This window comes from Lepisosteus platostomus, chromosome 5, assembly GCF_059453375.1.
Source record: "Lepisosteus platostomus isolate fLepPlt1 chromosome 5, fLepPlt1.hap1, whole genome shotgun sequence".
Lineage (NCBI taxonomy): Eukaryota > Metazoa > Chordata > Actinopteri > Semionotiformes > Lepisosteidae > Lepisosteus > Lepisosteus platostomus.
Genome location: NC_142615.1, coordinates 4291083 through 4398844, shown reverse-complemented (window position 1 = coordinate 4398844; position 107762 = coordinate 4291083). Strand labels below are relative to the sequence as shown.

Here is a 107762-nt window from a genome sequence, read left to right as displayed (position 1 = left end):
TCCTGTCCAGGGTGTGTGAGTGTGTGTGTGTCCTGTGATGGACTGGTGTCCTGTCCAGGGTGTGTGAGTGTGTGTGTGTGTGTCCTGTGATGGACTGGTGTCCTGTCCAGGGTGTGTGAGTGTGTGTGTGTGTCCTGTGATGGACTGGTGTCCAGTCCAGGGTGTGTGAGTGTCTGTGTGTCCTGTGATGAACTGACGTCACATCCAGGGTGTACCCTCCCCTGTGCCCATTGCTTGCTGGGATAGACTCCTGCTCCTACGGCGTACACAAGGGGGGGGCAGCCGATTACAGGGGTTACACAGGGTCTCCTGGATACCTGTTCCAATGCCAGCAGCCATCTCACCCTGCAGCTCCCAGCTGGCAGCCTCACTGGAGCTCAGCAGGTGTGAGCCTGGCCAGTACCTGGAGGGGAGACTCCTGGGAAAAACTAAGGTTGCTGCTGGGAGAGGTGTGAGTGGGGGCCAGCAGGGGGCGCTCTCACCCTGCGGTCTGTGTGGGTCCTGATGCCCCAGTATAGTGACGGGGGACACTGGGCTGTAAGAAGGCGCCGTCCTTCGGATGAGACGTCAAACCGAGGTCCTGACTCGGAGGGCTGTCTGTGGGGAGTCTGCATGTTCTCCCTGCGTTGGCCTGAGTTTCCTCCAGGTGGTCCGGCTTCCTCCCGCAGTCCAGAGCCGGGCTGGTGGGTGACTTGACTTCTGGGAAAACTGGGCTCTGGAAGAGTCTGTGTTTGTGATGGACTGGTGTTAGTGGGGCCAGCAGGGGGCGCTCTCACCCTGCGGTCTGTGTGGGTCCTCATGCCCCAGCATAGTGCCGGGGGGACACTGGACTGTAATATCTCCGGCCCCACAAACTGGTTGCGCTCGTGGCGGTTTTCTGGCGGCTGCTGCTGTATTATTTTTATTTTGAGGGGCTTACCTCTTACCCCCAAGGCCAAGGTGCAGAGCCCTGGGTCAGCACCGGTGCGCTATCAGGGCGTAGGTGGTGGGCTCTGCTCTGCTGCTGGGTGGTCTCTGCTGGGGCTGGGAGCTGAGGTGAACGGAGGAGTAGTGCACTGTGGTGTCTTCTTCCTGCTCGCAGACAGACACACACACACACAGAGGTGTGCTGAGCTCAGCTCAAGAGCTCTTGATCTGGTCATTTCTTGATCACACCTCCAGGAAACTCACAGGACGCACACAGAGCAAAGAGAGCTGAGGTTCCACACACACACACACACACACTGAGACTCAGCTGGAGTCAGAGGAGCTGTTAATCAACTTTCACTTAAAAACACCTTCTTCTGGACCAGCACATAGAGTGAACTCTCAGTGTACAGACACACTAAAGACCACAGATTCAACACACACGCACACACACTGAGACTCAGCTTGAGTGACTCTTGAGTCAGATGAGCTGTTGACAAATGTACTTTCTCTCAGATACACCTACTTATGTACCAGCACACATACTAAACTCACAGTTTGCACACAGTAATCTAACAGTTTGCACATGGAGCAAAAACGCAAGATTACACACACACACACTGAGACTCAGCTTGAGTGACTCTTGAGTCAGATGAGCTGTTGACAAACGCACTTTCTCTCAGATACACCTACTTATGTACCAGCACACATACTAAACTCACAGTCTGCACACATAGTAATCTAACAGTTTGCACATGGAGCAAAAACGCAAGATTACACACACACACACTGAGACTCAGCTTGAGTGACTCTTGAGTCAGATGAGCTGTTGACAAACGCACTTTCTCTCAGATACACCTACTTATGTACCAGCACACATACTAAACTCACAGTCTGCACACATAGTAATCTAACAGTTTGCACATGGAGCAAAAACGCAAGATTACACACACACACACTGAGACTCAGCTTGAGTGACTCTTGAGTCAGATGAGCTGTTGACAAACGTACTTTCTCTCAGATACACCTACTTATGTACCAGCACACATACTAAACTCACAGTCTGCACACAGTAATCTAACAGTTTGTACATGGAGTAAAAACGCAAGATTACACACACACACTGAGACTCAGCTTGAGTGACTCTTGAGTCAGATGAGCTGTTGACAAACATACTTTCTCTCAGATACACCTACTTATGTACCAGCACACATACTAAACTCACAGTTTGCACACAGTAATCTAACAGTTTGCACATGGAGCAAAAACGCAAGATTACACACACACACTGAGACTCAGCTTGAGTGACTCTTGAGTCAGATGAGCTGTTGACAAACGCACTTTCTCTCAGATACACCTACGTATGTACCAGCACACATACTAAACTCACAGTTTGCACACATAGGAATGTAGTAAACAGTAAACATAGTAAGCAGTTTGCACATGGAGCAAAAACGCAAGATTACACACACACACACTAAGACTCAGCTTGAGTGACTCTTGAGTCAGATGAGCTGTTGACAAACGCACTTTCTCTCAGATACACCTACTTATGTACCAGCACACATACTAAACTCACAGTTTGCACACAGTAATCTAACAGTTTGCACATGGAGCAAAAACGCAAGATTACACACACACACACTGAGACTCAGCTTGAGTGACTCTTGAGTCAGATGAGCTGTTGACAAACGCACTTTCTCTCAGATACACGTACTTATGTACCAGCATACATACTAAACTCACAGTTTGCACACAGTAATCTAACAGTTTGCACATGGAGCAAAAACGCAAGATTACACACACACACACTGAGACTCAGCTTGAGTGACTCTTGAGTCAGATGAGCTGTTGACAAACCTACTTTCTCTCAGATACACCTACTTATGTACCAGCACACACACTAAACTCACAGTCTGCACACAGTAATCTAACAGTTTGCACATGGAGCAAAAACGCAAGATTACACACACACACACACTGAGACTCAGCTTGAGTGACTCTTGAGTCAGATGAGCTGTTGACAAACGTACTTTCTCTCAGATACACCTACTTATGTACCAGCACACATACTAAACTCACAGTCTGCACACATAGTAATCTAACACTTTGCACATGGAGCAAAAACGCAAGATCACACACACACACACACACACACACACACACTGAGACTCAGCTTGAGTGACTCTTGAGTCAGATGAGCTGTTGACAAACGTACTTTCTCTCAGATACACCTACTTATGTACCAGCACACATACTAAACTCACAGTCTGCACACAGTAATCTAACAGTTTGTACATGGAGTAAAATCGCAAGATTACACACACACACACACACACACTGAGACTCAGCTTGAGTGACTCTTGAGTCAGATGAGCTGTTGACAAACGCACTTTCTCTCAGATACACCTACTTATGTACCAGCACACATACTAAACTCACAGTCTGCACACAGTAATCTAACAGTTTGCACATGGAGCAAAAAAGCAAGATTACACACACACACACTGAGACTCAGCTTGAGTGACTCTTGAGTCAGATGAGCTGTTGACAAACGTACTTTCTCTCAGATACACCTACTTAGGTACCAGCACACACACTAAACTCACAGTCTGCACACATAGGAATGTAGTAAACAGTAAACATAGTAAGCAGTTTGCACATGGAGCAAAAACGCAAGATTACACACACACACACTAAGACTCAGCTTGAGTGACTCTTGAGTCAGATGAGCTGTTGACAAACGCACTTTCTCTCAGATACACCTACTTATGTACCAGCACACATATTAAACTCACAGTTTGCACACAGTAATCTAACAGTTTGCACATGGAGCAAAAACGCAAGATTACACACACACACACACTGAGACTCAGCTTGAGTGACTCTTGAGTCAGATGAGCTGTTGACAAACGTACTTTCTCTCAGATACACCTACTTATGTACCAGCACACATACTAAACTCACAGTCTGCACACATAGTAATCTAACACTTTGCACATGGAGCAAAAACGCAAGATCACACACACACACACACACACACTGAGACTCAGCTTGAGTGACTCTTGAGTCAGATGAGCTGTTGACAAACGTACTTTCTCTCAGATACACCTACTTATGTACCAGCACACATAATAAACTCACAGTCTGCACACATAGTAATCTAACAGTTTGCACATGGAGCAAAAACGCAAGATCACACACACACACTGAGACTCAGCTGGAGCCACTCGCTACCCAGATGAGCTTTCGATCAACGTTTCTCTCAGATACACCTCCACCTTCCTGTGTACCAGCACGCACAGGAATCTCGCTGTGCACAGACGCAGCCGAGAAACCCGAGACTCCACACTCACACTCACACACACTCACACACTCACAGAGTGTGCCCAGGCCTATTCTACGCAGAGCGTGTCTTCGCCGAGCCAGCATGAGCCGCGGTTTCCTCCCACGTGTCTGAGCTTGTGTGTTTCTGGTCGGAGCTGAAGTGTGTGTGTGTGGAATCTGTGGTCTTTGCTCCGTGTGCAGACTGTGAGTTTAGTATGTGTGCTGGTACATAAGTAGGTGTATCGGAGAGAAAGTGCGTTTGTCAACAGCTCATCTGACTCAAGAGTCACTCAAGCTGAGTCTCAGTGTGTGTGTGTGTGTGTGTGATCTTGCGTTTTTGCTCCATGTGCAAACTGTTAGATTACTGTGTGCAGACTGTGAGTTTAGTGTGTGTGCTGGTACATAAGTAGGTGTATCTGAGAGAAAGTACGTTTGTCAACAGCTCATCTGACTCAAGAGTCACTCCAGCTGAGTCTCAGTGTGTGTGCGTGTGTCTTGAATCTCTGGGCTTTAGTGTGTCTGTACACTGAGAGTTCACTCTATGTGCAGGTCCAGAAGAAGGTGTTTTTAAATGAAAGCAAGTGTATTAACAGCTCATCTGACTCCTGTGTGTGTGTGTGTGTGTGTGTGTGTGTGTGTGTGTGTGTGTGTGTGTATGTGTGTGTGTTGAATCTCTGGTCTTTAGTGTGTCTGTACACTGTGAGTTTACTCTACGTGCAGGTCCAGAAGAAGGTGTTTTTAAATGAAAGCAAGTGTATTAACAGCTCATCTGACTCCAGTGTGTGTGTGTGTGTGTACTCCTCATGAGGAAGTGTATCTCGAGTGAAGCTGTCTTGCAGACTCCTACAGTACGTCTCGGATCTCACTGCCGGTCTGGCTGGTCCAAAGATCAGCGGTTGTCTTGTTTTTTTGCGTGTGGTTACCGGGTCGTCGTCGAGGCTTTTCCTGTCCTTCGTGCTCTGCTGGTTTCCCGCGGCTCTTCGGCGGCGGCCTGTCCGGACAGAGTTCGGACCACAAGGACGGACGGAGGGACAGAAATGAAGAAGCATCGTGATGAGAATCCTGCTTTCAGTGCACTGACTGAGCTCTGGGGAGTGTCCGACAGGGACAGGAGGTGGAGGAAGGGAAGGGTCTCCTGTCCCGATCGGTGGATCGCATTCAGACTAAAGAGATTCAGTTCCTTCAGACTAAAGAGACTCGGTTCCTCCAGCCTGTCAGTGCGGGACACTCCCTTCAGACTAAAGAGACTCAGTTCCCTCGGCCTGTCAGTGTGGGACACTCCCTTCAGACTAAAGAGACTCAGTTCCTCCCACCTGTCAGTGTGGGACACTCCCTTCAGACTAAGGAGACTCAGTTCCTCCAGCATGTCAGTGTGGGACCCTCCCTTCAGGCTAAAGAGACTCAGTTCCCTCGGCCTGTCAGTGTGGGACACTCCCTTCAGACTAAAGAGACTCCGTTCCTCCAGCCTGTCAGTGTGGGACACTCCCTTCAGACTAAAGAGACTCCGTTCCTCCAGCCTGTCGGTGTGGGACACTCCCTCCAGACTAAAGAGTCTCAGTTCCTCCGGCCTGTCAGTGTGGGACCCTCCCTCCAGACTAAAGAGACTCAGTTCCTCCGGCCTGTCAGTGTGGGACCCTCCCTTCAGACTAAAGAGACTCAGTTCCTCCGGCCTGTCAGTGTGGGACACCCCTTTTCAGACTAAAGAGACTCAGTTCCTCCGGCCTGGCAGTGTGGGACACTCCCTTCAGACTAAAGAGACTCAGTTCCTCCAGCCTGGCAGTACTGTATAGTTCTTTCCCTTCAGAATGAAGAACAATATCTGTTTCAGAACGTGGGCACAGTACCCCGGTCTGATGGAGAGGTGCTCTGACCTGGCCGATGACAGAGGCAGTAGGTGCAGCAGGAGCAGATCACAGCCAGCGTCACAGCTGTGCAGCCCTGGAGGACCCAGCACAGTGGGAAGGTCCCGGGTTCGACAGCCGTATCTGTAACAGAGCGGCAACACAGGGTGATGGGGAGGGGGGGGTGAGTCGGCCTTTACTGATGTATCCCTGTGAGAGACAGCACTATGGACAGACTGACTGACTGACTAGTGGCACACTGACTGACTGATTTTTACACTGAATGACTGACTGGCACACTGACTAACTGGCAGACTGATTGACTGACTGGCACACTGACTGACTGGCACACTGACTGACTAACTGGCACACAGACTGACTGGCACACTGATATACTGACTGGCACACTGGTTGATTAACTGGCACACAGACACACTGATTGATTAACTGGCACACTGACACTGATTGATTAGCTGTCACACTGATTGATTAACTGGCACCCTGATATACTGATTGGTGCGCTGACACACTGACACACTGAGTGACTAACAGACACACTGACTGGCACACTGACACACTGAGTGACTAACAGACACACTGACTGGCACACTGACACACTGATTGATTAGCTGGCACCCTGATATACTGATTGGTGCGCTGACACACTGATTGATTAACTGGCACACTGACACACTGATTGATTAACTGGCACCCTGATATACTGATTGGTGCACTGACACACTGGTTGATGAACTGGCACACTGACTGGCACACTGACACACTGATTGACTAACAGACACACTGACTGGCCAGATCCAGCCTCGCTGAGCCCCCGCCCCAGATCTCCCACCTGGGAAGACGAGCAGGGTTCCGTTTCCGAAGGTGAACTGGCTCCCGACTCTGTCGGCACAGTAATACAGCGCCAGGTCTTCCTCGGTGACGTTCTCGATCCGCAGGCCGACGGAGCCCGGCGGCGAGTCGGGCAGGGCGGAGAGGCGGGGGCCGTCCTCCCGGGCGGGCGTCGCGTTGCAGTGAGCGCTACTGCAGCGCCTCCAGCGGACCAGCACGGCCGGGGGGCGGCGGGCGCGCTGCGCCAGCCACAGGGTCTCCAGGCGGTAGGGGATGTCGCAGCGCAGGGTGACGGCGTCGCCCGGGCGGACCGCGCGGAGCTCCTGGGGCCGGCCCGCCGGCAGCTGCGCGAGGGCGGCGCCTGGGGGGGGAAAACCGATCGGGAAGGAGCAAATCCGGCGTTTTAAAAAACAACAACAGAATACTCCAGGAGAGGCACAGCACAGGTCTCAAACGATTAATTGAATCTCACCCAGCTGTGTCTGGAGAGAAGCCGGGGTATCGGCTTCAACCACAGGGGCTGGGCGGCTTGTTCCCCACCCCCACCCCTCTCTGTGTACAGAAGAGCCTCCTGTCCTGACTGGAGGAGCTCACCCAGCTGTGTCTGGAGAGAAGCCAGGGTATCGGCTTCAACCACTCGGGCTGGGCGGCTTGTTCCCCACCCCCACCCCTCTCTGTGTACAGAAGAGCCTCCTGTCCTGACTGGAGGAGCTCACCCAGCTGTGTCTGGAGAGAAGCCAGGGTATCGGCTTTGAAAACATCAGAGGTTGGAGCCTTTGCCAGTTTCTCTTCTTCCCCTCAGAGAGGTATGAGATTTTGCTGCTTAAAGCAGCGGAAAAACACGACCTCCTACCCGGCGTTGAGCTGAAAACAACGAGCTCGGCATTGAACCCCTGTCGTGCGGGTCCAGTGAGATTTGATTTCAGTTATTTAATCGATGGTCCTCGGGTGGAATTAAAAACAGCGTGTGTGTGTGTTTGTGTAGGGGGGAGGTCCCCAGAACTCGAGTCGGGGGGACCCCTGCTCTATTCTACCGACCCCACGGCGCTGCCCGTTAATGTGACGGGTTGGGCGAGCTTCGAGAAACTTCGAAAACGAAGCGAATGTACTGTAGGTCAGCTTCTGAAACACAACGATCTGAACCGGCCCGGGAGAGTTGTCTTACAGACATCAATATCCAAGCGTCGCCCGTTTCTTATCCAGGATTATTACCGACTAGATGTGTGCGATTATATCAGGAAATTAAAAAAAAAACGTGAAGGTTTCTGAACGCAAGATGGGTGAGGTCGCTATCTAGGCGGCCACAGATAAACCCCTTAAAAGAAAATCGGTTTTTATTATTATTTATATTATTATTATTGTATTAGTCGGAGCGGCGGAGGCGAGGTCGCGCCGGTGCGGGCAAAATATTAAAGCCGTGCGTGGTATTTGCGTGGTTTAGCGATACTTTAGCGAATCTCTCCCCACAAAAACAAAAAAAGGCGTTTTGTCGCGGTCCGTCAAATGATGCGCCACCGGTTCCGAACGAAAACGGGTTAGAAGGCGAGTCCACGATGGCCCTCCACTCAGAACAGTTTCAATAACCGTTTTAAAGGCCTCTGTCCCGAATTTCGGGCTCTTCAACCCGGTTCCGGGGCGACACCAGCGCGGCCAGAACCTCTGCCGGCGGTCCAGGGCCGCACGGCGTCTCCTAGCAACCGGCGGGTCCGAACACGACCCCGGTCCGGCCGCGGTGTCCGGCTCCTCGGTCTTGTCCTTCGCTTTTACAGCCTCAAAAACATCGAAATGGCCCCCCGCCACCCCCCCACCCCAAGCACGGCTGAACCCCGATATTGAAAGCCGCGGGTTTCAATACTCTCTGAGGCGGAGAAAGAAAGGAGGAAAAAAAACGCCGTTATGTGGCGTGAAAGCCAGACTTTAAGACCCCCAAATGAAATTAAAACAAATATCTGCGGAATGCATGGAATATATCCGCGAGATCCTTTGGTTTTTAAATCAGAAGACTGAGGTTTTTTTTTTCCTCTCTAAAAAACAAAACAAAACAGTACTTATTAAAGCCGAGCTCTATAGGACCGACGCAGAGTTTAACTCCAGACTGAGAATCGGGGTCTGTCGTCGCCGACGGCCTCTCTACTCTGTTCAAGCGTCAAGCGAAGGACCATCGTGACCCGACCGGCGTGATTTTACAGCGCGTCGCTTTCCGCGACAGAGTTCAGCTGCCTGCCTTCCGACCAACCAGCACGTTTGCCAACGGTCTCCTCCGGGACACTGTACACGGTGAGGGGTGGGGGGAGGGAGCTGGAGTCTCTCCCAAGCCAGCGGAACAGCGCCAAGGCAGGGAACACCCCGGGACGGGACGCCAGTCCGTCGCTGGGCAGGCAGGCACACACACTCACACATTTTCTCTCCAAATAAACGCCGACCAAACCTGTTTTTTCCCCCTAAAAGGCGCTGAGTCTACCCCTATATGCGACCCCCTCCACCCCGAGTTCGGCAAGGCGGAATGAGACAAACGTTACAAAGGCAGCGGCGAGGAAGGCGCGGTACTCACAGATGAGGAGGAATCTCATTTTGGCCACTCCTGGTTCTCCGAAAACCGCCGTCCCGCTAAAACAGCGACGGGGACCCCTCTTTTTTTTAATTTTCTGTCGGCTCCGCCTGTGGCCTCGGCCTCGTCTTCAAGCGTCGGGCGGAGGGGCTCGTTAGTCGGAGGGTCGCTGTTTTTGTGCGCGTCGTCTGGTTTTTGAGGCCCCGTTCCTGTCCGGCTCTGCCTCAATCGCGCAAATTAACCGAAGGGAACCGGGGGGGTGTCTTCGCCTGAGCTCCGCCAAGTCACGGAATTGGGGTGTTTTGTGGTTTTTTTTTTTATTGTGTTGGGGTTTCATTCGGGACACCCGCTGGCTTTTCGTGTAAAAAAAAAAAAAAAAGTCCGGCGGCGTTTCAGAAGGCTTTTCCTGTGGAAAGTCTGTGTCTTTTTCTTTCTTCGTTCTGCAGGGGAAGGGACGCGTCCGGCCTGTGAGGTGTTGAGCCTGGCGACACGGGCGGTTATAGAGCGAGGGGCGTGGATACTGAAGAGGGGGAGAAAGTCTAACTGAAAACTAAAAAGGCGCCAGGAGGTGACAGCTTGAATCAGGAACAAGCTGCCCAGTCCGTGTGGTTGAAGCCGATACCCTGGCTGCTCTCCAGACACAGCTGGGTGAGCTCCTCCAGTCAGGACAGGAGGCTCTTCTGTACACAGAGGGTGGTGGGAGAGGGGAACAAGCTGCCCAGCCCTGTGGTTGAAGCCGATACCCTGGCTGCTCTCCAGACACAGCTGGGTGAGCTCCTCCAGTCAGGACAGGAGGCTCTTCTGTACACAGAGGGTGGTGGGAGAGGGGAACAAGCTGCCCAGCCCTGTGGTTGAAGCCGATACCCTGGCTTCTCTCCAGACACAGCTGGGTGAGCTCCTCCAGTCAGGACAGGAGGCTCTACTGTACACAGAGAGGGGCGGGGGTGGGGAACAAGCCGCCCAGTCCGTGTGGTTGAAGCCGATACCCCGGCTTCTCTCCAGACACAGCTGGGTGAGCTCCTCCAGTCAGGACAGGAGGCTCTTCTGTACACAGAGGGGGGTGGGGGTGGGGAACAGGCTGCCCAGCCCTGTGGTTGAAGCCGATACCCTGGCTTCTCTCCAGACACAGCTGGGTGAGCTCCTCCAGTCAGGACAGGAGGCTCTACTGTACACAGAGAGGGGCGGGGGTGGGGAACAAGCCGCCCAGTCCGTGTGGTTGAAGCCGATACCCCGGCTTCTCTCAGGACACAGCTGGGTGAGCTCCTCCAGTCAGGACAGGAGGCTCTTCTTTACACAAAGGGTGGTGGGGGTGGGGAACAAGCTGCCCAACCCTGGAGCTGAAGTCCGGCTCTTGAGAAGTGGTTGGCTCCTCACTGCCCCTGTCTGAGACCCTGTCTCGTGTTCTCATCTGCGCACATCTGAGCGCCGCTTGCGGTGGGCGCGTGGGAGGAGAGCACAATGGAACAACACCTAGACTCGGGCTCTCTGTTATTTATAGCGCATTGGGGCACGGCCGCGTCTGTATTTTTCCAGAACCGCAGGCCAGAGGCGAGCGAGGCGAGACGCGCGTCTGTGAGATCGCAAGGCGGTGTCCTCTGTTTGTCCCCAGCTCTGGCGGTGTGATGCTGCTCATTGGTCAAGGCGCCCAGTCCTGGTCCTGGAGCTCCTGTGTGTCTTAGAGGAACTCAACTCCCCTCTGTTCTCAACAAGCCCCATTACAGGCTTGCTGGCCCTAATTACACTAATTACACACCCGTCTTCCAGCACTGCAGGTGATCTGCTGCAGACACACACACACACTGACCCCTCCAGGACCAGGACTGGACAGCCCTGCTTTAAAGACCCCTGGAGACTCTGCAGACACACACACACACTGACCCCTCCAGGACCAGGACTGGACAGCCCTGCTTTAAAGACCCCTGGAGACTCTGCAGACACACACACACACTGACCCCTCCAGGACTGGACAGCCCTGCTTTAAAGACCCCTGGAGACTCTGCAAACACACACACTGACCCCTCCAGGACCAGGACTGGACAGCCCTGCTTTAAAGACCCCCGGAGACTCTGCAGACACACACACACTGACCCCTCCAGGACCAGGACTGGACAGCCCTGCTTTAAAGACCCCTGGAGACTCTGCAGATACACACACACTGACCCCTCCAGGACCAGGACTGGACAGCCCTGCTTTAAAGACCCCTGGAGACTCTGCAGACACACACACACTGACCCCTCCAGGACCAGGACTGGACAGCCCTGCTTTAAAGACCCCTGGAGACTCTGCAGACACACACACACACTGACCCCTCCAGGACCAGGACTGGACAGCCCTGCTTTAAAGACCCCTGGAGACTCTGCAGACACACACACACTGACCCCTCCAGGACCAGGACTGGACAGCCCTGCTTTAAAGACCCCTGGAGACTCTGCAGACACACACACACTGACCCCTCCAGGACCAGGACTGGACAGCCCTGCTTTAAAGACCCCTGGAGACTCTGCAGACACACACACACACACACTGACCCCTCCAGGACCAGGACTGGACAGCCCTGCTTTAAAGACCCCTGGAGACTCTGCAGACACACACACACACTGACCCCTCCAGGACCAGGACTGGACAGCCCTGCTTTAAAGACCCCTGGAGACTCTGCAGACACACACACACACTGACCCCTCCAGGACCAGGACTGGACAGCCCTGCTTTAAAGACCCCTGGAGACTCTGCAGACACACACACACACACTGACCCCTCCAGGACCAGGACTGGACAGCCCTGCTTTAAAGACCCCTGGAGACTCTGCAGACACACACACACACTGACCCCTCCAGGACCAGGACTGGACAGCCCTGCTTTAAAGACCCCTGGAGACTCTGCAGACACACACACACACACTGACCCCTCCAGGACCAGGACTGGACAGCCCTGCTTTAAAGACCCCTGGAGACTCTGCAGACACACACACACACACACACTGACCCCTCCAGGACCAGGACTGGACAGCCCTGCTTTAAAGACCCCTGGAGACTCTGCAGACACACACACACACTGACCCCTCCAGGACCAGGACCGGACAGCCCTGAAGCAACAGTGAACTATGGTTTAGTGAGGTGAGACGCGAATCAAAACTATTATTATATTTTCTGTATCGTCTATGACGTACTGTATTACTCTGCTTCTGAAAACCACAATCTATATCCTGTTTCTCACACAGGTTGAGAACACGCTTCTTCAGACGACCTCCGCCTCAGAAAACACTGATAAGTATGTTTTAAACAACACTTTTATTTATTTTTTCCCCTGTTTTCAGCTTGTTGAGGGTTTGGGGGGGAAGACACACACGGTAAAGCTTTGATCACATCAAAGCCCATTCCAGCTAAGGGGACGACACATTGTTCAAACCTTTTTTAATTTTGTTTTCTGCAAAACAACCACAGCAGAGGGAGAGCGATCACAACAAAGGGGCGTGTTGTTTTCCTCCGCTGTAGCCATACTGTATTTGTGTTTTATGTCTGACCTATCCATTAAAAAACAAAACGACTGCCGATCGACCTCGATTTTGTCTTTTTTTTCTCCGCTAAGCGTTTGAACCTGCGGCCCACTTCCTGTTATTTCACTCGTCCGTGTTCGAGAGAAGACGCTCAATGAGGTAAGACAGGCATTTCACCTTCCTATTACCGAGAAGTTACCGGCGTACAATGCCTACAAGTTTTTAAAAAGTGTGCATTTTGTACTATAGTTTTCTTCAAGTCGCCTTTTGGACGCAGTTGGCGACCTTAATCCACCCCAGCTAAAGACACCGCTCTCTCCGCGCGGGTTAAAGGCGTCATCGCTGGGCGACCCAGCAACATCTGGAAAATAACAGTTTTATTATTATTATTATTATTATTATTATTATTATTATTGTTGTTGTTGTTGTTGTTGTTGACCCCTTCCTTCCGAAAATTGTGAAACTTCTGTCCCTTGAGGTGCTGATTCGGGATGTTCTGAGAAGGAAGCGGTCTCTGCTTCAAGTGAAACAGAGGAGGAGGAAACCGCTGTCGAACTGTTGAACTCGCATTACGCGGCTGATGAAAGAGACACAGACTCTATCGACCTTTGCAGCAACTTTGAAAAGGTGTGAGAGAGCGAGCTGCCTCCTCATCCAAAGATCATTTATAACGCAGAGACCCTGATCCCGGAGAGCCCTGGTCCAGTCAATCCAGGGGTCTGTGACTCCGGTCCAGTCAGTCCAGGGGTCTGTGTACCCGGTCCAGTCAGTCCAGGGGTCTGTGTACCCGGTCCAGTCAGTCCAGTGGTCTGTGTCCCTGGTCCAGTTAGTCCGGGGGTCTGTGACTCTGGTCCAGTTAGTCCAGGGGTCTGTGACTCTGGTCCAGTTGGTCCAGGGGTCTGTGACCCCGGTCCAGTCAGTCCGGGGGTCTGTGACTCTGGTCCAGTCAGTCCAGAGGTCTGTGACCCCGGTCCAGTTAGTTCAGGGGTCTGTGTCCCTGGTCCAGTTAGTACAGCGGTCAGTCACCTTGGTCCAGTTAGTCCAGGGGTCTGTGTCCCCGATCCAGTCAGTCCAGGGGTCTGTGTCCCCGGTCCAGTCAGTCCAGGGGTCTGTGACCCTGGTCCAGTTAGTCCAGGGGCCTGTGTCCCCGATCCAGTTAGTCCAGGGGTCTGTGTCCCCGGTCCAGTCAGTCCAGGGGTCTGTGTCCCCGGTCCAGTCAGTCCAGGGGGTCTGTGTCCCTGGTCCAGTCAGTCCAGGGGTCTGTGACTCTGGTCCAGTCAGTCCAGGGGTCTGTGTCCCCAGTCCAGTTAGTAATGTTGAGCCCCAATTTGCTCGTATTTCTAAATGTAGCTGGGGCCGTGGGTAACGTAAGCCCTACAGACAGCGGTATGATCCACTCCTGTGTGCCTCCCGGCTTATATCGAGGGCAATGTTTTACAAAACCTTTTCTAGATGTCATTTTAGGGCATCGATTGCATTGGCCGCTGTTCTTCTGTCGCTCTTTTGGCCGCTAGGGGGCGCCCAAGCGATCGTTTCATTCCAGGTGTAAACCTACACTGATGCACTGTGGCGACTGTGTCGTTTCCGAACCCGAATTGTTATACAGAAATGGCTCGATACGAGCTGTCCAGCCAGGTTGCTGAAGCTGATACCCCGGCTTCTTTCAGGACACAGCTGGATGACAGCCTCCAGTCGTGGACAGGAGGTGGCTCTTTACGCAAAGAGTGGTGGGAGTGGGGAGCAGGCTGTCTAGCCATGTTCTGCCGTCTAGCGAGTCGTGTAGGAATTTATATATATATATATTTTAATATCGATTCAGAAAGGGTAATCTACGTTTTGATACCTCGATGCCTGCAAGAAGCGCAGGACCAGACCGTCCGAGCTGAGACGTAAAAACCGAGGTCCTGACTCTCTGTGCTCATTAACAATCCCGGGGTGTCTCTGGAGAAGAGTAGGGGTGTTACCCCAGTGTCCTGGCCTGATTCCCCCCCCCTGGTCTTGACCCATCATGGCCTCCTAATCACCCCCCCCCCCCCTCTCTGAACTGGCTCCATCCCTCTGCTCTCCTCCCCACTGAGAGCTGCTGTGTGCTGAGCGGACTGGAGCATCATCCAGGTGGGGCTGCACACTGGGGGGGGGGCTGGAGGGGATCCCCCTGACCTGGGAAGAGCTCTGAGGGGAGCATTCGGGAAAGCGCTCTATATAAGTGTAAGCAATTAGTATGATCAGTTCTTAGAAAAGGAAGAAGCCTTTCCACATACAGGATCATCACGTTTTTGTCAGGCACTCTGTCGATTATTAATCACCACAAGGGGGCAGCAGAAAACACTGAAGACAAGGATTCGAGAAGACTTCTCCAGCGTCACACGGTGCATAAGATTGTAACTTGTGTTGTAATAATAATAATTGCTTACACTTATAGAGCGCCTTTCTGGAGACTCCACTCAAAGCGCTTGACAGGTCAGGGGGAATCCCACTACCGCCACCAGTGTGCAGCCCCCACCTGGATGATGCGACGGCCAGAACACCAGAACACTCCCCACAAAAGTTGATTTTACCAAGAACTAATTAATATGATTATAATTGCTAACACTTCTATAGCGCTTTTCTGCACACTCCACTCAAAGCGCTTTACAGGTCATGGGGAATCCCACTACCGCCACCAATGTGCAGCCCCCACCTGGGTGATGCGACGGCAGCCATAGTGCGCCAGAACGCTCCCCACACAGCAGCTCTCAGTGGGGAGGAGAGCAGAGGGATGAAGACAGTTCAGAGAGGGGGGTTATTAGGAGGCCATGATTGGTAAGGGCCAATGGGAAATTTGGCCAGGACACCGGGGTTACACCCCTACTCTTTTCGAGAAACGCCCTGGGATTTTTAATGACCACGGAGAGTCAGGACCTCGGTTTGACGTCTCATCCGAAGGACGGCGCCTGTTTACAGTCCAGTGTCCCCCGTCACTATACTGGGGCATCAGGACCCACACAGACCGCAGGGTGAGAGCGCCCCCTGCTGGCCCCACTAACACCTCTCCCAGCAGCAACCTTAGTTTTTCCCAGGAGTCTCCCCTCCAGGTACTGACCAGGCTCACACCTGCTGAGCTCCAGTTGGGGGGGGGCTGCCAGTTGTGAGGTGCAGGGTGATCTGGCTACTGGCTATGTATGTAGCTTGGAAAGCTGTCACCCCGAAAACCTGGGACTGACCAGCGTTATCCAGTAATGCTGCCCACCTGATGGGAGTTCAGTTCTGTTTCTGAAGACATCCTGATTTTATTCTGTGGTGGTTGTTTTTTTTAAAAAACCAACCTCATAGTCCTTATCGGGCATGATTGCTTTAGAAAAAAAACCTGTATATTTTTACCATGACCTGTAAGCCAGTCTAAATGACATACAGAAAAAGAAAAACCAACCGAGGCTGGCAGATATAGAAACAGGTTTCTCGGAGCATATTTTACAGTATGACATGTCTCTACACAAAGTACCGTTTGAAAGGGAGAGAACCAGACACCGCCCACATTTTTCGCGTTGTGCCTTTTTTCTCGACTCTACAATTCCGTTACGCCGGATTATTGCGGGTTGACTAACAAACGCAGGTTAAAGCACTATTTTGTGTTTTACAACACATAACAATTCTCAGCTTTGTTCCACACCCCCACCACCCTCTGTGTACAGAAGAGCCCCCCCCCCCGTCCTGACTGGAGGAGCTCACCCAGCTGTGTCTGGAGAGGAGCCGGGGTATCGGCTTCAACCACAGGGCTGGGCAGCTTGTTCCCCACCCCCACCACCCTCTGTGTACAGAAGAGCCTCCTGTCCTGACTGGAGGAGCTCACCCAGCTGTGTCTGGAGAAAAGCCGGGGTGTCAGCTTCAACCCCGTGGACTGGGCAGCTTGTTCCCCACCCCCACCACCCTTTGTGTAAAGAAGCACCCCCCCCTTTTCTGACTAGGAGGAGCTCACCCAGCTGTGTCTGGAGAGAAGCCAGGGTATCGGCTTCAACCGCACGGACTGGGCAGATTGGTCCAGATTCGAACTGTGACCTCTTGGTGCTTTGCGGAAACAAAAAAAAAATAACAAAGAAAAGACTTTCCACGAGAGAAGCCCCCTAAAACGCAGCTGAACCTGTTTTACATGACTGCTTGGTGTCGAATGAAACTGAAACGCACCTTATTTTTGAATTCACACAGGCTGGGCTGCTCGCTGGGCTCGTCAGGATGTGGTTTTGAAGTCTTTTTTTTTTTTTTTTTCCGCTGCCTGACATCTAAATAAAGCAGCTGCTGCTCAGAGTGAAAGAGACTCTCATGCGAACGTGGGCAGGGAGAGTCTCAAGGCATCGGCGTTCAGACAGGTGTGACCTGCGCGAATCGGTTTCTGGCGCTGTGCGCCTGTGTAGAACCGCTGGGGGATCGCGATACCGCCTGCAGATGCTGGCCTGTTCGTCAACAGTGTCTACGAGTTCGGGTCTCTTCCTTGCTTTCCTGGGCTCGAGGAGCCCTGTTCAGTTCACGATCCGTTTTCTGTGTCTGATGACCCGGTAGTTCTGTTGTTTTGTTTTTTTCTCCAGAATCCCATACAGAAGCCCGATTTGTGAATCTTCCAGGTAAGGAAGCTTCTGATCGTAGTATCGTCCCGGTGAGATGACTTAATTCCCACCCTCCCCCCGAAAACAAGCTGGACTGTTACAGTTAACACTGTGAAAAAGATAATGAGGAAAGGAGAGCCCTTCCTATCTCTCAACTGGAGTTCTGTCTAACCAATCAATCACCCTGAAAGCATTCCGGCTTTCCAAGTGTTGTCGTTCTGTAAAGCGCTTTAAAGGCGCTATATAAAATCAAGTTCATTATTATAACTTGGGAGGCGGGAGCACCCGGAGAGAGAAAAAAAACCCGCAGGGGGAACATGCAAACTCCACACAGAAGGTTCTCCACCCGCTGGTCGGTCCTAGGGGCAGGGGGCGGCGCTAACCTGCCACGGACCCCCGCCGCCCCCCCCCCCCCGACGCACAGCTCCGTCAGGGTAGGCGGGCAGAACCCTGACGGCCTTAAAGCGTTAACGAGCAGGTCATGTCCTCCTGTCTCTCAGCTCTCCTCCCCCCCCCTCCCGTTCTCACTTGGTCTGTGGCTTTCTGCTGTGGTCGCGAACTGGCAAACCGCAGGTAACACCGCCTCCGTGAGAGCAGGAACTCCACCGCTGACGCCAACGAACAACGTCTCTCTGCGACCAGACGCGCAGACGCGTGAGGGGCCCCTTCACTCAGACAGACGAACTGGAGCCCCTGTCTTTTCTCGCTGGGGTGCGGGGCGGCGGGCGTTTTTGGCGGCTCGGGTTTCAGCCCGAACTAAGAGGCGTGGACGAGGCGTCACCCCTGTGACGGCTCCCCTGCACTGGCTGCCCTGCGGCTTTCAGCACAGGACTGGAAACCCCGCGGCCCTCCTCTCCCGGTGCGACTCCAGGGCGGCTGTTTGAGTGAAGGCTCTGCGTTTCCTTTCAGGGAGACTGCCACAGACACTGGGAGACGCCGAGAGACACCGGGAGACGCAGAGAGACCCTGAGAGACACTGAGCTACCCTGGGAGACGCTGAGAGACACTGAAAGACCCTGAGAGACACTGAGATACCCTGGGAGACACAGAGAGACACTGAGATACCCTGGGAGACCCTGAGAGTCACTGAGATACCCTGAGAGACACTGAGATACTCTGGGAGACACTGGGAGACCCCGAGAGACTCTGGGAGACTCTGGGGGACGCTGAGGGACACTGGGAGACTCTGGGAGAATCGGAGAGACAGTGGGAGACACGGAGAGGTGTGGGGAGACTCCGAGAGACAGTGGGAGACACGGAGAGACAGTGGGAGTTCACTGGGAGAATCTGAGAGACAGCGGGAGGCACGGAGAGGCACTGGGAGACATTCTGCCCTCTTGCCCCAAGCCTGTGGAATGATCCCCCCAGGTCTCGCCACTCAGTCAGCTCTCAAGCAGCTCCTCCCAGACTCCCTGTCCGGCTCTCCTGAGGTGCGGGAATCCGTGCCCTGGGGAGGGGAGGCGTCTGATAAAGCGCTTTGTAAGAGGACCCGGGGAAGGGTCATCTCTAACCGGTATTTCGGGAACGAAACACTGAAAATACTCAATATGGACCTTAGCAAGATGGCAGCCAAAAGGAATCAGCTGACCAGGAAATGGAAAGGGTCTACCCTGAGAAACAACGAGACACAGCTGAGCCGCATCAGGAGCCGAAATATAAGTGCCCCGGAGGCAGTGAACAGGGGGAGGGAATGTAAGAGGACCCGGGGAAGGGTAATCTCTAACCGGTATTTCAGGAACGAAACACTGAAAATACTAAATATGGACCTTAGCAAGATGGCGGCCAAAAGGAATCAGCTGACCAGGAAATGGAAAGGGTCTACCCCGAGAAACAACGAGACACAGCTGAGCCACATCAGGAGCCGAAGTATAAGTGCCCCGGAGGCAGTGAACAGGGGGAGGGAATGTAAGAGGACCCGGGGAAGGGTCACCTCTAACCAGTATTTTCAGTGTTTCGTTCCTGAAATACCGGTCAGAGATGACCCTTCCCCGGGTCCTCTTACAGGTTGTTAGTATCCGGAGAGCCGCAGGGCCAGACCGCAGGGGAGCAGGCGAGACGAGGAAGTGAATTCAGCTGTGCTGGTCCCCCATCGCTGCACATCCATGTGGGAAAAGAGTTGCTTCCGGGTCAGGGGTCAGGGGTCAGGCCCAGTGGCCACAGCCTGGGCGTAGAAACTGGACACAGGCAGACCCGGCTGTCCAGAGAGGACTGGCTCAGTGCCCACAGCCTGGACACAGAAACTGGACACAGGCAGACCTGGCTGTCCAGAGAGGACCGGCTCAGTGCCCACAGCCTGGACAGAGAAACTGGACACAGGCAGACCTGGCTGTCCGGAGAGGACTGGCTCAGTGCCCACAGCCTGGACAAAGACACTGGACACAGGCAGACCCGGCTGTCCAGAGAGGACTGGCTCAGTGCCCACAGCCTGGACACAGAAACTGGACACAGGCAGACCTGGCTGTCCAGAGAGGACCGGCTCAGTGCCCACAGCCTGGACAGAGAAACTGGACACAGGCAGACCTGGCTGTCCGGAGAGGACTGGCTCAGTGCCCACAGCCTGGACAGAGAAACTGGACACAGGCAGACCTGGCTGCCCAGAGAGGACAGGCTCAGTGCCCACAGCCTGGACAGAGAAACTGGACACAGGCAGACCTGGCTGCCCAGAGAGGACAAGCTCAGTGCCCACAGCCTGGACAGAGAAACTGGACACAGCTGGAGTTAGGTGTACGGTAAGTGACTGGAGACTTTGTTTCTTGACCAGTGGAATTGAAAGTAAACTGGAACGTCTATAATTCTTCTTTTATTCTCTTGTGAATCATTAGGCGTGATCAGAGGAGATGGTCTGGTGGGGCGCTGCGGGCTCAGGGAGCAGGGAAAGACCCATCAAGGACACAGGCAGAAAGATGCAGGTGTGCTGCGTTTACACAAAGAGAGGTGGGAGGGGGGAACAAGCTGCCCAGCCGTGTGGCCGAAGCCGATGCCCCCCAGCCGGGTCGGGCGGCCCTACTTTACACCAAGGGTGGTGGGGGTGGGGAGCAGGCTGGCCAGCTGCGTGGCTGACAAGAGTTTGCGGGCTGGAGTTAGGTGTACGGTAAGGGACTGGAGACTTTGTTCCCTGACCAGTGGAATTGAAAGTAAACGGATGCAGAGCGACAAAAGAACTAATGCAAACACAAATTAAATATAAAAAGTAGCAAAATCCGAAATAACCTCCCTGTTCCTCCAGTCATTCACTAGAACGGCCGCCCAGTTAATAATACGGGTGAAAACAGGTTAACAGCCGGATACGGGTGAATTTCCTGTGCAGTGGTTGAAGAAGGCATCCTCCAGCCAGGTCGGGGGCGGCCCCACTTTACACCAAGGGTGGTGGGGGCGGGGAACAAGCTGGGATGGCGTGAGGACTCTCCGCTATAAATAACACAGTGTGCAGCAGCGACAACAACAATAATAATAATAATAAAGGTGAAACTAACGGTTTCTGTTTTGCTAGGTGCCGCTCGTTAAAACCGGCGATGGCCTGGAATCTTGTCCCGGGATTAGCCGGAATTGTGCCTGGATGTGCAGAGAAACGTCACAGGTGCCCATTGCTTGCTGGGACAGACTCCACCTCCCCTGTAGCCCTGTACTGGGCAAACTGGGAATACAATGTACGGCATAATATTTTTAATTTTTTTTTTAATTAAATGTATAAAGAATTTACCAATACAACTACAACCAGAGGATCAGAAACAGGTACAAGAGGAAAAAACACACAAACAGGAAAAAAAAAAAACATTTAACCGCCAGAGGTAATGAAGTCAATGACGTGATCAAATTGTATTTTTTACATATATCATGTTTTCCTTGCTTTATTATTTCTCCACTTTTTTAAATAGAATTTATATAGTTTCAGCTCCACCTCAAAAGGATCTCTGCGCCGGGGGCTGGGAGGGGTTTGCCGGTTCGAATCCTGCGGCCGGCAGAGGAATCCTACTCCGTTGGGGCCCCCCCCTGAGCGAGGCCCTGAACCCCAGCTGCTCCAGGTGGTGCTGTACAATGGCCGACCCTGCGCTCTGACCCCCAGCTTCTCTCTCTCCCTGTCTGTGTGTCTCCTGGAGAGCCAGCTGGGGTCTGCGACAAGACCAATTCCTCATGCAAGACATTGTATAGGGTTAGTAAAGTGATGTTGTTGTTGTTATTATTATTATTATTATTATTATTATTATTATTATTATTATTATTATTATTATAAATGCACCAAAGATCACGGATCATCCTGCTCATGCTTCAATGCAGAGAGCACTAATCTAACCGGATAAAACCTATGAACAATTGTAAACGATCTCTCTCATGTCATATTGATAATAATACTAATTTTATATTATTAGAAGCCTGGATGTCCGGGAAAGACGTCATGGGGAGTCTGAGGGCGGCGCTATCCATTCTCATCCGATCTGCCGTAAGGGGGTAGGATACTTTCATATTACCCGTGGGGTCTCCTTTTCACATTCCACCTGGTTTTGCGGGGGGCTGTACAAATTGTTTTAGCGCTATAAGTGTGTCCATGATGTGTTTTTTTCCTCCGGGGCAGGTTTTGGTAGGTATTTTGAAGGCGCCGCTTAATGCCGCTACTCACGACAACAAGAGCTCCGGTCCCGCCGCGCTGCAGTCGGAATTGAAAGTTGAGCACACGCGTAGATAACAAAATAACTCGGTTAAATGTGTAAAAAAAAAAAAAAGAAGAAAAAGGACACGAAATAGGAGTAGCTCAGATATCCGCCGCCCGGGGCGACGCATTTTTGCGGAGTGACGACTGTTTATCACGGAAGTAGACGGAAGTGCCCGGTATTATTTCATTGTACTTTATTTACTTTATGTGTCTGCTTAATTATATATATATACACGCATAAATACTTCAGTTTCATAACTCATATCTCCCCACCTGTCGCTTTACACCTAGAACATGCCTTAGCCCTTCAGTCGTTTGATATAATTAAACGTACGATGTCGGATATTGTAGTTTTGGGCTTCGTTGTGTTATCGGAGAGGAGGAGACTCCCGGGTTTGCAGTCGTGTTTTTGTATCGTCCCGAACTTCCACGCCTCCAGGTTGGCCGGACGGCGAAAGCCGCATAAAAGCGAATATTTATTCGCCGTTTCATAAGCGGAACCGAGGACGGAGACGTTAAAGGTTTCGTGTTCGCCTCAACGGTGTTGAAAAGTGTTGTTGTTTTTTTTTAAACAAGTAGGATCACATTAATGACGCGGGAAATAAAGTGGGGAAAAAATGCGTTTATTATTTTGTTACACGGAACGGCCTCGCTTGAGTCCGGATCGTCACGATCCGAGAAAATATTCGTTCAATTGTCGATATAAACAACAAGAAAAAAAAGGGAAGTATTCTGACTACGTAGCAGGAATCAACATCCAGGCAGGGCCCTGTCAGATGACCTCGAAATTTGCTTACTTCTCCGTTTTTAAAAAACGGTTTCGAATCCGCCATCTCGCTCGTCGTGTCGGCTGAGGGCCAATGACAAAAGTCAGGGGGGCTCACAACCCAACACAATCCAAACACAACGGTCCCGGTGCCGTTACAATCCCGTAAATAAACAAAAGCCGACAACACACAAGAAGACGTTCACAAACCAAAGCGCGGGCCGTCATTGCCTTTCTCCACACCAAACCAAACAAAAAACAAAAACAAAAAAGCAACACTTTTCTCCCCGGACACGCTCCAGACACTCTCAGTGACGAGAGAAAACACAAAGTCTAACGCAAGCTACCGTGCTGCTTTGCACTTTTCTACATAAAACAAACATAGATTCCATACAGACTGTGTCCAGGCTGTGAGCACTGAGCCTGTCCTCTCTGGACAGCCAGGTCTGCCTGTGTCCAGTGTCTGTGTCCAGGCTGTGGGCACTGAGCCTGTCCTCTCTGGACAGCCAGGTCTGCCTGTGTCCAGTGTCTGTGTCCAGGCTGTGGGCACTGAGCCTGTTCTCTCTGGGCAGCCAGGTCTGCCTGTGTCCAGTTTCTCTGTCCAGGCTGTGGGCACTGAGCCTCTCCTCTCTGGACAGCCAGGTCTGCCTGTGCCCAGTTTCTCTGTCCAGGCTGTGGTCACTGAGTCTGTCCTCTCTGGACAGCCAGGTCTGCCTGTGTCCAGTTTCTCTGTCCAGGCTGTGGGCACTGAGCCTGTCCTCTCTGGGCAGCCAGGTCTGCCTGTGTCCAGTGTCTGTGTCCAGGCTGTGGGCACTGAGCCTGTCCTCTCTCGACTGCCAGGTCTGCCTGTGTCCAGTTTCTCTGTCCAGGCTGTGGGCACTGAGCCTGTCCTCTCTGGGCAGCCAGATCTGCCTGTGTCCAGTGTCTGTGTCCAGGCTGCGGTCACCGAGCCTGTACTTCATAAGGTTGTAGGCAGCCATGTTGGAAGAGTGTTAAATCCAGTCTTTATAAAGTAAAAGGCATCTAAAAGGAAGAGGAGGGTTTAGAATACTAAAGCAGACTAGGGCCATGGCTGTAACATAGAAATCAGATTAGACATCCAGCTCTAGAATACAACATAGAGTAGGACCTTTGTTGTAGTCTGTAATCCAGACTAGACTAATGGCTCTAGAATAAAACCCCAGACTAGACCCATGGCTCTAGATTAAAACCCCAGGCTAGATTAATGGCTCTAGAACACAATCCAGATGAGACCCACGGCTCTAGAATAAAATCAGACTAGATCCGTTGCTCTAGAATAAAAATGCAGACTAGACTAATGACTCTAGATTAAAATCCCAGACTAGATCAATGGCTCTAGAACACAATCCAGATGCGACCCATGGCTCTAGAATAAATTCAGACTAGATCCATTGCTCTAGAATAAAATCCCAGACTAGATCAATGGTTCTAGAAATCCCAGACTAGACCCATGGCTCTAGATTAAAATCCCAGACTAGATCAATGGCTCTAGAACACAGTCCAGATGAGACCCATGGCTCTAGATTAAAATCCCACTCTAGATCCATGTCTTGAGAATACAATCCCAGACTAGATTACATTCTCTAGAATAAAAATCCAGACTAGACCCGTGGCTCTAGATTAAAATCCCAGGATAGATCCTCTGCTCTAGAATAAAATCCCAGACTTGATTAATGGCTCTAGCATACAATCCAGACTAGATCCATGGCTCTAGATTAAAATCCCCAGACTAGACCCATGGCTCGAGAATACAATCCCAGACTAGATTAATGTCTTTAGAATAAAAGTCTAGACCAGACCCAAGGCTCTGGAATGGACCATGAAGCCAGGTGGTGACTTCAGCTTGGCTGTGAGCAGCAGGACTCTAAAGGCGGCTGGTTTAATCTCCTCCACAGGTGCTCACCGGTCCCCAGCCAGCTCGGCGTCGGAGGGAGATGCTCAGCGGTCATCCTCAATGCCAGTCCACACCCAAGGAAGAGGAAGAGCAAGTGGGAGGTGAGATGGGGGCTGTGTTGTGCAGGAGAAGGGTGGTTTTCAGGAAAGAGGCTAGTGTGAGGGTCCAAGCCTGTTTCGCACAGGTCGACCAGCGACTGCAGTCGGACAAAGCAGTTCAGATTGTGGGGATCCGCAATTTCATACTGCGCCGTCGCCGAAGTCAGGTGTCAGGCCCGATTCTCAGTGTCGAGCGACACAGCGCAGGGGCCCCGGGTTTCATTCCCAGAACATTAGCTGTGTTATGTAACGATGCTAACAGCTGTCGGGGAAAGTGGGTGAAGGCTGACCCTTCGACTAGGTTGTCCGTCCACCCGTCCGACGGGCTGTTCCGGAGAATGATTGATCTCCCTCTCGGTTTCAGCTCCTCCGCGCTGTGGTCGGCCTGCATTCAGCTGCTGCCCCTGCTGACGGAGGGTGAGTCCCCAGATCTCCAGATCTCCAGATCCCCTGATCCCCTGATCCCCTGTAGCTGGTGTCTCACCTCTGCCTCTCCTCTCCTGACTCTCTTGTTTTTTCTCTTGACTTCTTGACATCAAATCTGCAACCACACAAATCACCTCTTGTTGAGAACATCAACGTCCTGTCTCGGATGTTTTGATTGTCATTGTGGGGGAGACGGTCCTGAGGGAGAGAGAGCTGGTGTCCAACCCCCTCTGGTCCTAAGGGAGAGAGAGCTGGTGTCCAACCCCTTCTGATCCTGAGGGAGAGAGAGCTGGTGTCCAACCTCCTCTGGTCCTGGGGGAGAGAGAGCTGGTGTCCAACCCCCCCTGGTCCTGGGGGAGAGAGAGCTGGTGTCCAACCCCCCTGGTCCTAATGGAGAGAGAGCTGGTGTCCGACCCCCCCAGTCCTGGGGGAGAGAGAGCTGGTGTCCAACAATCCTCCCTGATCGTGGGGTCCCCCTGTGCCTGCTGGTGTTTTTATCAACCGATCTGTCGGGTTGTCCTAATTGGCATCTTTGATTAGGCCGCCGGTGGTGGTCCTGACTTCTGTGCAGCTGTTTCCGTGATCTGTCCAGGGTATCCCAAGGTGCTCCCCTTCCAGCAGGCTTTGTGATTTTGCGTTCGGCTGCGTTTTTTCGGCTTCGGTCCTAGTTTGCCTGAGTCATTCTGGGCCTCTGTCACCCCCCTGTTTCTTCAGGGCTCCTCCAGGTGTCGGTGAAATATGGCCAGGTGGTCACCCTGCCCTGTGACGGGACCGCCCACGTGCCCAGGATTCCCGAGGACCAGCTGCACGTGCTGTGGAAGACGCTGGATCAGCACGTCTACGAGTTCGTGGATGGAAAATTCTACCCCAGTGCCGGGTTCGAGCACAGAGCCCAGATGTCCCAAGAGCAGATCAGGCGGGGGGATTTCTCCCTGACCCTCGGCCGCACCACCTTCGCCGATGAACACGTCTACGAGTGCCTCCTGGAGGCGGATAAGGAGTACCTGCTCGCCAGCATGGAGCTGTCCATTCTGGGTAATAATAATACTAATAATACTACTCCTAATAATTGCTTACACTTCTGTAGCTCTTTTCTGGACTCTCCACTCGGAGCTCTTCACAGGTAATGGGGATCCCACTACCGCCACCAGTGTGCAGCTCTTTACAGGTCATGGGGATCCCACTACTGCCACCAGTGTGCAGCTCTTTACAGGTCATTGGGATCCCACTACCGCCACCATTGGGCCATTCTGGGTAATTCCCACCTGCTCGCCAGCATGGAGCTGTCCGTTCTGGGTAATAATAATACTACTCCTAATAATTGCTTACACTTCTGTAGCTCTTTTCTGGACTTTCCACTCAGAGCTCTTCACAGGTCATGGGGATCCCACTACTGCCACCAGTGTGCAGCTCTTTACAGGTCATGGGGATCCCACTACCAGGGTGGCCATTCTGGGTAATTCCCACCTGTCGCTCTGGGCTGCAGGGAATTGTACAGTTGAGCGCGGATACTGGCTCCTTCTTTTTGATGAGGCCAAATAAGCTCTTCCTCCCCGGAGACCCGGAATGCCACCAGAAATAAGAGTTTAAAAAGCTTCGTTTGAAAAGGAGTCCCCTTGCAATTGGAATTAGATACTCATTGGCCAACAGTGCCATCTAGTGGATAAATCGCCACAGTACAAGCTCCTCATTAATATTCTAATTGTTCCTAATATAGTGAAACCATATGATCTAAAACAGAAAAGACGTATTCGTGATATAATGGGAGTATTTGTGTCTTAATTGGAGGTCCCTCTTGTTCAAATGTCGAACGGCGTGTGACGTTTTCGAAGTTCACGGGTTGACATGAGTCCCAAAACCCAGCTGACGTCCTGATGTTCAATCTCTCTGCTTTCAGCTCATAAAGAAAGTGTCACCCATCAGTCTGGAGTCTCTCTCTCTCTCCCTCTCCCCACTGCTGGTCCAGTGGAGGTGCTGTTTGATCCTGGAGGATCTGCCCAGTCTCCCAGAGTCTTACTGAGCAGCGCAGGGCTCCCTGGCCCCGGGTACGAGCAGAGAGTGTCGGTGCAGGATGGCTCTCTGACGCTGCGTTCCCTCACTCCAGCTGATCAGGGCAACTACACAGTGAGGGACCTTCAGGGAAACACTATCAGCAATGTGACAGTCACTGTGGATGGTGAGCAGGTCTACAGTAGGGTCACTAGAGGGGTCTACACTCCTGACAGAGGGGGTTCTTATATCATCCTCTGTCCTGATTGTCTTTCAGCTCACAGAGACACTGTCACCTTGCAGCCTGGAGCCTCTCTGTCTGTCCCCCTGTTCACTGGAGAGCCAGTGGAGGTGCTGTTTGACCCTGCAGGAGCTGGAGACTCGACCTCAGTGTGTTCTGTCCAGAACAGCACAGCCCGCTGTGTCCCCCAGTACAGAGACAGAGTGTCGGTGGAGAATCAGGAGCTGAGACTGCAGGACCTGAGGAAATCCGATCAGGGGAACTACACAGCACTGCTGTCACGCAGCAGGAGAGCCATCAGTATTGTGTCTCTCACTGTGGGAGGTGAGTAACTGCACAGAATGAATGGGGTCGTATTGGAAAGTCTACTGGCCCCGGAACAGAGCCTTCTCCCCAGTGTCTCCTTTAACTGACACTGACCCCTTTCATACAGCTCATACCTGTGTGATAATCTTACATTCCCATTAAACTAAATACATGAGTGCGGCTCTATGCATAAACGTATTGCTCACGGTGCCCTCTGGTGGCCGCCTCTTGTCACTGCTGTCCTCTCAGGACACCTCACCTGTGATCTGTTGAATTTTCCCAGACCCCCAACATTTTCTGCATTATTCGAATGTCACTTGATGTACACCACCTAAATCCGCTAGATCCTTTTAAAAAGCCCCTGGGATTTAATCTTCCCACCTCCGTCTGGAAAGCACTCTGTTCAATTAAGGCCGTGACCGACCCCCAAACCAGCACTGTGCTTGTGGGCCATCGTTGGGGGGGAATGAGGTGAATTGATGCACTCAGGGGAACTGCTGTCCTTGCTGTCGCCTTGCACCATGGGAGTTGTAGTTTACAACTATGCACCATGGGAGTTGTAGTTTACAACCATGCACTGTGGGAGTTGTAGTTTACCGCTGTGCACCGTGGGGGTTGTAGTTTACCGCCGTGCACCGTGGGGGTTGTAGTTTACCACCGTGCACTGTGGGAGTTGTAGTTTCTGTCAAGTGCATGCAGGACGGTCTCCCAGATGCATTTTTCCACCCTGGAGTGTTTTATAGTAAGCGCTTTCATTGATCAGAATTTTTCCTGTCCACAGGTGGGGACTCCCATTTCGTGTACCTCTGGATCCTGGTCCCCGTGGCGCTGCTGCTGCTGGTGCTGGGAGCTGGGCTGGTGCTGTACAGGAAGAGACAAGGGCGCTGCTCAAGGTCCGCAGTGAGATACACTCCGGGGGAATAATATGGCGGAGAAGCCCGGAGCCGAGAGAGAGAGTCCAGGCTGTCGTGAGCGACCCGCCAGCGTCTGGTTTCCGTGTGTATTGGGGTGAGGGTGTACCCCAATGCGCACACACACAGACTTCCCAGGCGGCTCGCAGATGAGGAGACCCGATCCCCGATCACGGAGCCGCACGGCCCGGCAGAACCGCCCGGGGACTGACGCCCTGGTCCGCCGGGCGTGTTTGTAGAGGTCGCTCTGACGCTGGTGACCTGTCCCAGGAGGGTTTGTCTGTCCACACCAGGGGCCGGACTGTGGCACTGGACCCCCAGTCCTGTGAGTCTTATAGCTCAGGGGTCCCCAGTCCAGTGAGTCTTATATCCCAGGGGTCCCCTGTCCAGTGAGTCTTATAGCTCAGGGGACCCCAGTCCAGTGAGTCTCATAGCTCAGGGGTCCCCAGTCCTGTGAGTCTTACAGCTCAGGGGTCTCCAGTCCAGTGACTCTTATAGCTCAGGGGTCCCCAGTCCTGTAAGTCTCATAGCTCAGGGGTCCCCAGTCCAGTGTGTCTTATAGCTCAGGGGACCCCAGTCCAGTGAGTCTTATAGCTCAGGGGTCCCCAGTCCAGTGAGTCTCATAGCTCAGGGGTCTCCAGTCCAGTGAGTCTTGTAGCTCAGGGGTCCCCAGTCCAGTGAGTCTTATAGCTCAGGGGTCCCCAGTCCAGTGAGTCCAGCCCCTGGGGTCCCCAGTCCAGCAGGTCTGTGATGTACAGCCCTGGCTGCTCGAACAGATTGGAATCTTCTCTAATAGGCTGCTACCTTGTGTCTCTCATAGCAGAAAACGGCATTAATACTCACTACTCGAACCCCTAGCGTTTGCTCTCTCTGTGAATCAATATTTATCATTAAATTCTCTGCTAAAGAAAGTGTCTCTTTGTCGAATAAAAAAAGCAGTTATGCCACACCGATAAATATGCTCCCCCTCGTTTCTGTGCGAGAGAATTTGTTGACGGTGTGTTTGTTCACCTCAGGTGAACACGTGCAGTAACCGGCGGTGTCCACTGGAGGGCAGCGGTGAGCTGGAGCCTCTCACCACAGACACTGGGCAAACTCCACCCTGGCATCAGCAGATCCCCCCTCCCCCCCAGAGCCGTAAGGCAGCAGATCACGCCACCCTGCTGCCCTCACACTGGCCTGGCAAGAGGGGGAACCCCGTCCCACCCCCCCCAGGAAAACCTCATGCATGAGAACTGCAGGCAGGCTCCCCACAACCCCCCCCTTCACGAGGACACACAGGAGCTGTGCACAGGACCACTTCCTTTTATTGGGCTTAAGCTTTGACACAAAGTCACTCCCAGTGCCAGACGTATATCGCCCTGCAGCTCCCAGCTGGCAGCCCTCTCCCCCAACACTGGAGCTCAGCAGGTGTGAGCCTGGCCAGTACCTGGAGGGGAGACTCCTGGGAGAAACTAAGGATGCTGCTGGGAGAGGTGTGAGTGGGGCCAGCAGGGGGCGCTCTCACCCTGCGGTCTGTGTGGGTCCTGATGCCCCAGTATAGTGACGGGGGACACTGGACTGTAAACAGGCGCCGTCCTTCGGATGAGACGTCAAGCCGAGGTCCTGACTCTCTGTGCTCGTTAACAATCCCGGGGTGTCTCTGGAGAAGAGTAGGGGTGTTACCCCAGTGTCCTGGCCTGATTCCCTCCCTGGTCTTGACCCATCATGGCCTCCTAATCACTCCCCCTCTCTGAACTGGCTCCATCCCTCTGCTCTCCTCCCCACTGAGAGCTGCTGTGTGCAAAGTGCTTCAGGTACAGTGTCTAAAACAGCACTATATATATATCTAAGGAGTTGTTATTATATACTTATATGCACAGTGATGTATTTTACAGGAATTGGGGCAGAATGCACAACAGGGGCAGCATCTCAGCCGGGATTCGAACCCTCAACCTCAACCGGAGCTCAAACCACTGCCTCTCGTTCATTAACCCGCCCCCCCCCCCCCCCTTCCGAGCGAGAAACAGCGATCATGCACTGTCCACTGCCCCCCAAGGGAAGGGGGGCTTTAAGAAGACGTCTTCCCAGCGGCTGAGGGAGGAAGCGAAGGGGATTGGCGGCGCTGGATCGACAAAGGCTCGGTCACGCCCCGCCTAGCGTGGCGGTAAGGACACCCAGAGGCGTCTGCGCCCTTGCTCGGGGGGGCGCGATCTGTGAGGGTCGAGAAGGGCCCGCCTCTGGGCGTGACGTGGTTTGATCTGTCCGGATTTCCCTCTGGACTCGGGGGGGGGGGGGGTGGGGGTTGGCGCCCGGGGAATCGGACTCTGCTCCCCGTCAGAAGGTCTGGATCTCGGCGTAGGTCGTCCCCGGCGCGCTGCACCTCTCTCCCTTCCGTCTGGAGCTGCCTGTGGGGACTATAGTTGAGTAGTGCAGCCCTTCCTCTTCCTCCTGCTCACAGACACGGGGCATGTCAGACATTAGTAATCGCTCTCCCCCCCCCCCCCCCCCCCACTTTCTCGTCACAGGCATTAGTAATCGCTCTTCCCCACCCCACTTTCTCGTCACAGGCATTAGTAATCGCTCTTCCCCTCACTTTCTCATCAGAGGCATTAATAAACGATCTTGCTTATGAGAGGCATTATTAATCGCTCTACCCCCCCAACTTCCTCATCACAGACATTATTTATCACCCTCCCCCCACACACACAAACACACACTTTCTTATCACAGGCATTATTAATCGCTTTTCCCCCACTTCCCCATCACAGGCATTATTAATCCCCCCCACCACACACACACTTTCTTATCACAGGCATTATTAATCGCTCCTCCCCCCCCCCCCCCCCCAACTTCCTCATCACAGGCATTATTAATCGCTCAAATTTGTCTCCAGCTTCCTGAATGGGATTTACCATTTCTGTACACTGCACTATTCTGCACAGTAGTGCATCACCTATTACCTGGCTCTCTTGACTGGCTCTCCTGACACTCCTCCTCTGGCGGCTCCCTTCATCGGAGCTCCTGTCTCTGCGGTCTAGAAATAAATCGGGAGCAGTAAATCAGGGAACCAGGCCCAGCAACAGGGCTGGACGGCTTGTTCCCCACCCCCACCCCCCTCTGTGTACAGTAGAGCCTCCTGTCCTGACTGGAGGAGCTCACCCAGCTGTGGCTGGAGAGAAGCCAGGGTATCAGCTTTGTTCCCCACCCCCGCCCCCCTCTGTGTACAGAAGAGCCTCCTGTCCTGACTGGAGGAGCTCACCCAGCTGTGTCTGGAGAGAAGCCAAGGTATCGGCTTCAACTGCAGGGCTGGGCAGCTTGTTCCCCACCCCTACCCCCCTCTGTGTACAGTAGAGCCTCCTGTCCTGACTGGAGGAGCTCACCCAGCTGTGTCCTGAGAGAACCCAGGGTATCGGCCTCAACAACATGGCAGGGCATCCTGTTCCCCACCCCCGCCCCCCTCTGTGTACAGTAGAGCCTCCTGTCCTGACTGGAGGAGCTCACCCAGCTGTGTCTGGAGAGAAGCCAGGGTATCGGCCTCAACAACCTGGCAGGGCATCCTGTTCCCCACCCCTGCCCCCCTCTGTGTACAGACGCGCCTCGCGCTTTCAGATATAAATCCAACGTCGTTTCAACTTCAGTGGCAGGGGGTTATTCTTTCAGCAGGGGGGGTGTATTTCTGACCTGGTGTGTATTTCTGTTGGTGACTCCACTCGGTTGGCGAAGTGCACTGTTTTGTGAAGGGGGTACCAACCTGACTCATTTGTAGATCAGAGCACCAGGCAGAATATGAGGTAGGAGGGGGAAATGAATGATGATAATAATGGTAACAAGACAGCACCAGACACGACAGAGTTCAGCTGAGGGTGTGGGCGTATTCAAAGGGAATGGAGAGACGATATGAATGTCACCTGTGTCCGATGCGTGCTCTCTGCCTCACAGCATCAAAAGAACACGATCGACACCTCGTGAGACAACCGAGGTCCTGCAACCTCGGCCCCCTGCGTGTGCGAAGACACAGGCTGCACCTCCGCGCATCTGCTGTCGCGTCTCTGGGTGCAACTCTCCACGGTTTGACACCTCTCTGTTTTCTGTTAGGCAGAAGCCAGCGACAGCCCAACAGACAACAGGAAGCCATCGACGTGAAACGTTTTTTTTTTTTTGAGGCTCCTCTCGAGACTGGATGTTAAGAGAGGGCGATTTTTTTTTTCCTCCCACAGCAACATCTTTACGCAAAGAGTGGGGGGTGACTGGAACGAGCTGCCTGGCCCCAAGCTGGGGTGACAACTGAGGCACAGCGGACTGAAATGTTACCGTCCGTTGCGTTCTAAGGAGGAGAAGATGAGAGGAGCAGGGGCAGGTTCGGGGGGGGGGGTTTTCTCTGACCTCTACAGTCAAACAGGGCCACCAGCGGACGAGAGGGTTACTGTCTGGTTTATATTTTTTTTTCAGCAGCTTCGATACAGAAATGGGGCCCATACACTGGCCCAGGCAGGGGTAAGCGCTGGAGCCCTGGGTTCAATTCTAGACCTGGGGTGCTGTCCGTGTGGAGTCTGCATGTTCTCCCCTGGTTTGCATAGGTTTCCTCCCGCAGCCCAAAGCCTGAATTGGATTTCTGGGAAAACTGGCGTGTAGGAGTGTATGTTTGTGTCTGTGCGTCTGTCCCTGCGATGTCCGGGGTGCGCCCCATTGCACTCTGGGATAGGCTCCGGCTCCCAGCCCTTGACCACTCTTTTTAACGAGCGACCTCAATGACGCCCTGCGCCTGGGAGAGCCCGCAGATCGCCCTACGGTATTCTGAGCGCCTTTTCGGCTCTGCGTTGTTTGCAAAAGTTTACAACAGGATCGGTTTGCTAAAACTGAAGGAAGGAACTGTACCCCCCTAACACCTGAGAAGTGAACAGCGGTGATCTGTGGGCTGCCAAATAAACAACCTGTAGCCACTGAGAACCTCACACTTGCTTCTGTGCGCGTCAGAGCTGTTAGCGCGCACAGCTGGGGGGGCTGCCATCTACAACACCCGAGCTGTCGTAGTGACAATACGTGCAGATTCACACCTGTCTCCTCTCTCTCTCTGCGCCTCAGAACTGTGAGATCTCAGAGCTGAGGCTGCTATGGGATATATCTTTTGGACCCGAGCTCACAACCGGCACGTGCACACAGAATCGCATCTGACTCATCTCTGGGCTCACCAGAGCTTTTAGACACACCGGATGTGCACACAGAATCACGCTCACTCGTCTCTGGGCTCAACAGAGCTTATAGACACACTGGATGTGCACACAGAATCACGCTGGGCTCATGTCTGGGCTCACCAGAGCTTTTAGACACACCGAATGTGCACACAGGATCACACTGGGCTCGTCTCTGGGCTCACCAGAGCTTTTAGACACACCGAATGTGCACACAGGATCACACTGGGCTCGTCTCTGGGCTCACCAGAGCTTTTAGACGCACCGGATGTGCACACAGAATCACGCTGGGCTCGTGTCTGGGCTCACCAGAGCTTTTAGACACACCGGATGTGCACACAGAATCACGCTCACTCGTCTCTGGGCTCAACAGAGCTTATAGACACACTGGATGTGCACACAGAATCACGCTGGGCTCATGTCTGGGCTCACCAGAGCTTTTAGACACACCGAATGTGCACACAGGATCACACTGGGCTCGTCTCTGGGCTCACCAGAGCTTTTAGACACACCGAATGTGCACACAGGATCACACTGGGCTCGTCTCTGGGCTCACCAGAGCTTTTAGACGCACCGGATGTGCACACAGAATCACGCTGGGCTCGTGTCTGGGCTCACCAGAGCTTTTAGACACACCGGATGTGCACACAGAATCACACTCGCTCGTCTCTGGGCTCAACAGAGCTTATAGACACACTGGATGTGCACACAGAATCACGCTGGGCTCGTGTCTGGGCTCACCAGAGCTTTTAGACACACCGGATGTGCACACAGAATCACGCTCGCTTGTCTCTGGGCTCAACAGAGCTTATAGACACACTGGATGTGCACACAGAATCACGCTGGGCTCATGTCTGGGCTCACCAGAGCTTTTAGACACACTGAATGTGCACACAGAATCACTCTGGGCTCGTGTCTGGGCTCACCAGAGCTTTTAGACACACCGGATGTGCACACAGAATCACGCTGGGCTCGTGTCTGGGCTCACCAGAGCTTTTAGACACACTGAATGTGCACACAGGATCACGTTTGGCTCGTCTCTGGGCTCACCAGAGCATTTAGACACACTGAATGTCGACACAGAATCACGCTGGAGTTTATCCCATCAAGCAACAGGCACAAAGCAGTCCATCACAGGACACACACACACACTCACAGACCCTGGATAGGACACCAGTCCATCACAGGACACACACACACTCACTCACACACCCTGGACAGGACACCAGTCCATCACAGGACACACACACACTCACACACCCTGGACAGGAGACCAGTCCATCACAAAACACACACACACACTCACACACCCTGGACAGGACACGAGTCCATCACAGGACACACACACACTCTCACACACCCTGGATAGGACACCAGTCCATCACAGGACACACACACACACACACACACACACACACACACACACACACACACACACACACACACACACACACACACACACACCAGGGCCACTCTTCCTACCCCACCAGCCTGTCTTTGCACAGTGGGAGGAAACTGGAGCACCCGGAGGGGAAACCCCCTTGAACCCAGGCAGAACGTGCAGACTCCACACAGACCGCACCCCCTGAGCCCGACCGACCTCACCTGCTCGGTGGGAGAGGCAGTAGAGGGTGCAGGCGGAGGAGATCAGGGCGGAGAGGGGGACGGCGCCGGCCAGGAGCCCCCAGGACAGCGGGAAGAGTCCGGAGCGGTCACACGCGATGGGGGTCACTCCTGTCCGGTTGGAGGATCCTCCTTCAGGTGCTGAGCCTTGGAAGAAGAGCCAGCATGATGGCGTTAATCTGCTGCCCCGATGCGGGAGATGTCTGGGATCTCTGAGCTCTGTGGTTACTCCGTCTCGACTCGTCAGGCTGCTGTCCGGACAGACCCCCCCCACCTCAGAGCCCCCCGGGGCCACTGGGGGGCATGAAAAAAAGAGGACAGTCCAGCCCCGGAGGACGAGACCTGCTCACCTCTAACAGCATGTGAGGACAATGTAGCCCCTTCGGGTCCTCAGAGATCTGCTGCTGTGATGCACAGACTGGCACACCGATTGGTTAGCTGGCAGACTGATTAACTGGCACACTGATTGATTAACTGGCACACTGATTGATTAACTGACAGACTGGCACACTGACACACAGTTAATTAACTGGCGCACTGACACACTGATTGATTAACTGGCGCACTGACACACTGATATACTGATTGGCGCACTGACACATTGATTTATTGACTGGTACACTGACCTACAGACTGGCACACTGATTGATTAACTGACATATTGACATACCGATTGACAGATTGATTGATTAGCTGGCACACTGACTGGCACACTGACACACTGGTTGATGAACTGGCACGCTGGCACACTGACACACTGAGTGACTAACAGACACACTGACTGGCACACTGACACACTGATTGATTAACTGGCACACTGACCTACAGACTGGCACACTGGTTGATTAACTGACATATCGACATACTGATTGACAGATTGATTGATTAACTGGCACACTGATTGATTAACTGACACACTGACCTACAGACTGGCACACTGGTTGATTAACTGACATATCGACATACTGATTGACTGATTGATTAACTGGCACACTGACACACCGATTGATTAGCTGGCACCCTGGTATACTGATTGCCGCACTGACACACTGATTGATTAACTGGCACACTGACACACTGATTGATTAACTGGCACACTGACTGGCACACTGATTAACTGGCACCCTGGCACAACGAGTGATAAACTGACAGACTGGCACACTGAGTGACTAACAGACACACTGACTAGCCAGATCCAGCCTCGCTGAGCCCCTAGAACCCCTAGATCTCTCACCTGGGAAGACGAGTCGGGTTCCGTTTCCGAAGGTGATCTCCCCCCCGACTCTGTCGGCACAGTAATACAGCGCCAGGTCTTCCTCGGTGACGTTCTCGATCCGCAGGCTGCTGTTCGGAAGGGCGGTGAAGCGAGACTCCAGACCCTCTCTCCTGTACACCTTATTATTTTTCTCCTGATTGGATTTGGAGACCCTCCACATCAGCACCAGGACCGGGGTGCACCAGGCGCGCTGCGCGAACCACGCGGTCCCCGATTGGTAAGTGACGTCACAGCCCAGGATGACCGTGTCGCCCGGACTGACCGCTCTCACCTCGGCGCGCCCGGACAGGGGCCCCGGTCCCAGGACGGCGCCTGCGGACACAAAGCCCTTCACAACCCCGAGCTTTTCAAATCCAGTCGGTCCAAACGGCTCCCTACAACCGCCCCGAGCGAGTGGCCACGGGACCTTTTTGTTTAAACGCAAAATGTCGTTTACATGTCGTGCCGGCCGGGAAAACACCTTGCTGGACGACACGAGGCTCGGGAGCCGACTTCCAAGGTGAAGTCCGAAAGAATAATAAAACGCCCATTTGATGCTCTCCGGCGCCATCGTCAATTGAAAAACGCTTTAAAAAGGCGCTCGGAGGGATCAAACCGTTTTGGCTCAAGGGGACGTCGATAAGTGCTACTTTTTGCTTTTCCAAAAAAGAAGCAAGTCGCAAGTGGTGCTCTAAGATCATAGCTTACGAACAGACGTGTCTTAATAAGCTTCAGTAATGAGCGTAGCGTTCATGTGCCAATTTTATTTGCTGATGAGTCAATATTACGCGACACGCGGCAGGGGTGTTTTGATCATTCGTGTTGAATGATCATTACATGTCTGGGGGGTCCCAAGTTTGAATTCCGGACCGGGGGGGGAGGACACTCTGTGAGGAGTCTGCATGCTCTCTACCCCGTTTCCTGACGCTTCTCCGTTCATTCGGACCCACGGACTACCCGATTCTATGGGAATTTAAACCTTACCCGAAGCACAACGCACAGGGCATTTACGACAATAAAACAACAACAACAACGACAAAACACCAGCATTATAGGAAGCGAATTAGATTTCAAACTGTCTGGAAACGGAGAAGCGGCTCGTTAAAATATTGTACCTCGCACCTTAAACACGCCGGACGTCCCGAGTATGTGACATATTTAATTGATAGACTTTGAGCGTGTGATACCGAGTGATACCGATCAATACCGTCTGGTAGCGGGTGATACCGTGTGATACCGAGAGCGTGTGTGATACCGAGAGCGTTTGATACCGATTACACTCGTGTGATACCGAGTGATACCGACTAATACCGTGTGATACCGAGTGATACCGTGTGATAGCGTTTGATACCGATTAATACCATGTGATAGCATGTGATACCGAGAGCGATTAATACTGTGTGAAAGCCTGTGATACCGATTGATACCGTGTGATACCGTGCTATACTGGTATTATTATTATTATTATTATTATTATACCGATTAGTTTCGTGTGATAGCGTGTGATACCTATTGATACCGTGTGATACCGTGCTATACCAGTAGTATTAATTATTATTATTATTATTATTATTATTATTATTATTATTATTATTATTATTATTATTATTATACCGATTAGTACCGTGTGATACCGGGGTACAATGTGATACCGAGATCGTGTGTGATACCGAGACCGTTTGATACCGATTAATACCGTGTGATAGCATGTGATACCGAGAGCGTGTTATACCGTTACCGATTAATACCGTGTTATACCGTTTGATACCGATTGATGCCGTGTGAAACCGTGCTATACCGTTTGATACCGATCGGTACCGTGTGATAGCGTGTGATACCGAGAGCTGCACCGAACCTCGCCGATTTACTCACCGGCGCGCGGGGGGCAGTCTGGCACGCGTGCCCGGGTGTCCACTCCTGACCTTTAAGCGCTGTAATTAGCGGCGCCTCTTAATTATCCCCTGCTCCCGGACCAGGCGCGCGGCCCGGGGGGGAGCAGACAGGGGGTTCTGGGAACGGGGAAACGGACCACCGGACAACGACTGGCCGCGACACGGGGCCGTATTGGGAAGAGAGCCCCGGTAAGTCCCGCGAGTCCCGTTTTTTTCTCCTCAGTCCCGGTTCGACGAAGAGGTTCTTGGCGATGAAGGTGTTTCTCTCCATTTTTTTTTTTTACGCGGCGTCTTTTCCGGCTTCGGGGGCGATGATGACCTGAATGTCGATCCCGGGCGGAGGAGACGCGTTTTCGCTGGTTCTCACCGTCTCCCTTGAGAGGTTTTTCGATGGTCTTTTCACCCCGAGCGCCCGGAGCCGTTTATACAGCAAGTGTCGAACCGCGTAAGCAAGGACAAAAAATGCAATTGTATGTGAAAGACCTGCATATCAGTTCACAACTGATTGGATTAGTAAACATCTGGAAATTGATTTTCTCTGTCCTTAAGCATCGTCATTGGTTCGTTTTTGATCAGTGTTTCTCTTAAAAACGAATTTGAGAACGCAATGCTTAGACGTATGCCCATTTTGATCATCCTGTACATTAATAATCTGTCATGGTCTGATTTCAAGTTATTGTCTTGACTACAAATGACTGTTTTTTTGTTTGTTAGTCACGGGCGTAGTCGTTTCGGATCGGAAAGGTCTGTGCCCTGAAATCATGATTGTGGTCGTGTTACAGATCGGTGTTTTCTGATGGATTCGAGTGGTCCATCGCCGTCAGCGCGGCAGTCGATTAAATGATCGACTTGTAGAGGACATTGGTCGAGTCGTTTACGATTTAAAAATCGAACTTCGCTTTCAAAGTCGCAGAGTGAGTGAATGAGAGACCCGAGCCGTTTCTTTCTTTAAACGCGAAGGCGGCTGAAGACCTCAAACATCAAAGCATTGCTGTACTTAAAAGACACCCAAGGTCTAACATTAAATAACCTAACACTTCGTGCCTTTTTTTACAAAAGGTTTCAAACCTCAGTATCTTGGAGTCGTGGATATTCTCTATTCCAAATGTGCCCAAATGCGTTTTAGGATATTTCCTTGGACATATCGATAGTTTTACCTGTGGGGCTCGCAGAGTTGCCCTATCTCTCCGACTAGGGACAGGAGAAGGTTGAAAAACGACATTTTAATAGAACACAAATCGATTTTAAAAAAATCGACTACTCGGGGGGAATCGAACAAAAGTCGAGCCCGGCGATACAGTTTGGCGGCGCGACCCTGCACGTGTCCGGTTTTGAAACGCGTCGAGGTCGATGTGACGGTCCTGACAACCCACCCGGCGTCGAAAACGGTCTCGATGTCGGCAAAGCACACAAGGTGGCCGGGGAGACTGGCGCAAAATCGAAAAGTCCCTTTTTCGCGTCTGGCGGTGTCCAATCTGTGCGTGAAAAAAAAAAAACTTTTCTACAACGGTTTTCAAAGTAACACTTAATCGCTCGATCAGGCTGAACGTTGTACGGGAAAATATCACGGTGGCTTTAAATTCGGAATACAAAATGTACTTAAATCTTGCGATTAATGCCACTACGTTAAAAAAAACAGCGCTTTTCCGACACTCTGTGAACAGTTCATTTATCATGCCGATATTTCCACGATGTATTTAATTCCAACCACTGGGGTCAAAACGTGTTCCCAAGCCAAAAAATGTACCGTCAACCGTCGTCTCTTAAAGTTACGCTGGAGCACCCCGGTTATTTCAAGTAGCCGGAACTCCTGTGAATAATTTAGCAATATCTCTATTAGAGACCTAATAGGTTCTAAACCAAATGTATACAATTCTACTTTAATCGCTCTGAGTTGTTCAATAGTCGCCGACGAGAAGTTTCGGACCGCTTTTCTGATTATTGTTACGAGCCGGCTTTCGGACATTAGGGAAGCCGTAAAAAGACGAGAGAAGTCAGTTTAGGTCCGTCTAAAAAAAAAAAAATATTAAAATACATAAATCAACTTTGTTTACCGTGTGCTGCGTGTTTGAAAGACACCGGACCGTGACATCTTGCGTAGCAGGCCGCCAGGTAGACATTTAGGCACACAAAAAAAACAATTCAAGCTCACGTTTGTACGATCTATTGCACTTGTATACTCACAGATCACAAAGAGCAGCTTCATTTTTTAATTTGATTTTTTTTTCTGCTGGGTTGATCCTCAAACCGAACTCAGGCGGGTGGCACCTTTCATAGGCAGCTCGACTCTCGGTGTCTCTGAGCTTTTTCGCCCCGTCTTGTCTCCTTAAACGATGTTAATCGAAGCCCCGCCTTGGGCTAAGCCTTTCTGTGACGAGAGGTGAAGGGCAGCCGAGGTGTTCCTTAGAAATGTTCTTGGGAGTCGCGTTTTTTTTTCCATGTTTTGTGGGTTACAGTTGCAATCGACAAGTTACACTACTGGGCTTAAAATAATTTTAAGGGTGCGAGGAAAAGTCAGAGAACCTTTTTTTTTGGGGGGGGGGATTGGTTGAGATGCCGCAGGCAGGACGGGGGGGGGGGTTCTTTACACAGAGGGTGGCGGGGGTGGGGAACAAGCTGCCCAGTCCGTGTGGTTGAAGCCGATACCCTGGCTTCTCTCCAGACACAGCTGGGTGAGCTCCTCCAGTCAGGACAGGGGGCTCTTCTGTACACAGAGGGTGGCAGGGGTGGGGAACAAACTGCCCAGCCCTGTGGTTGAAGCCGATACCCTGGCTTCTCTCCAGACACAGCTGGGTGAGCTCCTCCAGTCAGGACAGAAGGCTCTACTGTACACAGAGGGGGGTGGGAGGGGGGAACAAGCTGATACCCCGGCTTCTCTCCAGACACAGCTGGGTGAGCTCCTCCAGTCAGGAAAGGAGGCTCTTCTGTACACAGAGGGTGGCAGGGGTGGGGAACAAGCTGCCCAGCCCTGTGGTTGAAGCCGATACCCTGGCTTCTCTCCGGAAGCAGCTGGTTGAGCTCCTCCAGTCAGGACAGGAGGCTCTACTGTACACAGAGAGGAGTGGGAGGGGGGAACAAGCTGATACCCTGGCTTCTCTCCAGACACAGCTGGGTGAGCTCCTCCAGTCAGGACGGGGGGGCGCTTCTGTACACAAAGAGTGGCGGGGGTGGGGAACAACCCCCTCCCCAGCCATGATGTTGGGGCCGCTATCCTGACGGGGTGATATTGATTAGAGGTGTAGATCGAGGTAGCGGCCTCCTCTCTATTATATACATTTTCTGCATTGAGAAAAGTCGCCAGAGATGTGACCGCGCAGTTACTTCAAGGGAACAAAATCGCAGATCGCTGGGGCGCTTTGAAGCTTCAATAGCGCAGAAATGTGGGAGGTATCTTTAACTTTCAGAAACCCCGCGCTTCTTCTGATCATTATCTAAATGAAAATGTGTCGAGTTGTCGCGGACAGTTCTATAAGCACGTAACGTTTCCGGGTCCAACGGATTGCTTTTCGCTGCCCTGAACGTGATGCGGCTTTCGAGAAAAAGACGTCCGCCTTCTCTCCCGTGTGTGGCCGATCTCCCCTGCTCGCTGGTGTCTTGAAGTGCGGAATTTACGCCGGGGATCGGCACGGCGTCGTAGTCGCCAGCATGGGTGGCCTCGGATTGACGGGGGACCCGGGTTCAAATCTGGACCCGGTGTTTATCTGGTGTTCGTGGGGGGTTTCCTGCACACGGCTCAGAGACGTGCTGGTGGGTTGATCAGCTTCCGGGAAAACTGGCCCTGGTGTGAGTGTGTGTGTGTGTCCTGTGAAGGACTGGTGTCCTGTCCAGGGTGTGTGTGCGTGTGTCCTGTGATGGACTGGTGTCCTGTCCAGGGTGTGAGTGTGTGTGTGTGTGTGTGTCCTGTGATGGACTGGTGTCCTGTCCAGGGTTTGTGTGTGTGTGTCTGTGATGGACTGGTGTCCTGTCCAGGGTGTGTGTGTGTCTGTGATGGACTGGTGTCCTGTCCAGGGTGTGTGTGTGTCCTGTGAAGGACTGGTGTCCTGTCCAGGGTGTGTTTGCGTGTGTCCTGTGATGGACTGGTGTCCTGTCCAGGGTGTGAGTGTGTGTGTGTGTGTCCTGTGAAGGACTGGTGTCCTGTCCAGGGTGTGAGTGTGTGTGTGTGTGTCCTGTGAAGGACTGGTGTCCTGTCCATGGTGTGAGTGTGTGTGTGTGTCCTGTGATGGACTGGTGTCCTGTCCAGGGTGTGTGTGTGTCTGTGATGGACTGGTGTCCTGTCCAGGGTCTGTGAGTGTGTCCTGTGATGGACTGGTGTCCTGTACAGGGTGTGTGAGTGAGTGTGTGTGTCCTATGATGGATTGGTGTCCTGTCCAGGGTGTTTGTGGGTGTCTGTGATGGACTGGTGTCCTGTCCAGGGTGTTTGTGTGTGTCTGTGATGGACTGGTGTCCTGTCCAGGGTGTGTGTGTGTCTGTGATGGACTGGTGTCCTGTCCAGGGTGTGTGTGTGTCTGTGATGGACTGGTGTCCTGTCCAGGGTGTGTGTGTGTGTGTCCTGTGAAGGACTGGTGTCCTGTCCAGGGTGTGTGTGCGTGTGTCCTGTGATGGACTGGTGTCCTGTCCAGGGTGTGAGTGTGTGTGTGTGTGTCCTGTGAAGGACTGGTGTCCTGTCCAGGGTGTGAGTGTGTGTGTGTGTGTCCTGTGAAGGACTGGTGTCCTGTCCATGGTGTGAGTGTGTGTGTGTGTCCTGTGATGGACTGGTGTCCTGTCCAGGGTGTGTGTGTGTGTGTCTGTGATGGACTGGTGTCCTGTCCAGGGTCTGTGAGTGTGTCCTGTGATGGACTGGTGTCCTGTACAGGGTGTGTGAGTGAGTGTGTGTGTCCTATGATGGATTGGTGTCCTGTCCAGGGTGTTTGTGGGTGTCTGTGATGGACTGGTGTCCTGTCCAGGGTGTTTGTGTGTGTCTGTGATGGACTGGTGTCCTGTCCAGGGTGTGTGTGTGTCTGTGATGGACTGGTGTCCTGTCCAGGGTGTGTGTGTGTGTCTGTGATGGACTGGTGTCCTGTCCAGGGTGTGTGTGTGTGTCTGTGATGGACTGGTGTCCTGTCCAGGGTGTGTGAGTGTGTGTCCTGTGATGGACTGGTGTCCTGTCCAGGGTGTGTGAGTGTGTGTGTCCTGTGATTGACTGGTGTGAATTTGTATGTGTGTGTGGAGGGGGGTGTTCGTCTATATACGGACAAAACGGTGTGATCTGGGGAATTTCTGCGTTTACCTCCATCATTTTCAATTCAATTTTCAATTCCAGGCTTTATTGTCCCCTGGGGGAAATGTTTTTTTTTTGACGGCACGGTCAAACACAACACAATAACAAACACACACCCTCAAAAGGGAAGAGAATACAGGGGTGCTACAGGAGAAACAAGAGACAAGGTAGTTACTTTGCATTGTTTAAGACTGTGATTGCATTGGGGACGAAAGATTTCCCGAGTCTGAATCAGTGCGTGTCAATACCGATATGTCCAGTAGCCGCTTCCTGCTTTTGTTTTCATATGTATACACGTCGGACGCGGGACTGGTGATTCACTGCGACCGCAACTAGTCTCTTGGGTGATATTTCGTCGTTGTTGTTGTTGTTGTTGTTGTTGTTGTTGTTTTGCGCTCTGTAGGAGGTTGGCGTGTCAAGACCTGCTCTGATCTGAGCGCAAAACCTGACAAAAACTGACATCCTGTGGCTCCAGACCACAGGAGCCTTTACGTGTGCTCAGGCTGCACTCCCCCCAAAACCGCAACTAACGGTCAGCGAGCAGAAGCACTTGTAGGCGTTTTGAAGTGTTAGTAGACCATCGATCTGTTAGCAGTAGCTGCGCGTTTTCAACGTGTTGCTACGCCATGTCGAGCCCCCTGTTTACTGCTCTTGTTCTGTCGTGGGCTTCCGCCTACGCGACACGCCCACCAGCGCCCGCCCCGCCCACTCCCGTCGGAGTCGCGGCATTGATTGGCCGACGGAGCCGACGTAAACACGCCCCCCTCCTCCTCCTGCCCTCTGGCCCCTCCCATCTCCGTTCAGGAGTTGTCACAAACTGCTCGGGCGTGCGAGACGGAGGCATACAGAAAGCCAAGAGCCTCTATCTGATTAAATACTGCTTATTTCCTTATTGTTCCCGACCCTAATGTGCTCAGACCATCCTGCATCTGCACTGGACCGGACCGGACCGGACCAGAACGGAACGGCACACAAGCGCGGTGCTCACGGACTACAAGACCGGGGCGTGAAAGAACTACATTTCCCGGGAGGCACCGAGCCCACAAAAAGTGGGGACCGCGTTTTGTCTCCTTTAAACCTTTTCCAGCCAAAGCGTAGTGTAAATTAAGATTCATACGTCTTTAGTTTAATTCATGGACAGTCTGTTTTGAAATCCGCCTAGTATTTGGTCTTCTGTAGAGAGGGAAATGTCTGTACTGTGATGGGGTGCCACCTTGTGGACAAAGACAGGAAGTAGTCCGTAAGTACACTCTTCAGACCGTGTGCTATTATAGATTATTAAGACCATTTCAGTGTTTTAACAATCATATATAATATCACACGTTTATATGTTGACAATTTAATGTTTTGCTCATTTACGTCTTCAGTACAAAAGGGCTGCGTTTCTTTCCAGGGAAAAAGCGAGTACTGGAAATAACTTCTCCTAAGTGCTCAGATAGATCTCCGATTTATGCACAGGATTTATCTAGGAGCAGGACTGGACAGCCCTGCTTTAAAGACCCCTGGAGACTCTGCAGACACACACACACACACACACACACACACACACACACACACACACACACACACACACACACACACACACTGACCCCTCCAGGACCAGGACTGGACAGCCCTGCTTTAAAGACCCCTGGAGACTCTGCAGACACACACACACACACTGACCCCTCCAGGACCAGGACTGGACAGCCCTGCTTTAAAGACCCCTGGAGACTCTGCAGACACACACACACTGACCCCTCCAGGAGCAGGACTGGACAGCCCTGCTTTAAAGACCCCTGGAGACTCTGCAGACACACACACACACACTGACCCCTCCAGGACCAGGACTGGACAGCCCTGCTTTAAAGACCCCTGGAGACTCTGCAGACACACACACACTGACCCCTCCAGGACCAGGACTGGACAGCCCTGCTTTAAAGACCCCTGGAGACTCTGCAGACACACACACACTGACCCCTCCAGGACCAGGACTGGACAGCCCTGCTTTAAAGACCCCTGGAGACTCTGCAGACACACACACACACTGACCCCTCCAGGACCAGGACTGGACAGCCCTGCTTTAAAGACAGATCCCTGCTTCATCAGATATGGACACTGGCTTCATAAATTGTGATTGCATAGCCTAGTCTTTGTGTTATTTTCTGCTTTTAAGTGTGAAACTACATTTTTACCCAAATATATGTAGCCTATTTCCACGTTTTTCGTAAAAGAATCACAGAAGGGTTAGACAAGACAGTTAAAGGCTTAATCTAATCTAATCTACAATATGAGTGTGACACTAATCTGTCACATTCATATCGTATAGATTTAATGAGTTCAAAAGTAAAGGTTCATTAGTTTTAATTTAAACCTGACTGAAATAATCACTGATCACATTGTGTGTGTGTGTGTCCTGTGATGGACTGGTGTCCTGTCCAGTGTGTGAGTGTGTGTGTCCTGTGATGGACTGGTGTCCTGAGAGGAGAGGGGACCCCCCGATTGCCTTTTCAATCAAAATTATTGATTGACTATTTTCAGGTGCATTCTTTGGAAACTGAACTTGCGTTTTCAATAAAGTTTCTGGACGCTTAATTGCTTAATTGATGAAGTCTCCTGGTTGGCCGGGGTGCGATCTCACCCAGGTGGTGTGAGAGAGGTCTGTCGTTCAGAGCGGAGGGAAACGTCATTTGTCGGATCAGATCACAGGGGAGAGAGAGAGCGGAGATCCTGTCGTGAACACAGCAGAGCTGACTGGGCTCGGAAATAGAGGTATGTGATGTACAGTGTTTAGCGCAAACTCTTGGAGAGCACGCTGCTGTCTGGAGAAGAGCTACAGCTCTGAGCTCAATGCTACGAAAAACCGTGCGGAGTCAAGTTGGAGACCAGCTGAACTTGTGCTTACTACACAAAGGGCTCAGCATTGCTGTCCTAATTAGCACGAACTACAAGACGCTCTGAGTCGGAGCATTTCAATTAATTTAACCCGTAAATGAATATGTTGGTCACGTTAATATTGAACTATTACTTTGTGTCGTGTTTGTGTATAACGGGATGTTTTAATTTAAGAAGGTCAATCATGCTAAATTATACCAGATGAGTGTACGAGATTACTAACGCCATACTCGACGCCAATTCGTCCCGACACAAACGAGAGCAGCAGATGCGAGTTTGAATTTGAACGTGAATCCTATTGAAGCGGGTTTTATTTGCACTGATAAACGATGAAGATTCATACGGAGATTCTTCATAGGTAAGCAAACGTTTTTTTTCTTCGGTTGTATGTACAATATATACATTTGTGTCTGCACATTTAGGGGCGACGTGTTGCACTTTATCTAAGTGTGTTTTTAATTTGTGTGAAGTTGGAGACCAGCTGAACTTGTGCTTAATACACAAAGGGCTCAGCATTGGTGTTTTAATTAGCACGAACTACAAGACGCTCTGAGTCGGAGCATTTCAATTAATTTAAACCGTAAATGAACCTGTAAAGCACGTTATTATAGAATTACTTTGTGTCGTGTTTATGTATAACGGGAAGTTCTTGGTTTTTAAGTTTTAAAAGGGGCTTTTTTGTATACCAGATGAGCGTACAAGCGCGATACTCAAGGGTAATTAGTCGTTGAACAAACGAGAGCAGTAGTTGCGTGTTTGAATGTGATCTGAACGCGAATCCAATTATAGCGGCTTTTATTTGCGCTGATGAACGATTTCGATGAAGACGGAGGTCTTTCGTGTGGAAGCGACCGGTTTTGTTTTTCGCTTGTATGCGTCTGCAAGGACCTGAGGGCGTCTGATCAGGGGAGCTACAGAGTGAGGGACCTTCAGGGAAACGCTATCGTCACTGTGGGAGGTGAGCGGGTCTACAGTAGGGTCACTAGAGGGGTCTACACTCCTGACAGAGGGGGTTCTTGTATCGCTCTCAGTACTGATGGTCTTCCAGCTCCACTCGCTCTCCCAGTCTGAGAATTGAGAGGCTCAGAGAGACGGACTGTACTACTGCACCACCAGAGACGGAGGAGAGATCCAACCAGACTGCTTACAGGTGGGGACAAATCACACTCTTTTCTTTATGTGGGGTGTGGCAGGGTGTGATCTCAATATTTAGAGATGAAATCTGTCAGACCGTGGAAAATATACATGTAAAAACAATGTGCAGATTTTCCTGCAGCTGTGTAGGGGTTTAGTTCAGGAAGTTTGGCATTCAAACTGGGAAGAGAGCCAGACTGCTGCCTCAAGGAGGAGAGAGAACAGTGTTTCTGTGAGGCTGCTTGTGCTCTGTGTGGGGCGTCCTGACGGTAGGTCAAGGGCAGATTAAGGAGGTGTGTGAAATCGGTCTGTATCCTCTGGGGGAACAAATGCAGACGCTGGTTGCATTAAGTCCTTGTTCAAGTGTTTATTCCCAGCAGGTGGGGGAAGTTTGAGCTTGCTCTTGGGGGGGGTCATATCTACGCTTCATTACACCAAGGGTGGTGGGGGTGGGGAACAAGCTGCCCAGCCATGTTGTCGAACCCTGGTTTCTCTCCAGATCCTCCAAACATGTAACTCCTAACTGCCAGAGGGGTAAGATGGGCCAGAGGACTCCTCCTTCTTTGTGATCCATCTTGTCTGTTGTAGGAAAAAAACAGCTCATTGTAGTTCTTCCTCAGTCTCATCCACCCTCACGTTCCTGTTGGCTGAATACAAGCTGGGCAGGAGCATGAAATTAATAATGAGACTGAGGAGGAGAACTCACTTCTGTGCTGAAGGGTTTCTGATCTTCCTTCTTGTGATTGAGAGGAAAAGGAAAAAGAGCCCACCCACCCTGATGGGAGATCCCAGCAGGAGTGAGTCTGATCTTCACCCTGTTCTCTGCTCTCCTTCTGCGTGTGTGTCCACTGGCTCAGTCACTGAGCAGGAGAGAGAGGTGAGTGAGACACACCTGTCCTGTATCTATACGGTCTAGAGATGCACGGTCTAGAGACGCCCCTGACCTGTATCTATACGGTCCAGAGATGCGCAGTACAGTTGCACCTGACCTGTATCTATACAGTCTAGAGACGCACCTGACCTGTATCTATACAGTCTAAAGACGTGCGGTACTGGGATGCAACCTGTCCTGTATCTATTCAGTCTAGGGATGCGCAGTACATATTTGCACCTGTCCTGTATCTATTCAGTCTAGGGATGCGCAGTACAGGGACGCAACCTATCCTGTATCTATTCAGTCTAGAGACACACAGTAGAGTCACACCTGACCTGTATCTATACAGTCTAAAGACGTGCGGTACTGGGATGCAACCTGTCCTGTATCTATTCAGTCTAGGGATGCGCAGTACATATTTGCACCTGTCCTGTATCTATTCAGTCTAGGGATGCGCAGTACAGGGACGCAACCTATCCTGTATCTATACAGTCTAGAGACACACAGTAGAGTCACACCGGACCTGTATCTGTACAGTCCAGGGACGCGCGGTGCAGAGACACACCGGACCTGTATCTATACAGTCCAGGGACGCGCGGTGCAGAGTCACACCTGTCCTGTATCTGTACAGTCCAGAGACGCGCGGTGCAGAGTCACACCGGACCTGTATCTATACAGTCCAGAGACGCACAGTAGAGTCACACCGGACCTGTATCTATTCAGTCTAGAGACGCACAGTAGAGTCACACCTGACCTGTATCTGTACAGTCCAGAGACGCGCGGTGCAGAGACACACCGGACCTGTATCTATACAGTCCAGAGACGCGCGGTGCAGAGACACACCGGACCTGTATCTATACAGTCCAGAGACGCGTGGTGCAGAGTCACACCTGTCCTGTATCTATACAGTCCAGGGACGCGTGGTGCAGAGACACACCGGACCTGTATCTATACAGTCCAGGGACGCGCGGTGCAGAGACACACCGGACCTGTATCTGTACAGTCCAGAGACGCGCGGTGCAGAGACACACCTGTCCTGTATCTGTACAGTCCAGAGACGCGCGTTGCAGAGTCACACCTGTCCTGTATCTATACAGTCCAGAGACGTGTGGTGCAGAGTCACACCTGTCCTGTATCTATACAGTCCAGAGACGTGTGGTGCAGAGACACACCGGACCTGTATCTATACAGTCCAGGGACGCGTGGTGCAGAGACACACCTGTCCTGTATCTGTACAGTCCAGAGACGCGCGGTGCAGAGACGCACCGGACCTGTATCTATACAGTCTAGAGACACACAGTAGAGTCACACCGGACCTGTATCTATACAGTCCAGGGACGCGTGGTGCAGAGACACACCGGACCTGTATCTATTCAGTCTAGAGACGCGTGGTGCAGGGACACACCTGACCTGTATCTGTACAGTCCAGGGACGCACAGTAGAGTCACACCTGACTTGTATCTATTCAGTCTAGAGACACACAGTAGAGTCACACCGGACCTGTATCTATACAGTCCAGAGACGCGCGGTGCAGAGACACACCAGACCTGTATCTATACAGTCCAGGGACGCGTGGTGCAGAGACACACCTGTCCTGTATCTGTACAGTCCAGAGACGCGTGGTGCAGAGACACACCTGTCCTGTATCTGTACAGTCCAGGGACGCACAGTAGAGTCACACCGGACTTGTATCTGTACAGTCCAGGGACGCGCGGTGCAGAGACACACCGGACCTGTATCTGTACAGTCCAGGGACGCGCGGTGCAGAGACACACCTGACCTGTATCTGTACAGTCCAGGGACGCACAGTAGAGTCACACCGGACTTGTATCTATACAGTCCAGGGACGCACAGTAGAGTCACACCTGACCTGTATCTATTCAGTCTAGAGACGCACAGTAGAGTCACACCGGACTTGTATCTATACAGTCCAGGGACGCACAGTAGAGTCACACCTGACCTGTATCTATTCAGTCTAGAGACGCACAGTAGAGTCACACCGGACCTGTATCTATACAGTCCAGGGACGCACAGTAGAGTCACACCGGACCTGTATCTATACAGTCCAGGGACGCACAGTAGAGTCACACCTGACCTGTATCTATGCAGTCCAGGGACGCACAGTAGAGTCACACCTGACCTGTATCTATACAGTCCAGGGACGCACAGTAGAGTCACACCGGACCTGTATCTATACAGTCCAGGGACGCGTGGTGCAGAGACACACCGGACCTGTATCTATACAGTCCAGAGACACAGTAGAGTCACACCGGACCTGTATCTGTACAGTCCAGAGACGCGCGGTGCAGAGTCACACCTGACCTGTATCTGTACAGTCCAGGGACGCGCGGTGCAGAGTCACACCTGTCCTGTATCTGTACAGTCCAGAGACGCGCGGTGCAGAGTCACACCTGTCCTGTATCTGTACAGTCCAGAGACGCACAGTAGAGTCACACCTGACCTGTATCTGTACAGGATAGAGACGCGCGGTGCAGAGCAGAGACAGCTACTTCACTGTCAGGTTTAGTGTGGCTGTAGACCTGAGTATCACCAGCCATTTTGAGCCGATGTTAAACTTAATATCTGACCAAGTATGAATATGTCAATAGTTTATCATTGTTTGTCTCCAATTCTCCTCGCAAGCCCACATGATTCCCTGGAAAACAGACGGACGTTTGGAACAGTTCAGCGGAAGTCTGCAGGTGTTGCTTAATGAAGGACAGTTTTGTACCAAAACGACTGAAAACCTGACGGAGAATTAACGAGGACACCCTTTCTTGGATATTCTCTGTATGCATTAACCACTAAACCAGACCGTCTCTTCAGTCTGCTTCTTGAATAATTAGTTTATTGGCCTATTTACCATGCTGGGGGTTCACTGGTATGGTAGGTCACTAAACCAGCTTCTTTCCTGAATCTCTTTTTCCATTTTCACTGTCCTGGATTATCTCTCTAATGGTTAGTCACTAATCCAGGTAGTCTTTTCCCTGAGTATTTTGTGTTGGATATTCAGTTTACTGAATAGTAATTTGTAATGGTTAGTTACAACAGTCTTTGTCCTCAATATTCACTGTAGTGGCCAGTTACTATTACTGGTATTTGTTGTAATAGATAATTACTTACAATTATTCACTTTAACTGATATTCACTGTGACTGGTATTGTGTATTAACTGTAACAGATAAGCAATGTAATGAATATTCTCTGTGACTGATAGTCTCGGTACTGGAGATTCACTGTCATAGATAATTGTCTGTATTGGAAATTCACAGTAATGGTTTACAAGATATTCACTGAAATGGTAAGTCACTACACTTCCTGGTGTCTTTGCCTATTTTTTCTTTTATTAAATATTCGCTGTACAGAATGTTCACTGTGATGGTTGGACACTAAACCAGTCACTCTACTATGAATAACTATTGGGTCTTCACTACGCTGGGTGTTCAGCAATGGCTGTACAAAAAAACAGTGTATTTTGTGAATAATTATTGTACTACATAGTTACTGTGCTGGGTATTCACTGGAATGGTTGGTCACTAAACCAGTGGATCTCTCTGTGTTCGCTGGAATGGTGAGAGGAGTGGGGTACCAGCCAGGTGGGAGCTGGAGGAGTGGGGTACCAGCCAGTTGAAGCCAAGGAACATTCCTGTGTGACGGTGAACATGCTCAACTGAGATCTCTGTGGGATCCTGAGGGAAGACACCCCGACATCGCTCTCTCCCAGTCGGACACCAGGACCCCCGATGCCCACATCCTCCCCCATCGGCTCCATCTCTCCGGTCGTGTCGTCTGGACGTCGGACTCCAGGATCTCGGGGAAGGTTCCCTTCTCCCAGCCCGGCTCAGGCCTGAGGAGTCTGGAAGATCTGGGAGAAGCCAACAGGAAGAAACTCCTCCTGGACCTCGACTCTGGGAGGAGCCCCAGCGCCTGGACCCCCAGAAGACTCGGGCTGGCCAGGAGGAGCCCAGGGGTATTGGAATAAGGAGGAGGAGGAGCCCAGTGGTGCCACAACAATGAAGGGGAGCCCAGGGGTGTCAGAACCCCCAAACAAGGTGAGGAAGGGATAAGAGAGTCTGTAGACTCGGTAGAGCTGCCTTCAGGCATGTTTATTCCCAACAGGAGCCAGGTCAGACCCTGTACCACGCAGGAGAGGGCACCCCCAGACCTGCAGTTAGAAGTCAAGAGGGTGTTCTCGACCGGTCAGCACAGGAGGGGACAGGGTACCCCATCAGCACTGAAGGGCACGAGGCACCAGGCAGGTGAGTGCAGACCAGGTGAGTCTCTCCTTCACTGGCTGTCCCTCGCAGGCGACGCTGGTCTTGCATGATCGGGGCTGATCGGACCAATCTGGGATCCACAGACTCCGAGGGGACAGAGTAGGAGTCGTCTCGGGGAGACATCCAGGGTGTCCCGATCTCCTGCCTACTGGAGCCTGTGAGGATGACCATGATGATGAAGAGCTGCGGGTGACCCTGATTCAGGCTGCTCCTTGGAGATGAGCTCCAGGCGGAGAGCCAGTGGACTCCTCCTATCGGGGCTCCAGGGGGTGACCCTCAGGGCTGTGTCCTGACCTCCTGCTGTCTCTCGCCCACAAGATCCTGTTCAGTGTGCTGTTGACACTCTCGTACCCGAGTCCAACACCAACCTCCAGCCTGAGCACAAGGTCAGGTTAATCCTGTCACTCCTGTGTCACACTCAGGGCATGAACACACAACCCTACTAGTGAGAGAGGAGAACTGTTATAAAGTTTACTAGCATTGATATTAGAGCCTGGTGAAGTATTATTGTTTAATTAGCATTAATACTATTACTAGACTTATTCTATTAATTTAATAGCAATCCTATTAGATCACAATCTTGAGTGACTTGGCTGAACACAGATGACGAGGCACAGAGAGACTGCAGAGCCAGACTGCTGCCCTCAGACACACGGACCAGCTGTCACAGCTGTGCAGCCTACAGCAGCGTGTCCTGGGATGGAGGTGGGATGCTCTCTCCTGTCTCTTTCCCCTTTTCCAATAAGTCCAGCAGCTGACCCTGGGAAGACATGTACGTGTGAAGATTGAACCCTCTCCTGTTTCCTTTTCCCTGATTTTCCAGGATGTCCAGGGGCAGACAGTGGAGAGACAAGTATGGCTGGGATAGAGGTTGGATGTTCTCTCCTATAATCTTTTCCCTCATTTTCTGGGATGTCCATAAAATTGACAGTTGGAAGACCAGTATGGATGAGGAGGTGGAATGGAGCTTGGATGCTCACTCCTGTCTCTTTTCCCTAATTTTCCAGAGTCCAGAGGCTGCCAGTGGGAGGATGGGTATGAAAGGTGTTGGGATTGACATCGGACTGTATTTTCCTTAAATTTCCAGGCTGGCCAGAGGCCGATAGTGGGAAGACAGGTATGTATGAAGATTGAATCCTTTCCTGTACTCTTGTTTCCTAACTTTCCAGTCTTTTCTGAGGAAGACAGTGGGAAGACCAGTATTGATGGGATGATGGATTGGGGGTTGGATGCTGTCTCCTGTGTTTCTTTTCCCTCATTTTCCAGGATGTCCAGAAAAGTCAGTGGGAACACCAGTGTGGATGAAGCGTTGGGATGGAGGTTGACGCTCTGTCCTGTGTTCATTTCTGTAGTTTTCCAGAATGTCCTGAGGCTGACAGTGGGAAGACGGGTATGTATGAGGAGTTGGGATAGAGGTTAGCTGCTCTGTTTTTTTTTTCCTTCTTTACCAGGAAAAGTGCAGAGGCTGACACTGTGGAAGACATGTACGTATGAAGATTGAACCCTGTCCTGAGTTCTTTTCCCTAATTTTCCAGGATGTTCACAAGCAGACAGTCAAGAGGCAGGTGTGGTGTTGGGATTGATGCTGAGCGCTCTCGACTGTATAATTTTCCAGGCGGACCAGAGGCAGCCAGTTGGAAGACGGGTGTGGTTGGGATAGAAATTAGATGTTCACTCCTTTAATTTTTTCCCTCATTTTCTAGGATGTCCAGAAAATTAAACCCCTCTCCCGTCTCTATTTTCCGGGTTGGCCAGAGACTACCAGTGGGAAGACGGGTATGGCTGGGAGTTGGGATGGAGGTGAGGAGCTCTTTCCTGTCTTTCTTCCTCCTTGTCAGTCTCTGTGACGTCTCTCTGCCTGTCTCTTGAGCTGTGTCTTTCTCTCAGTCCAGCTGCTTGTGCTCTGTAAAACGCTACACTTCTGCAGTATTAAACAGGGCTTCTTGACTGTGGGATTGCAGGTTCGATTCCAGAGGGGGACACAGTCATGTACCCCAGAGTGAGGTACTTTGCTCAGATAGACTGTTCTGATCATGGTTATCAGTGGCTGTACTGTAGGGAGTGGAGTGTTGACAATGGTGTACTCAATTCTCAAGAGTATTGTACCTTAATACACTGACACATCTACGTGTTGAACTTTCACCTGTAATAAGCTTTGTTACTCAATGATATATATATACACACACAAGTGTGCTGAAGTCTTTCCTATATAATAGAACACCCAAACCTGTGTAGTGTGCTCCCATCTCCACTGAGCCTTAATACTGGTAACCCTCACACTTGTGTACAAAACTCTCCTGTCCTGAGCTTTAATTCTCAATGACAGACCTGTGTGCTGAGCTATCCTGTGGACTGTACTGTAATACTTAAACCAGCGTGCTGAACTTGTACTTAATTTAGTTCTCACACTGACACACGAGTGCTGAACTATACTGTGCTTTCATACTCAAGTGTGTACTGACCTCTCATGTGGACTGTACTATCATACGTAAACCACTGTGCTGATCCCTAACTTGTAAGTGAGCTTTAATATTCAGTGACACACCAGTTTGCTGAACTTGAACCTGCAGTGTTCTTTAAATCTCAAATCTGTGTGCTGCACTCTTACCTTGATTGAGTTTTAATACTCGATGACACACTTGTGAGCTTTACTCTCACTTGTTTTAATTTTTTAAACTCTTGGATCTGTGTGGTCAGCTCTGGAATAAAATAAACTTAAAGCAGTGCTTTTTTTACTGTGATTCGATATTGAAACCCGTGTGCTCATGTCTTACCTGGAGTGTACTCAACATAGGAAAAAAGTACCTGTTGTGTTTTTAATACTGAAACCTGTGCTCTGAACTCTCAGCTCCACTGAGCTGTAATGTGTGGTAATACTTAAACCTGTAAACTTAACTCTTACTGTGCTTCAATACTTCAGTCTGTGTCGTCAGGTCTCACCTGGGCTGTACTGAAATACTTAAACCAGGGAGGTGAGCTTGTACTGAGCTTTAATATTCAGAGATGTGTATGCTGTCCCTTCTGTAGTGTACTTCAATACTCATGTGTGCTATACTCTTACCTCTACTGTGTTTTAATACTCAATGACACACCCGTGTGCTTTACTCACCTTTGCTGTACTATAAAAGTTAACCCAGTGTGCTGATCCCTAACTTGTTAGTGAGCTTTTATACTCTGTGGCGCGCATGCGTGCTAAACCTTCACAAGCAGTGTATTTTAATACTTAAATGTGTGCCGGACTGTCATCTGTACTATTAGAATACTCAGCCCTGTGTGACGAGCTGTAACCTGTACTGTTGTAATACTCAGATCTGTGAGCTCGCATGTCTGACTGGTACTATTTTGTAATGCTCAGACATGTGTACTGAACTCTCACCAGTACTGAGCTTTAATACTTAAACCAGTGTGCTGAACTCACTTGTATGCATCTGTAATATTCAGTGACGTCTATGCTCAACCTTCATCTATAGTGGACTTTAATACTCGAATCTGTGTGCTAAACTCTTACCTTGACTGAGTTTCAATACTCAATGACACACCTGTGTGCTTTACTCTCACCCTTTAAACTTGTACTTAATTTAATTCTCGCCTTGACACACGAGTGCTGAGCTCTCATCATTACTGTGCTCTCATGCTCAAAAGTGTGTACTGACCCCTCATGTGGACTGTACTATCATACTTAAACCAGTGTAACCAGTGTGCTGAACTCTAGCTGGTAAGTGGGCTTTAATACTCAAACTCTGTGCTCAACTCTCATCCAGACTACACTAAAATACTTAAACCAGTGTTGTGCAGATCTCCAACTTGTAAGTGAGCTTTAATATTCAGTCACATGGATGTATGCTGAAATTTCATCTATAGTGTACTTGAATCTGTGTGCTACACTCTTACCTTGATTGAGTTTTACTACTTGATGATGCACCTGTGTGCTTTACTCTCACATTTTAAATTTATTTCTCAGATCTGTGGTGTTAGCTCTGGACTAAAACTTTACCCTGTGCTTCATTACTGATACCTGTGTGCTCATTTCTCAGCTGGAGTGTACTCAACAGAATGGCTACTTTTTTTTTCCAGTGTTTTTAATACTGAAGCCTGTGTGCTGAACTCTCATCTCCACTGAACTGAAGTGTGTGGTAGTACTTAAACCTGTAACCTTAACTCTTACATTGACTGTGCTTCAATACTTCAATCTGTGTTGTCAGGTCTCACCTGGACTGTACTGAAATAGTTAAACCAGGGGGTGAGCTTGTACTGAGCTTTAATATTCAGAGATGTGTATGCTGACCCTTCTGTAGTGTACTTCAATACTCGAATCTGTGTGCTCTTTTCTTACCTCTGAGTTTTAATCAATGACACACCTGTGTGCTTTACTCACCTCCTTAATAAAAAATCTCAGATCCGTGTTCAGCTCTCACTTGGACTGTATTAAACTACTTAAACTAGTGTGCTGAACTCTCACCTTTACTCTGCTTTCATACTCAAAGCTGTGTATTCTCAACTCTCACCTGGCCTGTACCAACCTACATCAACCAGTGTTTGGTCTCTTTTTCAGACTGAACTTTAATCCTCAAAGCTCTGTGCTGATATTTCAACTGTCCTATTATAATACTCCCCCCTGTGTACTGAACTGTCACTTGTACAATGTTGTAACAGTCACTCTTCATATTGAGTATTACACTGAAATAGTCTTCTACCCAGAACTTAAAGCTGTACTTGATTGTAGTACTCAGACCACTGTCATGTACAGTAATGTGAACTGTCACTTGTATTGTGTTGTAGTACCCAGCCCTGTCTGTTGTACAACAGTGTAATAAACACAGCAGTGTGGCACACTGTCACCTGTAATCTATTGTAATACCCTGACCTGTGTACTGTACTGTGCTGTCAACTGTCCCCCTGTATTGTGCTGTAATACCCAGCCATGTGTACTGTACTACAATGTAATAACCTGACCAGTGTACCAAACGGTCACCTGTACTCTATAATACTAAACTATCCCTCCACAGCTGAAATTTCCTTTCTTCTCTTTTCAGCAGTGAAGAAACCCTTACTTGTTCCTTGGTGGCCTACACATCCTGATGTAGCTCCCTACTTGAGCTGTTGTAACACATGGACTGCTGTACTGAACTGTCACTTATACAATGTTGTAACACTCAGCCCTCTGTACTGTATTTCAGTGTAAGACTCAGACTTGTCCTACTTTTACACCTGTACTTTATTGTAATATTCAGACCTGGGTACTGTGTTGTGAACTGTCACCTGGCTTGTTGTATTACTCAGACCTGTGCCCTGTGTTCTGAACTGTTACCCGTATCATGTAATACTGAGAGCTGTGTACCTTATGGTGTTGTAACTGATAGACTGCTGTTCTGAACTGTCCCTTGTACACTGTTGTAACAATCACCCTCTGTACTGTATTGCAGTGTAACATATATTTCTGTCCCAAAATGTCACCTTTACTTGATTGTAATACTCAGCCATGTGTACGGTCTTCTAACTGTTTTCTCTATTGTTGTAATATTGAGAGTTGTGTGTTGTAATAGATGGTCTGCTGTACTGAACTGGCACTTTGTTGTAGTGGTGGTGTTGTATTTCAGTATAAGAGATGGTTTGTAGACAATTTAAAAATATCTGTACTTGCTTGTAGTACTCAACCCTGTGTACTGTACTCCACTGTGCTCTGTTACTAATATTGTTGTAATACAGGCTGGGGCCAGAGTATTCTACTCAGTTTTTGTCTAAAACAATTACTTTTACTGTAATATTCAGATTTGTGTACTGTGATATGAATTTCTACTATTATGCTGTTGTAATACAGCCCAGGGTCCTGTGCTGCAGAGTTCTGTCCCATAGTGTCAATTGTACATGAGTGTAGTAGTCAAACATGTGTAATGTACTGTGCTCAGTAGTAGTGTTGTAATACTCTCAGCTGTGTACAGGCGTGTGAAATATCACCTGGATTCTGTTGTAATATGTAGACATGTGTCCTCAACTGTCACTAGTATGCTAGTGTAACACTCAGTTGTGCACCTGTAGGGCTGACCTGTTCTGTTAAGTAATAGGGCAGACCTCTGTGTTCAACTCTGCCCAGTATTATCAACCTGCCCTTTGGACAAACTGGCCGACTGCAATTTCACCTCTTTCTAGGTGTGGACTTGGTTTGGGGTGGAGCTTATTCCTCTTTTACTCACAGTGAGGCTTCAGTGTGAGTCTTCCCCCATCCTGTTAATAATGAAAGCAAGTGTGCTAGAGTTGTTCAAAGGGGGGGAGAATGAGACTGGGCAGGGCCACCCCTGAGAGGTGGGGTATGGAAAATGAAGTCAGGTGAGTGGTGTGTTTTAGAGAGAGAGGAGAGGGAAAAACATGTTTGTGACTGTGGGGTTTGGGTCTTGTAGCTTGGGTAGGAGGGGGAAGACTTGTGTGGAAGGGTTGGCGTTTTTAGGTATAACTCCCTTTCTTTTCCAGTTCTAGCCCCTCTGGTTTTGGGTTTTTTTTTTGCGTGGGGTTTCCCTTCCCACTGGGAATGTGAACATCTCCAGCGTCCTAGTTCTGTCCTGTGGTCATCATGAGGTTAACTTGTTTCAATGGGGAAGTCCAATCTCTTGGGGGTTCTTTGGTGTCGAGATGGTGGAGGGGGGGACCCTAGATGTGTTTTTAAGGTTGTAACGCTCCCTGATTTAACTGCTCTGAACTGTGACATGGTTATTGTAGATGCGTGTGACTCTAGGCTGGAGTTGTGCACCAGGACAGAGCTCTGTGGGGTGTCTGTTTGCCGGTAGAAGGAATGTCTCCTGGTGGAAATGTAGCCTGTGTGCAAACAAACCACCCCTCTGTCGGAAAGGTGAGAGAGCTGATGGAGCTGTCAGCGAATATTAATCCACCTACTGTCTCTGGGCACGAGTGATCGAGGTTGAGCAGGAGCTCTTAACTGGTCAAGAGGGAGAGAGCGGGTTACTATTCCACAGAGACAACCACTCTGCTTTCTTTGCAATATAATACCCCACCTTGCTCTTCATTCCCTGGTGCAGTCATCTGCTCCAGACTGGACTTGTCTTACACTGAGCAATACAGGTGGGACAGTGTTAGTGTGTGTAAGATGGGCCAAGGGAGGGGTACAGTCTCCACCCTCTGTTACTCTCCCACTGGGACTATCCTGCTGCAGGACTTCATGAACTACATTTCCCAGCAGGCCATGAGGACGATGGTGGCCAACAGGCTGCCTCCCCTGGGTTGATAAGGGGTGGGTGCTATCAACCCAAACCTGCAGCCAGTCTGAATTCCTGCAGAGGACGGGAGCCTGGAGGTACAAGTTCATGCATTCTGTGTGGGTTTGTCGGTGGGAAGGAAATGTTTTAAGTGCAGCAAAGCTGCAAGAGGGTCTGAGAAAGGAATATTTATATTTATCAACACGCTGGGTTATTTTTAATAAAACTGGAAGCTGTTCCAAGAACCTGATTGTTGTTTCCTAGGTTCTAACTTTCATTGCTAACTCACTCTCCCCACCTGCTGTCAGTATTTTGCTTCTTTCTTACACTCCAGCTCACAGCTGGGCTAGAGGATAGTCCTTGTCACAGCTGCCTTACCCAGAGTGCAGTGTAGCTCTTGGTCAGCTGACCAGCTGGAGAAACATGATTGGTCAGTGGAGGTTTAAAAAGCAGGAAGTGGAGTCTCCCAGTGTTGCTGCAGCCAGAGCAGCGAGTGGAGGAAGGAGCTGCTGGAGAAGAAAGACCAGTTCACAGCTCTGTCTGTGTCCTTCACAGCACAACCCCCTGCTCTCCTACAGTCAGGGCAGGTGTTTCATCTCTCTCACTGTCACAGAGCTCAGCAGGACTGGTTTGCTTAGCTTTGGACATCTTTCAAATAAGACCTTGGATATTGTGCACGTACTCTACTACACATTTCTCCTGTTCTTCATTGATCTGGAGTGGAAGTTTGCTGGTGACCCTGTGGCACCTCACAGAGTCTCCCCTCATGAGGATCAACTTTTCCTTACCAGGCCAGCAGCAGCCCAGGCTGACCTGAAGATAAACCCAGTTGTTTTTCAGCCCAGAGGAGACACGAGACTTGTCCTGCCCCAGTGTCCAGTTGACAGCCCCAATCCTCCACCTCCTCCATATGAGACACAGGTGGACAGCTCTCAGAACAAACACTTTCACAGCCACAAGGTAAGGAAACAGTGCTCTTTATTCACAGTTTGGGATAAAGCAGTCCAGAAAGCACAAGACAAACCACAGTTCTTCTCTGAGCTCTAGGTAGACTTGCAGTTGTCTTCAAAGCAGGTCTCTGTGAAGACAGGCAGCTCTTCCCTCCTGCTCTGCTCAACACAACTGACCTCTGTCCCCAGCCAGCACCAGACTGAAGGCCTCCCCTCCTGCCTTTTAACTGTCTCCCCACCAATCGTCTTCCACCAATTAGGCAGGTAATTATAGGCAGCAGGTTGTTCTCCTTGGCCTCGTTGGGGATGAAGTTCAGACAACCGTCACGGTCTTGCCTGAACCTGCTGCGCTCTTACTCTGTGTTGGGGCTCAGTTGTTTCTGAAATCAATAAAAATAAATCTAATTCAACTAGAAAAACTGTGAGAGAAGTTTTCCAGGATGAGTAAAAGCATAAATGTTAAAATATGCAGAAAAATAAATGAAAAAAAACAGCTTGTTTTCCAAAGGGTTTGATCCCACAGCCTCTGTGTTAGAAGCCCAGAGCTCTTCCACTGAGCCACAGTGTCTCTGAGTCTGGGGCTCCTGTGGGCTCTTGGTCTTCCCAGCTCAGGGTTCGAAACTGAGGGATAAAAGGCAGACTGAATGAGCTCTCCTTCAGGCCAGGAGCCAGTGGAGGAGTGGAGATGGTGCTGAGCTCATGACCAGGAGGTTGTGGGTTCAAGTCCTGGCTAAGAGCTGAGGTGGGTTTGCAGTGTGATCCTCCCCAACAGCGACAGGGTGAGAAGTAAAAGCCCACAGCCCTCGTGTCTTTATTTATCAGTGTGTTACGGCCCACAAGAATTAAATTAACAAAAGTTCCTGATCCGTCCAGGATTTGAACCCACAATCTCCAGGCAGAAGTCCAGAGATCTTCCCCTGAGCCACAGTGTGCCTTTGTAGGGCTGGGGCTCCTGTGGGCTCTTGGTCTTCTTCCCAGGTCAGGGCTGAAACGGAGGGATAAGAGCCGGACCGAATCCCTCTCCCCTTGGGCCTGGAGCAGGTGGAGGAGTGGAGATGGTGCTGCGCTCATGATCAGGAGGTTGTGGGTTCAAGTCCTGGCTGATCCCTGGTAAGTAAACCAAGGTGAGTATGTGGGCAGGATGATGGGGAGGGGCTATTACTGGGGGGTAGTGGGGGGGTGGAGGAGGCAGGGCTAGGAAGGGTAGAGCAGAGCAGGGCAGGGGCTGGGTTAGCCAGGGGTAGAGGGGGAGGAGTGGGTTACACAGAGGTGCAGTGCTAGGCTAGAGAGGAGTAGAGTAGAGCAGGGCCAAGGCTAGACAGGGGAAGTGGCAGGTTGGGTAGAGGGGTAGAGGTGGGTTAGGCAGGGTGAAGGCTAGACAAGAGGAGGTGTAGGGGCAGGGCCAGGGGTGGGTGGAGAGAGGAGAGTAGGAGAGGTGATGGAGGAGGAGTGGCAGGTGACCTGGGCCTGGGGGGGGGAGATGGGAGGAGAGGTGAGTGGAGGAGGAGTGGCAGGTGACCTGGGCCTGGGGGGGGGAGATGGGAGGAGAGGTGAGTGGAGGAGGAGTGGCAGGTGACCTGGGCCTGGGGGGGGGAGATGGGAGGAGAGGTGAGTGGAAGAGGAGTGGCAGGTGGCCTGGGCCTGGGGGGCAGGAGGAGGAGTTGGGAGGGGGGCCCAGGCCAAGGTGGGGTTGAGGCAGGGGTAGAGTGTGAGGTGGTGTAGGGGCAGGGGCAGGTGGGGAGGAGAGAGGACAGAAGAGTAGGAGAGGTGATGGAGGAGGAGTGGCAGGTGGCCTGGGGCTGAGGGGCAGGAGGAGGAGTTGGGAGGAGAGGCCCAGGCCAAGGTGGGGTTGAGGCAGGTGAGGTGGTGTAGGGGCAGGGCTGGGTGTGGGGGGAGAGAGGAGAGTAGGAGAGGTGGTGGTGGTGGAGGAGGAGGAGTGGCAGGGGACCTGGGGGGGAGATGGGAGGAGAGGTGATGGAAGAGGAGGAGTGGTGGGTAGGGTAGACAGGGTGAGGCGGGCGAGGGGTGAGGGGTGAGGGTTTGGTGGAAGGAAACATGTTTTTTGCTGAATCTCTCACCTCTATCTCCTGGGGACAAGCAGAAGAGACAAGAGAAAGGAAAAAAAACATCTACCCCTCCCCCCTTGCCTGCCTCACCCTGTCTCTACCCTACCCACCACTCCTCTTCCATCACCTCTCCTCCCCTCCTCTCCTCTCTCCCCCCACACCCAGCCCTGCCCCGCCCCTACACCACCTGCCTCAACCCCACCTTGGCCTGGGCCCCCCTCCCAACTCCTCCTCCTGCCCCTCAGGCCCAGGCCACCTGCCACTCCTCTTCCACTCACCTCTCCTCCCATCTCCCCCCCCCAGGCCCAGGTCACCTGCCACTCCTCCATCACCTCTCCTACTCTCCTCTCTCCACCCACCCCTGGCCCTGCCCCTACACTGCCCCTGTCTAGCCCTGCCCTACACCTCCTCTTGTCTAGCCTTCACCCTGCCTAACCCACCTCTACCCCTCTACCCAACCTGCCACTTCCCCTGTCTAGCCTTGGCCCTGCTCTACTCTACTCCTCTCTAGCCTAGCACTGCACCTCTGTGTAACCCACTCCTCCCCCTCTACCCCTGGCTAACCCAGCCCCTGCCCTGCTCTGCTCTACCCTTCCTAGCCCACCCCCACTACCTGCCCCTCCCCCTAGCCCTGCTCTGCCTCCTCCACCCCCCCACTACCCCCCAGTAATAGCCCCTCCCCATCATCCTGCCCACATACTCACCTTGGTTTACTTACCAGGGATCAGCCAGGACTTGAACCCACAACCTCCTGGTCATGAGTGCAGCACCATCTCCACTCCTCCACCTGCTCCAGGCCCAAGGGGAGAGGGATTCGGTCCGGCTCTTATCCCTCCGTTTCAGCCCTGACCTGGGAAGAAGACCAAGAGCCCACAGGAGCCCCAGACCAACAGAGACACGGTGGCTCTGTGGAAGAGCTCTGCCTCTGTATCAGAGAGGTTGTGGGTTCAAATCCAGGGAGAAACTGCTTGTTTTATTCAATTTAATTCTTGAAAACAGAGACACATTGATAAATAGAGACACCGAGATCACGAACTTTTCTTACCAACCTCAGGTCTCACCTGGGATTCGAACTCACAACCTCCCAGTCACGAGCGCAGCACCATCTCCACTCCTCCACCTGCTCCTACCCTGAGAGGAGACGCCATCGCTCTGCCTTTTACTGCTCAGTCTGGAACCCTGAGCCGGGAAGAGCAAGAGCCCACAGGAGCCCCAGCCTGCCGAGAGACACGGTGGCTCTGTGGAAGAGCTCTTGCCTGTTCCCCTCCAGCCTGCAGGTTCAAATCCTCCACAGGACAAGTGTTTTACATTTAATTCTCACAAACATTAACAATTATTTTACTCATCCCAGAAGACTACTTGCTCTTTTTTATTTGAATTGGATTTATTTCCCTCGCCGACAGGCTCAGCTACTTCAGGAACAGCTTCTGTGCCACTTGCTCTGGACGCTGTGAGGGGCAGCAAGATGTCGACTCAATTTCCCAGCAGGCCGTGCCGAAGCACAATTACCTGGCTCATTGGTGGAAGCCCATTGGTCGGGAGACATTTAAAAAGCAGGCAGCGGAGCCCTTCAGTCCGGCCTTGGCTGGGGAAGAGAGTGGTTGTGCTGAGCAGAGCAGGAGAGAGGAGCTTCAGAGCTCTGCTGCTGCTGCTGCTGTGTTGGACTGCCGAGCCTGGGAACTGGGAGTGCTGGCTTTCTTGCCACAGGCCTGGTTTGAAGCTGGGGGCGGCTCCAGGTAAGAGCGAGGGTCTGTCTTGTGGTTTCTGGCCTGCTGTGTCCCTCGCTGTGAATAAAGAGCACTTTCCCTTCCCTTGTGGCTGTGAGTGTTTGTGCCCAGAGCTGCCCTGCTGGAACTCCTGATCCCTGTTGCTGAGGGTCTGACCACAGTGGGGTGGGTGTCAAGTGATAGGGGGTCACCAGCACACGTCCACACCAGGTCCCTGAGAAACAAGCACAGGAAGAAATAAGGGCCCCTGCCCAGTCTGGTTCTAGACGTTCATAGGGGCTCCTGCTGAGCCTCCTCTGAGAGAAAAGAGAAACACAGGCCCTGCCTGCACCCCAGAGCCCCCCCCCGCGGCCTTCAAGCACCACGAACACAGATCCTGCTCCCATGGGAGAGAACTGATGAAGGAAGAGAGGAATAAAATCTGAACCCAGGCCCCAGGACAGCTCCTCGTTCACTGAGAACCACCCCACTTGTCCCTCCATCTCTTCCCTTCTTAAAACCGCTGCCAGTTTCTCTGCAGCTCAAATGTTTTCTTCCCACCCTCAAGTCTAACTCACTGAACAAACTACTGCCTCCACCTTCCACCCTGCTGCTGGAGCTGAGCTCCCATACCCTTGTTATATACACCAGCTGAGCCTCATTAACCCAGGGGAGGCAGCTCATTGGCCACCATTCTCCCCCATGGCATGCTGGGAAATGTAGTTCATGAAGTCCTGCAGCAGGACAGTCACAGTGAGAAAGTAACACCCCCCCCCGCCCCATCTTACACACACACACACACACACTCCAACATTGGCCCACCTGTATCTCTCGGTGTAAGATGAGTCCAGCCTGGAGAGGATGACTGTACCAGGGAGCCAAGAGCAAGGAGGTGCATTACATTGAAAAGAAAGCAGATTGGTTGAGGCTGTGGAGTAGCAATCCACTCTCTCCCTCTTGAACAGTTAAGAGCTCCTGCTCAACCTCGATCCCTCCTGCTCAGAGGCAGCAGGTAGATTAATATTCACTCTCCCTGGTACTTACCAGCTTCACTCACAGTCCAGTCAGCTCTCTCCCCTTTCAGACGGAGGGGTGGTGTGTTTGTACACAGCTCCTGCTGCACACAGGCTCCACTCGCCCGAGGAGACATTCCTTCTACCGGCACACAGACCCTACCCAGAGCTCTGTCCTGAAGCACAACTCCAGTCCTGAGTCACATGCATCTCCAATAACCTTATCGCAGCTTAGAGCAGTTGAATCAGGGAGCGTTACAACCTTAAAAACACATCTGGGGTCCCCCCCCACCACAGTCTCACCCCCAAAGAACACTGGAGAGATCAGCCTTCCCCCCTTGAAACAAGTTAACCTCATGATGACCACAGCCCAGAACTAAGGCCCTGGAGGCGCATGTTCATATTCCCTGTGGGAAGGGAAAGACCAGAAAAAAAACAACCTGAAACCAGATGGGCTAGAACTGGGAAAAAATAAATTGTACCTAAACAGTTAGGGGCAGGAGGGAGAAGACTTTTTTTTTTAGTACAGCCTATCTCCACCACCCACATCAGAAAACCATGAACACGTCTTTCCCACCTCTCTAAACACACACCCCTCCCCTGACCCCCCCCATATCAGGGTGTGACCCTGTGCAGGCTCATGTTTCCCTCTTTGAACACCTATATCGCTTTTGCTTTATTAACGAGCAGCAACCAGGGGCCAAAAAAAGACTTCAGCTGAAGCCCCACAGTGAGACAATGTAAAACACAGGAAACAGCTCAGCCCAGGAACAGGTCAACACCTTAAAGCTTAGAAAAACACTAGGAGGCCTGTTTGTCGATTACAGCACCATACTAGCACGTGTCCACCTGAGCATTGAAATAGTAGCAAGCATTTAGTACAGACAGCCAGCCCATTCACACTAGAACAGGTTGGATTTACCCGTCCCCTGCTGCATATAATACAGTAGAGGTGATAATTCACAATACAGTAGGCAGGTGTATGGTATTACAACCTACATCAGCAAACCACAGTACAGTATTACATTACACACCTTTAACTACTACAATCAAGTACAGGTGACAGTTTGGGACACAAGGCTGAGTAATACACTACAATACAGTAAACACTATACAGGGGACAGTTCATACATTAATATAAAACACACATACAGGTGACAGATTTAGGCATAAGTCCGTATTACACTGCAGCACAGTACACGGGGCATTACAACAATACAGGCAACAGAGCACAGTGCACTACACTACAGCCGGCTCTATATTACAATCAAGGACAGGTGACATGTTCACCTAGAAATCCATGTTACATTTACATACAGTAACAAGGGTGACTGTTCCCACACTGTGAAAGTGACAGTTCAGTACCCAGGCATAAGTATGACAGAACAGCACAGGTGACAGTTTTAAACATAAGTATTACAACACAACAGAGGTAACAGTTCACATAATGGCACAATACACAGTTTGGAGTATTACAATCAAGTACCAGTGATGTTTTCCAATAATCCACAATCCCTGTTACACAGAAATACAGTACAGAGACGTGAGTGTTACAACATTGTACAAGGGACAGTTCAGTAAAGCAGTCCTCATATTACAACACAGTACACAGCTCTGAGCATTAATAAACAGTACAAGTGACAGTTCAACACACCACTCTTCAATTTTACAACAGCACAGTGTTAGAACAGTTCAACGAGAGGGCTACATCTGCTTGTGGAGGCAGCAGAGGAACAAGGTCAACTTTCTCACCTGCTGAAGAGAAGAAAGGAAACAGTTCAGCCATGGAGCTTTCTACACAACTGTTACGACAAGTGACAGTTCAGTATTATAATAGGAGTACAGGTGACAGTGTGGTACACTGCTCTGGTTATTACATTGTAGTACACTACACATGGCTGGGTAGTACAGCACAATACAGGTGAGAGTTCACAGCACAGAATAGGAGACAGGTCCAGGTACTACACCACAATACAAGTGACGGTTCACATCACCATACACTACCCAGGTCTGGGTTTTATATGTATTATAATAGCACAGGACACAGGGCTGACTCTGACAATAGGACAGTTCATTTCAACACTGAGACCTGAGTATTCAAATACACTGTGAGCACAGGTTTAAGAAATGGTTGTAGCACTGAGAATTAAAGTTCAGTTTGAACAAGAGATCAGCACACTAGATTAAGTATTTTAGTACAGTCCAAGTGAGAGCTGAACACAGATCTGAGAATTAATTTTTTTTTTAAAAAGGTGAGAGTAAAGCACACAGGTGTGTCATTGAGTATTGAAGCTCAGTCAAGGTAAGAGTGTAGCACTCACAGGTGCGAGTATTAAAGTACACTATAGGTGAAGGTTGAGCATAGACGTCACTGAATAGTACAGATCGCTCCACGTGAGTTCAGCATGCTGGTTTAAGTATTAAAGCTCAGTACAGGTAAGAGTTCAGTACACACGTCTGAGCACTGCAAAATAATACCAATTCACATATGAGTATTACAATACAGGTTACAGTTCATCACACAGGGCTGAGTATTGTACAGCTGACAGTCTGGCACACCGATTTGAGTATTAAAATACACTGCTTGTGAAGGTTTAGCATGCGCGTCACTGAGTATTAAAACTCACTTACAAGTTAGGGATCAGCACACTAGGTTTACTATTATAGTACAGCAAAGGTGAGAGTAAAGCACACAGGGGTGTCATTGAGTACTGAAACTCAGTAGAGGTAAGAGTGTAGCACACAGATTTGAGTATTGAAGTACACTACAGATGAAGGCTCAGCATACACGTCACTGAATATTAAAGCTCAGTACAAGCTCACCTCCCTGGTTTAAGTATTTCAGTACAGTCCAGGTGAGACTGGAAGACACAGATTGAAGTATTAAAGTACAGTCAATGTAAGAGTTAAGTTTACAGGTTTAAGTATTACCACGCATTACAGCTCAGTGGAGCTGAGAGTTCAGCACACAGGCTTCAGTATTAAAAACACTGGAAAGAGTACCCGTTGTGTTCAGTACACTCGAGGTGAGAGATGAGCACACAGGTTTCTGTATTAAAGCACAGGAAAAAAACACTGGTTTAAGTTTTTTAGTCCAGAGCTGACCACACTGATCTGAGAAATTTTAAAGCAAGTGAGAGTAAAGCACACAGGTGTCGGAGTATTAAAACTCAATCAAGGTAAGAGTGTAACAGATTCAAGTATTAAAGTACACTACAGATGAAATTTCAGCATACAACCATGTGACTGGATTTTAAAGCTCACTTCCAAGTTAGAGATCAGTACAACACTGGTTTAAGTATTTTAGTGCAGTCCAGGTGAGAGCTGAGCACACAGGTTTGAGTATTAAAGCACAGTAAAGGTGAGAGTTTAGCACTGGTTTAAGTATGATACTACAGTCCACACTTCAGTATGAAAGCACAGTATAGTTCAGCACTTGTCAATGTGAGAATTCAATTAAGTACAAGTTCAGCACGCTGATTTAAGTATTACAGTACAGTCCACAGGACAGCTCAGCACACAGGTCAGTCATTGAGAATTAAAGCTCAGTACAGGAGAGAGTTTTGTAAATAAGTGTGAGGATCACCAGTATTAACACTCAGTGGAGATGGGACTACAGTACACAGGATCGTGTTAAAGTATTATTTAGGGAAGACTTCAGCACACTAGTCTATATCATTGAGTAACAGCTAAGAACAGGTGAAAGTTCAACAGACATGTCAGTGTATTAAATGTACAGCATCTGATAACCATTATGAGAACAGTCTATCTGAGCAAAGTATCTCACTTTGGGGTACAAGACTGTCTCACTCTGGAATCGAACCTGCAATCCACAGTCAAAAAGCCCTGTTTAATACTGCAGAAGTGTAGTGTTTTACACAGCACAAGCAGCTGGACTGAGAGAAGGACACACGGCTCAAGAGATGTCACAGACCGACACAAGGAGGAAGAAAAGACAGGAAAGAGCTTCTCACCTCCATCCCAACTCCTCATCCATACCCGTCTTCCCACTATCTGCCCCTGGCCAGCCAGGAAAACACAGTAGAGAGAGTTCAGCATCAATCCCAACACCACACCTGCCTCTCGACTGTCTGCTTGTGGACATCCTGGAAAATTAGGGAAAAGAATTTAGGACAGGGTTCAATCTTCGTACGTACATGTCTTCCACAATGTCAGCCTCTGCACTTTTCCTGGAAAAGGAAGAAAAAAAAACAGGGAGGGAGCAGCTAACCTCTATCCCAACTCCTCATCCATACCATCTTCCCACTGGCAGCCTCAGGACATCCTGGAAAACTACAGAAATGAACACAGGACAGAGCCTCAACCTCCATCCCAACACTTCATCCACACTGGTGTTCCCACTGACTTTTCTGGACATCCTGGAAAATTAGGGAAAAGAAACAGTAGATGGCATCCAACCCCCAATCTATACCAGTCTTCCCACAGTATTCCTCAGAACATCCTAGAAAGTTAGGGAACAAGAGTACAGGAGAGGGTTCAATCTTCATACATACCTGTCTTCCCACTATCGGCCTTTCCTTTTTTAAGGAAAATACAGTCCAATGTCAATCCCAACACCTTTCATAACCATCTTCCCACTGGCAGCCTCTGGACTGAGGCAGGAGACAGGAGTGAGCATCCAAGCTCCATTCCAACTCCTCATCCATACCCATCTTCCCACTGTCTGCCACTGGACATTCCGGAAAACTACAGAAATGAACACAGGACAGAACGTCAACCTCCATCCCAACACCTCATCCACGCTGGTCTTCCCACTGGCTGTTTTCCGGACATCCCAGACAGCATCCAAACTTCCATCTATTCCCGTCTTCCCACTGTCAATTATTTTGGACATCCTGGAAAATTAGGGGAAAAGTTACAGGAGAGGGTAACCAACCTCTATCCAACTCCCAGCCATACCCGTCTTCCCACTGGACAGCCTCTGGCCAGCCTGGAAAATGGAAAAGGGAAATGCAAGACAGGAGAGAGCATCCCACCTCTATCCCAACTCCTCATCCATACTGGTCTTCCCACCATCAGCCACTGGATAACCCATCTTCTGCCTGCCTCTGGACACTCTGGAAAACTACAGAAATGAACACAAGACAAAGCGTCAACCTCAATCAACACACACTGGTCTTCCCACTGGCTGCCCCTGCACTGGAGTCCATCTTGACCTCTGACCCCTGACATTTTGGTGTTTGAGCTCAGAGAGCAGGAGACGCTGCTGGAGACAGGAGAGACCATCAATCCCCATTCCATCTTCCTATCCACACCTGTCTCCCCCGTGTCAGCCTCTGGACATCCTGGAAAGTTAGGGAAAGAGACAGGAGAGAGCATCAACCTCCATTCCAACTCCTCCTCCATACCCGTCTTCCAACTGTCAATTTTATGGGCATCCTAGAAAAATGAGGGAAAAGATTATAGGAGAGAACATCCAACCTCTATCCCAGCCATACTTGTCTCTTCACTGTCTGCCCCTGGACATCCTGGAAAATGAGGGAAAAGGAAACAGGAGAGGGTTCAATCTTCATACGTACATGTCTTCCCAGTGTCAGCTGCTGGACTTATTGGAAAAGGGGAACGAGAGAGAAGAGAGCATCCCACCTCCATCCCAGGACACGCTGCTGTAGGCTGCACAGCTGGTCCGTGTGTCTGAGGGCAGCAGTCTGGCTCTGCAGTCTCTCTGTGCCTCGTCATCTGTGTTCAGCCCAGCGCTCACCTGTCACTCAAGATTGTGTTAATTCAACAATAACAATACTTCACCAGGCTATAATATCAATGCTAGTAACTTTATAAGTTCTCCTCTCTCACTAGTAGGGTTGTGTTCATGCCCTGAGTGTGACACAGGAGTGACAGGACTAACCTGACCTTGTGCTCAGGCTGGAGGCTGGTGTTGGACTCGGGTACGAGAGTGTAGTGTCAACAGCACACTGACCAGGTTCTTGGGGGCGAGAGACAGCAGGAGGTCAGGACACAGCCCTGAGGGTCACCCCCTGGAGCCCCGATAGGAGGAGTCCACTGGCTCTCCGCCTGGAGCTCGTCTCTAAGGACCAGCCTGAATCAGGGTCACCTGCAGCTCTTCATCATCATGGTCATCCTCACAGGATCCAGCAGGCAGGAGATCAGGACACCCTGGATGTCTCCCCGAGACTACTCCTACTCTGTCCCCTCGGAGTCTGTGGATCCCAGATTGGTCCGATCAGCCCCGATCATGTAAGTCCAGCGTCGCCTGCGAGGGACAGCCAGTGAAGGAGAGACTCACCTGGTCTGCACTCACCTGCCTGGCGCCTCGTGCCCTTCAGTGCTGATGGGGTACCCTGTCCCCTCCTGTGCTGACCGGTCAGGAACACCCTCTTGACTTCTAACTGCAGGTCTGGGGGTGCCCTCTCCTGCGTGGTACAGGGTCTGACCTGGCTCCTGTTGGGAATAAACATGCCTGAAGGCAGCCTGTGCTCCACCGAGTCCCGACTGCTCTGGTCCAGAGCTGCTGTTCTGGTGACATCCTGGAAAGACACAGGTGTTGTCCACAGGCTCTCTTATCCCTTCCTCACCTCGTTCAGGGGTTCCAACACCCCCGGGCTCCTCTTCATTGTTGTGGCACCACTGGGCTCCTCCTCCTCCTTATTCCGATACCTCTGTGCTCCTCCTGGTCAGCCCAAGTCTTTGGGGGGGTCCAGGCGCTGGGGCTCCTCCACCTTGTCTGCCCAAGTCCTCTGGGGGTCCAGGCACTGGGCTCCTCCTCCTGGTCAACCCGAGTCTTCGGGGGGTCCAGGCACTGGGGTTCCTCCCAGAGTCGAGGTCCAGGAGGAGTCTCTTCCTGTTGGCTTCTCCCAGATCTTCCAGACTCCTCAGGCCCGGGCCGGGCTGGGAGGAGGGAACCTTCCTGGTGTCCGACTGGGAGAGAGCTCCGATGTCGGGGGGGGTCTGTCCTTCCTCTTGACTTGAAATTTTCCACAAATAATTCGGTAGCCTGATACCCCCCACTCTCGCCCAGCAGATACCCCAACACCTGCTGCTCTCATCAAGACAATGATCAGCTCACCTCACCTGACCCTCCTCTCTAATTAGATTCCCTCTTCTGGGTTCGGCAGTCTTCTTAGGAGCCCACCTATTACCAAAACACAGGGATTTATCTGTACAGTGAATAACGGACAGCACCACTGAGCACCCAGTGCAGTGATTATTAATACCCAATACAGTGAATATTAATGAACACCCAGTGCAGTGGTCATTACAGTGAATACCCAGTTGAGCAACTATTAGTGAACACCCAGTATAGTGACTGTAATAGTGAATATGGAGGTCAGTTATTATACTGAATACACAGTGCAGAGATTAGTGAACACCCAGTACAGTGGTGATTAATACTCAGTGCAGTGATCATTACAGTGAATACCCAGTTGAGCAACTATTAGTAAATACCTAGTGCAGCGATTATAACAGTGAACACCCAGTATAGTGACTGTCATAGTGAATATGTTCAGTTATTATACTGAATACACAGTGCAGAGATTATTACAGTGAATACACCGCATACCCAGTAAATTGACTATACTGAAAACCCAGTACAGCAGTTGTCCCTCAATGAAAACAGTTCAGTGATTAGTACTGTATTTTGAATATCCAGTACAGCGATTATTATACTGAACACCCAGTATGGTGATTATCCCAGTGAACACAGTACAGTCATTGTCCCTCCTAATGAAAACAGAGTTAGGAGATTATTATACTGAATACCCAGTACAGTGTCTGTCCATCACACAGAATAAGCAGCGCAGTGAACAGCCAGTAATCTCCTATTACAGTGAACACTGGGTCAGTATGAGCTGTGCTGCCCCCTGCAGAAGACATGTCCTGAGGTCCGAGTAGACGGTAGTCTCACCCTCCCTGGGGACACCCCGACCTGGTGTCTAAGAAACAATGGTTCTGACTGAAGCAATCTTATTAGCAAATACACTCTAATGGATTTTAAATGATTAGATCTCCCCCTGAAGTAAGAAGAAACAGCACACATCTACAGTCTGGGTGTTGATTTAAAAGATCAGCCTGTAAAACAAACCTGACAGGACTCAGCTTTCAGGGAAAAGCTGTGGAGTGAAAATGACTCAAGACAGAGAAACAGAACTGAGAACAGTCCCTCTGCCTCAGCTACACTCTCTCTGACTCTCGCTCATGTTCATGTGTATCAGCAAAACCTGTTGTTTTGAGAGGGTGTCATGTAGCTGCCTCTGTAGAGATGTTTTTCTTTTTTGTTTAACAATGAAAGGATCTACAAATACCACACAAAATAAAGTCTATTGCTTTCCATCTTTCGGTTGTTTTTATATAATGAACTATTTACATTATGCCAGCACAGATAACACAAACACGGTCTTTCAAAGAAATAATGTCAGAGACCTGTTTTATTGATTACTTTTAGAGCCGCTGTGTGCATCTTTTGCCATTTAATGCTGTAAACAAATGTAATTCTCATTGGTTTAAGTCATTGGGTATTTCTTGTGGGTCAGTATTATTATATCCAGAGTTGAAAATGTCATTTGACAACAAAATACTTTCTTTCTAGCATTTAATGAGGTTTGAAAACTCATGTTAAAGCACCGGTTTATCACGTTAAAAAAATAAACTGAACCAAAAAATTGATTTTGTGTATAAAACTGACCTGAAATATCCAAATCTGCACATCCCTATTAAGACTTTAACACTATCAAGAAGTACACACACTGGTGGGTCTTGAATATTAAACAGCTCTTAACAGACATAGCAGACTACATGTGTGTATTTGCTTAAAACGCTACAGTTTCCAGTTCCCCAAACATTTTGTAATCATTTCTCAAAATAACACAAATGGCTCTAAACACGAGTATTAATTGCTTTGAAAACAAACCATTTTGTAATAAACAAATTAAAAGTTCCCTGTCCCCTCCTGTGCTGACTGGTCGAGAACACCCTCTTGACTTCTAACTACAGGTCTGGGGGTGCCCTCTCCTGCGTGGTACAGGGTCTGACCTGGCTCCTGTTGGGAATAAACATGCCTGAAGGCAGCCTGTGCTCCACCGGGTCCCGACTGCTCCGGTCCAGAGCTGCTGTTCTGGTGACCCGTCCTGGAAAGACACAGGCGTGTCGTCCACAGGCTCTCTTATCCCTTCCTCACCTTGTTTGGGAGTTCTGACACCCCTGGGCTCCTCTTCATTGTTGTGGCACCACTGGGCTCCTCCTCCTCCTCCTTATTCCAATACCCCCGGGCTCCTCCTGGCCAGCCCGAGTCTTCGGGGTTCCGGGCACTGGGGCTCCTCCCAGAGTCGAGGTCCAGGAGGAGTTTCTTCCTGTTGGCTTCTCCCAGATCTTCCAGACTCCTCAGGCCTGAGCCGGGCTGGGAGGAGGGAACCGAGATCCTGGAGTCCGACGTCCAGACGACACGACCGGAGAGATGGAGCCGATGGGGGAGGATGTGGGCGTCGGGGCTCCTGGTGTCCGACTGGGAGAGAGCTCGGACGTCGGGGTGTCTGTCCTTCCTCTTGACTTGGAATTTTCCACAAATAATTCGGTAGCCTGATACCCCCCCACTCTCGCTCTCGCCCAGCAGATACCCCAACACCTGCTGCTCTCATCAAGACAATGATCAGCTCACCTCACTGTCCCTCCTCTCTAATTACATTCCCTCTTCTGGGTTCGGCAGTCTTCTCAGGAGCCCACCTATTACCAAAACACAGGGATTTATCTGTACAGTGAATAACAGACAGCACACTGAATACACCAAGCAGTGGTGATTACAGTGAACACCCAGTACAGTGATGATTACAGTGATTATCAATAAACAGTACAGTGATGATTACAGCAAACACTCAGTGCAGTGATTACAGTGAACACTCAGTGCAGTGATTACAGTGAACACTCAGTGCAGTGATTACAGTGAACACTCAGTGCAGTGATTATTATAGTGAATATCCAGTTGAGCAACTTTTAGTGAATACCTAGTGCAGCGATTATAACAGTGAACACCCAGTATAGTGACTGTCATAGTGAATATGGAGTTCAGGTATTATACTGAACACACAGCGCAGAGATTATTACAGTGAATACCCAGTACAGTGATTATACAGCATACCCAGTACAGTGACTATATCGAAATCCCAGTACAGCCATTGTCCCTCAATGAAAACAGTTCAGTGATTAGTATATTGAATACCCAGTACAGTGATTATACTGAACACCCACTATGGTGATTATTCCACTGAACACATAGTACAGTCATTGTCCGTCATAATGAAAACAGAGTTAGGAGATTATTATACTGAATACCCAGTACAGTGTCTGTCCATCACACAGAATAAGCAGCACAGTGAGCAGCCAGTAATCTCCTATTACAGTGAACACTGGGTCAGTCTGAGCTGTGCTGCCCCCTGCACAAGACACGTCCTGAGGTCAGAGTAGACGGTGGTCTCGCCCTCCATGGGGACGTCCTGTCCTCTGGGGTCCTGCTACCACCTCTGGGAAACTCAAAATAACCAACATTCAAGCAAAACATAACCTGGTGTCTAAGAAACAATGGTTCTGACTGAGGCAATCTTATTAGCAAATACACTCTAATGTATTTTAAATGATCAAATTCCCCCTGAAGTAAGAAGAAACAGCAAACATCTACAGCCCGGGTATTGATTTATAAGATCAGCCTGTAAAACAAACCTGATGGGACTCAGTTTCCAGGGAAAAGCTGTGGAGTGAAAATGACTCAAGACAGAAACAGAACTGAGAACAGTCCCTCTGTCTCAGCTACACTCTCTTGGACTCTCGCTCATGTTCATGTGTATCAGCAAAATCTGTTGTTTTGAGAGGGCGTCATGTAGCTGCCTCTGTAGAAATGTTTTTCTTTTTTGTTTAACAATGAAAGGATTTACAAATACCACACAAAATAAAGTCTATTGCTTTCATCTTTTGGTTGTTTTTATATAATGAACTATTTACATTAAGCCAGCACAGATAACACAAACACGGTCTTTCAAAGAAATAATGTCAGAGACCTGTTTTATTGATTACTTTTAGAGCAGCTGTGTGCATCTTTTGCTATTTAATGCCATAAACAAATATAATTCTCTATTTTAAAGTCATTGGGTATTTCTTGTGGGTCAGTATTATTACATCCAGAGTGGAAAACGTCATTTGACAACAAAAATACTTTCTTTCTAGCATTTAATGAGCTTTGAAAGCTCATATTAAAGCACCAATTTATCACATAAAAATATATATAAACTGAACCAAAACATGGATTTTGTGTAGAAAACTAACAAGCTGAAATACCAAAATCTGCACATCCCTATTAAGACTTCAACACAATATCAAGAAGTACAGACACACACTGCTGGGTCTTTAACATTGAACAGCCCATAACAGACATATCCGACAACACGTGTGTACTTGCTTACAACGCGACATGTCTCAGTTCCCCAAACATTTTGAAATCGTTTCTCAAAATAACACAAATGCCTCTAAACACGAACACTAATTGCTTTGAAAACAAGCTATTTTGTAATAAACAAATTAACAGTGCACCAAAACACAGCACCACGGTGCTACACATCCCAAAACGCAAGACAGCTTAAGCTTTCCAGAACTGTGTTTTGTAACCAGATACATCAACATGAAGCAAACGAACCTATTTTTCATATCAATATTCACCTCGCGTTTCAGTTTAAAACACGCCAAAGCATATCGCTAACTTACCAGCTTTCCAGCAAAAGCAAATGTTTGCTAAAGTGCAGAAAAACTCTTTCCCTTACCTCGAAAAACACGTTTGTTCTTGCAGTAAAAGCAAAGCACCTGTTTGCTTTAACACACATCACAACCAAAATGACGATTACACCCCTCCCACGGGTTCAAATAGCCCGGCTGGGGAAACAGCTCCTCTAATAGGTGGAAACCCCTGTCACTCAGCGTCGTCTGACCAATCAGAGACTGGTCTCTATAGCGCGCCCGCCCGCTTGGTTTTTCCAACCTGTTTCTCATTAAGAACTCACTTCAGTTCACGGTCATCTGCACAAGCGCATTGAAAGGCTTCTGTGCACGTAGGCTCCAGGACAGAGATATTGAGGAAACACCCAAAACATTAACACATAGCAGCAGCAACAACGAGTTAAATAAGCAAAATCACTTTTTTTAACTGTAAACATTAAAATACACCCCTGTAGGACCAGCGGTAGCGAAATACAACATCAAAATAATACACAAATTAAATACACTAAGGGGGTCTCTTTAATTCAAGACTCCAGCCCGGCCTGCACTCAGCTTCTTGTAAGTGCGCAGCAGTCTGATCCACTCCAGGTGTGACAGTGCTGTCAGTCAGACTCCCAGTGCACAGCAGTCTGATCCACTCCAGGTGTGACAGTGCTGTCAGTCAGACTCCCAGTGGGCAGCAGTCTGATCCGCTCCAGGTGTGACAGTGCTGTCAGTCAGACTCCCAGTGCCCAGCAGTCTGATCCAGTCCAGGTGTGACAGTGCTGTCAGTCAGACTCCCAGTGCACAGCAGTCTGATCCACTCCAGGTGTGACAGTGCTGTCAGTCAGACTCCCAGTGGGCAGCAGTCTGATCCACTCCAGGTGTGACAGTGCTGTCAGTCAGACTCCCAGTGCGCAGCAGTCTGATCCACTCCAGGTGTGACAGTGCTGTCAGTCAGATTCCCAGTGGGCAGCAGTCTGATCCACTCCAGGTGTGACAGTGCTGTCAGTCAGACTCCCAGTGCACAGCAGTCTGATCTGCTCCAGGTGTGACAGTGCTGTCAGACTCCCAGTGCCCAGCAGTCTGATCCAGTCCAGGTGTGACAGTGCTGTCAGTCAGACTCCCAGTGCGCAGCAGTCTGATCCACTCCTGGTTTTACAGCGTTATCAAAGACTCAATCCTATAAAAGCTTTACAGGCCTTCCGAATGCTTCACAGCCCTCTGTCTTATTCTGAGCCTTTCACACAGCCCTACAGTTAATTTCCCAATCCCAGCTCCGCCCACACCACAACCCTCATCCCACTACACTCGGAAACCCAGGATCTGCCTCGCCACCACACTGCCCTCCCTCTCAGATTAAGACTGGGGGCTCAGTGTCAGAGGCTGGGGGGGATCATATCCTGCTCATGGGTGCAAGCTGGTTTTCAGTTTAATCCCCAGTGACAGTCACACATTGAGAAGTAAAGAGACTGGGCCTGGACTTTGTGGCTCTGGAGTGTAGAGGCTAGGGATCTGGGCTGTAAGGGTCTCGGCAGGGCTGTGTGGTTCAGTATGGATAATAATAATAATAATAATAATAATAATAATAATAATAATAATCGCTTACACTTATATAGTGCTTTTCTGGACACTCCACTCAAAGCGCTTTACAGGTCATGGGGAATCCCACTACCGCCACCAGTGTGCAGCCCCCCACCTGGATGATGCGACGGCAGCCATAGTGCGCCAGAACGCTCCCCACACACCAGCTCTCAGTGGGGAGGAGAGCAGAGGGATGAAGCCAGTTCAGAGAGGGGGGTTATTAGGAGGCCATGATGGGTAAGGGCCAATGGGAAATTTGGCCAGGACACTGGGGTTACACCCCTACTCTTCTCGAGAGACGCCCTGGGATTGTTAATGAGCACAGAGAGTCAGGACCTCGGTTTGACGTCTTATCCGAAGGACGGCGCCTGTTTACAGTCCAGTGTCCCCCGTCACTATACTGGGGCATCAGGACCCACACAGACCGCAGGGTGAGAGCGCCCCCTGCTGGCCCCACTCACACCTCTTCCAGCAGCAACCTTAGTTTTTCCCAGGAGTCTCCCCTCCAGGTACTGGCCAGGCTCACACCTGCTGAGCTCCAGTGGGGGGGCTGCCAGTTGTGAGTTGCAGGGTGATGTGGCTGCTGGCCATAATAAGGATAGTGAAAACTACTAGGGCACCTAATACTAGTATTTCATGCGGCGAAAAGCCAACTCAGGGGATGTCTTCACAATTTCTTCTCAATACTAGTATGTATGAATACTAGGGACCACCCTTCCCGTGGGAGCAGAAATGTCCTCTGTGAAAGGTTACAGCATGCCATTTGTTTATATATATGCGATGTACTGAATTATTATCCAGGTGGGGGCTACACATTGGTGGCGGAAGTGGGATTCCCCATTACCTGTAAAGCGCTTTGAGTGGAGTGTCCAGAAAAGCGCTATATAAGTGTAAGCAATTATTATTATTATTATTATTATTATTATTATTAATGTGATGGCTGCTTATTTCTGTCAACAGACTGGACCCCCCTCCCCCTCTCCAAATCCCGTCAAATCCCCCCCCCTCCCATGAATCATTCCAGACGAAAGAGAACCAGCCTCCTCCCTCCTCCTGTGTTTCACAAGCAGCTGGGGGTGAGGACTCGTGTTCATGCCCTGAGCATCGGGATGGCAGGGTGTCCAATTAGCGGACAGAGGTCTTAATTAAAGCCGAGCGGAAGAGTTAACTTCGTGGTTTCTACCACTACTGTGCAGGCAGCACAACACCGTGAGATTGTAGAGAAATGTAGAAAAAGACTAAGGCCAGTTTTCCTATAAGCCAGTGAACCCACCAGCATGTCTCTGGACTGTGGAGGGGGTTAAACCCACATGGACACAGGGAGAACGTGCAAACTCCACACAGACAGAGCACTCCAGGGGTCCAACGCGGGGCCGCAGTGCTGTAAGGCACCGTGCCGCGCTGTATGACTGAGGCACAGCCAGCGGGAAGACAGCGGACCCGGAGTCCTCAGCTTCCTGGCTTGAGGCAGTCACCTGACCAATGGTCTGCCTCCAAATCGGTCAGGTGACGGAGGATGGCGAGGGTCATCAACCCCCCCCAATGCCTTCTGGGAAATGTAGTTCCCGACGCGAGCCGCCATCTTTGCCAGAGCCCCGCGCCCTCTCGCGCCACACGACCGCTGACGGGCGGGGGATTGAAAGCAGGGCCCCCCCCTGGTACGGATAATCACGGCGGGGAAAAAAAAGCCACTAAACAAGAGATGCCGATCGACCTTTTATTGCGTGTGAACAGCATCGCCGGAGCCCCTTCAGAGCTGTCGGTATCCCAGCAGCCCCCTCCCCCCTACTTCGGCCCCTCGACCGCCTTCCCGGCCTCCTGGGGGGCGGGGGGGTTCAGCTTGTCGAGCTGCGCCACCACGCTGTTGTACTCCTGCTGCCACTGCTCCTTGCTCAGCGCCGAGGGGCTGACCTCCAGGAACCTGTAGGCCTCCTTGGACTGCAGGATGAACATCCCGCGGACGTGCATGCAGACGTTGCAGAAGCTCTTCCAGATCTGCGGGGAAGGGGGAGGAGGAGAAGCGCAGACGTGAGGCGGGAAACGAGAGCGATCCTGCCGTCTGAGCCGCGCGACTCCAGTTCCCCAGTTAGACGACCCGCGCGGTTCGGGATAAATAGTGGCGGGTCTTATCATAATGATTAAGAATTGCTTGCACTTGTAGAGCGCTTTTCTGGACCCTCCACTCACAGTGCTTGACAGGTCAGGGGGAATCCCACTACCGCCACCAGTGTGCAGCCCCCACCTGGATGATGCGACGGCAGCCATAGTGCGCCAGAACGCTCCCCACACAGCAGCTCTCAGTGGGGAGGAGAGCAGAGTGATGAAGCCAGTTCAGAGAGGGGGGTTATTAGGAGGCCATGATTGGTAAGGGCCAATGGGAAATTTGACCAGGACGCCGGGGTTACACCCCTACTCTTTTCGAGAAACGCCCTGGGATTGTTAATGAGCACAGAGAGGGGGGGGGGGGACCTCTATCCCAGAAGGCATTGGGGAGGCGGTCCGCGTGTCTCGCAAACCCCTGCAGCGACAAACCACCCACAGGATCATCCCTGACCCGTGAAAGGGTCTGACCGAATTCTATCCCAGAAGGCACCGGGGGCCGTCTGGATGTTTAGCACATAAACTACCCCCCTCCCCGATCCACAGCCACATCTCCCGATCGCCTGCGTCCCCTGTGAAACCTCCCACCTTGCTCTTCAATCTCGGAGCTATCGCCGTAGGCTACACTTTTCACTCTCGTTTCTCTTATCTCCACCTGACAGGGCGACAGAACAGACACCACCCAGGACAAGCGCCGCACCGGTCAGGAGCCACAGTAACATCAGCGCCTCAGCGGCTCAGGGGCTGCCCGTAGGATTGTTGGTGCTGCAGTACAATTTCTGGACAAGTCGGAGTGCCTGGGAGTGTCCAGGACAAAGATCCGGGGCCAGCAGGTACCAGATCAGAGAAGTTCAACCCGACCGAGAGAGATGCCGAGCAGGACAGCTCTGTCCACCCCCACCCCTGAGATCGATCTACCAGAATCGAGCGGAAAAACCAACTGACCGGCTCGGCCTTATCCAGGCTGGACAGGAAGTCCATCTCGCAGTCCTCCAGGAAGTCCAGCATGTCCTCTCCGGCGAAGGTCCTCTGCTTGAGGTTGTCCAGCGCCACGCCGGTCATCTCCCAGAATTTCTTCATCTGCAGCAGGATCTCCTGGATCTTGGTCAGGCACTTCTGGACCTCCGCCAGCATCTTGGGGTCGCCAATGGATCCTGAGAGGCAGGGGAGGAAAACGGGAATCGTTGGAGAGGCTGGATCAAAAGGCAGATGTCTCTGGTTAACTATGGACAGGAGTAGTGCTGAGGCTTTTTAAGCTCACTGCAGAGAAAGTTACATTTAATTTGCCTTTGCAGCGTTATTGTTCATCCTGATTTGTTGCTACCTGGGGGATAAAACCATCCCTTGAAAAGTGAAGAACTCTGCAGGGGTGCAGATAAAACCCAAGAGGCTCTTCTGTACACAGAGGGTGGTGGGGGTGGGGAACAAGCTGCCTAGCCCTGTAGTTGAAGCCGATACCCTGGCTTCTCTCCAGACACAGCTGGGTGAGCTCCTCCAGGCAGGACAGGGGGGTCTTCTGTACACAAAGGGTGGGGGGAGTGGGGAACACCCTGGCCAGCCATGCGGCTGAAGCCGACACCCAGAATTGGGTCGACACGCAGCTGGCTGAGATCTGCTTCCCAGTCAGTTACTGATCTGCCAGCCGAGCCTGGAGGTTACAAACAGGACGTTTTCGTGCACCGAGCTGCCGGACCGGGCAGGCCTGTCCTGAGCTGCCGGTGGGAATCGGGGTTGCCGAGGCCATGGCCTCACCCCGGCGGACAAGCCTCGTCCCAGCAGCCCCCCACGGTCCGGCAACCCGCCCGCCTACCGGTTTCAACTCTGGCGACAGCTCAGGTCTGTTAAAAGCAAACAATCACGTAAAAAATAAAAACGCATTTCCCTAAATCCTGACTTTGCTATGGGCTTGAAGCCGAGAGCGGGACTTCAGTCAGGACAGGAGCGGCTCCTTCACACAAAGGGTGGTAGGGGTGTGGAGCAAGCCGTCCAGCCACGTTGTTGAGGCCAACACCCCACACAAAACACGTCCCAGAGGCCCCATGATCCCGCCTACCCATGTCGATCTGGACCTTGGCGTAGTCCAGCTGCAGCCGGATCAGCTCCTTCTCCTTCTGCCACATCTCCGACACCTTGGCGTCCTTGCGGCTGCGCAGCTCCTCCAGCTGGACCTTGAGGGTCTCCACGGCCGCCTTGTCCTTGGGGTTGTTGGTGGCCTTCTGGATGGCGTTGATCATGTTGCCCAGGATGGGCACCACGGCCGCCACGATGCCGAACTTGCGGTCCCGATCCCCGATGCTGCTGATGAGGCCCTGCAGCTCCTTGTTCTTGTCCTGGATGTCCGTCTCCAGCTGGTTCCTCTCCCCCTGCAGCTGTTTGACCGAGGCGTCCAGCTTGTTGCACTGTCCCTCCAGGGCCTGGGCCTCCGCCGTCTTCTCCTTCTTCTGCTGCTCCTTGTCCGCCTTGGTCTTGACCACGTCGCTGCAGGTGTCGCCCACGCCTTTGCTCAGATTCTCGTACCTGCAGGAGGAGACCAGGTGGGGAGCTGTGACCCCTCTTTTGTGTGGAAGCCCCCCCTTCCCTCACCGAGACCGTACGGGACAGGAGAATCTGAGCCAGCGAGCCGAGAGACGGGGGGGGGGGAGAGACGTCCACCTGCTGAAAAACTGAGACTGCTGCTGGGAGAGGTGTTAGTGGGGCCAGCAGGGGGCGCTCTCACCCTGCGGTCTGTGTGGGTCCTGATGCCCCAGTATAGTGACGGGGGACACTGGACTGTTAACAGGCGCCGTCCTTCGGATGAGACGTCAAACCGAGGTCCTGACTCTCTGTGCTCATTAACAATCCCGGGGTGTCTCTGGAGAAGAGTAGGGGTGTTACCCCAGTGTCCTGGCCTGATTCCCCCCCTGGTCTTGACCCATCATGGCCTCCTAATCACCCCCCTCTCTGAACTGGCTCCATCCCTCTGCTCTCCTCCCCACTGAGAGCTGCTGTGTGCTGAGCGGACTGGAGCATCATCCAGGTGGGGGCTGCACACTGGTGGCGGTAGTGGGATTCCCCCTGACCTATAAAGTGCTTTGAGTGGAGTGTCCAGAAAAGCACTATATAAGAGTAAACAATTATTATAATTATTATTATTATTTCTATTATTATTATTATTATTATTGCTGCTTGAAAGCAGCCTGGGACCCATTGGAAGGAGCCTCCCCCTGTTCGCCAGCAGAGGGCAGCAGTGGGATTGAGTCACTCCTACAGCTGCTGAACTCTACAGCCCTGAACCCCAGCTGCTCCAGGTGGCGCCGTAGAAATGGCCGACCCTGCGCTCTGACCCCCCAGCTTCTCTCTCTCCCCCTGTCTGTGTGTCTCCTGGAGAGCCACCTGGGCTCTGCGACAAGACCAGTTCCTCATGCAAGAAACTGTATAAAGGGCCCATAACGTAATCTTATAAACAACTCTGCCTCTCATTGGCTCCCTGGCCTACTTCGGCTGTGGTGATCTTGAAGCCACTGGGTGACCGATGAAGAGTTTTGACTGCCGCCAACAGCAGAAGAGGATCTCGCAGTACTTTCTCCTAGTTGGTCAAATAAGGTCTTCAGTGGTGTCAGGACACTTCACACTAACATGAAGAAACCGCAGACAGGATGGGAGCGGATACTTCGAGCCTCACAGGAAGTGCTTTACACAAAGGGTGGTGGGAGTGTGGAACAAGCTGTTCGGTCGGAATGCATCCCGATATCCCGGGGTCTCTGGCTGCTTGCGGTGACGGGGGGGGTCTTACTTTTCCACCGAGCGGTCCACCTGGTGGCAGATGTCCTCGATCCAGCCCTTCGACTTATCCAGGAACTTCTTGGCCAGCGCCACGTTCCTCTTCTTCACCGCCGTCCGGATCATCGGCATCATGGTGCCGACGATGTTGGTCCCTGTACTGGCGCACTGCGAGCGAGATCAAGCCCCGGCACCGTTATCTCTGTTCGCAATGCTGATCCCCCACTGTCTCAGAGTCTCCAGCGCTGTGATCTCAACAGGGAGGACGCCCTGGTTCTAGATTTTAGGATGTATCTTACAGCAGACTATCCATCCATCACACACCCTGGACAGGACAGCAGTCCATCACAGGACACACACACACACTCACACACCCTGGACAGGCCACCAGTCCATCACAGGACACACACACACTCACACACCCTGGACAGGACAGCAGTCCATCACAGGACACACACACACTCACACACCCTGGACAGGACAGCAGTCCATCACAGGACACACACACACACCCTGGACAGGACACCAGTCCATCACAGGACACACACACACACACCCTGGACAGGACAGCAGTCCATCACAGGACACACACACTCACACACCCTGGACAGGACACCAGTCCATCACAGGACACACACACTTACACACCCTGGACAGGACACCAGTCCATCACAGACACAAACACACTCACACACCCTGGACAGGACAGCAGTCCATCACAGGACACACACACTCACACACCCTGGACAGGACAGCAGTCCATCACACACACACACTCACACACCCTGGACAGGACACCAGTCCATCACAGGACACACACACACACTCACACACCCTGGACAGGACACCAGTCCATCACAGGACACCCACACACTCACACACCCTGGAAAGGACACCAGTCCATCACAGGACACACACTGGACAGGACACCAGTCCATCACAGGACACACACACACACACACTCACACACCCTGGACAGGACACCAGTCCATCACAGGACACACACACACTCACACACCCTGGACAGGACACCAGCCCATCACAGGACACACACTCACACACCCTGGACAGGACACCAGTCCATCACAGGACACCCACACACTCACACACCCTGGAAAGGACACTAGTCCATCACAGGACACACACTGGACAGGACACCAGTCCATCACAGGACACACACACACACAATCACACACCCTGGACAGGACACCAGTCCATCACAGGACACACACACTTACACACCCTGGGCAGGACACCAGTCCATCACAGGACACACACACACACACCCTGGGCAGGACACCAGTCCATCACAGGACACACACACACACACACACACACACACACTCACACACACACACACACACAACTGAGACACACACAGACTCACATGGAGCAGCAGGCACACAGACCCACCTGGAGCAGCAGGACCTCGGAGGAGGCGAACAGCTGCTGGCTCTCGGTGGCCTTGAGCCTCAGCTTCCTCTCCAGCTCGGGGTGGGTGGCCAGACACAGGTAGGACAGGTGGAAGAGCAGAGCCGTCTTCTCTGCGGCCGGGACCATGTCCCGGAACATATCCATGTCGTTCATCAGCTGCTGATCCGCAGGCACTAGGTCTGAGAGACATTCAACAAAAAAAAACAGGCTTTTTAAATATTTTCTTCAGCCCCACGTCCCCCATGTCAAAACCTTTCCAACCCAGAGCGTCCAACATGAAGACCTTGAGCCCCTGAGCCCGTGTGAATCTTCCTGAGCGTCTGCCCTGAGCAAACACCTTCAATAACTGAAATCAAGACAGTTCACTGTGGCTCAGCTCGTGAATCCTAAAGCCTCCCCGCACCTCCGCAAGACAGCGAGGGCTCAAAAAGCACAGCTGCAGGCGGAGCATCACAATATCCGATTGGGGTTGGCGGCTCAGACCACGCTTACCGCGACACTGAGACATCTTGAAGCAGGTTCGAGGGCGGACTTCGGCACTGAAACGTCTCTCCTGCAAAGAGAAAGAGGCTGTTTTGTTTTGTTGTTGTTTTTTTAAGGCAAAAATCACGAATATAAAGTTGTTTCCCTCTAACCCCCCCGCCGTTCCTCTGCCAGAACACCAGCTCGTCGCCCGGTTGGGTTCGAGATGAACCGCAACTCAAGCTGAGAGACCGACACGCTGCTTGGGACACCCTACTGGGGAGGTACCCAGTGGAGAAAGCACGCGCCGATTTCAAGTCTACACAAGTCTCGGCTGCATTGTCTAGGAGACTCACAGCTCACTGGAATGCTGTGCAAAGCGTCGTAAACTGACCCCTCTTAACCATTGATCAGTTTCTGTGATCGGGGGTGGGGTGGGGCGGACAGCACAGACACCCCTCCCCCCCAAATCGAAAGCACGTGGCGAAGGCAGCAGACGGGATCGCAGAGCCTAAACGGGTTCCGGTCAAATTCATAATTCATAAGGTGGCATGAAAGCTGCAGTAGGTCCAAAATTCAGCAGCCAGAATCCTGACCAGGTCTAGTGCAAGTGTTCACATTACTCCTGTCCTGGAGTCCCTGCACTGGCTTCCGGTCAAATTCCGTGTGGACTTTTAAAACCCTCCTGCTCACCTATTAGGCTCTGCATGGCTGGGCGCCTCAGTACCTGTCTGAGCTATCGTCGCCCTACTCCCCACCTCGCAACCTCCGCTCTTCAAATTCTGCCCTCCTTACTGTCCCCCAAGCCCGTCTACACTCTAGGGGCGACAGGGCCTTCTCCTGTTGTGCCCCCCCCAAGCTCTGGAACTCTCCGCCCAAGGATATCAGAGAGTCACCTTCTCTAAACTCCTGCCAATCCAGACTCCAAACCCTCTTCTTCAGAAGAGCCTCTCCTGAACTGGTTCTGTCCTTCATCCCCTCTGCTTCTCCTAGTGCCACAACCCCCAGTCTCCTCTGTGTGCTGTCATTGTGTCTTATCTGGTGTATTCTTCTTATTTATTGTTATTTATACATATTGTTATTTATTATATAACTGAGAACAGTCCCTCTGTCTCAGCTACACTCTCTCAGCAAAATCAGCAAAATCTGTTGTTGTTTTGAGAGGGCGTCATGGAGCTGCCTCTGTAGAGATGTTTTTCTTTTTTGTTGAACAACGAAAGGATCTACAAACACCACACAAAATAAAGGTCTATTGCTTTCATCTTTCGGTTGTTTTTACATAAGGAACTATATACATCCTGTAAAGCAGTTTGAGAGGCCACCTTTAAAGGCGCTATGTAAAATACGGCTGATTATTATTATTCTAAACAGATAAACGGAGCAGGTTAATAAAATAAAGCGTTAAGACTCACGTCTGTACGATTCTCTCTTGGCTGTTCCTGTGAGGACTGCGACAGGGTGCCCTTCCCCGAGCCTGTCTTATAGCGCTGCGAACAGGTAAGAAACACCATATAAGGCGCGCAGGGCTGCCGAAACCCGCCCCCCTACTCAGACTGCTCCAGGGCTGGGGTGGGGCGTCTGAAATTCCGAGAGGGGGGAGGCAAAGCGGAGCCGGCGTGACTGACCCCGAGGAATTTCCCAACCTGGGCCCCCTGACCGATCGCGATCGAAGAGGCCGTCTGGCCCTGAGCGACCAAGCAGGGTTTCACTCCAGCGCCCTCGCGATCATTGTTAGAATAATATTATTCGATTATTGTTATTATAATCTGCAGCTACATCGACGGTAGTGAGGTTCTGAATTGTTATTATTATTATTATTATTATTATTAATAATAATAATAATAATAATAATAATAATAATAATAGCAAGTGGAGCTGTATGTCCTGAGGTATAATAATAAGGTATAATAATAATATATATAAGGTATAATAATAATAATATAATAATATAATAATAAAATATATATTATATATAATAATAATATAATAATAATAATAATAATTAATAATTGCTTACACTTATATAGCGCCTTTCTGGACCCTCCCCTCTGAGCTCTTCCCAGGTCAGGGGGATCCCCTCCAGCCCCCCCTAGTGTGCAGCCCCCACCTGGATGATGCTCCAGTCCGCTCAGCACACAGCACACAGCACACAGCACACAGCAGCTCTCAGTGGGACAGCAGGCTCTTCTGTACACAGAGGGGGGTGGGGGCGGGGAACAAGACGCCCAGCCCTGTGGTTGAAGCCGATACCCTGGCCGATACCCTCAATAATAATCACCTTTATCACCATCTTTACACTCTCTATATAGCGCCTTGCCCTCTATATAGGGCTCTTGCTGGACCCTCCCCTCAGATCTCTTCCCAGGTCAGGGGGATCCCCTCCAGCCCCCCCCAGTGTGCAGCCCCCACCTGGATGATGCTCCAGTCCGCTCAGCACACAGCAGCTCTCAGTGGGGAGGAGAGCAGAGGGATGGAGCCAGTTCAGAGAGGGGAGGGTGATTAGGAGGCCATGATGGGTCAAGACAAGGGGCGGGGGTGGGGAACAAGCTGCCCAGCCCTGTGGTTGAAGCCGATACCCTGGCTTCTCTCAGGACACAGCTGGGTGAGCTCCTCCAGTCAGGGCAGGAGGCTCTACTGTACACAGAGGGTGGCGGGGGTGGGGAACAGGCTGCCCAGCACCGGGCCTGGACTGCTCTGCCCCCAACCCCCTTCGGCAGACACCTCTACCAGGAGGCACTCCTGCAGACCCCATTACAGCATTCTCACACCAGCAGCCCCCCCCCCCCCCGTGTTTGTCCCGCTAATGTACGCAGCTGTGTGGACAGGGGCTGACGTGAGACCCTTTTCTGTGTCAGTGAAAGCACCAGAGTCACGTGTGTTCACAGCAATGTACAGCGATTTCAGCAACCAGACACGGTACGTGTCAGGGTCTGAGGGAGGGGTCCCACACTGAGAGGCTGGAGGAACTGAGTCTCTTTAGTCTGAAGGGAGGGTCCCACGCCGCCAGGTTGGAGGAACTGAGTCTCTTTAGTCTGAAGGGAGGGTCCCACACTGACAGGCTGGAGGGACTGAGCCTCTTTAGTCTGAAGGGAGCATCCCACACTGACAGGCTGGAGGAACTGAGTCTCTTTAGTCTGAAGGGAGCGCCCTGCACTGCCAGGCTGGAGGGACTGAGTCTCTTCAGTCCGACTTTTAATGTCAGGATCTCCAGCCTTAGTGTCAACATCGCAACGATACCACCTCTTTGATTCATGCTGTCTGAAGCTTCTTTCGACTGTAAGATGAGAAACTGTTGCCTACAGAAAATAAGCGCTTTGCTCAGGAGTGGCTGCAACAATAAAAAAAAAAAAAAAACTCGCTTACGAGAATCGGGACCAATAAATAATCCGGTTTCGTTTTTTGTACGACATGAAAACATAGTTCAAAGTCATAGAACCACGCCAAAATGGAGGACAATTACAGTAAATACAAAACCTGTTTTGATAGAGCCAATATTGGAATACAGGTCCTGACCAGTTGAAATTAACGACAGAAGCCACAGGGGTTCACTCACTTACAGAGCGCCAGAGACTTGTGCAGACCTGAGCTTCGACTGTGCCAGGAAATGATTCACAGCTGTCGAAGAGGCCTGACAGAGCATGTTCTGTTACACTCTCGTCCCCTCCAGCACTGGCCTCTGTTATCGACACACAGTCTTTACTCCCGGCCCGGGGACGAAGTCAACCCAGCAGACGTCTGAAAAAGAGCAGGGAGACAGGAGCTCCTCGAAAGAGCATTCGGAAGCTGAGACGCCACACTTTACACAGAGGGGGGTGGGGGTGGGGAACAAGCTGTCCAGCCATTGTTGAAGCCGATACCCCGGCTTCTCTCCAGACACAGCTGGGTGAGCTCCTCCAGTCAGGACAGGAGGCTCTACTGTACACAGAGGGTGGTGGGGGTGGGGAACAAGCCGCCCAGCCCTGTGGATGAAGCAGATACCCTGGCTTCTCCCCAGGCACAGCTGGGTGAGCTCCTCCAGTCAGTACAGGAGGCTCTACTGTACACAGAGGGTGGTGAGGGTGGGGAACAAGCTGCCCAATCCGTGTGGTTGAAGCCGATACCCCGGCTTCTCTCCAGACACAGCCGGGTGAGCTCCTCCAGTCAGTACAGGAGGCTCTTCTGTACACAGAGGGGGGTGGGGGTGGGGAACAGGCTGCCCAGCCCTGTGGTTGAAGCCGATACCCTGGCTTCTCTCCAGACACAGCTGGGTGAGCTCCTCCAGTCAGGACAGGAGGCTCTACTGTACACAGAGGGGGGTGGGGGTGGGGAACAAGCTGCCCAGCCCTGTGGTTGAAGCCGATACCCTGGCTTCTCTCCAGACACAGCTGGGTGAGCTCCTCCAGTCAGGACAGGAGGCTCTACTGTACACAGAGGGGGGTGGGGGTGGGGAACAAGCTGCCCAGTCCGTGTGGTTGAAGCCGCTACCCTGGCTTCTCTCCAGACACAGCCGGGTGAGCTCTTTAGTCTGAAGGGAGGGTCCCGCACTGACAGTAATATGTTTTGTTTCATGTTCTGTCAGTGACAGAGTACTCAGTTCTCAAAAGCAAGGTACCCATTTCCACAGCCGGAGTCAACATCAGAATGATATCATCGACCGCATTCACGATGTCTGGAGTTCGGGATTTCAAGTCCTACAGAAAATACACACGTTCACCTTTCAGGAGTGGGCTCAATGATAAAAATTAAATAAATCATCAAAAACTCTTCTTTACAAGAATCTGGAACACAATCAAAAAATCCAGTTCGTTTTCTTTTTGTTGCATAATTTTAAATGAACGGAAACGTGGCGAAACACCAAACTGGAAGACCGTAAAACAACAAAACAAAAAACCTGTTCTCGTATCGTGCGTGAGAGAGCCAGCGCTCAATACAGAGACGGCCGGGCTCACACACTCACAGAGGGCCAGAGGACATGAGCAGGAGGGGTGTGTCCACCTGAAAGGAGCCACTGTGAGATGATCTGGAGTGGTCTGAAGCTATTGAAGGGCATGACAGAGCACGCCTCTGGCTTCCGACACTCTCGCCCCCTGCAGCAGTGGCCTCTGTTAGCAGGATGCCTTTTCCTCGAGGCCCCTGGGTAGACGTCAACCCAGCGGATGTCTGAAAAAGAGCAGAGAAACAGGAGCTCCAGGGAAGGGCATATGGAACTGGGAAACAGGGACCCCGCTTTACGCTGAGGGGGGTTGAAGCCAATACCCTGGCTTCTCTCCAGACACAGCTGGGTGAGCTCCTCCAGTCAGGACAGGAGGCTCTACTGTACACAGAGAGGGGTGGGAGAGGGGAACAAGCCGCCCAGTCCGTGTGGTTGAAGCCGATACCCTGGCTTCTCTCAGGACACAGTTGGATGAGCTCTTTAGTCTGAAGGGAGGGTCCCACACCAACAGGCTGGAGGAACTGAGCCTCTTTAGTCTGAAGGCAGGGTCCCACACCGACAGGCTGAAGGAACTGAGTCTCTTTAGTCTGAAGGGAGTGTCCCACACTGACAGGCTGGAGGAACGGAGTCTCTTTAGTCTGAAGGGAGGGTCCCACACCCACAGGCTGAAGGAACTGAGTCTCTTTAGATAGATAGATACTTTATTGATCCCGTGAGGGAAATTGCAGTGCAACAGCAGCTTAACACACACAACACAGCCACAGTGTAACGAATGATATACTAATAGTACAATACATACAATACAATACAAGAGTTACTCACAGTCTGGACACAGAAAGAACAAACTAGAACAGAACAGTACACAGAAAAATCGTATCACACATATGAATATAAATATAGATGTAACCATAGATATAAATATAAATATAAATGTATTGCACAGGTCCCTGGCATATATTGGAGACTTTGGTACCGGGACCAGGCATGATGTCTTCCAGAGCACCGGGACTCTCTCCAAGCGCAGGCTCAGGTTGAACAGTCGCTGGAGCACTCCGCTCAGCTGATCAGCACAGGCCCTCGGAACTCTGGGACAGATGTTATCTGGTCCTGTGGCCTTACCCCCGTGCAGCCTCTTCAGCTCCTTCTTCACCTGGTCAGCCGTGATGGTCGGCCTGGCCCGGGGGATGGTGCTCATAGTGCTTTCAGTGCCGGAGGTGTTAATGGCGGAGGTGTTGGAGAGTGGCAGCTGTGGGGGATGGGTGGGTGAGCAGCCGTCGGGGGTTGTAGCTGTAGGCGGCCATGTTTGTGGGGGGATGGAGGAGGTGTTGGGCAGTTGCAGCTGTGAAGGGTTAGGGAGCGTGTGGCTGTGGGGGGATGGGTGTTGCGCCACAGAGGACCCAGAATCAAACCTGTTAAAGAACTGGTTCAACTTGTTGGCCATCTCCAGGTTCCCTTCTGTTGCAACCCCAGCCTGTTTGAAGCCAGTGATCTCTCTCATGCTGCTCCATACATCTCTCACCCTATTCCTTTGCAGCTTGTCCTCTACCTTCCTCCTGTAGGCGTCCTTGCTCTCTCTTAACTTCTGCTTTAGCTCCCCTCTGTACACGCTTGACCTCTTCCTTATCTCCCCTCCCCTCCTTTAGTCTGAAGGGAGGGTCCCACACCGACAGGCTGGAGGAACTGGGTCTCTTTAGTCTGAAGAGAGTGTCCCACACTGACAGGCTGGAGGAACTGAGTCTCTTGAGTCTGAAGGGGGTGTCCCGCACTGACAGTAAAATGTTTTGTTTCATGTTCTGTCAGTGACAGAGTACTCAGTTCTCAAAAGCAAGGTACCCATTTCCACAGCCGGAGTCAACATCAGAATGATATCATCGACCTCATTCACGATGTCTGGAGTTCGGGATTTCAAGTCCTACAGAAAATACACACGTTCACCTTTCAGGAGTGGGCTCAATGATCAAAATTAAATAAATCATCAAAAACTCTTCTTTACAAGAATCTGGAACACAATAAAAAAATCCAGTTCGTTTTCTTTTTGTTGCATAATTTTAAATGAACAGAAACGTGGCGAAACACCAAACTGGAGGACCGTAAAACAACAAAACAAAAAACCTGTTCTCGTATCGTGCGTGAGAGAGCCAGCGTTCAATACAGAGACGGCCGGGCTCACACACTCACAGAGGGCCAGAGGACATGAGCAGGAGGGGTGTGTCCACCTGAAAGGAGCCACTGTGAGATGATCTGGAGTGGTCTGAAGCTATTGAAGGGCATGACAGAGCACGCCTCTGGCCTCCGACACTCTCGCCCCCTCCAGCAGTGGCCTCTGTTAGCAGGATGCCTTTTCCTCGAGGCCCCTGGGTAGACGTCAACCCAGCGGATGTCTGAAAAAGAGCAGAGAAACAGGAGCTCCAGGGAAGGGCATATGGAACTGAGAAACAGGGACCCCGCTTTACGCTGAGGGGGGGCGGGGGTGGGGAGCAAGCCGCCCAGCTTTGCTGTTGGGAGCCGGTGACCCCGGCTTCTCTCCAGACACGGCTGGGTGAGCTCCTCCAGGCAGGACAGGAGGCGCTTCTGTACACAGAGGGGGGCGGGGGTGGGGAACGAGCCACCCAGCCCTGTGGTTGAAGCCGATACCCTGGCTTCCCTCCAGACGCAGCTGGGTGAGCTCCTCCAGTCAGGACAGGAGGCTCTTCTGTACACAGAGGGGGGCGGGGGTGGGGAACAAGCTGCCCAGCACTGTTGTTGAAGCCAGTAGGCAAGCTTTATAATAGGCACACAAGGAACCACAGTAAGGACTATAGTAGGTTTAGTAGCTCAGGGGGGACGTGGCTCTACACAGCTGATATATACACATGTTTCTCTACACCCTCCCCCTCCTGTCTTTGAGGTAGCTTTCTCAAGAAATTCCAGGAATCAGAAAGCACTTAAAACATTCCTTTCTTATCAGGGAGTTTCGGGTCAACGTTCCCCATTTGGGAATTTAGGACAGGAAGGGAGAAGCATCTGCGCCCAAGCCAGCCAGTGAAGGTCAGAGCTTAGCATGTGAAGGCAGCAGGAGTTCACCGCTCCTACCACTATCGGGGCACAGGGTAACACACGGATTCTGCTCGCAGACTCCATCCCGGAAAAAGAGCGAAGGCCTGATTGAATTTTTAATTGCAGGCTCGTTTCGGTTGAGGTGGGCGGGTTCATTGTGAAATCTCAACAACAGGTCACCCAAATAGCCTCAGGCCCCTCGGGGACCTTCTTAAAATCACGTCTGTGCACGTCACCAGTCAGCCTTCGGGAATGCAGAAGTCGCTTAAAAAAATAAGGCTTCAGCCTGTCTGGCTGGAGTTCAGTTCTCCCCCAGTATCGTACTGCTCGTGGAGGAGGCACCACCCGGAGCTGGGCTCCGAGCTCAAACTGCGCAGAAGCGGGTTGAAAACTGGACAGCAGGTGTGTGTGTGTCCTGTGATGGAGTGTGTATGTCCTGTGATGGACTGGTGTCCTGTCCAGGGTGTGTGTGTGTGTGTTTGTGTGTGTGTCCTGTGATGGACTGGTGTCCTGTCCAGGGTGTGTGTGTGTGTTTGTGTGTGTGTGTCCTGTGATGGACTGGTGTCCTGTCCAGGGTGTGTGTGTGTGTTTGTGTGTGTGTCCTGTGATGGACTGGTGTCCTGTCCAGGGTGTGTGTGTGTGTGTTTGTGTGTGTGTCCTGTGATGGACTGGTGTCCTGTCCAGGGTGTGTGTGTGTGTCCTAAGATGGACTGGTGTCCTGTCCAGGGTGTGTGTGTGTGTCCTGTGATGGACTGGTGTCCTGTCCAGGGTGTGTGTGTGTGTCCTGTGATGAACTGGTGTCCTGTCCAGGGTGTGTGTGTGTGTCCTGTGATGGACTGGTGTCCTGTCCAGGGTGTGTGAGTGTGTCCTGTGATGGACTGGTGTCCTGTCCAGGGTGTGTGAGTGTGTGTGTGTGTGTCCTGTGATGGACTGGTGTCATGTCTAGGGTGTGTGAGTGTGTGTGTGTGTGTCCTGTGATGGACTGGTGTCCTGTCCAGGGTGTGTGAGTGTGTGTGTGTGTCCTGTGATGGACTGGTGTCCTGTCCAGGGTGTGTGTGTGTGTGTGTGTCCTGTGATGGACTGGTGTCCTGTCCAGGGTGTGTGTGTGTGTGTGTGTGTGTGTGTGTGTGTGTGTGTGTGTGTGTGTCCTGTGATGGACTGGTGTCCTGTCCAGGGTGTGTGTGTGTGTCCTGTGATGGACTGGTGTCCTGTCCAGGGTGGGTGTGTGTGTCCTGTGATGGACTGGTGTCCTGTCCAGGGTGTGTGTGTGTGTCCTGTGATGGACTGGTGTCCTGTCCAGGGTGTGTGTGTGTGTGTGTGTGTGTGTGTGTCCTGTGATGGACTGGTGTCCTGTCCAGGGTGTGTGTGTGTGTGTGTGTGTGTGTGTGTGTGTGTGTGTGTGTGTGTGTGTGTGTGTCCTGTGATGGACTGGTGTCCTGTCCAGGGTGTGTGTGTGTGTGTCTGTGTGTGTGTGTGTGTGTCCTGTGATGGACTGGTGTCCTGTCCAGGGTGTGTGTGTGTGTGTGTGTGTGTGTGTGTGTGTCCTGTGATGGACTGGTGTCCTGTCCAGGGTGTGTGTGTGTGTGTGTGTGTGTGTGTGTGTGTGTGTGTGTCCTGTGATGGACTGGTGTCCTGTCCAGGGTGTGTGTGTGTGTGTGTGTGTGTGTGTCCTGTGATGGACTGGTGTCCTGTCCAGGGTGTGTGTGTGTGTGTGTGTGTGTGTGTGTGTGTGTGTGTGTGTGTGTGTGTGTGTGTGTGTGTGTCCTGTGATGGACTGGTGTCCTGTCCAGGGTGTGTGTGTGTGTGTGTGTGTGTGTGTGTGTGTGTGTGTGTGTGTGTCCTGTGATGGACTGGTGTCCTGTCCAGGGTGTGTGTGTGTGTGTGTGTGTGTGTGTGTGTGTGTGTGTGTGTGTGTCCTGTGATGGACTGGTGTCCTGTCCAGGGTGTGTGTGTGTGTGTGTGTGTGTGTGTGTGTGTGTGTGTGTGTCCTGTGATGGACTGGTGTCCTGTCCAGGGTGTGTGTGTGTGTGTGTGTGTGTGTGTGTGTGTGTCCTGTGATGGACTGGTGTCCTGTCCAGGGGGTGTGTGTGTGTGTGTGTGTGTGTGTGTGTGTGTGTGTGTGTGTGTGTGTGTGTGTGTGTGTGTGTGTCCTGTGATGGACTGGTGTCCTGTCCAGGGTGTGTGTGTGTGTGTGTGTGTGTGTGTGTGTGTGTGTGTGTGTGTGTGTGTGTGTGTGTGTGTGTGTCCTGTGATGGACTGGTGTCCTATCCAGGGTGTGTGTGTGTGTGTCCTGTGATGGACTGGTGTCCTGTCCAGGGTGTGTGTGTGTGTGTCCTGTGATGGACTGGTGTCCTGTCCAGGGTGTGTGTGTGTGTCCTGTGATGGACTGGTGTCCTGTCCAGGGTGTGTGTGTGTGTGTGTGTGTGTGTGTGTGTGTGTGTGTGTCCTGTGATGGACTGGTGTCCATCTTAAAACCTTCTTTTAAGAAGGGGACCTTCTTAAAATCACGTCTGTGCACGTCACCAGTCAGCCTTCGGGAATGCAGAAGTCGCTTAAAAAAATAAGGCTTCAGCCTGTCTGGCTGGAGTTCAGTTCTCCCCCAGTATCGTACTGCTCGTGGAGGAGACACCACCCGGAGCTGGGGTCCGAGCTCAAACTGCGCAGAAGCGGGTTGAAAACTGGACAGCAGGTGTGTGTGTGTCCTGTGATGGACTGGTGTCCTGTCCAGGGTGTGTGAGTGTGTGTGTGTGTGTCCTGTGATGGACTGGTGTCCTGTCCAGGGTGTGTGAGTGTGTGTGTGTGTGTCCTGTGATGGACTGCTGTCCTGTCCAGGGTGTGTGAGTGTGTGTGTGTGTGTCCTGTGATCGACTTCTGTCCTGTCCAGGGTGTGTGTGTGTCCTGTGATGGACTGGTGTCCTGTCCAGGGTGTGTGAGTGTGTGTGTGTGCCCTGTGATGGACTGGTGTCCTGTCCAGGGTGTGTGAGTGTGTGTGTGTGTCCTGTGATGGACTGGTGTCCTGTCCAGGGTGTGTGTGTGTGTGTGTGTCCTGTGATGGACTGGTGTCCTGTCCAGGGTGTGTGTGTGTGTGTGTGTCCTGTGATGGACTGGTGTCCTGTCCAGGGTGTGTGTGTGTGTGTGTGTGTGTGTGTGTGTGTGTGTGTGTGTGTGTGTGTGTGTGTGTCCTGTGATGGACTGGTGTCCTGTCCAGGGTGTGTGAGTGTGTGGTGTGTGTCCTGTGATGGACTGGTGTCCTGTCCAGGGTGTGTGTGTGTGTGTGTCCTGTGATGGACTGGTGTCCAGTACAGGGTGTGTGAGTGTGTGTGTGTGTGTCCTGTGATGGGCTAGTGTCCTGTCCAGGGTGTGTGTGTGCGTGTGTGTGTGTCCTGTGATGGACTGCTGTCCTGTCCAGGGTGTGTGAGTGTGTGTGTGTGTGTCCTGTGATGGACTGGTGTCCTGTCCAGGGTGTGTGAGTGTGTGTGTGTGTCCTGTGATCGACTTCTGTCCTGTCCAGGGTGTGTGAGTGTCCTGTGATGGACTGGTGTCCTGTCCAGGGTGTGTGAGTGTGTGTGTGTGTGTGTGTGTCCTGTGATGGACTGCTGTCCTGTCCAGGGTGTGTGAGTGTGTGTGTGTGTCCTGTGATGGACTGCTGTCCTGTCCAGGGTGTGTGAGTGTCCTGTGATGGACTGGTGTCCTGTCCAGGGTGTGTGAGTGTGTGTGTGTCTCCTGTGATGGACTGGTGTCCTGTCCAGGGTGTGTGAGTGTGTGTGTGTCTCCTGTGATGGACTGGTGTCCTGTCCAGGGTGTGTGAGTGTGTGTGTGTCTCCTGTGATGGACTGGTGTCCTGTCCAGGGTGTGTGAGTGTGTGTGTGTCTCCTGTGATGGACTGGTGTCCTGTCCAGGGTGTGTGAGTGTGTGTGTGTGTCCTGTGATGGACTGGTGTCCTGTCCAGGGTGTGTGAGTGTGTGTGTGTGTCCCGTGATGGACTGGTGTCCTGTCCAGGGTGTGTGTGTGTGTGTCCCGTGATGGACTGGTGTCCTGTCCAGGGTGTGTGTGTGTGTGTGTGTGTGTGTGTGTGTGTGTGTGTGTGTGTGTGTGTGTCCTGTGATGGACTGGTGTCCTGTCCAGGGTGTGTGTGTGTGTCCTGTGATGGACTGGTGTCCTGTCCAGGGTGTGTGTGTGTGTGTGTGTGTGTGTGTGTGTGTGTGTGTCCTGTGATGGACTGGTGTCCTGTCCAGGGTGTGTGTGTGTGTGTGTGTGTGTGTGTGTCCTGTGATGGACTGGTGTCCTGTCCAGGGTGTGTGTGTGTGTGTGTGTGTGTGTGTGTGTGTGTCCTGTGATGGACTGGTGTCCTGTCCAGGGTGTGTGTGTGTGTGTGTGTGTGTGTGTGTGTGTGTGTGTGTGTGTGTGTGTGTGTGTGTGTGTGTGTCCTGTGATGGACTGGTGTCCTGTCCAGGGTGTGTGTGTGTGTCCTGTGATGGACTGGTGTCCTGTCCAGGGTGTGTGTGTGTGTGTGTGTGTGTGTGTGTGTGTGTGTGTGTGTGTGTCCTGTGATGGACTGGTGTCCTGTCCAGGGTGTGTGTGTGTGTGTGTGTGTGTCCTGTGATGGACTGGTGTCCTGTCCAGGGTGTGTGTGTGTGTGTGTGTGTGTGTGTGTGTGTGTGTGTGTCCTGTGATGGACTGGTGTCCTGTCCAGGGTGTGTGTGTGTGTGTGTGTGTGTGTGTGTGTGTGTGTCCTGTGATGGACTGGTGTCCTGTCCAGGGTGTGTGTGTGTGTGTGTGTGTGTGTGTGTGTGTGTGTGTGTGTCCTGTGATGGACTGGTGTCCTGTCCAGGGTGTGTGAGTGTGTGTGAGTGTCCTGTGATGGACTGGTGTCCTGTCCAGGGTGTGTGTGTGTGTGTGTGTCCTGTGATGGACTGGTGTCCTGTCCAGGGTGTGTGTGTGTGTGTCCTGTGATGGACTGGTGTCCTGTCCAGGGTGTGTGTGTGTGTGTCCTGTGATGGACTGGTGTCCTGTCCAGGGTGTGTGTGTGTGTGTGTGTGTGTGTGTGTGTGTGTGTGTGTGTGTGTGTGAGTGTGTGTGTGTGTGTGTCCTGTGATCGACTTCTGTCCTGTCCAGGGTGTGTGAGTGTCCTGTGATGGACTGGTATCCTGTCCAGGGTGTGTGAGTGTGTGTGTGTGTGTGTCCTGTGATGGACTGCTGTCCTGTCCAGGGTGTGTGAGTGTGTGTGTGTCCTGTGATGGACTGCTGTCCTGTCCAGGGTGTGTGAGTGTCCTGTGATGGACTGCTGTCCTGTCCAGGGTGTGTGAGTGTGTGTGTGTCTCCTGTGATGGACTGGTGTCCTGTCCAGGGTGTGTGAGTGTGTGTGTGTCTCCTGTGATGGACTGGTGTCCTGTCCAGGGTGTGTGAGTGTGTGTGTGTGTCCTGTGATGGACTGTTGTCCTGTCCAGGGTGTGTGTGTGTGTGTGTGTGTCCTGTGATGGACTGTTGTCCTGTCCAGGGTGTGTGAGTGTGTGTGTGTGTCCTGTGATGGACTGTTGTCCTGTCCAGGGTGTGTGTCCGTTTGCGCTCTTCCACGGAGCAGGGCTGTGGGTGTGTCGGGGTTTCTCTCCCACTCAGAAAAGTTCGGATCTGCGTCGGTGGTGGGTTGTTTTGTTTTTTTGCGCGATGCAATCAGGATAAAAAGAGACACGCGCGTGGCTTTCTTGCGGGTTCCCCCCGTCTCGTGTGAAGAGCACGAAAAAATGTCACTCGGTCAGAATTTGGACCTTCACTCCCACGATCCCCAGCAAGGTTTAACGTAGAGGCAGCAGCTATACGATCAGATCACTTTACGACTTTGAGGAATTGGTCTTGTCGCAGACCCCAGCTGGCTCTCCAGGAGACACACAGACAGGGGGAGAGAGAGAAGCTGGGGGTCAGAGCGCAGGGGCAGACATTGTACAGCGCCACCTGGAGCAGCTGGGGTTCAGGGCCTCGCTCAGGGGGGCCCAGACGGAGTAGGATTCCTCTGCCGGCCGCGGGATTCGAACCGGCAAACCCCTCCCAGCCCCAGGCGCAAAGCCTGAGTCCCTACACCCTGGATGTGACACCAGTCCATCACAGGACACACACACACTCACAAACCCTGGACAGGACAGCAGTCCATCACAGGACACACACCACACACTCACACACCCTGGACAGGACAGCAGTCCATCACAGGACACACTCACACACCCTGGACAGGACACCAGTCCATCACAGGACACACACACACACACCCTGGACAGGACACCAGTCCATCACAGGACACACACACACACACCCTGGACAGGACACCAGTCCATCACAGGACACTCACACACCCTGGACAGGACACCAGTCCATCACAGGACACACACACACACCCTGGACAGGACACCAGTCCATCACAGGACACACACACACACCCTGGACAGGACACCAGTCCATCACAGGAGACACACACACACACCCTGGACAGGACACCAGTCCATCACAGGACACTCACACACCCTGGACAGGACACCAGTCCATCACAGGACACACACACACACCCTGGACAGGACACCAGTCCATCACAGGACACACACACACTCACACACCCTGGACAGGACACCAGTCCATCACAGGACACACACACAGACACACTCACACACCCTGGACAAGACAGCAGTCCATCACAGGACACACACACACACACACACACACACACACACACACACACACACACACACACACACAGAGAGTTGTTCTTTGTGAGTTACTTCCCCAGATCAGATCACTTTCTTGGCCCTATACAATGTCTGGCATGAGGAATCGGTCTTGTCGCAGACCCCAGCTGGCTCTCCAGGAGACACACAGACAGGGGGAGAGAGAGAAGCTGGGGGTCAGAGCGCAGGGGCAGACATTGTACAGCGCCCCCTGGAGCAGCTGGGGTTCAGGGCCTCGCTCAGGGGGGGGCCCCGACGGAGTAGGATTCCTCTACCGGCCGCGGGATTCGAACCGGGAAACCCCTTCCGACCACGGGCGCAGAGATCCTGAGCCACAGAGCCACCACTCCTTTGTGTATAAGGAATTAATTCAATTAATTAATTAGGCACCGGCCGAAACACACCAGCGACCCCAGAGCTGCCCCTATAATGAAGAATCCTGGATAAAGTTTCCTCTTACCCAAAAGGCAGCTCATATTATTCAACCCCCCACCCCCGTACACCTATATAGCGCCTTTTCCGGACTCTCCAGCTCTCTCCGAGTTACGGGGATCCCCTCCACCGCAGCCCGGCCTGGATGACGTTTAGGGTGTTGTTTTAAAAAAAAAAAACACCACCACCACCAACAACAACAACAACAACAACCCTCTCTTTTCCAGAAGTTAGAGAAGATCAGCGACCGAAAATGGCGGAGAATACGGGTAGGTGTGTCGGGAACTCCGAAGTCGAGAGGGACGCGCGCAAGGCGGCTTAAACGGATATTATTACAAATATGCCTGCCTTTCATAAAACCAGATTGCGTCTCATCAATAATCTGAGCCAACCCTTTCTTTAATCTATTCGCAAATATCAAAGCTAATAATTTTGCATCATTATTCAACAGAGGTATAGGTCTCCAATTTTCTAATATTAGCTTATCCTTGTCAGGTTTGGGAATAAGTGAAATCAAACCCTGTTTCAGAGAAGGTGGCATTTCTTTTTTTTGTATAGCTTCTTCAAAAACACCAAATAAAAAATCAATTAACAAATCTTGAAAAAATTTATAAAATTCACTACATAAACCATCATTCCCAGGGGATTTATTGTCTTTTAACTTATCAATATTAATCTTTATTTCGTTCTTAGTAATTTGTTGATCACATTGTATACGGAATTCCTCATCTATAAATCTAGCGTCTCTCCTTATGGAATGCAAAAATACATCCATATCCGACCTGTTCTGTCTTGCTGAGTATAAAGTTTTGTAAAAATCCGTAACATATAAAGCTATATCTCTGAGATTATCTGTAATACTGCCATTAATTTTTAACTTGTCAATCAATTTATATTCTAAATTTCTTTTTTCTAAATTATAAAAATATTTCCATCCACATTCTTCTTGATCGTATAAATGCACCTTTAGCTTTTTCTTCATAAATCTGATCTAATTGCAATTGCAAAAGATTCAATTTTTCTTTTTCTTCCTGACTGTAATCAGTAATCTGAGTTAATTCGATTATATCTTTAATAAGAGTATCTTCTTTATTTCTTTTTAACATAACTAGGGTTTTGCTCCTTTTAATAGCTAACTCCCTAATTTTATACTTCATAAATTCCCAATCTCTTCCCTCTGTCCAAATCGCTTCAACTGTGGGAACGCGTAGACCTGACGGAAGTCCGATAGGACTTTGGGCGCCCTCTGGCGGGAAAAGGGCCGCATTACCAGCCGCCCGGCTGTTCAGCCATGAGGCGTCCTCAAACAACTAGTAAAAAAAAAAAGGTTACTCGTTACTGCTGAAGTTACGGCTCAAAGACCCGCTTATTAGATGTCGGCTTCCACCGTGTCCTCAACGATGTTCTAGCGAATTCATTTTTCAGGATTTAAGGGAAAATGGCGCCGGGGCTCTTCTGCACACAGAGGGGGGTGGGGGTGGGGAACAAGCTGCCCAGCCCTGTTTTTGAAGCCGATACCCTGGCTTCTCTCCAGACACAGCTGGGTGAGCTCCTCCAGTCAGGACAGGAGGCTCTTCTGTACACAGAGGGGTGGCGGGGGTGGGGAACAAGCTGCCCAGTCCGTGTGGTTGAAGCCGATACCCCAGCTTCTCTCCAGACACAGCTGGGTGAGCTCCTCCAGTCAGGACAGGAGGCTCTTCTGTACACAGAGGGGTGGCGGGGGTGGGGAACAAGCCGCCCAGCCCTGTGTGGTGGAAGCCGATACCCTGGCTTCTCTCCAGACACAGCTGGGTGAGCTCCTCCAGTCAGGACAGGAGGCTCTTCTGTACACAGAGGGGTGGCGGGGGTGGGGAACAAGCCGCCCAGCCCTGTGTGGTGGAAGCCGATACCCTGGCTTCTCTCCAGACACATACCCTTCCGTTTGACTACACAGCCTATTCTCCACATCCCTGCTTTCCCCTGAGAGCCAAGAGGGTGGAGTCCCGTCCAAATAAAGCACAACACCTCTATTCCCCTGACACTCAGAGGAGAGCGAACCCGTTTCAGGTTTTAACGTTCACTAGAGAGCAGTTTCCAGTTTAAATATGACAATTTTCCCAGCGACAGCTGCAGAACAGACTCGTGACAGTCGTGACTATATTATGTCCACCCTATCTTGGGACTTTCTAGTGTGAGTCTCTTCCAGTTACCCAGCTGCCTAAACCACATGGAGAGGGGATGTCAAGTTCGTCCCCCTACACCAGTAACCACTAGGGGGCAGCAGCTCCTGCTCTGCGTTCGCTGAAGGGGAGATTTGCAGGAGACGCAGGCGTGGACAGCACAGGACAGCAGTCCATCACAGGACACACACACTCACACTCACACTCACACTCACACTCACACTCACACTCACACTCACACTCACACTCACACTCACACTCACACTCACACACCCTGGAAAGGACACCAGTCCATCACAGGACACACACACACACACTCACACACCCTGGACAGGACACCAGTCCATCACAGGACACACACACACTCACTCACACACCCTGGACAGGACACCAGTCCATCACAGGACACACACACACTCACTCACACACCCTGGACAGGACACCAGTCCATCACAGGACACACACACACTCACACACCCTGGATAGGAGACAAGTCCATCACAGGACACACACACACTCACTCACACACCCTGGACAGGACACCAGTCCATCACAGGACACACTCACACACCCTGGATAGGACACCAGTCCATCACAGGACACACACACACACTCACACACCCTGGACAGGAGACAAGTCCATCACAGAGATCACAAGAGACATTTGTCTGCTGCTTCTCGTTATCTCGGTGTGCAGTGATGAGTTACAAGCTAAGCCCACACTGGCACAGATGAGATCATCTTTAAAGTCCCCCAACAGATCACAGCACATTCACACAAAGCAAGAGCAATAAAATCAACTACTTTAACACCCCACATTCTTTCACACGTCAACTCTCTCAACCGATGGGCAAAAAAAACAAAATGTCCAGCAAAGAGAGAAGACTTTTACTGTCCCCAGCGAGGGAATGTCTGTATGGACACCCAGCACTCCTGTACACTCCAATAGCATGCAAAAAAGAACATCGTTGCACATTTTACTGTTAAAAAAAATCAGAAAAACATCGCACGTCACTCTATTGCACACGTACAGTGGGACACACAACAACATGGGACGTTTCTGACACATCATGACAAAACATATCGCACTCAAGTGGGCTGTAAGAGGCAGAAGCGTGTTTATCCCGGACATTTGCGGTGACAGCCATCACACATAGTGGAAACAAAGGAACGGCCTGTATCTGTTCGACTTACGTTTGGGAGCCCTGAAACGTTGGCCAGGGCTGAGGATGTGGGAAGGACCTGATATCGTTTTTTTCCTGGCGGATTTTTCAAAGCTTGTCAGCAGGGAGGGGCTGCTGTCTCGCTCCCTTGACCTTCAGAGCTGTCTGGATGAGGCGGGTCATTTGGCATGTCAAACGAACTGCTAGGTGCCCGAACCACACCGAAACACCGTATCTGATCGCGCTCTCGATTACAGCGCGGCAGGAGAGAAGCATCACTTCCCGTCGAACCCCAGATACTCGTAGTCTTCGCAAGAAATATAAGCGCTGCTGACCTTTGGAGCAAACAGTCTTGACATGAGTAGACCAGCACAGGTTTACGGTCCATGAGTACTTATATGAATCAACCTGAGGGATAAGGTGGCATGAAAGCTGCAGTAGGTCCAAAATTCAGCAGCCAGAATCCTGACCAGGTCTAGTACAGGTGTTCACATTACTCCTGTCCTGGAGTCCCTGCACTGGCTTCCGGTCAAATTCCGTGTGGACTTTTAAAATCCTCCTGCTCACCTATAGGGCTCTGCATGGCTGGGCGCCTCAGTACCTGTCTGAGCTATCATCGCCCTACTCCCCACCTCCGCTCTTCAAATTCTGCCCTCCTTACTGTCCCCCCCAAGCCAGTCTACACTCTAGGGGTGACAGGGCCTTCTCCTGTTGTGCCCCCAAGCTCTGGAACTCTCTGCCCAAGGATATCAGAGAGTCACCTTCTCTAAACTCCTACCAATCCAGACTCCAAACCCTCTTCTTCAGAAGAGCCTCTCCTGAACTGGTTCTGTTCTTCACCCCTCTGCTTCTCTTAGTACCACCACCCCCAGTCTCCTCTATTATTATTGTTGTATTGTTGTAATTGTGTTTTATCTTGTGTATTCTTCTCATTTATTGTTGTATTCTACATATTCATTGTTATTGTCATCCTGTAAAGCGCTTTGAGAAGCCACCATTAAAGGCGCTATATAAAATAAAGTTTTTTATTATTATTATTATTATTATTATTATTATTATTATTATTATTATTATTATTATAAGTTTATTGTGGATTACTACCTATGTGTGATCACACCAACTGTTCTGGGATCGAAAACTATTTCTTTGGGGTTTTTTTTTTTTTTAGCATTCATGCTCTCGATGACAGGTCCAGAGATGGCCAAAGTGGGGTGACGGCAGGCACCGTCTGCGACACGGCGCAGTGTGAACAATCCAGGGTGTCGAGACCCCTTTCCAGACGAGCTGCTGATCGAACACAAAGGAGACGAAACTGGGAATCAGACCATCTCACAACCCAGCAAACAGGGCCGCACGGGTAAGACACCCCGTAGCTTAATGACCCAATATAAGGTAAGGATAGGAGGAATCACAGGAGAAAATATAGCAAATAATTTAAAAAAAAACAGGAAACAGTGGAGCTGCTGCACGATCTGCAAACAGACAAAAAGGAAAACCATCATTGTAAATGGAAAGAAAAAACATTCTAAGCGAGAAATTCTTCTGCAGACTTCATGCTGTCAACACTGAAGGTAAGTCAAGTTATAGAGGGGGCTAATTTCAGCGGCCATGTTTGCTGCAACTGGTCTGAAGGCTGAACTCCCAGTTTGGGGGCGCTGCTTTCAGTCCACAGTGACCGGTCAGCAGGCAGGGCCGCCCCCCCCCACGTCACAATTCTCGCGAGCCCTCGCCCGTGACGAGACCGGCCCTGCGCTGATCTCCACAAACATGGCGCCCATGCGGGACTTGCACAACGTTCCCGAATCAAATAATAATAATTCGAATGACAATTGCTTACATTTCTATAGCGCTTTTCTGGACACTCCACTGAAAGCGCTGTACAGGTCATGGGGAATCCCACTACCGCCACCAGTGTGCAGCCCCCACCTGGATGATGCGACGGCAGCCATAGTGCGCCAGAACGCTCCCCACACAGCAGCTCTCAGTGGGGAGGAGAGCAGAGGGATGAAGCCAGTTCAGAGAGGGGGGTTATTAGGAGGCCATGATGGGTAAGGGGCCAATGGGAAATTTGGCCAGGACACTGGGGTTACACCCCTACTCCAGAAACGCCCTGGGATTGTTAATGAGCACAGAGAGTCAGGACCTCGGTTTGACGTCTCATCCGA

The 107762-nt window shown here is 51.2% G+C and overlaps 5 protein-coding genes and 1 long non-coding RNA gene across 15 annotated transcripts in view; 2 read left to right on the top strand and 4 right to left on the bottom strand.

Annotated features, from left to right (window-relative positions):
* LOC148662586 (uncharacterized) overlaps nt 1–10759 on the bottom strand; it is an 11456-nt gene extending 697 nt beyond the window's left edge. The window contains exons 1-5 of one of the 2 annotated variants that reach the window (XM_088632310.1): nt 9475–10749; nt 6925–7284; nt 6105–6218; nt 5157–5224; nt 1–1071 (exon numbers count right to left, since the gene is read on the bottom strand). The exon at nt 1–1071 is cut by the window's left edge and continues 697 nt beyond it. In XM_088632310.1, coding sequence (XP_088488436.1) covers nt 955–1071; nt 5157–5224; nt 6105–6218; nt 6925–7284; nt 9475–9493 — 678 coding nt within the window. In that variant the 5' untranslated portion in view covers nt 9494–10749 and the 3' untranslated portion in view covers nt 1–954. Of the gene's footprint in view, nt 1072–4706; nt 5225–6104; nt 6219–6924; nt 7285–9474 lie in introns of those variants that run through there. The other variant, XM_088632309.1, reaches the window with a different exon arrangement.
* A 10880-nt stretch (nt 10760–21639) lies between these two features.
* LOC148662585 (uncharacterized) lies at nt 21640–29798 on the top strand. 7 transcript variants are annotated; one of them, XM_088632232.1, is made up of 9 exons: nt 21640–21691; nt 21909–21987; nt 24872–24971; nt 25333–25385; nt 26109–26429; nt 27292–27570; nt 27661–27948; nt 28712–29161; nt 29355–29798. In XM_088632232.1, exons 3-8 carry the CDS (start codon nt 24931–24933, stop codon nt 28852–28854), a joined length of 1125 nt encoding a protein of 374 aa, XP_088488358.1. In that variant the 5' UTR covers nt 21640–21691; nt 21909–21987; nt 24872–24930; the 3' UTR covers nt 28855–29161; nt 29355–29798. The 7 variants fall into 7 exon arrangements, with proteins under 7 accessions (XP_088488358.1, XP_088488359.1, XP_088488360.1 ...); XM_088632233.1 differs by lacking the exons at nt 21640–21691; nt 21909–21987 and adding an exon at nt 22000–22117; XM_088632234.1 differs by lacking the exons at nt 21640–21691; nt 21909–21987 and adding an exon at nt 22173–22365.
* A 332-nt stretch (nt 29799–30130) lies between these two features.
* LOC148662584 (uncharacterized) lies at nt 30131–41102 on the bottom strand. 2 transcript variants are annotated; one of them, XM_088632290.1, is made up of 5 exons: nt 40967–41102; nt 36870–37223; nt 35618–35782; nt 31784–31857; nt 30131–31228 (listed from the first exon to the last, which is right to left on the bottom strand). In XM_088632290.1, exons 1-5 carry the CDS (start codon nt 40986–40988, stop codon nt 30977–30979), a joined length of 867 nt encoding a protein of 288 aa, XP_088488416.1. In that variant the 5' UTR covers nt 40989–41102; the 3' UTR covers nt 30131–30976. The 2 variants fall into 2 exon arrangements, with proteins under 2 accessions (XP_088488416.1, XP_088488417.1); XM_088632291.1 differs by having other exon boundaries at nt 31016–31271.
* Nucleotides 41103–43792: 2690 nt separating this feature from the next.
* LOC148662583 (uncharacterized) lies at nt 43793–60652 on the top strand. 2 transcript variants are annotated; one of them, XR_015936855.1, is made up of 7 exons: nt 43793–45279; nt 46560–47271; nt 47799–48924; nt 51565–51977; nt 52033–52972; nt 53040–56169; nt 58231–60652. It is a non-coding gene; the product is annotated as an uncharacterized LOC148662583 (long non-coding RNA). The 2 variants fall into 2 exon arrangements; XR_015936854.1 differs by having other exon boundaries at nt 46560–46790; nt 51565–52972.
* A 4131-nt stretch (nt 60653–64783) lies between these two features.
* LOC148662582 (uncharacterized) lies at nt 64784–80988 on the bottom strand. The gene is made up of 11 exons (XM_088632312.1): nt 77915–80988; nt 76440–76540; nt 75705–75833; nt 72836–73123; nt 72692–72786; nt 72418–72557; nt 72211–72316; nt 72004–72081; nt 71135–71859; nt 70112–70422; nt 64784–67892 (listed from the first exon to the last, which is right to left on the bottom strand). Coding segments are annotated over exons 3-8 (696 nt in total). The 5' UTR covers nt 75706–75833; nt 76440–76540; nt 77915–80988; the 3' UTR covers nt 64784–67892; nt 70112–70422; nt 71135–71859; nt 72004–72015.
* Nucleotides 80989–81133: 145 nt separating this feature from the next.
* Nucleotides 81134–92229, bottom strand: LOC148662581 (uncharacterized). The gene is made up of 8 exons (XM_088632238.1): nt 92122–92229; nt 88598–88672; nt 87216–87276; nt 86703–86902; nt 85303–85457; nt 83584–84047; nt 82476–82684; nt 81134–81425 (listed from the first exon to the last, which is right to left on the bottom strand). The coding sequence occupies exons 1-8, from the start codon at nt 92212–92214 to the stop codon at nt 81216–81218; spliced, it is 1467 nt and encodes a 488-aa protein (XP_088488364.1). The 5' UTR covers nt 92215–92229; the 3' UTR covers nt 81134–81215.
* Nucleotides 92230–107762: the final 15533 nt, after the last annotated feature.

Bases quoted from the DNA above. Each gene is read 5' to 3' on its own strand.
- LOC148662585 (XM_088632232.1), top strand. From the start codon at position 24,931: ATGCCAGTCCACACCCAAGGAAGAGGAAGAGCAAGTGGGAG. The intron at 26,430-27,291 runs GTAATAATAATA...CTCTGCTTTCAG, and splicing joins CATGGAGCTGTCCATTCTGG to CTCATAAAGAAAGTGTCACC. The intron at 27,949-28,711 runs GTGAGTAACTGC...TCCTGTCCACAG, and splicing joins TGTGTCTCTCACTGTGGGAG to GTGGGGACTCCCATTTCGTG.
- LOC148662584 (XM_088632290.1), bottom strand. From the start codon at position 40,988: ATGAAGCTGCTCTTTGTGATCT. The intron at 31,858-35,617 runs GTGAGGTCGGTC...ATTTATTTCTAG, and splicing joins CTGCCTCTCCCACCGAGCAG to ACCGCAGAGACAGGAGCTCC. The intron at 31,229-31,783 runs GTAATAGGTGAT...TAGTCCCCACAG, and splicing joins GAGCCAGTCAAGAGAGCCAG to GCAGCTCCAGACGGAAGGGA.
- LOC148662582 (XM_088632312.1), bottom strand. The intron at 72,787-72,835 runs GTGGAGGAGCCC...TGGGCTGACCAG, and splicing joins AGAGGACTTGGGCAGACAAG to GAGGAGCACAGAGGTATCGG. The intron at 72,082-72,210 runs GTGACCCTGATT...CTCGCCCCCAAG, and splicing joins ATGATGATGAAGAGCTGCAG to AACCTGGTCAGTGTGCTGTT.
- LOC148662581 (XM_088632238.1), bottom strand. From the start codon at position 92,214: ATGCCCTTCAATAGCTTCAGACCACTCCAGATCATCTCACAGTGGCTC. The intron at 88,673-92,121 runs GTGAGTGTGTGA...ACCTGTTCGCAG, and splicing joins CTCATGTCCTCTGGCCCTCT to CGCTATAAGACAGGCTCGGG. The intron at 82,685-83,583 runs GTAGGCGGGATC...CCTGCCTCTCAG, and splicing joins CAAGGTCCAGATCGACATGG to GATCCATTGGCGACCCCAAG.